We start from the raw sequence: 144,179 nt of genomic DNA, 5'->3' as shown, positions 1-144,179 counted from the left end.
CTCTATTGCTCTTCTCTTTTCTTTTCTCTTCCACCATAGCCGAAGCTTCTGCCATGGCCAAAGACCACCAGCCCTGTCGGCGATCCATGCCACCGTTGTCGACATCTTCTTCACAAGCCATCACTTTGTTCACGTCTCCACCATGGGTTTGTCAGCAAATATTTTCCCTTCTAGTCGAATTGAATATTTACGAGAGCTCTCTTCTGTAGGTCAGGTATGTTCCTATTTACAGCCACCCAAGATAGCTGTGCCATTGGGGCTTTGATTTCAAAAACCTAACCCTAACCCTTATTGAATATCTAATATTAAGGTTTGTTCTCAGTCAAAATTAACATCTGTAACCACCCAAGATAGGGCTTTGATTTCAAAACCCTAACCCTAAAAAATGAATAGCTGATGACATTAAGTTTTGTTCACATTCAAAATTAACATCGGTTCTCAATCATATTGGCATTTGTTTAATTGCTTTCTCTTTGCTATAGCATTATACGTCTACATGCTGATTAAACACACAGGTGACCCAGCTCAAGCTTTTTTGAGAAAATCTAAAAGTGCACCTAAGTAGAAAAATCTAAACAAGTTTTTTTTTAAATGTAAATTTTTATATAAAATAAATTTTCTCTGTTTTTAAGCTACAAAATTACTTTTAAGTTTTAGTTTTTTTTTATTTATTTTTTATTTTTAAAGTTTGGCAGATCCAAATTTTTATTAGACACAAGTAAAATAAAAAATCTAGACATATAAAACAAACACTAATTTTAACATAATAATGTGTAAAAGAAAATTTATAATAAAATAATATAATCTAATTGGTGTTTTTACTTATCTTAAGATGATCTGTGGATCGAGCTTGAATGGTGTTGTTTGATAGAATAAGTTATATGGGTCTTGTTTTGATCATATGATTTTTTTATGAAAACCAATAGATATGTAAGAAATTGTAGACCTTGTTTGAGTTTTTGATTAATATGTTAGAATCAAAAGAGCCTTCTTAGATTGTTTAGTACTTCCTGATATGAAATTTTGGATTTGAAAGCTATGTGCAAGATTAGTGTGATATGGAAAACCCAACTCATCTTAACACTCTCGTTCAAATTAGAGTTTTATCAAAATTTTCCAAAAAATATAAATAATTTTTTTTTGATGAATTCTTTTCTTTCAACTTAGGCTAGTTGAAGACAGGTGCAACCAATTTTCTTGATGAATTCTTCAAAAATTATTATCTAGAAAATCATTTCGTTGTGTGTATGTGTATTGTGGTTTTATTGAACCCTTTGATAATGATAATCTTGAACGTTGTTTACAGATTCAATGATAATACTTCTTGTTTACCCATTTTTTGGTTTACTGGAAACTTACTTTCCTATGAGAAATGTTACTTTATCATATTTGTATATTTAAGATATACATATATATATATATATATATATATGCGCCCGCGCACACACAGGGGTGACCATTGGTTCAATGGTAAAAATCTTAGCCTAATAACCTTGAAGTTATGAGTTTAAGTCTCGAGGCAGCCACTCTGTGTACTATGTCAAAGGTTAGGTGTGTACCCAATCTTTTCCCTCCCCAACACATATTAATGTGTACTATTTGGGCGTTGTTTATATATACACACACACATAGAGATAGCATATCATATGCATATAGGTATGCATATATGCATACATATAATCTACCCTTATACCCATTAGTTTTCTTGATTGTTTGTATCGATCTTTAGACCTTGAAATCATATATTTAATAAATTAGTAATTATATCTCTTGTATTAATTTTTTTTTTTACCAATTTTAGATTTACGGTGAATCTGTGGCATCTAATTAGGTAGCATAATGGGGAAATGAGGAGTGGTACCTGGAGGACCCAAAACTAATTGCCCTTAGTAAATTGTTTTGTGTTACCTACTCTTCAGGGAATCATTATTTGACCTTCTCTCTTGACTTCTAAGTTAAAGTTGCTTTTAAATAGCAACTTTTATGGTAGTATGCCATTTGTTATTCCTTTTGTTTTCAACTGTTGTTATTGAAATGTTAGTGCCTATGACTCATCAATTATGCCAATAGGCCATTGACAGAACTTACCCATGCTTTGGAAGTTTGGCAGTGATTGCAATTGCAAATTAAAACCTTTCAATGGGTATGGCAAGCAAAAAAAATTAATTATGGTTTTGGAAAATATGTCTGCATCACTTGCATGTTCTATTCATTTGTGCTATTGCAGATTTTGTGCTTTTTTCTTACAGAAAACATGTTGTTATTGTTTGATTATTGAAAGAACAAGGTAAAAATTGACTTATAACATAGTCCAATTATTTGAAGATGGTATAGAGCATCTTGGATGTGGACTAATGGGAATTTGTGCTCCAATTGAACATTCTAGTGTAAGTTGTAGAAATGTTTTATTTTAATTTTTAGTCAAAGCCTTTTGGATTCCATTTTAAAATCGTATTTTGTATGCATTGAACGTTGAAAGCATATGGCCTGAAGTTAACAACCACAAACCTCTAGTGGCCCCTTAGGAGACTCAAACTTGAGACCTTGGATCTTATTCTTATGTCTTTACCACTTGGCCCCTTGGGGTTAAATCTTGATGAGACTAACATTATTGAATGTGAAAAATTGATGCATTTTATGTCTGGTTTGTGCCTTTAGAAGCTTTTAAGAGCATACCATGCGATTATGCAATGAAGTCAAAACTCCCTTATTATGTGAATTGGATATTGTTGCTTCATATTGGGTATAGTATCGGTGGCTGATGCTCTATGTTACATAAAAACACCATTTTAGCATTAGAAACAAAAACAAAAGAGCATTAAGTAATATCACATTTAGCTGTGTCCCTCATTTCTTAAATTTGGAAATAGATAAATCCGATTTTAGGCACATACACACCTCTGACATCCATACCCAAGTTATTGGAACATGGCATGCAGAAAATATGAAAGCTGAACTATAATTTGGAATGAACTCAAAATAAAATCTGTAATTTAAGTAGCTGTATTTATCATAATCAATTCAAGGAAATGGATCCATGTAGCTTACACTAAAGTAATTGGGATTTGGGATAATGCCTTGTCGAGTTGAGTTGAGTTGAGCTATGACACGATGGTCATTGTCATATTGTTCAAATTTTTTATTGATTGAATTTTATTGCAACCTTGCTGAAACAATTTTAGTGCAACATGCACATCTAGTATCAAACACAGAGTACTAGCAAGATTGATGAGCATTGGCCATTCCATACTGTTATGGTGAAATCGTATGGTCGTGCAGTCATCTTCTGGCTATTAAAAAGTTTCCTCTTAATATAACTTCTGTTACTGATTTCATGGATGGAAAAACTGCAGCTTGTTTGGTATTATTGGTGTTACTGATAAGTGCTTGGAGGCCCTGTCAAGGTTCTTCTCAAACACACTTACAACCCTCGATGTGAATGGATGCATTGGCATCAAGGTATATCATATCACGTTTTTTCTTATATGCATGTACCAAGAGCATTTTTCTTTCAATCATCAACCATCTTCTTAGTTTGTAATATTTTGTTGAACAAATCAGTCAACCTAACTACTTTTACACCACTCAAATTCTTCTAAGTCACCATAGGAATTCCATTAGATTTGTTGTTTTTTATAGCTTTTCCTATTTTGGTTGTCAATTTGATTTGCTTGGGGTTTGCCACTTTTGACATTGGAGCAAGAGTTTAACTACGGCTTTGTGGGCTTTGTATTTTGCCCTTATTTATTTTTTTATTTTTTATTATTTATTTTTTTTCGTGTAACACACTAGTAGATTCTCCTGTTGTTTCTTTCTTTTTTTTCTTTCCTTTTTTTGATGTGTATATATTTCCCTCACAGAGACGAAGTCGTGAAGAACTGCTTCAATTGTTCCCACATCTGAGATGCTTCAAAGTGCACAGCTAAAGTTATATGCTTTATGAAGTCATAATCATTTCCTGCCATCGACGTGAGTTTCTCTCCTCAAATATATATATTTTCAAAATCATTAAACAAAACCACCGCTAAACTGCGAATAAAGAATTTATTAATGATCGTAACATCATTTATGTATGTGCTATAAACCCAAATCAATGTGGCTACTTGACAGACACAGAGTAGTTCATGTTTAAGAAAAACAATGTTACACTGACTAATCTTCTGAAGATTCCCAATCACAATGTTATACTGACTAATCTTCTGAAGATTCCCAATCACTTCATTGGATTTATCTTTCTAGCTTGTTGAACAATTTCTCATTAACTTCATGGTTCATCAGCTCCTAGGAATCTTAAATGGCTGGTTTGGTCATTCACAGGCATTTAGAACACATTATGATGAACTCATTCCTCTGAAGTCCTTTTATGTTAATATATATATATATATATATATTTTATTTTATGAAAGAGATATATCCATAGATTCACTAGCATCCCAGTCGGGGGCTTGTTCTTCAAGAATTTGTTGGGCAGGCATGTCCATTTCACAATCTGGTTAAGTGTGGTAACTTAATGGTCTCATTTAGTTTGGAACATCTAATCTATCATGGATAGATGCTAACTCTGGTTCACCAGGTTTCCAAGAGTTCATGGGACACAAAAGGGCCATTGAAATTCTGTGAAGTATATCGGATTGGACACATAACAGCCATTGGATGTGTTGTCTATTTCACGATATCTTGCATTTATAGCTTTCTGATCTTGGAACCTGTATTTTTGTTTTTATTTTATTTTTTATTTTGCAGGTACTTTTATTTATTTATTTTATTTGTTCTGGCCATAATATTTAAAATTTTCCAATCTTCTCCTTGGTTGATGAGTGGTGGATATTTTGCAGGTTCATGATGCTGTCTTGGAGAAATGTTACCGATATGCAGTTAATTCATTAGGGACAAAAAATACTCAAGATGTTCAATAAACAGATGAGATTGATACACAAGATATTTGATAAACAGATGAGATTGATACATGACATGTGATTTGATAGATGTAACCTTACTAAATGAGCCGTCCTGTTTTGGGTTGTTAATTATGAGAAGCGTATATTTTTTAATTATATGCAAGTAAAAATTATAATCAAGGAAGCAAGGGAAATTAAAATATGCTCCTGTGACTATTGTGATGTTACCACTCTACAGTTATTTTTTAAGGTTACCACAAAGGTGGTTGAAGATGTTATTTTTAGTTGACAACAGAGTGATGGTTAATATTGTTGTTTCTATATTTGATTCTGAGATTTTCCTATGGAACTGTGGGTTAAGTTAGTTTTTTCTGAATTGCAAAGAGCTAAGAAGGCTTTGGGTGACACTATTGCCAGGGTAATGGCAACTGTTACAAGGTTAATGCACAACAATGGGAACTATTGCAATAGATTTGAAATGTTCCATTTAGGTTTCCCCGAGCAACATATTTTTTGCATGCTCTTCACATCTTATCATATGAAATAAATGATTCAAATAATTGACATGAGTATAAATTAATCTCATAATACATTAACTTCATACATGAAGTTAAGACTTTCAGCTTAAGCAAATCCGAAATCTGCCAAATATGCCATACACATTGCAAACATCAAAACAGATTGAAATCAATATAATACCAAGCAGTCGAATTTTCTGTGGAAAACCTTCTAACACATTTACTTGTATTCAGTTGTGGAAAATTGAGTATATTTTACCAGTCAAATCCACACCGCAATGTAGACCACCCCTAGGGAACTCCTGTTGTTCAAAATGACCATTTAAACAAAAAAGAAAAGAAAAAATGTATGCCTGTATTCTTCTCCCCTTTAGAAAAGACTAATTGAAGACATTATTTTTTATCTTCAGCCAACGTCTGAAACAACAGCACCAAAAAGGAAGACCACAACCGATACCCAGGAAAAACATCATCACATAAAGAACTGCAGGTATATTGCACTAGAAGGTATTTCAGGATATATATTTCTATTGAAAAGAAAAAGGAAAAGGAAAAGGCAAAAAAAGAAGGGAAGGAAATTGAACAAGACATACATAACTTTTCTATGAGACAAAGGTAGCATAATACAAAGCCACAAAGGCAGATCATAGCAAGGATCCTGCTAGGGGAAACCTAAAATGAACATATCTCAAGCATGATCTACCATTCTTACATAAACATAACACCTATCTTTCTCCGTTGATTTTCTCTACTTTTTATCTCCCACTTCAGAGCTGACCTGACCTGCAGGCAAATAGCTATTGGATTGTCACAATGAATTCAAACACAACACCTCATGCATCCGTATCAACTTCTTTCCTTGAGGATGTGTTTGGATCATAAAATTTGAAGCTTGTGTTCATAAAAATGCAGAACTCCAGTCCTCTTCACACAATGTGCATACAATTATAGAACCCTTCTTTCATTTTTATGAAAGTGGAATGCTCAAATATTAAAAGCCCATTAATATTAAAAACCCATTAAAGTTTCATTCCTCACATGAACACTATGCAAAAAACAACAATTTATACATTATATATATAAAAAACTAATTTTTTTTTTTTTTTTTTGTGTGTGGATAGATTCCAATCATTTGAAACCAACATAAGTTTTAACAACACGGACAGTGGATCTCCAAACCCCAGAGGCCCTGAAGTTAACAAAATCTATATAACAAAGCAACACAAATTTTGTTTTTCGAGTGTCTACTTCTTGGTTCCACCACGGACAGTGGATCTCCAAACCCTCGGCTTCTTCCACTTATCTTGTCATATCTGCTGAACTGCAATCATATTGAACCAAAAAAAAAAAAAGTTAAATAATAAAACCTGGCGACAAGTGTGCTGTTGCAAATGCTTCCGTGTTTTAAGCCTACTTTTCTTGTAGTGTAGTGGACCTACCAAGTCTAGAGCAACATAGATTCAACCACAAAAACATTAAATAACACAAACAATCAACCTAATCTCATAAATTACACCTGGAAAAACAAAATCAAGTCTTTTTTCAAAGGAAATGGGACTGACTGAAGATGGATTTTCGATTTTTTGAACATATATTGAACCATATATTGAACCATTTTGTCATTCTATTCTATCAAGTGTTATACACTCAGTAAAATTAACTGAAGTTCTTATTTGACTACTGCATTTCAAGTTAATTTAGATCTTTCTCTCCTAAAATTGGGATTCTATGTTGAGTCATTAAAAAAGGGTTATAGGTCAACGATCACAACATCCTACTCGTAACAATTTGTATGTGAATTAACATTTTTGAGAAGTATATACAAAATGAGTCTAAATTATACCAAAACAAAGAAATTTAAAAAAAAATTGTTAAAAATATAAAGAACCGTGTTTTATAAGAAATATACGACAGAAAACTTAGTAGGAAAAACTTTGCATTTCATTAAAAATTAAAAACAAAAGAGAGACGGAGATGAACTGCGTTGAAACTAAGCAATTTTGTGTTCAAGTAGAAATTCATAAAGAGAAAAGTAAGAAAAAATAAATAGAGATAGATTTGGGAAAGTAGATTGAACACACATACACACACAGAGAGTTCTGAAACACCTTAGAAGAAAAAAGAAGAGTTATGTGATACACCCAAAAAGAAAAGAAAAAATTGAACAAGAGCATTGTACTCGGTGTGCAATTAAGATTTTAAAAAGAAGAAAAGAAAACATAATTTTTATAAATTAAAAAAAAAGGGCTCTCTAAGACATCAAAAAGTATGAGACAGAAAATAAATTGATATTAGGTTATTTGATTCAGTAATACTACAATACAAATCTAGACTTAACTGTCCAAAATTGTCATCTTGTGATTTAAAATTATTCTACATATCAACTCCACATTACACAAATTTAATCTCAACTAGATAACTCTCATTCAGGATAAATAGAGGTACTTAAGTGGGTTTCATAGCATTTTTCTATTTGATTAAATGGGAGAAGAAAAAAAAAAGAAGGAAAAAGCAGTAGTCAAATGATACATATGCAATGAGGGAGATATATGACAACGTATAACTAGAGAGAAAAATTTCTCCTAGCAGAGAGGGAGATACTCAAATTACAATAATGTACATTCAACATTTTCAAACTGCAACAATATTTGAATCTCTATCGGCTTAATTTGTATTTCTTATCCTATTCAATCCAACATGACCTATTAATGTTCAGTTTGGACATAAGTGTAAAATGTGTATTTTAAGCCACAAACACAAATATACAAACAAACATTCACATACAATGGCAAGAATTAACAAACCGGTGTCTTGTAATGAGGATAAGCTCCCCAATTTATTCTAATTGTCTTCGTCCGCACACTACAATGGCAAGAATTAACAAACCATCAAACATTTTGAACTTCTGATAAATTCAGTTATCTAATTGGTCTATGAAAATCAATGAAATTCTGCTAATAGGCACTCTATATATTATGTGATGCTTGCTCACATCTTCAAACTATCAAGTTTAGGTTTTCCACTTATAACAGTTCCTTTTAAAACTTCAGGATTTGTAATTGGGACATTAGCACATATTAAATAAATCTTCCCACAACACAAAGAAATTACTAAAATGAAAAAAAGTAATAGATTAGTCTTTCCTGCAATAATTAAATGAGATTTACGGCTTACCTAAAAATGCGATCCAGCAATGCATCTACTCCTGGTTCACGAGAGAATATCTTGTAGCTCATATCATTCTCACCATGTTGTTTGAGAATAGAAATGCTTGTGAATGGAAGATCAGAACTCTCTACAGTACCCACCAGTTCTAGAATTGCTGATGCAGAATGCAGGCCAAAATATGCCTTGGCCACAGCAAATCGTCAATATTTAGCAAATTGAAAGATGATATGTAGTAGGGGGAAAACAGTGTAACTAAGCATATGAGTAATGAATTTTTGAATGCTACAAATAATTGTTAGAATACTCACTGGATTCAAGAATCCCCTCACAAAAGTTGCATGGGTATGTTGTAACTGCCTATTAGGAATTAAAAATGTAGGCGTAAAGTTGAGGAGGCCAACGCTGCTGCTGCTCCGCCGCTCGACGTCGATCGAGAGAGAGAGAGAGAGAGAGAAAGGGGGGTAAGAAGAGATTAGGGATTTTTGGGTTTGAGATTGGGGATTTTTTTTTTTTTTTTTTGGTAGGGGGGATGGAAAAAAAAAAGGAAGGGGAGAGCAGGAATGGAAAAAAAAAGGGGGCGGGAATAAAAAATAAAAAAAAATATTTTTTTTTGAGTCACAAATGAAATTTAAATAATAAAATAACGTCGTTTATTTTTATTTTTTTTTTTGCGGCGAGGTTGTCGTCGTCAAAAAAATTTATTTTTTTGTTAAAATATATATTTTTTTGTAGTTAAAGAATTTTTTTAAAAAAATATTATTATTATTTATTTGGTAGAAGTAGGGGTAATATTTTAATGAAAAATATTTTTCACTAAAATAAAAGTTAATTTTTTGTAGTCAATGAAAAATATTTTTCTGCGGCCAATTTTTTTTTTTGTTACTAAAAATCATGAACTAATTTTTTGTGGTGGAGGAAAGGGAGCGGCAGTAGTGGTGAAGGTGGTGGATAAGAGATGATGGTGATGGTGATGGTGATGGTGATGGTGATGGTGAAAGAGATTAGTAGTGAAGTTGTGGTAGTGGTAGTGTAAATAAAGTGACAAGGGTGAAGGAGAGGTAATGGTAGTAGTAGTGGCAGTAGTGGTAGTGGTGGTAATGAAGTGGTGGCGATGGCAGTAGTAATGGTAGTCGTAGAGGTGAAGTGGCGACAGTGGAAGTAGTGGTGGTGGTGGAATAGCGTTTGTAGTAGTGGTGAAGGTGGTAGAGGAGATGTGTGGTGAGAGAGAGAAATGAGTGAGAGACAGATAGAGGAGAGAGAGGAGAGAGAGAGACAGAGTAATGAGCGAGAGAGAGACAAAGTGGTTGCTAAAAATGCATTTTCTTTTAGTGGATCGATAAATCTAGAGGGAGCTCAGTAAATAGAGAAGACGAGAGTGAGAGAGTGAACAACGCAAACACAGTGGGAGAGAGAGAGAGAGAGAGAGAGAGAGAGAAAGGGAAAGAGAAAGAGATAGAGAGTGAGAGACAGAAAAGAGACATAGAGAGAAGAGAGATGAATGAGAGAGATAGAGAGAGATAGAGAGAAGAGAGATGAGTGAGAGACACATAAAGAGAAGAGAGATGAACGAGAGAGACAAAGAGAAAGATAGAGAGAAGAGAGATAAGCGAGAGAGACAGAGAAAGATGAGAGATGAGAGAGATAGGGAGAAGAGAGATGAGCGAGAGAGATAAAGAGAAGAGAGATGAGCGAAAGAGACAGAGAGAGAAAAGAGATGAGAGAAGAGATAGATAAGTGAGAGACACAGAGAGAGAGAGACAGATAGACAGACAAACAGAGAGAGAAGAGTGATGAGTGAGGGAGAGAAAGAGAAGAGAGAAATGAAAGAAGATGAAAAAATGGATGAAAAGATATAGACAGAGAGAGAGAGAGAGCGCGAAAAGAGATAAACGAGAGAGAGAGACAGAGAGAGATGAGCGAGAGAGCGAGAGAGATAAAGAGAAGAGAGAGAGAAGAGAGATAAAGAGAAGAAAGATGGATGAGAGACATAGAGAGAAAGAGAGACAGACAGACAGACAGAGAAGAGTGATGAATGATGAGTGAGAGAGAGAAAGAGAAGAGAGACAGAGACAGAGAGAAAGAAAGAGACAAACAGATAAAGAAGAGTGATGAGTGAGAGAAAGAGAGATAAGAGAGACAGAGACAGAGACACATAGAGAAAGAGAGAGAGAGAGAGAGAGACAGACAGACAGAGAAAAGTTATGAGTGAGAGAGAGAAAGAGAAGAGAGACAGAGACAGAGACAGAGAAATAGAAAGATGAAAAAATGAGTGAAAAGAGAAATGTTCAAAAGAGTAAGACGACGTTGTTTTTATTTTTTTTATTTTTTTTTTGTAACAGAAAAATACCGTTGCATTTATTTAAACCATTTTATGACTATATATATGTAGCCGTCTTAAAGCCACAATATATATATATATATATATTTTAAACTTTTTTTTTTTTTGCAATGGTACGTATTACGATCGCAAAAAACTTTTTTTTTTTTTTTTGCGACTGCAGCTGGTACCGTCGCAAATACTCTTTTTTTTTTTTGCGACGGCAATTTCTATCATCACAAATACTCTATTTTTTTGCGATGACAAGTTGTGTCGTCTCAAAAAGTCACATTTTTTGGCGACGACAAGTTGTGCCGTCTCAAAAAGTCATATTTTTTTGAGACGGGAAGTTGTGCCATCTCCAAAAGTCACATTTTTTGCGACGACAAGTTGTGCCGTCTCAAAAAGTCACATTTTTTGAAATGGCAAGTTGTGCTGTCTCTAAAAGTCACATTTTTTTAGACAGCAAGTTGTGCCGTCGCAAAAAGTTCCGCCTCATAAGCCCACTTTTCTTGTAGTGTGGTGTGGTTATGAGATATGTGATTAGTGGTTATGAGTAAAGTGGTGTGGTTATGAGCCAAAGAATGTTGGTTATGAGATATGTGATTAGTGGTTATAAGTAAAGTGGTATGGTTATGAGCCAAAGAGTATTGATTATGAGATATATGACTAATGGTTATGAGATATGTGATGTTAATTATGATCAAAGTGGTGTGACTATGAGCCAAATGGTGTTATGAGATATGTGATTAATGGTTATGATATATGTGATGTTAGTTATGGGCCAAAGAGTGTTGGTTATGAGATATGTGGGTAATGGCTATGAGATATATGATTGTTGTTTGTGAGATATATGATTTTGGTTATGAGCAAAGTGGTGTAGTTATGAGTTAAAAGAGTGTTTGGTTATGAGATATGTGATTATTAGTTATAAGATATGTGATATTGGTTATGATCAAAGTGATGTGGTTATGAGCAAAAGGGTGTTGATTATGAGATATGTAATGTTGGTTATGAGTCAAAGGGGGATTGGTTATAAGACGTGGTTATGAGTTATATGGGTAGTAGTTATGAGATATGTGATTAATGTTATGAGATATGTGATATTGGTTATGATCAAAGTGGTGTGATTATGAGCTAAAGGATATTGGTTATGAGATGTAGTTATGAGATATGTGATTGTAGTTATGAAATATATGATATTGGTTATCAACAAAATGGTGCTGGTTATGAGATGTGGTTATGAGATATGTGATGAGAGCTCATAACTAAGTTATGATTAATTTGATTCTAGTTATGAACAAATATGATTTTGGCTCATAACTATAAAAAGTGACCTGCTTACCAGGTCACTTTTAATGATGTGGCTCAATCTGAACCATTGATTTTCTATGTACCATACATTTTTTAAACAAAATGTACTATAGACTTTCCCCTTAACAAGAGCTTCAAATCCACCAATTGAAGTTTGATTTTGATAACTTTTCATTCCTATGGTTTTCTCATCTTCTCTTCCAAAGGAAAGGGGTTTTTCTAGCTTGTTTAATATACTAATTTGGGGCCTTGTGTAACTAGTTTTGTATAGGAGATAGTTGTTGTTTTGTAAATCTCATATGTTTAGTTTTCGTTTAAATTGCATGCTCTAAATGGTCATCAACGACTACGGCCTTCTAAAGCAAATCCTAATACGTCTACTTGCAAAGCCTTTCTTCTGATTCAAGCTAGTATGCATGCGATGGCCCACTTTCATCTCTGATCCTTATGTTCTTTAATGATGTGCTTGGTTAGGGGATTTGAGAAGGGATTTGGAAAGGAAAATGGAAAAGTTAGGTGAAATGTGAATAAAATATACCTACATTTCACCTAGTTTCACATACCTTTTTCCTTTCCTTTTCCAAATCCCTCTCCAAATCCCCCAACCAAACACAGCCCCTTTCCAAATCCTCCAATCAAACACAGCATAAATGTTTTGCAATCAAAGCTATTGCTTGAGATGAGAGATATGTAATTAAATTTGATCATGTTGGAGGAATGAGTGGAGTACCTTCGAAGGAAGAAAGTCCAAGAAAATTTTGGAGGGATCCAATTGCAAAGGACACAAGGATCAGAGATGAGAGCGACCTATCTCGTGTATACGAGCTTGAATCTGAACAGCGGCTTCGTAGGTAGTTGTACTAGGATTTTCTTGGGGAGATTGTCATTGCCGATGACCATTTCGAACATGTGATTTAAACCAAAATTATACATTACAATAGTTGTTTCTCCCCTATAAAAGATGTTGTTGCCCCTTACAATAAAGGCACCTGCTAATTTACCTTAATTGTTTTTAAGGTAAATTAGCAGGTGCCTTTATTTTACCATTGCTAAGAAAAAAATCACCATTGCTAATTTACCTTAATTTTTTTTATTACATTGTATCTTAATTACAATTACAGCGAAGTTGAATAAATCATCAATTATAGCACAAATCACAATTATATATAAACTTACATAGTGGGAGAGAGACTCCAAAATAAACCGGGGTAATAATTCAAATGTTTTGGCCAATACGCTATAGCTTCTCACTACAAAAAATAAAGATTTTAGAGACCAAATTACTTTTTAGAGACCAAATATTCTTGTTGTGAAAAGTATCGTTATTATATTTTTAGCAACGGAAATTGGATATTAGTGATAAATTATTATCTTTTTGGGACTAAATTTTTTGTCTCAAAAAATAAACCATTTTGAGACTAAATTATTTTGCCCCTAAAAGTGTATTTACTAGTGACATTTTCAAAATTTTGTCGCTAAAAACCTTATTTTTGACTTTTCGGGACGACTTTTTAGCGACTATCCTCACGACGATAGAAATTGGTCTCTGAATGTCTTTTGTAACAAAATTTTCACTTTTAGAGAGAAAATTTGGTGTCTAAAACTCTCATATATTGTAATGCCCCGTGATGTGCAAAAGTCTTGGCCGACATGCTAAACCTGTTGGTGTATTTTTTTTATTTATTTATAAAATTTGATGTAGACTGGAATATATATATATATATATAATTTCACATTAATTTAGATTGAGTGATAATACTAAAATATTTCAATATATATAATGATTCTCCACTAAAAAGGCAATTAGTATGAATTAAATAAGTAAAACTTTAAGGTGTAAGTGAGAGTTTTACTTTAGAGGGGCAATGTGAAATGATTGAATTTAATAAACAAATGTGAATCACTTTATAGATGAAAAGTGAAGTAGATATAGCCTATAGATACTTTGAAGTAATGAAACGAATCATTATTTTAGAGTGAATGCAAGTGAGTTTGTGAGATAGTGGGAAACCGATTACAATTGGCTTTGTAATTATGGTTGTAGTGTAAAATTATTGATCCTTGGAGACATCAAAGGATAACAAAGAGAAAAAATAAATTAAAATAAAAAGAATTTTTTTAATATCTTCCTCATTAACTTGAAGTTTTAATCGGTAAAGTAAAAGTCAAAGCCCACTGTCTCCTATGTATGATTATAACTTAGTACTTCATAAGTCTTAATTAAGTAACATGTTTGTCGACTATAGAATTAAGGGCAAATTACAGTAATGGTTCCTATAGTTTACCCGTAGTTTCATTTTGGTCCCCATACTTCTAATTGCATAAATTTTGCCCCCTATAGTTTGGTTTTTGGCTCTATGTGGTCCAATAGTTAATAACCGTTGGGTTTTTTGACGGAAACCCCATGCGTGCCTTGCACGCACGGGACTTGCAAGGGCAAGGTTGTCATTTCGACACCCCCACCCATTTTTCCCAATTTTGCAACTGATACGGGGCATATATAGATATATGTACATAATATATTACGTATGTGGGTTGAGGGCAAGATGAAGAAGAGGAGAGAAAGAAAATGGAATCAATTTGTTGCCACTGTGGGTTGAGGGCTCGAGTATGCACATCTTGGACTAAGAATAATCCTTCAAGAAGGTTTCTAGGTTGTCCCCGATATGGAGCAAGTTAAAAAATATATATATATATATATATATATATTTATCCTTAGTTGAATCATTGTCGTTTGAATTTTTTGTTGTTTGATAAATGCATACTAGGGGTGCTTGTGGGTTCTTCATGTGGGTTGATCCTCCTTCTGGTGCTCGAGTTCAAGAGGTGATTAATGGATTACTTAGAAGAATTGAGGTCATTGAAGACCAAGTCCGATTGCATAGAGGAAGAGAAAGAAAGAAGCTAATCTTTGTAGTGATGTCATGGATATTTTTCTTATGGTGCTACCTCACAATAGAGCAAGATGGGGAAGTTGCTGGTAGTAACAATGGCAATGATTCAACATAAACTGGGTTGCTTCCCTTTTTTTTTTTTTTTTTTTGTGTGTGTGTGTATTTGGGAATGGGAATGAGAATTGTAGATGTAGGTGTTTCATGTTTTAATGTTTTGAATTTGGATTGTGTTAGTTTCGTGAACAATGCTAGAAAAACATATACAATGATAACCATGTGTAATGTTGTCTGAATGGCTGAAATGAAATGGGGTTTGTATTATTGTGAATTGTAATGCCATTTGAACATTATTTATTGAATTTTGTGAGCTTTGTGATCAATGTTAGACTGCAATTGGATTACATACAAATGTATAATTTGTTGTAATTTGGTAATATTGACTGGCATTTCCAAAAAACAGAACAATACAATGACAAAAGACAATACGAATAAAACAAAGACACTTGGTCAATATTCATTCATTAAACAACAAAATGCAATCACATTGTTCACCAACAAAAGACAAGGTTCACTAACAAAAGACAAAATAAATACAATAGTTGATCGACAAAAGTGATTACAAACTAGCAAAATGATGAGTACATCTAGTCAAAAAGTGTAACTACAAAAAAATGATCAACATTGTTAACCCTAGCAAAAAACAGTAGTGTAGACCGCCCTGAACTCCGCTCCGCGCGTGAGGGCACGAATTGTTGTTCTTAGCTACTACAGTTCGGACTCCTGTCACTGTTCTGAATCGAATCTCACAAAGTGAAATGTAAGATTGATAAATCACCAAAGAGTTCAAATTCGGAAAATCGTTTTGGAAAATCGATTTTAATCAAGAAGTGCCAAACATAGACTGCTTTGCCAGATTTCAGAGTCGCCACATAAATATTTTATTTTGGGAAATTTAGGAAACCCTAACTCGTGCCTAAGGCCACGTGTCCGTCATCACCAAAGTTGTCTTGGCTCGAGAACTTGGGTACGAGAGGGGAAGGTCCTGAAATGAGCACCCCCACTTGCCCAATCAAAGATCGGCCTTTACTAACATGATATGTTGTTTTTGAAAACACATGTGTTCTTATTCTAATTTATTAGCTATCTTTACTGTGTGATGCGCACAACACACAAGTATAGACTAAATCACTCAACGTGAAACAAAACATCTCATACTTGTTTTTTTTTGAAAATGGTTTGATGTTGCTACTCGTAAGTGGGCTAAGACGCAGATTTGCCACCCTCAAGTGTGCTTAGAAAACATGATTTGCCACTCTCAAGTGGGCTTAAAACGCACATTTTGATGAATTGTTCCAATTTAAGCAATGAAGCCTTCATCTACAGGCATTCATGTAGTTAAACACTTAAGCAATTAGCCTTATGGAAAGCATGCTATCATGGCAACACTTACACGCATGCAAGGACGCTAAAGCATAAACACTCACAGTGTACTCCGAGCTAAAACAGAAGCTAGTTAGAAATCATACATGATCCTAGCTATGTTAAGATGCCTAATGCAACACATAAAAAATGCAACTAAGATAGGCTCGGCTATTCTAAGATGTCATGTGAATGCAACTTGATAACATGTATTCAAATTAGTATTGAAATATAATGCAGTTTGAATGATGCGCCGAGCTCGGTGCATGCAATACGAAATGAACGATGCACGCCTGCAAGCATAAGTATGCTAATTGAAATATGCCCTAATCTAATCACTGAAAGCGGGTAAATAAAAGGGAGAAAGACATGGGGTTGGAAGACATGCACACGCACGCACCCTTATTACAAAATTGCCCTCTCGACGGAGGGTCCAAATGAAATGAAAGCTAACTAGCTACGCTAATTAAGCTAACTATTACAAACCAACTAATTAACTATTCCTAGCTAACTAATTATTACCAAACAAATCGAATGAATAATTTACACGAACTAATCATAAGTAAGGAAATGGCCTCGCGGGCAAGGAAGAGAGGCATGCTCGGTCGGCTTCGCTCGGAAATCCACTACCGTGCCTCATGATGCCTCTGTTTGCACTCTTTTGGACTTCTAAAAATTGTGCCAACTTCCAAAATTCTTCTGATCCACTTTAGGAATATGCTGAGGGGTGGTCGGCCAAGAGGAATGGCCATCGGCCAGAGTTCATGGCTATCGGCCAGTTTTGATAGTCGATCGGCAGACTTGGTGGCCGGTCGACAGCTCTGATGGCCGGTTGGCCACTGCTTCCTGTAATTTCACTTTTTGCTGCAACAGAGCACAAATATAGGCATGGTAGTGTATTTGCAAGGTATGTGTGCACAACCACCCTCCTTATCATTTCTCAAGCTCAAGGGAGTGCGGTGCTCAGTTCTCGGGCCATCAATCACGCATCTCAATGCGTGATGGCCAAAGAAGCCAAATTTGCACAATTCAATGTCAATGAATGCACAAATATAACACATAAGGACTCGATGAACCTCCACCTTATCATGCATGATCAAAGGTGTCGGTGACCAAGAATGAGGCACGTTTCATCACTTTAAGTATGAATCACCCCTTATTTCTTGTGTTTGGATTAACGCCCAATCCAAACACAATGCAATGCAACAACATGCCAAACACCATGCAATGCATGCATGGCATAGTTGGAGGCTAAAACACCAAAGCAAGTAAAGAGCATCATACAAGAGGCATGCAATACAGTGCTCAATGGACTTGAACCGAATATGGACAGACCTAAGAGGCTCCAAAACAGTGGCCAACACACCAAAAACTTAGGCACAAAAGGGGCAAGAACACATGCTCATGTGATGGCTCATCAACTCGGCATAAGGGTCAACTCTTAAAAGCGCTTAAAGAGTGAAAAACATGGAAGTGTGACAACACTATATGCTCTGAAATATCATGTTAAATGATGCCAAATCATGCACATGTTACAAATGATGCATGCTAGGAGGCTCAAAGCTTAAAACTAGCATAGGCACTTGCACTATAGCTATACAAAGCAAGCCCTGAAAGGCCAAGAACACCCAAAACAGTCCTAAAGCATGTCAAAACAATGCTAAAACATGCATGGACTGGAGCCAAAACAAGCAAGCATGGTAAGGCAAAACACCAAGTAAGCTAGGCCAATGAGCATGGTTACACTACAAGTGTAAGAAGCAAATGAGGGATGCTCTAACCAACCAAAAAGCAGAGTTGTATCATGGCAAAATAACACCAAAAACACACTGAAATGGCATCCTAAAACTTAAGCAAGATGGCATACATATTGGCTCACACTTAAGGCATAAAGCACCAACCCTCCAAAGTATTGAAAGAGTGAAAGATGTGAGGGCATGACAGTGAAACATGTTCTGAAATCACATATCAAATGATGCTAAATCATGCAAAAAGCCCAAGCAATGCATGCTAATGAACTCAAAACACAAAGCTAGTGAGCAATATTGAACTATGGCTATACAAAGCAAGAAATGCATGACCAAAACAACTTAAAACAGAGCTAAGGCATGTCAAAACATGAGCAAAAGCTTGCTGGAGTGGAGCCAAAAGCATGCTAAAATGATGGTCTAAAGCATGATGCATGTTAAGGCTATAGGGAGGATTGCACTACAAGTACATGAAGCATGCATGAGGTAACCAAACCAAGCCAAAACAGAGCTATACCATGGCAAAACAAGGCCTAAGACATGCTGAAATGGAGCCTCAAGGAGGTAGAAAAACATGCTAACTTGGTGAGCCATCAACACAAGCATACAAGATATAAAAGGGGGGGACCACCCCCACCTATTTTAGGTCTCAAAACACACTTTTCCACCACTGAAATTCCTCTGGAATTCAGTGGTAAAGAAGCCAAACAAAGGTGATCCAAAGGCCTAAAAGAGATGGCTCAAAACAAGGCCAAATAAGGCACAAAAGGGGGTAGACCACCCCCAACACCAAAGAGGTATAAACAAACACTTTAAGCACTTGAAAATGAAGCTTTTTGTAGTTGAAAGTTAGGCCAAAAGAAGCATGCAAATAGGGCCAAAGACTTAATCAAAAACAAAGCTTTAAACTCACCCTTGAAGAACAAGGACAAATCAGCAACTCCAGCAACCTTTTTTGACCAAAAGCAATTCAAAAACACCAAAACCAGCTTTAAGGTGCCTCAACTCCAAAGCAAAGGTGTTTCACTAGGTGTTTGTGTGCAAAAGTGTGAAGAAAAACCACTTTCAAGCACAAACAAGTGCAAATATAGAGAGAGAGGGAGAAATATAGAGAGAGAGAGATATCTTGTCTCTAATGCAAGTTTTCAGAACCTCTGGAAAGGGAAAGGGACCTCTCTTCTTATAGAAATCCAAGTCTCAAGCTTGTTGAACAAGCTAGAGACTTGGTTCAATCCCTCCATACACGTGTATGGAGGATGAGTTCTATGCTCACCAGCTGTCACAACTGGCAAGAAAATAGCTGTAAAAGCAAATAAAAAGGCCTCGGCCAAAAGGTATGGTCGACTGGCCAATAAAGGTGCCGACCGGCCATTAGTGATGCCGACCGGCCACCACTGATGACCGATGAAAAGAAGGAATGGCCGATAGGCATGAGGCCTGGCCGATGGATTGTAGGGCTGGCCAACAAGCCACCCTTTTCCCTTAGAAACAAAGCCACAAGCCCTTGGTCCATAACCAAGTACAAAACAGATAAGTTGAGAGGCTCCAAGGCAAGGCACACAGCCGAGACCTTCAGAAACTCAAAACGAACACGAGCATGGATTATCATCAAGTGTTCAAATGATGACGTCCAAGTCTTGAGGACAGTAAAAAATGGGGTGTCTACAAGTAGGTCATGGCAGTTCATGTACAAAAGACAATTGGGCCTTGTCCTAGTAGCTCACTAATTTGCATTCTTGTTATTGGTTGCACTAGTTGCAGCTTGTTTCTGTGGAGACAAGGACACAAATCTTCTCCCTCTAAACATGAATGAGTTTGTAGGTGCAGATGTTGATGACTGAGTTGTGGAAATGCAACTAAATCCAGGTGGTGGTGTTGACCTTACCATGATAGGCATGCATGGTTCAATGCTTGGCCTTGCATTTGCCTTGTTGGCCATGGTTGGTTGACTGCCACTGGCTCTTACAAGTGCTGCATTTGCCTTGTTGCCCATGCTTGGTTGACTGCTAATACCTTTTGCAACTGTTGCCCTTGCCCTGGTGCCCATGCTTGGTTGATTGCCACTAGGTCTTGTAGTTATTGTCTTTGCCCTGGTGCCTATGCTTGGTTGACTGCCAATAGGTCTTGCATTTGCTGTCTTTGCCTTGGTGCCCATACTTGGTTGACTACCACTACCTCCTGTAGTAGCAACCTTTGCCTTATTCTTCATTTCCATGTTTTGCTCAATAGCCATTTGAGGTATTTCAACTTGGCTTGAACTATTATTATTCCTCACTTTCAAACATGGTGAAATATAATGTAATTAATTAATCAATGCCTCATACAAATTATCCTATAAGTGTGAAATAAATTGACAATAACTTTACTTACAGGTAAGTTTGCCATTATAGTATTGCCTTCAACTGGTTGACCTTTGCAACTTCTTTTATTGTGTCCAAGCTAACCACATGTGGCACATGTGGCTGTAGTGTGTTTTCTCTCCAACTTGTAGGGTTTTTGGGTTCATCTGCCTCTTTCCTCCCCAATTTCTTTGGCCACCCTGGTTGTTTTTTCACTCTAAGAGGAATGGTGCATCTAACACTGACTTAGGCCACATTTCAGATCCATTGATATGGTAGATTACTGGCTTATAAAAGGCCATATAAGTCTCTTTCTTGAACCAATGTGCCACATATTCTTTAGGGTTCTCATGTTTATCATAAATGGCTGCTACTACATGACAATATGGGATACCAGTTAACTCCCATCTTCTGCATGAATAGGTGTTATCTTCTAGATCAACCACAAATTGTTGTCCATTGAAGTAGTTGATATGGTACTTTTGTTCCCCCGCCTAAATTGCAATGCAATTGCATGTATCCAATTTCCTCTTCTCTAGTCTTTTTTGGATGTTAGGACATATAGGACCCTCTTATGTCCTTATTTTTTCTCTCCTTATTTGCATCCTCTTCATCAAAATGCATCTAATATCCTCAAGCAGTGGCAAAATAGTCTTACCTCTTGCAACTAGAATCAAACTGTTGAAGCTCTCAAACATGTTATTGTCCAACTCATCACACTTGCTATATATTGTGAAATGGGACCTGCTCCAGAAGTAAGGTGGTTTTTCTGCCAACCATGTGAAAGCTTCTTCATCTATTTTCTTCATCTCTTCCATATGATATTCAAACCTTTGCACATATGTGGCTTTGGCTGCATAAAACAAAATTTCTTTTAAATGGATGCCCTTGAAGTTGCCTTTGAAGTTATTGTAGAAATGTCTAGTACAAAATCTGTGCTCAGCATATGGAAGCACCTCTGCAACTGCTGGAATCAGTCCCTATGACCAAAAAAAAAAAAAAAAAAAAAAAAGAAAGAAAAAAAAGGAAAAAAACAAAAACAAAAACAAAGGCAACAACCATTAAAAGCCAAGCCAAAAGCAAGTAACATAGGTTATCCACAAATTAATAATTAAATTAACTTGAAGAATACCAAAGCCTTTACCATTTGTTTATCAGACATGACTGTGAACCCTTTTTGGTTGCCTATCCTTAGATCTTCTTATAGTATCTCAAGAAACCACTTCCACGAGGATTTTGTTTCCCCTTCCACTACAACAAAAGCCATTGGAAAAGTATTATTGTTACCATCAATGGCCACAGATTGAAGTAACTGCCCTTTGTAAGGACCTCTCAAATGGAAAGCATCCACTCCAATTGTAACAACCCTCACCACTGTCTACCGATAAACTACCGATTACTGCTAAACTAAGACTGATTATGAAAAGTAATTGAACTAATTGAAATACTAAACTAACTGACTGAAATCTGAAAGTAGTTGATTGATTGTATCTGTTTAAATGCATTATCAATCTGTTTGACTGTTTGATTATCTGTTTATGTTTTTATGTTTAAATTGAGAATTGAAGACCTTATCGGCAGCCGAACTAGAAATTGATTAGTGTTTCACGATCAGTAGAATTTATGTGATTTAATGATGTATTTATCTGAAATGTGTTTTCGTATGATTAAATTAGTTAAAATAAAGCTAAATTATATGAATTAGACTTAATTACATTGGTGCCACTTAGTAGCCCACTACATTGAACATATGTGAGCCTTATTATACATTTGAACACAACTTTTCATCAGCCAACTCCTTGTTCTTGCCGACTAAGAGAGTGAGGGAGAGAAATTGAGTTTCCTTCTTGTGATTACTTTGAGAACCTAAAGAAATTGAAGGTTGATTTCAAAATTGTGCTTCCATTCTTGAACTACAAGACCTAAGGTAGTGTGACTACCCTCTTGTTTATGAATTCAATTGATTCTTGCATGGTTTTAGCGCAAGTTGAAGTCTAGAGCCAAGTTATGGCTCTTAATTGTTGAATTATAGCTTAATTCATGCATGCATGCCTATATTATTGAATTTCGAGTTGATTCCATGGAAAATTGTCACATACATGCTCATAGTTATGTTAAGTTCATGTTTTCATCTTGTTTTTGGAACAATTGGCTCATTGGAGCTAGCATTGAAGCTTTGAAGTGGTTTTAACTCATGCATGCCATGCTTGGATTATGTTCTTGAAATTTGGTTTGAAAATGAGTTTAATTGATCTTCCTTTGGGCTTTGATTTTACAAATTGAGCCTTGAATCCTGTTTAACTATGAGTTTTGAAGTGTTTTCCAGGAAATGGGCCCAAAGGAATCGAATTTGATACATTTGAACTTGATTTTGGGCTTGAGGTTCGAATCTGGGAATTCCAGATTTTGAACTCACGCTCGAGCGGGGTGACTGGCGCTCGAGCATGGAAATCGTGCTCCCAGCATTTTGTTCTGTTTTTGAGTTAGCTCGAGCGGGGTAATTTACGCTTGAGCGGGACCTTGTGTATTATGCTCGAGTGGGTGTCGAGCGCCCAATCGAGCGTGAATTTCACCTATCCAGCACTTTTGACTGTTTTGCATTACGCTCGAGCGGGTAAGTCTGCACTCGAGCGGAAATATTTGTCTGCATGTCCGCTCAAGCAGATTAACCTACGCTCGAGCGGGACCCCTGTTTTCTGAAAATGCTTTTAAAGTGCATCTTTGCATCCTCATTTCATCCTAGGCATTCTTAGGCCTATTTTAAGACATCTTAATGAGTATATAGATGTAGAACCACACCGAGTCAAGATAGGGATTAAGTTATTATCTTTCCCAATTGTGTAGCTTAGTGTGTGTTCAATCTGTAAACTGTGTAGGGTTGGCGACTGGGGACGCGCTCTAGCCTAACTGTAGCCCAGAACTCTGTGTGTAACAACTGTGTAAAGATATGTTCAAAAATGATTATCTTCTGAACAATTGAACTGTACTGTTTCTGAATTGATACTGCTAATAGAATGAATGTATGTCCTCTATTCTGAACTGTATTGTGGCATCCTTAGCAACTACTGTTACTGACTGTTACTGTTACAGAGATCTCTGTTAGTTCCCTTGTTGGAACCACTATTATTTACTGATTGATGGCCATCATTGACTGTTCGGTCTTTCAAGACCTACTGTTTACTGTACTGTTATGCTAATGGATGTACCACATATGACTGTACCGACTGAACGACTGAAATACTGATTTAATGAACTGTTTTCATTACTATAAGGACATTCATTCTAAACCTCTTTACGCATTATGTTATTCACTGGGCTTTAGCTCACTGCTCATATATATATGTAGGTGTACAGGCACCAGACCGCGGCTAGAAGTGTCGAGGTAAGCTCTAGTTTTGTCAAGCCAATCACTGTGCCTCACTGCGAGGTTCCGAGCCTATCAAGCTATGGCTTAGAGGTGTTTTAATTTCCCCCGTCTATCTCTGTAACTGTTTTGTAGACTGTATAGACTGTTACTGTACTGTTTAATAGGGATTAGGTCCCTGATCTGGATGATTATAAATGTTGTACATACTGTTCTACACTGTGTATATATATATATATATATATGAAAAGTCTTTTTGGCATACAGACTGTCATAGCTCATTGGACATTGTTTATTTACTGTATTGGCTTCCGCTAGGCCCCTGTACTCTGTTTTACTGTATTACTGTTAAGCAGGCCTTCGGTAATCTCGGATTACTGGCTGGTTACGGTGCTAAACCCATAGGGGCGGGTTTGGGTCGTGACAGAGTGGTATCAGAGCAATACTTACCACGAGTTATACCGCACACACGTGTCCTAATGAGCTATAGAATGTCCTAGAAAAGCGATTAGGCATTACATGAGCATGATAAGTGTGTGGCTATGACATGACTGAATATATGCTAATGTGTTAATCTGTTTAAACAAATTACTACCTATATTGATAATTGTTATAACTGCCTATAGTGAAATGGATAATGGAAGAACTGCAAATGAATCTGAATCCTCATCTTCTGAGGCAAGAATGACAAGACTAGAAACATTGATAGAACTAATAACTGAAAGACTAGATCAACAACAGAATCAACAGCCCCCACCTCCTCCTCCGGTACAGTCGGAACAGGATGTGAATGTTAATGATGGGGACATAATTGCTCTCACCCAAAAGTTCAGTAAAATGAAACTGCCGTCCTTTCAGGGAGGCCTTGAACCGTTAAAAGCTGAAGCATGGGTTCTTGAGACTGAAAAGTTATTTGAGGTGTTTCCGTGCTCTGAAGCACATAAAGTACTGTTAGCTACCTTCACCTTACAAGAAGAGGCTAGAAGGTGGTGGATGCTTATCCGTGGTGACAACATTGTTATGACTTGGGCTCAATTCAAAGGAGCCTTCTTTGAAAAGTACTTCCCTTAGTGTGTTAGGGACAGAAAGGTAACTGAATTTGAACAGTTGAGAGAGGGCATAATGTCCGTTGCTGAATATGAGACAAAATTTACTGAACTTGCCCGTTATGCACCGCACATGGTGGACACTGATTATAAGAAGGCCAGGAAGTTTGAAGGCGGCCTTAATGTTGCAATACTGGACAAAATTAATGTTCTAAAATTACTGAATTATGTAAATGTTCTTGATCGAGCTTTGATGGCTGAATCGAACATCAAGGCACTGAAAATTGAAACACCAGCGTCTGAATGGCGTGGTAAAAGGCAGGGTTTCAAATTCAAGAAAGGCAAGCATAACCCATTGAACAAGAAACATAATACGGGGTCAACAACTAGCCCCAGCCAAGGGAGTGGTTTCATACCACCATGTTCTGAGTGTGGCAAGAAGCACAAAGGGGTCTGTTACAAAATATCTGGAGCCTGTTACAGGTGTGGCAAGGTGGGCCACATGGTTAAAGACCACCCCTCTGCTCCACAAGCCAATAGTAAAGCTGCACCAAGCGTGGCAGCATCAATTGTTGCACCAAAACCAGACCCCAAAGCTACCGGGAAAGAGCCTATGAGGCAGGGTCGAGTGTTCGCCCTAGTACCGAGAGATGTGCAGAATACCGAGACCGTTGTGTCAGGTATTCTCTCTATTTATACTCAAAATGCTTATGTATTGATTGATTTGGGGTCTACGCATTTATATGTGTTGCATGCTTTTTTGCGAAAACTGAATAGACCATTAGAACCCATGAATTATCTGTTAGCTGTATCATCACCCGTTGGGAGATCCATGACTTGTGCATATATGTACCCTGCTTGTGAAATTATTGTTGGAGATGCACATTTGTTTATTGACTTACTGCCACTGAACATTGATCATTTTGATGTAATATTGGGAATGGACTGGTTAACGAAATACCATGCTACCATAGACTGTGTAACGAAACAAGTAGTTTTCCGTCCACCGGGTTTACCCGAATTTGTGTTTAATGGAAGTGGAGTAGTACCTCCTCCGTATTTGATTTCATCTGTGAAAGTTGTAAAATTGATTAGAAAGCGGTGTAAAGGATATCTGTGTTCTGTATTGACTGTATTTACTGATGATAATGCTAATGTGAACAATATTCCCATAGTCGGAGAATTCCCAGATGTTTTTCCAGATAATCTGCCAGGGAATTTGATTGACAGGGAGATTGAATTCACCGTTGATGTGATTCCGGGTACCCAGCCAGTATCTAAAGCCCCTTACCGAATGGCTCCGACTGAATTGAAAGAATTGAAAGTGCAACTGCGGGAACTGTTAGATAAGAAGTTCATCAGGCCCAGTACTTCACCGTGGGGCGCACCTATTTTGTTTGTGAAAAAGAAAGACGGCTCACTGAGACTGTGTATTGACTACCGTGAACTGAACAAGGTAACTGTGAAAAATAAATACCCATTGCCACGTATTGATGACTTATTTGATCAGTTGCAGGGTGCTCAAGTGTTCTCTAAGATCAACCTTAGATCAGGATACCATCAGTTGAAAGTTAAACCAGAAGACATTGACAAAACTGCTTTTCGAACGAGGTATGGACATTACGAATTTTTAGTTATGCCTTTCGGAGTTACCAATGCACCTGCTGCATTTATGGACCTCATGAATAGAATCTTTAAACCATACCTTGATGACTTTATTGTTGTATTCATCGATGACATACTGATTTACTCCAAAAGTATAGAAGAACATGAACATCATCTGAGACTTGCCCTACAGACCCTAAGAGAACAAAAACTTTATGCTAAACTGTCTAAATGCGAATTTTGGCTTGATCATGTTATGTTTTTGGGGCATGTTGTTAGTAAAGATGGAATTTCTGTTGATCCGCAGAAAATTGAAGCTGTAGTAAACTAGCCTAGATCAACAAATGTGACAGAAGTCCAAAGCTTTTTGGGACTAGCCGGGTATTACAGAAGATTTGTCAAAGATTTCTCCAAAATTGCCTTACCGTTGACTTAGTTAACTCAGAAGGGGATATCATTTAACTGGACTGACCAAAGGGAATCAGCATTCCAACAGTTGAAAACTCGACTTGTAACTGCACTGATTCTTACCCTACCTTCAGGTACGGATGGTTTTACTGTATTTAGTGATGCTTCTCATAAGGGTTTGGAATGTGTTTTAATGCAGAATGGGAGAGTTATTGCTTATGCTTCCCAACAACTGAGACCGCACGAAAAGAATTACCCAACCCATGACTTGGAACTTGCTGCAGTAGTGTTTGCATTGAAAATCTGGCGTCACTACCTTTATGGGGCGACATGTGAAGTATATACCGATCACAAAAGTTTGAAATACTTCTTCACACAGAAAGAACTGAACATGAGACAGCGAAGATGGCTAGAACTGATTAAAGACTATGCCCTACAAATTTTGTACCATCTGGGAAAAGCCAACACCGTTACCGATGCACTGAGTCAGAAATCGATTGGAAATTTATCCTGTTTGCTTACCGGGCAGAAGGAATTGCTTTGTGACCTTGAAAACTCTGAAATTGAAATCATTTTACGAGAACAAGGTGGAATAATAGCTGCTATTTCTGCTCAACCGGCACTGATTGAAGAAATTAAAAAGAAACAACAATCGGATGACTTCTTGAAGAAGATCATCGAAGAAAGGGAAACTAAACCAAGACCGGGTTTCAAATTTGAAAATAATGTACTGAAATTTCAAGAAAGACTGTGTGTACCGAATGATATCGAACTGAAAAGAAGAGTTCTGCAAGAAGGCCACAATTCAAAACTGTCTATCCACCTAGGGAACACGAAAATGTACCAAGATTTGAAATTGAATTTCTGGTGGCCGGGAATGAAGAAAGAAATTGCTGATTTTGTATCGAAATGTCTTCATTGTCAACAAGTTAAAGCCGAACATCAATGACCCGCAGGCTTATTGCAGCCCTTACCTATACCGGAGTGGAAATGGGAACATATCACCATGGATTTTATTGTGGGATTGCCTCGCTCCAGTAAATATATGGACTCAATTTGGGTTATCGTTGATAGACTGACTAAATCTGCTCACTTCTTACCTGTTAAGACAATTTATAATGCGGACAAATTGGCTATACTCTATATTGATGAAATTATTAGACTGCATGGAGTGCTTGTGTCCATTGTTTCTGACAGGGATTCGAAGTTTACATCGAGATTTTGGCAAAGCTTACAGACTGCATTGGGTACTAAATTGAGACTGAGTAGTGCTTATCATCCTCAGATAGATGGCCAGTCAGAAAGGACCATCCAGACTCTGGAGGATTTACTGAGAATGTGTGTTCTTGATTTTCAGAGAAACTGGGAAAGCCATTTGCCATTAGCCGAATTCGCCTACAACAACAGTTATCATTCAAGTATTGGTATGGCGCCTTTCGAGGCATTGTATGGCAGAAAATGTAGGTCTCCGATTTGCTGGGCAGAAGTTGGAGATGGGCCTTTGCTTGGGCCCGAGATTGTATATGAAACAACTGAGAAAGTGAAACTGATACAACAGAGACTGAAAACTGCACAGAGTAGACAGAAAAGTTATGTTGATGTCAGAAGACGAGACAGAGAATATGAAATAGGTGATCACGTGTTTGTGAAAGTGACACCGCTGAAAGGCCAGACTCGTTTTGGAGTCAAAGGCAAGTTAGCGCCAAGATATGTCGGACCGTATGAAATTATTGAGAAAATCAATCCGGTGGCGTATCAAGTTGCGCTTCTTCCTGAAATGGAGCATATGCACAACGCCTTCCACATTTCTATGTTGAGGGATTACCTCTGGGATCCTTTCCATCTGATAGAGCCTACTCGTGTAGTGCTGAGTGATGACTACACTTACGAGGAATGGCCTATTCAGATTGTAAACAGATGGATCAAGAAGTTGAGAAACAAAGAGATCCCGTTAGTGAAAGTCGACTGGCAAAACCATGGTGGCGTGTATGCCACTTGGGAAAGGGAAGATGACATGGCTAAAAGATATCCTGAACTGTTTTCATTGAATCCTGTTTTCTTCTAGAACGAAGGTAACTCGAGTTTAGAGGGCTAAACTCTTTTTAAGGAGGGGAGACTGTAACAACCCTCACCACTGTCTACCGATAAACTACCGATTACTGCTAAATTGAGACTGATTATGAAAAGTAATTGAACTAATTGAAATACTGAACTGATTGACTGAAATCTGAAACTAATTGATTGACTGTATCTGTTTAAATGTATTATCTATCTGTTTGACTGTTTGATTATCTGTTTATGTTTTTATGTTTAAATTGCGAATTGAAGGTCTTATCGGCGACCGAACCAGAAATTGATTAGTGTTTCATGATCAGTAGAATTTATGTGATTTAATGATGTATTTATCTGAAATGTGTTTTCGTATGATTAAATTAGTTAAAATAAAGCTAAATTACATGAATTAGACTTAATTACATTGGTGCCACTTAGTGGCCCACTACATTGAACATATGTGAGCCTTATTATACATTTGAACACAACTTTTCATCAGCCAACTCCTTGTTCTTGCCGACTAAGAGAGTGAGAGAGAGAAATTGAGTTTCCTTCTTGTGATTACTTTGAGAACCTAAAGAAATTGAAGGTATTTCAAAATTGTGCTTCCATTCTTGAACTACAAGACCTAAGGTAGTGTAACTACCCTCTTGTTTATGAATTCAATTGATTCTTGCATGGTTTTAGCGCAAGTTGAAGTCTAGAGCCAAGTTATGGCTCATAATTGTTGAATTATAGCTTAATTCATGCATGCATGCCTATATTATTGAATTTCGAGTTGATTCCATGGAAAATTGTCACATACATGCTCATAGTTATGTTAAGTTCATGTTTTCATCTTGTTTTTGGAACAATTGGCTCATTGGAGCTAGCATTGAAGCTTTGAAGTGGTTTTAACTCATGTATGTCATGCTTGGATTATGTTCTTGAAATTTGGTTTGAAAATGAGTTTAATTGATCTTCCTTTGGGCTTTGATTTTACAAATTGAGCCTTGAATCCTGCTTAACTATGAGTTTTGAAGTGTTTTTCAGGAAATGGGCCCAAAGGAATCGAATTTGATACATTTGAACTTGATTTTGGGCTTGAGGTTCGAATCTGGGAATTCCAGATTTTGAACTCACGCTCGAGCGGGGTGACTGGCGCTCGAGTGTGGAAATCGTGCTCCTAGCATTTTGTTCTGTTTTTGAGTCAGCTCGAGCGAGGTAATTTACGCTCGAGCGGGACCTTGTGTATTACGCTCGAGCCGGTGTCGAGCGCCCAATCGAGTGTGAATTTCACCTATCCAGCACTTTTGACTGTTTTGCATTACGCTCAAGCGGGTAAGTCTGCGCTTGAGCGAAAATATTTGTCTGCATGTCCGCTTGAGCGGATTAACCTACGCTCGAGCGGGACCCCTGTTTTTTGAAAATGCTTTTAAAGTGCATCTTTGCATCCTCATTTCATCCTAGGCATTCTTAGGACTAGTTTAAGGCAGCTTAATGAGTATATAGATGTAGAACCACACCGAGTCAAGATAGGGATTAAGTTATTATCTTTCCCAACTATGTAGCTTAGTGTGTGTTCAATCTGTAAACTGTGTAGGGTTGGCGACTGGGGACGCGCTCTAGCCTAACTGTAGCCCAGAACTCTGTGAGTAACAACTGTGTAAAGATATGTGCAAAAATGATTATCTTCTGAACAATTGAACTGTACTGTTTCTGAATTGATATTGTTAATAGAATGAATGTATGTCCTCTATTCTGAATAGTATTGTGGCATCCTTAGCAACTATTGTTACTGACTGTTACTGTTACAGAGATCTCTGTTGGTTCCCTTGTTGGAACCACTACTGTTTACTGATTGATGGCCATCATTGACTGTTCGGTCTTTCAAGACCTACTGTTTACTGTACTGTTATGCTAATGGATGTACCACATATGACTGTACCGACTGAACGACTGAAATACTGATTTAATGAATTGTTTTCATTACTGTAAGGACATTCATTCTAAACCTCTTTACGCATTATGTTATTCACTAGGCTTTAGCTCACTGCTCATATATATATGTAGGTGTACAGGCACCAGATCGCGGCTAGAAGCGTTAGGGTAAGCTCCAGTTTTGTCAAGCCGACCACTGTGCCTCACTGCGAGGTTCCGAGCCTGTCAAGCTATGGCTTAGGGGTGTTTTAATTTCCCTTGTCTGTCTCTGTAACTGTTTTGTAGACTGTATAGACTGTTACTGTACTGTTTAATAGGGATTAGGTCCCTGATCTGGATGATTATAAATGTTGTACATACTGTTCTGCACTGTGTATATATATATATGAAAAGTCTTTTTGGCATACAGACTGTCACAGCTCATTGGACATTGTTTATTTACTGTATTGGCTTCCGCCAGGCCCCTGTACTCTGTTTTACTGTATTACTGTTAAGCAGGCCTTCGGTAATCTCGGATTACTGGCCGGTTACGGTGCTAAACCCATAGGGGCGGGTTTGGGTCGCGACACTAATATATGGCATGCAACCTGCAATGAAGCCTTTCTTAGAAGCCCCCAAACATACATAAATTTTTTCAAATTTGGACTTCCCCACATCATCCTCATCCTCATCCTCTGGTTGAATTACCTCGGATTTGATCTTCTAATTTTTTCATGATAATACCACAACTTTGCATATTATTCCTCGTGGCTGCCCTCAATCAGCTCTTGTGCTTTCCTCTTGGCCCTATAAACTTGACTATTTGACATCCCAACTTTGTGGTCCAACTACACAACTTTTTGGAAAGAAAACAATGGCCATGTAGGGTTGGTCTTAAGTGTCTCCATGTATTGTTTGGACAACCAAGTGGAATTGACTTGTCTATTGTGGAAAACTCTGCCACAGCTGTGTGTGGGGTGATAGGTTTTTATTTGAAAACTATTTTCCCCTTGAACTTTAGATGCAAAAAGGACCTACTTGCATGGAGGCTTATAGGTGGCTCTCACCCTAAGGCTGTCATTTTTGACAAACTTAATTGATTTTCCAATCTTTATAGCATGTTGTCTAATAGCATCTTTAAAGATTTTGGAAGTCCCAAACAACATCCCAACTTTGAATTGGGGCTCAACCATATCTGTATGCATATTAAATTGAGGGTACTTTTCTTCTTTCTTTCCATTATCTTCACATTCAGTTGATGAATCAATGCTTCTAAGCTCACCTGAAGCTGACTTATCCTCCCACCTTTCTTTAACTTGTGCTTCATGAGTACTAGCTTCATCAATGACATTATCTCTCATTAAACCACCCCATTCCACATTCCTATCCACATGAGTTTCAAATAGCATGTCATCTCCACTTTCGTCAATTTCACTATCCTCATAGTCCTCCAAATCTATGGACTTTGTTTGAGAACCCTCATCATATCCACTATCAAACAAATCATCAACTTCTGTTACGTCCTTACGTTGCTCTAACTCAGCTTCTCTACCACCATCCTTTTGGAACTGAGCTTTTACTACATCCATATACCTATGAAACTCATCGTCACCTCCAAACAACTCATCAATGTCATCAATCAGTATTGAACTAGGTTGTGTTTTAGGGGAGTGTTCCAAATAGAAATCAATGTGCCTATTTCTATTCAAGAATTTCAGCATACCCATCAACTCATTGTCATTCTTTACATTGACTAACCCACTAGTAAGATCTTTATTAGGCATTATGTAGTAATATGACATGTTTCCAGTATAATCCAATTTCTCCACCAAATTCTCTATGTATAACATACTCATGTAATCAACTTTGCAGTAGTCAAAGTATGTTTCTTTCCCCCCTACATATAACCTATCTGGATTACATACAAATGTTCCCCCATGATGCATTTTTAAAGTGAAGTAATCACTATCAGGATCTATGAGATTAAATAAATAAAAAAATTAATCAAAATTTGTCAGGGGTTGATTACTTTTCCCCATGTACATGTCTATTCTTATGGGAACCAATGTCAACAAAAGAGGGAACAAAACAAAGAAACCAACATATATATATATCTTTATCATTATCATGTCAAAGTGTGAAGCTCAGATTGCTCCAAAAAAAAAAAAAAAACAAAAACAGAAAGACAAAAAAGGTTGAATCTAAATATAAATAACTTATATGTATACATAAATCACCATTTAACCACTATCAAGTACAAGGACCAAAACTGAAGACGACAATATACATAAACAAAGAAATGTTGGTCAAAAAAGTAAAATACCGTATTGAGGGCTCCTGGACGAAGCTTCTCTTAGAGCCATCGAGTTGTCTTGTTGCTTTCTAACTTTAATGGATTTGATTCACTTCTCAGATTTCCTTCAGAAACCTCTAAATTCAAACCTCAGCTCTCACCAATTTGTTGCATTCCCTTTCTTAACCCCTTTCCTAACCCTAATCTCCAATTTGTTTACACAGATCATCTGGGCTGCATATTCGGGTAGGAAAATGGATAGGGGTGTCGAAATGACAACCTTGCACGCACGGGGTTTTCGTCCAAAAACCCAACGGCTGTTAACTATTGGACCACATAGAGCTAAAAACCAAACTACAAGGGCAAAATTGATGCAATTAGAAGTACAGGGACCAAAATGAAACCACGGGTAAACTATAGGACCATTTCTGTAATTTTCCCTAGAATTCAATGGGTTTTAACTTATTGTTTGATGATTCATAATTCATGTGGTCTTTAATAAGAGGAAATATCATTTTGCCTCCCAAATTATTATGTGAAAATTAATTTGGCACTCAGATATCGCATTATTTTAATTTGACCCTTAAACTTTTTAAAATTGGATCAATTTATACAATCAAATGGACCTTGCTGACGTGGCATCAAATTTCATTTGGAACTTCATTTTACTCCCAAAACTATACCTTAAATATCAATTTGCTCCCCAAATAATAAAAAAAAATAAAATTACATAATATACCTTGCAAAAAAACAATATATATATATATATATATATATATATAAATCCTCATTTAGAATTATCTCTAGTCTCAAATTATCTCAAGTCGATGATGGAGAAACTAATTGAGCCAAAAATTTCTTGGCTACTCTATGTGTGCACACGCGCAATTGCAACTAGTATATTTCTCAAATTAATTTTAATAGAATTGATCGACTAATAGTAATTTCAAAATTGAGTAGGAAATTTTTTTTTTACATTCAATTACTATGTAAAGAATATTTAACAGGACTAATACTTAATTTTTTTTATTTAAAATTTAATTATTATTATTATTTTTAAAAAGAAAAATTATTTGGTTCTTTAGACACCCCATTTTTGACCGCCCTTAAGACTTGGGCGTCTCAGGTTGAACACTCGATGATGAAATAATACGCTGTACAACTCGTTCAATTTCTTTAGCAAGAAGCTTCGGTTTTGAGTTTTAGAGCCTAGAACCTTGCACCTCCTTTAGACCAAAACCTATTTTTTTTTTTATTTTTTTTAGCTTGACCACTTAGAGGCCTGTTGGCCAAAAGGTGGCTGCCAGGCCAACTTTTAGTGGCCGGCCGTCCCCCTACATGGCCAGCCGGCCATGTTTCTTAGCAGGAAGATATTTGTTGCCAGCTGGCTCCATAGAGATATTTTCGAGAGAGGAACCTGTTTTTCTGTATATAATTGACCATCCCTCATGGTTTTAGGTTAGAAAATTTTGCAAAGAGCCCAAACCTTGCAAAACACTCTCCCTCTCTATCTTGCAATATACATACACTATACATACACTTCCTAAACCAATATTTTGAGGCTTCTTACTGAGATTATTTTAGCCCTTAAGAACAATTTGTGGTTTGTGAACCAAAGAGTGCCTTCTCTTCAAAGGTATCATCTTTTGCCTACTCTTCTCACCACTTTTTCTTGGTGTTTATGCTTTGTTTTGGACTAGTTTTAAGTGTTGAAACTTGTGATTAAAAAGCTACCAAAGGTGGAGGGGCTAATCACCCTTTCTTGAATCTTATTTCATGGCTTGAATCCTTGTTTTTACCCACTTGTTTCTCAACTTTTATCTACTGATTTTCAAAGGCTAAAAATATGATTTTAAAGTCCAAAAAGTGGAGGGGTTAACCACCCTTCCTTAGGCTTGCTTACTAGCTCTCTTCTCTTCTTGTTTCCCTTACATTTTCTAGCTTTTAAAACTACTTTTTCAGCACTATTTTTGTAATACCCCTGTTCCGTAATATGTTAATTGGTCCTTAACATGATGTGATTATGTATTTTGATATGATTTTGTATTCCACTATGTGAAAATATGTGGTTTGAAGTTCTATCTGTTCACCGTAGGAATATCTGTTTGACTAATCAGCTTTGGAAATTTAATTGAGGGCCTTATCGGCCACAGAACCCTAAATTGATTACGTCATTGTGATTGGCATAATTTTTAGAGCCTACGGTGAAATTTAATTGAAAATTGATTCTGGTCAATTTAAACTGATTAAATTGATAAATTAAGTATCCCATTATTTTATATTAAAATATTTGTTAGTGGGGCTTGTTGTATATTTGCATTGCACTCTCCTTTAGCTCTCTCAAAACTCAAAATATGAGTTAGACACTTGAGAGTGAGAGAGAGGCCGGCTATAGAGAGAGAAAGGAAGAGACTTGAGCAATTTTTGGCTCTAGCTTGGGAATTTGAAGATTTAACTCAAGAATTGACTAGAATTTGGAAGATTAAAGCTCCTAGGTGAGTAACCAACCCCTAACTCATGAATTTGAGTTGTGATTTCGGGAATTGAAGATTAATTTGTGATCTAGAACATGAAAGGAGTTGGTTTTGATGAATTTGAAGACTATATATGCATGCATGTATGTATTGTTTTGAATTTGCATATTTGAGCTTGAATTACATGACTCATGTTGCAATTTTGGTTGAAATCCATGTATTTGACCATCTTTCATCATATGAGACGAGAATGAAGGTTATATGTCACATGCATGTACGATCCATGGAAGTAGAAGCTTTGAATGCATGAAATGGTTACATTGGTAATGAGTTGGTGGAAAATGAGCCATGCATGTAGATAAATTATGAAATTGAGCTTCAATATGTTGTAATTCTATGTTTGTACCATGTTAGTACATGATTATGTGAAGTTTGGACCGAAATCATGCATTTAGAGCCTTTGAATGTCGAGATGAAGCTCAAGAACTCAATCTGGAAAACCCAGATTTTCGATGTCCGCTCGAGCGGGTGAAGTGCCGCTCGAGCGGAGAAATCGAGCTCCCAGCATTTTCTGCAGACATGGTTCCCGCTCGAGCGGGGAAGTTGACGCTCGAGCGGGGAGCTATGTAGACAGGCAGTCCGCTCGAGCGGCCGAGTTCACGCTCGAGCTGGAATTGAAGGCAACCAGTACTTTCGCAGACCTAAGGGTCCGCTCGAGCGGGGAAGTCCACGCTCGAGCGGGGACCCTATTTTCTGAAATCCTGTTTTCGCATTTTGTGTTCTGTTTTCCGTTCTCTTTCACTTGCAAGCACTCTTAGGCATATGTTAAGCATTGTAAATGAGTTAATGAGATGATAATAAAGCCTAAAGAGGAATATGTGAATTAAACAACGGATTGAACTGTTAATGACCCTTTTGTGTTCATGAAACGTGTAGGGTCAAGCTCCAGGGCAAATCCACAAGCCGATCACTGTGAGTAATATAAATATTCGAAAGCTTGTCAATGTCCAATTGTTTATTCCCTTAAACTTTATGAGTTGTTAATTGGGATTGTGGACAAAAGTTTGACAGGAATGAATGGATGGACCAAAGGTCGTTTTGATATAAATGAATGGACCAAAGGTCGTCCTGATGTGAATGAATGGACCGAAGGTCATTTTGATATAAATGAATGGACCAAAGGTCGTCCTGATGTAAATGAATGGACCAAAGGTCGTTTTGACACATGTGAGTGGGCCGAAGGCCGTTTTGACATGAATGAGTAGGCCAAAGGCCGTTTTGACATGAATGAGTAGGCCGAAGGTCGTTTTGACATGAACGAGTAGGCCGAAGGTCGTTTTGACATGAACGAGTAGGCCGAATGTCGTTTTGACATGAACGAGTAGACCGAAGGTCGTTTTGACATGAATGAATGGGCCGAAGGCCGTTTTGACATGAGCGAGTGGGCCAAAGGCCGTTTTGACATGAATGAATGGAATTGAAGGCCGTTTTGACACGAATGAGTGGGCCGAAGGCCGTTTTGACATGAACGAGTGGGCCAAAGGCCGTTCTGACACGAATGAATGGGCCGAAGGCCATTTTGACAGAAATGAATGGGCCGAAGGCCGTTTCGACATAAGTGAATGGGCTGAAGGCCGTTTTGCCATGAATGGAAATCCGAATGGGCCAAAGGCCAGAATGTTTGGAACTACAATTACTTGATTTGAATTTCGTATAGTTATATATATATTTGTTAAATAGAAGTATGTATTGGGCCCAAGGCCGTTTGGAGCATGTTGTTCTACACATCGTTATGTAACTGTCATATTTGATATTATTCACTGGGCTATCGCTCACGCTCATTCATGTGTCTTGTAGGTGAGCCAAGAGAAGCACAAACCCAGCCCCAGTGAAGTCTGCTTGGAACAACTAAGGTTTTGAGAGAGTCAGCCCTTGTGTCTCACGCATGAGACCCGACTTCGCCTTTTTGTTATGTATTTACATTTTGTCAGGATGGCGAAGTTTTGTATATGTCTGCTTATAGTTTTTATGGGTTGACTTAGTTTTGGATGATCCTGTCTGTACAGAACCTATGTCACTATGTTTCTGTTGTGAGTTATTAATGTACATGTGTATGGTTTGTTTTGATGTGCCATGTAAGCACAGCTCTATGGACAAAGTTTTAAAAATTTGGCTTCCCTTTTGGCCCCCTTTACTCTGACGTGTTAAGTCTGTTTTGGTTTGAGGCCGTAGGTAATCTTAGGATTACTAGCCGGTTACGTCCTTAACCCATGGGGGCGGGTTCGGGTCGTGACAGAGTGGTATCAGAGCACGAGTTAATAACTCACACACTTGTCCAGAAAGAGCAATAAGCATCTAGATGAGATCTAGGATGCATTAACATGAAATTGGAAGCATTGATAATAATGCTTAACTATTTTGATATGAACCTTGAAAGCATCAAGAGTATGCTTAAGTGTTTCGATTTGAGTAATTATGTGATATAAGTTTGTGAACTACTCGCATTGCAATTATCTAAATATATGTACTCCTTTGTATATGCATACTTGTGAATCTTTTGTATAGAGTATAATGCAAGTTTAATCAGATAGTGAATAAGAACTCTATAAGGTTGTGTTTAGCCTCAATTATTTCCTGATGATATGAAATGACAAGTTCTCTGAGATGCTATGTTTGGTATACGTGGTTGCTCAAATTCTCTTTGAACATAATTGTGGTATCCTTAGCGGAGGCCCTCGCCCAGGGGACATAATACTGTGGCTTATGGTCATGAGGCCCTCGCCCGGGGGAAACAATACCGTGGCCTATGTATGAGATCTGTTACTCAGTACCGGAGGTTCCATTATGGAACTTGTTATGCTTGACCAATATGTTATGTTATGCTAAAGGAAGTACCACACATGATTGGAATATGAGATATGAATTGTTACACTAATGTGTACAACAAGTTTGTTTTGATATAATGCGCATACATGAATATATGAATCACGAAAGGTTGTTTATGTGCATCCGATTCTGCCAATGGGTGTCTATGTGGAATATGAACATGATTTGAGTGTATAATTACTTAGTAAATGTTCAGCATGCGATATTTGATAAATATGCAATTATCTGTTACGTAAGTGATTAATTGCGTACGATATGTGAAAGGAGAATATAACAATGTGCCTATGTGCGAATGTACTCATGTGATTTTGTGCTTAATTTCGTATTGGGCATCCCAGTATTTGGTAAAGTTTGATAAGAATTTGTGTAGAGTATGGGCAAATTAAGGGCATACGGGTTGGAAGGTTCTTCCACAGCCCGACTTAATAGTCCGGAAAGAGTAGTACAAGAATTGGCAGAGATCTTGAGACAACAGCGTCAGTTGCCGCTACGGCAAGAACCTTTGCCACCACCAGTGTGAGAAACACCGAGGAGTTTGTTATCAGACTTTATAGATATGGTAAAATGGACCATACGGCAAGGAACTGTCCCCGGATTGAACGAAGTGTGAATGAATCCTCTGCCTCGGCTAAATCTGTACCAGTGGTAGGAATTGCTACTCAGGATGGAGTAATCACACTCATCCCAGAAAGCACTCAGAATGTTGTAACCATTATCCCAGGTATCTATACTGTTTACAAATGAATGCTTATGTGTTGATTGATTCTGAATTAGTACGTTTGTACATCTTCACTTGGGATATTATTTGATTCGGATCGGCATATATTTCATATCTGCTGCATGTGTATCTAGATTGGTTAGACCCACATGATCGAGACTGTATTCATTGGAGGTATATGCCCCGTTTGGAAAATTTGTGAAATACGTTTTGGGATATTGATTGACTCTGCACATGCACATATATATATCTACACCTATGCTCAGGGTGATTTATTATGTTACCGTCTTCAACGACTAAACCACTGGAATTATGATTCTGTAATCGTGTGACCAAGTTGAGCGCCCTAAATGATGAACTCTATAATTGTGAGACCATATATTTTGATTGGTAGAAAGTTGACTGGGTGATGTGACTAATTTGGAACTTTTGCGTAACAATCCCATACTATGTGTACCCGAGGAACTTTGTATAATGTATTACTGTGCACCATGTTCTTGCATATAAGGCTTATTTGGGAACTGCTATACTGATTATGATATGTACCTCCTGATATGAACAATTGCATGCTTATGTAACTATACCTGAACTTATGTGGATAATACCGTATTGTACGTGATTTGAAACACTTTGATATGAACAGTTATGATGAATGATTCTGATACGACCTTGAGAACTGATAAATTTAGGACAGTTGTGAGACTATCGGCCATGTGCCTAAACAAACGAAGTGAGCTTTACAGAATCAAATGTACCCTATTTGAGAAAACTTCTATCTGACTTGATCCAATAGAACCTTTGTCTGAATTGACCCGATAGAACCCTCATTGGATATAATTTGACGGGACCTTTGTTTGATTTAATCTGACAAGACCTTTGCTTGGGTTGATTGATAAGAACCTCTATCAAAGTTGATTTTGTAAAAGGGGGTTAAGAATTGTCTATGAATAAATGACCAGATTATTATTGGCAAGAAGACTGATGGACCCAAAACTTGAATCCGTTTGGAGTGCTTGACTTATTTGAAAGACCTTTTGTGGGCTATCAATAGATTGATCTACCTATGAACACCATTGAGAACCAACCTTCAACTATTGAGGACATATGTGTTATAGATGAACTGAATTGTACAAATCCCGTGATTGGGTGTCTTAAGGAACGATGCTTGTGTACTGTCCCATCCTGGTTGGTTTGATGCTATGGGGACTGATGATGACAGATTGATTTGACTATAAGCAGTACTGAACAGTTGTCCTTGACTGATCAGAATATGTTGTGTATGGGAGAGTGGTTGCTTCAGTGTTATCGGATTTTGAAAGATCAGGTTACGATGAGTGGTACTATGTTTGTTTTGATGACATTCTTGGGGCGTCCTTTCGTGCTAGGGGACGTTAAGCCTATGTAGCACCTTTGATCGAGGTACATTTTGCCACCGACGGTTTCGTACGGGTGGGTTTGACTAATCGATCTCGAGTCGGCCACCGACGGTTGTGAACGGGTGTGCTTGATTCCGAGACGATTATTCCTTTGTTTTGTCCGGAATGTCATCCTTTGGTTTTATGTAGATGTTACAGACATCCAAGAAGCTTTGAAAAATCCTGATTATCCATAAGTGTGCGAATTCAGTACACCTTGTGAACGCCTGCCCAGCGCCATTATATTCTGTAATTGGGGCCCTGAGGATGTGTAAATTGTGCTTAACATGTGATTGACTCCTTTCATACTACCTTTGCCATTATGGAGGTTTATATATGAATTGCCTTATGCTTTTGATGACTATCAGATAATGTGAAAAGACTCGATAGAACAGGGAATTTGATACGAAACTGAATTATGATTCGGCGCTGTTTTTCCATCCGCAAATTGATGTATGCCCAGAAAGAACTTTTTAGATTTTTGGGAGGAATACTCCAAATTTATGCAGTAGATTTTTCAGGGAGTTTGAAAGATCTATCCATTGTTGGCAGACTTTGCTTACAACCACAGCCTACACTCTAGATTGGTGTGACACCACACAAGCCTTGTATGGAAGAAAATGTAAGTCCCTAACTGATTGAGAACAGAGTGTTGCTTGATTTTGAGACTAAGTAAATGGCTATCAAAAAGGATTGGAACCGTTGAATAAGAAAGTATTCCGAATTATTTTCGGCTACGGATAAATTAAGTTTAGAGGACCAAACTTCCTAAAGGGGGGAAGACTGTAATACCCCTGTTCCGTAATATGTTAATTGGTCCTTAACATGATGTGATTATGTATTTTGATATGATTTTGTATTCCACTATGTGAAAATATGTGGTTTGAAGTTCTATCTGTTCACCGTAGGAATATCTGTTTGACTAATCAGCTTTGGAAATTTAATTGAGGGCCTTATCGGCCACAGAACCCTAAATTGATTACGTCATTGTGATTGGCATAATTTTTAGAGCCTACGGTGAAATTTAATTGAAAATTGATTCTGGTCAATTTAAACTGATTAAATTGATAAATTAAGTACCCCATTATTTTATATTAAAATATTTGTTAGTGGGGCTTGTTGTATATTTGCATTGCACTCTCCTTTAGCTCTCTCAAAACTCAAAATATGAGTTAGACACTTGAGAGTGAGAGAGAGGCCGGCTATAGAGAGAGAAAGGAAGAGACTTGAGCAATTTTTGGCTCTAGCTTGGGAATTTGAAGATTTAACTCAAGAATTGACTAGAATTTGGAAGATTAAAGCTCCTAGGTGAGTAACCAACCCCTAACTCATGAATTTGAGTTGTGATTTCGGGAATTGAAGATTAATTTGTGATCTAGAACATGAAAGGAGTTGGTTTTGATGAATTTGAAGACTATATATGCATGCATGTATGTATTGTTTTGAATTTGCATATTTGAGCTTGAATTACATGACTCATGTTGCAATTTTGGTTGAAATCCATGTATTTGACCATCTTTCATCATATGAGACGAGAATGAAGGTTATATGTCACATGCATGTACGATCCATGGAAGTAGAAGCTTTGAATGCATGAAATGGTTACATTGGTAATGAGTTGGTGGAAAATGAGCCATGCATGTAGATAAATTATGAAATTGAGCTTCAATATGTTGTAATTCTATGTTTGTACCATGTTAGTACATGATTATGTGAAGTTTGGACCGAAATCATGCATTTAGAGCCTTTGAATGTCGAGATGAAGCTCAAGAACTCAATCTGGAAAACCCAGATTTTCGATGTCCGCTCGAGCGGGTGAAGTGCCGCTCGAGCGGAGAAATCGAGCTCCCAGCATTTTCTGCAGACATGGTTCCCGCTCGAGCGGGGAAGTTGACGCTCGAGCGGGGAGCTATGTAGACAGGCAGTCCGCTCGAGCGGCCGAGTTCACGCTCGAGCTGGAATTGAAGGCAACCAGTACTTTCGCAGACCTAAGGGTCCGCTCGAGCGGGGAAGTCCACGCTCGAGCGGGGACCCTATTTTCTGAAATCCTGTTTTCGCATTTTGTGTTCTGTTTTCCGTTCTCTTTCACTTGCAAGCACTCTTAGGCATATGTTAAGCATTGTAAATGAGTTAATGAGATGATAATAAAGCCTAAAGAGGAATATGTGAATTAAACAACGGATTGAACTGTTAATGACCCTTTTGTGTTCATGAAACGTGTAGGGTCAAGCTCCAGGGCAAATCCACAAGCCGATCACTGTGAGTAATATAAATATTCGAAAGCTTGTCAATGTCCAATTGTTTATTCCCTTAAACTTTATGAGTTGTTAATTGGGATTGTGGACAAAAGTTTGACAGGAATGAATGGATGGACCAAAGGTCGTTTTGATATAAATGAATGGACCAAAGGTCGTCCTGATGTGAATGAATGGACCGAAGGTCATTTTGATATAAATGAATGGACCAAAGGTCGTCCTGATGTAAATGAATGGACCAAAGGTCGTTTTGACACATGTGAGTGGGCCGAAGGCCGTTTTGACATGAATGAGTAGGCCAAAGGCCGTTTTGACATGAATGAGTAGGCCGAAGGTCGTTTTGACATGAACGAGTAGGCCGAAGGTCGTTTTGACATGAACGAGTAGGCCGAATGTCGTTTTGACATGAACGAGTAGACCGAAGGTCGTTTTGACATGAATGAATGGGCCGAAGGCCGTTTTGACATGAGCGAGTGGGCCAAAGGCCGTTTTGACATGAATGAATGGAATTGAAGGCCGTTTTGACACGAATGAGTGGGCCGAAGGCCGTTTTGACATGAACGAGTGGGCCAAAGGCCGTTCTGACACGAATGAATGGGCCGAAGGCCATTTTGACAGAAATGAATGGGCCGAAGGCCGTTTCGACATAAGTGAATGGGCCGAAGGCCGTTTTGCCATGAATGGAAATCCGAATGGGCCAAAGGCCAGAATGTTTGGAACTACAATTACTTGATTTGAATTTCGTATAGTTATATATATATTTGTTAAATAGAAGTATGTATTGGGCCCAAGGCCGTTTGGAGCATGTTGTTCTACACATCGTTATGTAACTGTCATATTTGATATTATTCACTGGGCTATCGCTCACGCTCATTCATGTGTCTTGTAGGTGAGCCAAGAGAAGCACAAACCCAGCCCCAGTGAAGTCTGCTTGGAACAACTAAGGTTTTGAGAGAGTCAGCCCTTGTGTCTCACGCATGAGACCCGACTTCGCCTTTTTGTTATGTATTTACATTTTGTCAGGATGGCGAAGTTTTGTATATGTCTGCTTATAGTTTTTATGGGTTGACTTAGTTTTGGATGATCCTGTCTGTACAGAACCTATGTCACTATGTTTCTGTTGTGAGTTATTAATGTACATGTGTATGGTTTGTTTTGATGTGCCATGTAAGCACAGCTCTATGGACAAAGTTTTAAAAATTTGGCTTCCCTTTTGGCCCCCTTTACTCTGACGTGTTAAGTCTGTTTTGGTTTGAGGCCGTAGGTAATCTTAGGATTACTGGCCGGTTACGTCCTTAACCCATGGGGGCGGGTTCGGGTCGTGACAATTTTTGTGAGTTTTGGGACTGTTTTGATGTGTTTATTTAGTTTATGCTTTGAATACTATGCTTGCGTTGTTGTAAGTCCTCATAGATTTGGGGGTTTAGGCCTTAGACACCAATCTATTTGAGTTGATAGTTTTTCATTGCTTATTTTCCATGTTAAGAGTATCACTCTAATAATCACTGGTGCATAACCACCTCTGCCACCTCCCTCCTTTCTTGGTTTTCTTTGTTTAAGAGTTGTTTCAAACAATTGATTGTTGTTTAAAGTAAGAGAAAGAGACCTTTTATGCTTAATGGTTTAACCTATTTAGAGGTTCATTACCAAGGCATCACATCTCTTTCATGCTAAGGATAACTTTTTGTGTGACACTTCTCTTCATTTAGTGGACGTAACTTTCACTTTTGGACAAAAATGAATAAAGAATGGCAAGGTAATAAAAAGGGCTAATAAAATTGGTAAAAAAGGTAAAACAAGATAATAAAATAAAGTCGGGTTCAATCAGACGTTAATTGAACCTACTGCGTCTTGACTCATTATGTACTCTCTAGTGACGTTTAATGATTCAAAGAAGCAATGTCAACCACTTCCCTTTAGGTAACTCCATCATACGGGGAGGTTTTGTTAGTCTTTCATTTCTGTTATTGAGCCTTTGTCCTATCGGTTCATAGATCATCACGCAACAAACGTGTAAATATTGATGATTTGCGAACCGAATCTACTCCTCCCTTGATCAGTTTCATGATACGGAGAGGCAGAGAGGATAAATATCTCTTAAAAGCACTCTGTTTTTTCTCTGTTTCCTTTCTGTGGCAGCATGGCAGACCCTCAAAATAGTGGCCAGTTGGCCACCCTTCTAGCTGGCCAACCACTTTCCAAGGCCGGTCGGTCACTCCATTTTACACAAGTAGTGCAATTTTTATGGCAGAACAGAGTAGAAAGGTTTCTAGCAGCAAAGCGAAGGAGTTTTTAGGCAAATATTCTCATTCGTGAGTGTGTGACTCTTCACTTCCCGTGGCCCGTTAAATTAATGCTTAAATAGTAGTTTGTTGTACTTAATTAGTAGCTTCATTCAAAGCTTGTAATAGCTAGTTAATTAATTAGTTAATTTGGTGTTGTAATAGTTAGTTCAATTTTGACATTCAAACATTCGGATCCACTTGTACAAAGGCAAACTTGTAATATTGTGTATGTCTTCCAACCTCCATTTCTTTCTCCCTTTTATTTACTTGCTTAAAATGGTTGCATTTATGTTTTGATTTCATAGCATTACCATGACTTGTATCCATCTTTGTATGCATTTGGTTCGGTGCATCATTCTAACCCTGTGCTTGATTCTTATCTACTTAAATATGTGTGTTACCGCATGCTATCAAATTGATTCATATGCCATGTTAAATAAACTGAACCTCGTAGTTGCATTTGTATGTGTTGCATTAGGCACTTGTATATTAGAGCATACGTTTTTCTAACTAGTTTCTTCTATTTTGGCTTGCCTTAGTTGAGTACTAGGTGAACATTTTTTTGCTTTAGCATATTGCATGTATGTTTTGTGTGGCCATATCCAGCATGTTTACCATGAGGCTAAGTGCTTAGTTGATATATCTCTTGAATGCCAGTGGATGAAGGCTTTTTTCATTTAAGTTAGGATAATTTGATACGTGTACATGTGAGCTTACTTTTTTAAAGTAGCGCATATTCAAACTCTTTCAAAATAAACATGAAATCAAAGCGTTCCAAAGTAGGTGAAATAGTCTATACTTGTGTGGCTCACATAGTAATGTTAGCATAATAAATCAGAATAAGCGCATATAATGTATATAAGATTCACATCATGATTAGTAGAGGTCGATCTTTGATTGGGTGAGTGGGGTGCTCAATTCAATAACCTTCCCCTCTCATACCTAAGTTCCTGAGCTAAGACACTTTGGTGATGACGGAAAAGTGGCTTTTGGCACGAGTCACAAGTTTCTTAAATTTCCCAAAATATTTAGGTGGCGACTCTGAAATCTGGCAATACAGTTTATTTTTGGCATCTTTGACGATAAAATGGATTTTTTAGAAAGATTTGTCGGATATGGACTCATTCGTGTTTATTTGTTTCACATTACACTCGTGAAACCAGATTTAGAACCATGGGAGTCCGAACTGTAGGACTATCGTATCCGAGGAGACTAAACCCCTCCAAGGAGCAATGAAAAACAAGCTACAGTTTCTGGCGACTTTGCTGGGGACTGTAGAGAACTTGACTTGGGTTTCATGATGTGACATTTTATTTATAGATATATGTTCTTTGCATCGCATTTGCATCGTTACTCTAAGTCACTGTGTTTTCCATCTACTATTCCTAGATAGCTTGCCTAAAAAGCTTGCCAAAGGGCTGGCCGGTCGTGGACTCTGCCATGTTGGAAATACAACCCCTAGATCTGGATTACCATCGTACCCCTTTTGACCATTTGGCCTACTTGTATATAGTAAAGCCATAGTGACTGCTCACACTTAGGATATGATGCTCACCCCATTTACAAGATGTTGTGAATCTACTTGCTTGAAGTAGTGAAACCCTAGATCATGTCAAAATCTAGGACAGGGTAAGCCTACCCCCTCATAGGGGTGTTTTGGCTCTCTTTACCTGGTATGCGCTTTACAGTGAAACTGTACAGGAATGCTCATATTAGTGGTACGATCGGTATCAGTTTGTGGGGGGGGGGGCAAAATTCAGTGGGAAATACAGTCCTTCAGTTGTGATTATATCCGTTACAAATTGGGCCGAAGTGTTGTCCGATTTTGATTATTGCTTTCTTTTCCTTTATTTCTTTTTGCAAGATAGTTTGCAGTTATAACGTCAGAGAGATCCTATATTTCCCAAGTTTTGTGGACTCGCTCTGGTCGACTTTGCAAAACTTGAGATCTTGTTGGTGTCAGCCAATGTTAGTCTCTCTCCCACCAGTTGTTCGACGGAGAAAAAACAGACAGTTATCATCACTAACACAGATCACTCCACAATCACCTGTCCGTTTTCATCCACTCAGCTTACCAGCACCTAAGTCTCCCAGACCCGTAATGGCGCAAAGTGCAAAAGAGGTTGTTGCTATGATGACAACTTTTCAGAGAAATATGGATACCTTGAATCAAAGGATACCTACTCAAGATGAAACTATCGCTGAAATGCAACGCCCATCTGGGGCCTCAACATCTACTGTACATCCAGTTCTAGATGCCTAGCCGAATCTTGATCCACCTTTACCACTTGAAAACCCTCAGGTCCCAGATCCTCAAGAAATGTTTGCACAGGCTCGAGCTTTCAAGCCTCTGGCACAACCCCACGGGGGAATCCTTTCCTTCGACATCAATGACATTGATCCAGCTATGATAAAAATTTCCAGGCTAGAGAAGCCGCTCAAAAAATTCCAAGGCTTCAATTCCATCCCGAATATTGAAGATGGTTCTACCGAGGTCTCGGTCAGATTGTCAAAAAATTTCAAGATGCCTCACATCAATAGGTTTGATGAGAGTGGAGACCCTATGTTCGCCTATTTTCAGATATTTGGAGACCAGTGGGCTTGACTCAGGCTCAAAAACTATCATTGTTTAGAAGAATTCTATAGGACGTGACAACTATCTGGTATGCCAAACTGGAGAATTCTACTGAACGGAATTAGGAAGAACTGTTTGAGGGGTTTGTTAACCAATACTCATACAATACTTAGTTAGAAGTAACAATCAACACGTTGGAAGCAACCACTCAAAATCCCAAGGAACCCTTCATCAACTTTGTTGCAAGATGGAGGGCAAAGGCAGCCAGAATGACGAACCGGCCCTCGAAAAGGGAACAAGTTTGTTGGTAGTTCAGAATCTCGAGCTGGATATGTTACAAACAATGATAGAAGCACCATTGTCTACATTTGCTTCTTTGCATGAGTTGGGGGTCCAAATTGAAAACGTATTTAAGAAAGGCATCATTCAAAGAACCAGCGAACCGGCAAAAAGGCCATTTACCAAGAGTACCAATGCTAGCAATAACACTATTCCTCAGCCTGCTGAGATCTACATCATCGCCACAGCGACCAAAATGGCCAATCCCTTCGCCGCACTGGTACAAACCAAAATCAAAGGACCTTTACCCCCTTTCAAATGAGCCCAACCCGTGCCCTTAAACTCTTGATGGAGAAAGGGTACCTTAAGCCCCTCGACTCTCGACCTCTCCCTGACCCACTCCCACCTAAACACTATCTCACCCAATACTGCATTTTTCATCAACAGCACGGTCACCTCACCGATCGTTGATATCGCCTACGTCATGAGATCCAAGATCTCATTGACAATAAAATCATAGCCCCACCCTCCAAACCAAATGTGACCACCAACCCACTTCCTGCCCATAACCAAGTCCCCCCACCTAGAAACATCAACCTTATCCATATACTGCCACCCGCCTTTAACCCTACCGCATATATCACCCCATCTCATCTACCTAAACCTGAGATAGATATTCCAAACAACACGGATATGTGCATGATGGATATAACACCCAAAATCCAATCAAGGCCCATGGTGGCAAAAACGGAAGAGAAGAGGAAAACGCCGGAGAAGGGGTTGTCTGACACACGAGTTATAGAGAAGGAGGCCTCACTTGCAAAAGAGTATGACCCCAGCCAGCACATTGTGGTTGTTAACCAGCCAAAGCTTATAATCATACTACCAGATTCCCTCAGCATCAATACCATTAAAGAAAATAAAACAGGGCAGAATTTGAATAACTGGCCTGAATAAGGCCTTGATGACCTAGCAGAACTAGAGGAAGACCTGGAGAACCTCTACTTTTTCAAGGAGGAGGATGTAGGCACTATTCAGATCGGGTGGTAGGATCCTAGCTAGCCTGAGTCCAGTAATGGATGGTTAAGTAGCGAAGAGGAATCCGATGTAGAGGAACAGAGGAGTCTGAAAATGAAAGAAATTAGTGAGAATAGCAAGGCTGAGATCATGCCTATGACTGAGAAGGAGCGAGCGTTGGAGCAATTCGAACAAGAAATGATAGAGGAAATAGAGAGGAAAATAGCCTGAGAGTAAGAAAAAAGAAATAGAAAATAAGAGACCAAGTCAACAACGGACGATGTCCAAACCATGGAAAAGCCCGTATGGGAATCTTGTGATAGGGGAAAGATACCAAAGAAACTCGGACAGTATCGGAAGGCAGAGATTGAATCAGTTGCAGAAGAGGAGTGGTGTGCCGATGGAGGAAGTGATATGAATATAATCCTCGTGAAACCTAACAATGGCCTAGTAATGACTGTACGGAATGGTGAGAGAACAATGATTTGAGCCTCGCATACACCGATGGAGGATGGAGGATGGAGGATGGAGGATAGAGGGCCAATACCCCTAACGATACATGGTACGCGGATGAGATTAACCATATGACCAGAAGTGGTCGTTATTTCAAACCCACATCCCTAGATCAAGCAGAGCTCTCTGGAAAAGAGGCTGAGAAGTCTAAAGAGAATGATGTGGAAGAAGACTTGCTCTTAAAGCAACTTAAAAAGATCCAAGTAGATATATCAATTTGGGGGTTGTTAATGGCTTCTTCGGAGCTGTAAGGTCCCGGTGTCCTATATCGGGAATAGATAGGGAGTTCCTGGACTATAAAAGTAAAAATTTGGACCCTTATATAGCATTGAGGTCTTTTCTTGGGTGGTGAAATCCTTAGTAGAACTGCCCAGTTAAGCGTGCTTATGCTGGAGCAGTTCTGGGATAGGTGACCCACTGGGAAGAACAAATTCATGCTGGCGTGGCCCAAAATGGACAATATCAATGACATGTGAAGGGTTGGGGTGTTACAGGAGCGTAATGAGGCATTGCTAGAGGCATTGAATAGAGCGATGTTGCCTATCGATACCACCACTGATCAACTGGTGTCATTGGTCACGTCTGGGGATGCTACTCCAGTGTTGTCTTTTATGGACAAAGAATTACCACCTGAAGGTGCTAACCACAATAAACCCCTGTATGTAGGGGTGCAACTTGGGCGGGCTCAACCCGAGCAACCCGAGCCCAGCCCGAATTTTTTTAGGGCTTGGACAAAATATTTTCAAATTTGGTACGGGCTTGGGCAAAAATTTAGAAGCCCGAATTAAATTTGGGCGGGCTTGGGCAATGTCACGACCCAAACCCGCCCCTATGGGTTTAGCACCATAACCGGCCAGTAATCCGTGATTACCGAAGGCCTGCTTAACAGTAATGACAGTAATATAGAGTAAAGGGGCTGGCGGAAGCCAAAACAGTAAATAAAAGATGTCCAATGAGCTGTGACAGTCTGAATGCCAAAAAGACTTTATGCACAAGTCACATTGATAAACAAAACATATATACATATCAGACATATACATAACATCCAGGTCAGGGACCAAGTCCCTTCAACACAACCGTACAGTCAAACTCATTCATTTACTACAAAACAGAGACAAAAGGGTAGTTCTGAACACCCCAAAGCAGCCTTGGCTTGAATGAACTAGGAACCTCGAGGTGAGGCACAACGGTCAGCTTGACAAAACGAGAGCTTAACCTGACGCTCCTAGCATCGGTCCGATGTCTGGACACCTATATATAAATATAAATAGTGAGGTGAAGCCAATGAATAACATATGTGTAAAGGGGTTAAGAATGAATGTCCTTTCAGTAATTAAAACAGTCAATTATATCAATTATTCAATCAATGGTTCATATTTCATGCCATAACAGTCATTCAGGAAACATAAAGTCATATGTGGTACATCCAATAGCAAAGCAGTACAGTAGGTCTTAACAGACCGAACAGTCAGTTGATGGCCATCAAACAGTGAATAGTAGTGGTCCCAACATTGGGGCCGACAGAGATCTTTGTAACAGTAGCAGTAACAGTAACAGTAGGTTGCTATGGATGCCACGAGTATAGTTTACAAATAGGACAAACATCCATTCATTGAACACTAACATTTCAGTAAGCAGTACAGTTGATCATTCAGAAAATAATCATAATTGAATATATCTTTAAAACATTGTTACTCATAGAGCACTAGGCTATAGACAAGCTAACGAGCGTCCTCAGATGCCAACCCTACAGAGTAACAGAACGAACACACACTCGGGATCAATAACTTAGCCCCTAACTTTACATGGTGTGATTCTATAACATTATCCTCATTAAGATGCCTTAAACTTGGCCTAGGATGGAATGAGGATGCCAAAATGCACTTTAAAACACTTTTCAAATTTTTGCTGAAACAGGGGTCTCGCTCGAGCGTGGCTTTCTATGCTCGAGCGAGCGTGCCAAAACAGAGGGGTCGCTCGAGCGTGGACTTCCTTGCTCGAGCGGTCTGTAAAAATGCAAAAAGTACTGGATGTTGAAAATCTCCGCTCGACGCTCGCTCGATGCTCGCTCGAGCGTGAGACACAATCCTCGCTTGAGCGTAGGTTCCTTCGCTCGAGCGTGCGTTGGCACGCGCAGAAAACCTGAGAGCTTGCAATCTACGCTCGAGCCAGCATTCCTTCGCTCAAGCGGAGCTTTGAACAAAAGATGGTCGCTCGAGCGTGGAATCCTTCGCTCAAGCGTAGAAGCCAAAATCTGGAATTTCCAGATTTGCCTCCCAAGCTCAAACCAAGCATTCAACACTTCAAAACTCAACCTTTGGGCCTATTTTCTGGAAAACACTTGAAAACTCATACTACAACATATTTTGTAGATCAATTTTGTAAAATCAAGCCCAAAGGTAAGCCAATTGAACACAATTCAAAGAAACTATCATGAACTAAGCAAGAACATAACATGCATGAGTTCTAATGGACTCCAATGCTCCAAATCATGATCAAATGTAAGATTGAGCTCAAAATCAAGGTGAATTCATGGACTACAACCAAAATATGAACTTGCATGTAAGAATTTCATGAAGAACAACTTCAAAATGCTAGAACATGTACATGCATGCATGAATTAGCTCATTATTCAACTCTTTAAATTAATTCTTGACTTTAAACTCTAAATTTTCCATGAACCATACAAGAAATAGCTTAAATTCACAATTAAGAAGATGATTTCCTTACCTAGGTCTTGAATTCCAAGTATGGAGGTCTAATTTTGCAATTCCCCCTTCAATTTCTTCTAAGTCTCAAGCAACTCTCAAATGAAATCAAGTTTCTCCTACCTCCCTCTCTCTCACGATTTTTTTGGCAAGAAGATGGATGAGAATGGTGCAATCAAAGTGATATAAAATCAATTAATGGCCTAAAGTGCCCACTAGTGGCAAAATTGAAAATGATTCAAGTTGATGTAATTTAACATTAACCATGTTAATTTAATCATTCCAAATCAAATTTAAATTAAATCTACCATAAAATCACATAAATTCTAACTAGCATAAAACACTAATCAATTTCTGATTCGGTCGCCGATAAGCCTTTCAATTTGCAGTTCGAAATTAAAACATGAACAGATTCATTCAGAAATCAAACAGATAGAAATGCATTCAATACAATACACTCATACAATCGATTCAGGATATCATTCTTATCAGTTACTTATCATGCTCAGTCATAGTTTAACATTAATAAGAGGTGAGGGTTGTCACAGGCAAAGACGGCAAGCAACCCGAGCAATCCGAAACTCGAATTATACATATATAGATATATAAAAATATTAAATATATATATAAATTATTAGTCATTGCATGATATTAAAGTAATTTATATTATTAAATCATATTGAATATATATTATATATATATATAGACAAATAACATAAAATCTTACTTTTTTTCTTTTTATTTTCACTCATAAATTGTAAGGACTACTATAGTGGCATCTCTCTTACATTATATAAATTATTTGTTTTGATGCTATTAATGATTTTTTATTTTTTTTTAAAAAAATTGTAAATAGAGTCAAATTTTAATAATTTAATAATGTAGCTGGGAAAAAAAACTGAAATTCATTTACAATTCGGGCAATTAGGGCAACTCGGGCAATTTGGGTTTAACTCGGGTCGGGCTTGGGCAGACAACCTCGGGTTACAATTCGGGATTGGGCGGGTCTCAGCACAACTTGGGCTGGGCTTGGACAACCTCCTAACCCGACCAAACCCGCCCGAGTTGCACCCCTACTTGTACGTCACTTTGGAGAGCTAAAAGAAGTGGATCCCAATGGTGGTGGTGGACATTGGTTCGGCAATAAACATATGTCCAGCAAGGACCGCTTACGCCATAGGTTTGAAGCCAACTGACTTTATACCTACAACTCAAGTTGTTTGAGCCTATGATAATGCTAGCTGAGATGTCATGGGGACCTTCAAGAGTCAAATACTGATTGGCCCATCTGAGCATGAGGTTGAATTCCATGTTATGGACGTGCCAGCAACCTTCAATCTGCTCTTGGAAAGGCTTTGGTTGCACCAGATGAGGGCAGTTTTATCAACGGTTCACTAACTGGTGAAATATCCATTCAAGGGTGGGATTGCTACTGCTTACAACAATTCTTCTATCCATCTTCCCCAGGGAACGACCACGCCCTTGTTAGAAATAATGCACGGAGAAGAGAACGTGTTCCTCTCTGGCTTCTCCTTGGCAGAGGCCCGGATGGTACAGCCTATCATGGTGGAGGATGATGGGAACTATGTGAGCCCCCAGTCCATCTACATGATGAATAAGCAAGGACACATTCCCAGATCAGGACTAGATAGAAGCGGCAGACAAGGAGATACTGTTGCCAGCGTAATAAGCTATAACCTCTATACTTTTGGGCTGGGATACAAGCCAACTGCGGAAGACTAGAAGAGAAAGGGGAATGAATTGAAGGAGTGACTTAAAGCAAAAAGGGCCGGGAGGCAATATGAACTAGTCCATAAGTCGATACGGGAAACCCTAAATGGACGCTTTGTTTGCCAAGGGGAAGATTTCCCTTTCTGTGGATTTCCAGAGCCCTGGATCGAACAGGACACCAAGATGAGGTACCCGGGATTTGAGATCATCTTTGATCACCAGTTGGCATATGATGAGGCGGAGGAAGAGTAGATTGAATCAAGCATTCATACAGGGCAAGGCAAGAATGCACGCTTGGATGTCGATGAGAAGGAACTGTTAGGAATGGCACTGGCTGACCTACTAGTGAACTCCAATGCTAGGGCTGAGCTTGTTAACTTGGGGGATGGTGTTACTATCTCTATGATCGAGGCTAAACCAGTGGCAGATTACTCCGATCTCATCGTGGATGTAGCTGAGCCTCCACGTCTAGTTTGGCAATTTGAGAAGGGTCCCATTGGCAGTTCTGAATTGGATAATGCGTCCAAATCTAATTCCACCGAGTTTGTTAAGTCAGGGTCAGATTCGGGTCAGTATGAGAAGTTTGAGTCTGGCACTTCCGATGGTGGTAACTAAGGTGCCAAAGTCCTGTCAAGGTCACCTTTTAGTTTTTCTTTTGAGTCAACTATAACATAAGACCCTGACTTTACTAATGAGAATGCAATAATTTTCACTTACTTCTTTGTTCCTTTAGTTTGTTGCACTGACATTGATTTTCAAAATTTTGACTTAAACGAAGAGGAAGAAATTCCTCGGGCATTGAAAATTTTGGTTGACCAAGAGGAGGAGAGGCGTGTTAAGCTCTGCACAGATGAAATCATTGCAATTAATGTGGATACTGAGGAGGATCCCCGCTTGGTCCAGATCAAGTCTATGTTGTCTTCAGAGGAACACAAGTGTTTAATCACTTTATTAAAAGATTTCAAATATGTTTTTGTGTGGTCCAACGGAGACGTGCCTGGAAAAGGTCCTGAAATTGTACAGCACTAGATCCCTCTTGACCCCAAGGCCCGACCAGTTAAATAGAAACTCCACAGAGTCCATCCAGACTAGGAGTTGAAGATTAAAGAGAAGGTCACTAAACAGATTGATTCAGGTTTCTTGATGGTGTCTGAGTACCCAACTTGGTTGGGCAATATCGTTCCGGTTCCCAAGAAGGACGGTAGAATTAGGGTTTGTGTCGACTTCCGGGATCTAAATAGAGCTAGTTCGAAAGACGGCTTTCCATTGTCGGATATCGGCGAGTTGGTAGACTTTACTGCTGGCCATGCATTGCTATCGTTCATGGATGGATTTTTCGGGTGTAACCAGATTTTGATGGCATCTGAGGATAAAGAGAAGACTGCTTTCACTATGCCATGGGGTACCTACTGCTTCAAAGTCATGCCTTTTGGGTTAAAAAATGCTGGGGCTACCTATCAAAGAGCTACAACCCCCATTTTGCACGACATGATCCACAAAGAAGTTGAGGCGTATGTGGACGACATGATTGTCAAGTCTATAGAGCGAGAAGGCCACTATACTGCACTGGAAAAATTCTTTGAACGGATCAGGGAGCACAGAAATGCACCTTTGGGATGACTGTAGGAAAAATGCTAGGATTTCTGATTACGCAGAGGGGAGTTGACGTAGATCCGTCCAAAATCATGGCCATCTTAGAAATGCCACCACTAAGGACTGAAAAGGAGGTACACGACTTTCTGGGCAAAGTGCAATTCATAAGATGGTTTATCTCAAAATTAATCTTGACTTGTGAACCACCGTTTGGTCTCCTGAAGAAAGGGAAGAAGTTTTAATGGGATGTTCGATGTCAGTTCGCATTTGAACAAGTCAAGCAGTACTTGTAGAATCCACCTGCATTGTCGCTGCCAGAGCCGGGAAAGCCACTAATCTTGTATTTGTCGGTAACAAATTTGACCATGGGGTGCATACTGGCTCAAGAATTAGAAGCTAAGGTGGAGAAGGCTATCTACTATCTTAGCAAAAAGATGCTGGATTACGAGACTCGCTACACTTCCCTAGAAAAAGCCTGCTAAGCTTTGGTATGGGCAACGAGAAAGTTGAGACACTACCTATTAGCTTTTTCTGTAATTATGGTTTCGAGATTAGATCCCATCAAATATCTCTTTGAGAAATTGGCACTTACGGGTAGGCTAGCTCATTGGTTGCGTCTTCTTTCTGAGTTTGACCTTAACTATGTTACGCGAAAATCAGTCAAAGGGAAAGCCGTAGCAGAATTTTTGGCAGATCACCCGGTGGAAGCAGATGAAGACATTCTGCAGATAGAAGAGGAAACATGGACAATGTACTTTGACGGAGCCGCTAATCAATAAGGTTATGATATAATCACGTTGCTCATAGCGCCAGATGATTCCCACATACTCTTAGCTTTCAAACTCCAATTCAGAGTGTTTAACAATAAAGCGGAATACGAGGTGTGCATTGCTGGATTGGAAGCTGCCCTAGAACTAGGGGCAATAAGATTGGACGTCATCGGAGACTCGAACTTGGTTGTTTCTTAGGCTAATGGAGACTGGAGGGTCAAGGAAGAGAAAATGAAGGTTTATCATCAGACCCTGGACATTTTGATTCTAAGGTTTGAAAAACTAACATTTACACATCTACTGAGAGAGAACAACCGATTCGTTGAAGGATTGGCAACTATATCCTCCATGATAGACATCCTGCTTTGAGTCAAGATGCGTCCGATTATCATCAAGTAGAAATATGCGCCTGCTTATGAGATACTTTCAATAGCCACAATAAATGAAGTTCCAAACAAGAACCCCTGGTATTATGACATTTGGAACTTTCTAGAGAATGATGCGTATCCACCGGGGGCAAATGCCAAAGATAAACAGGGAATACGGCGTCTGGCCATCCAGTTCATCATCTGCAGGGATAAGCTATACAAGATAGGCCATCTAGGAATGCACAAGCTCTGTGTCAAAGAAGAAGAGTCGAAATGTCTCATGGAGACCATCCATGGAGGGGAGTGTGGAGCACACATGAATGGTGTGATGCTAGCTAGGAAGATCCTCAGACAAGGCTATTATTGGTTGACTATGGAGAAGCATTGTATTAGCTTTGTGCGGCGATGCCAAAAATGTCAAATCCATGCTAATCGTATGAATATTCTGCCATCAAAGCTCTACCACATGACTTCGCCGTGGCCTTTCTCAGTCTGGGGAATTGACGTCATTGGAGCAGTCTCGCCAAAGGGCTCAAATGGACATGAGTTCATTCTAGTGGCGATCGACTATTTTACCAAATGGGTGGAAGCTCAGTCTTACTCTATGTCATAGGCATCGCACGTGGCTAGATTCATCCGGAATAACATTATCTGCAGGTATAGGGTGCCAAACGAGATCATCTCAGACAATGGCTCTCACTTTAAGAAAGAGGTGGTGGATTTGCTAACGACCACAAACCAATGGAGACGTTGAAAGCTGCCAATAAGAATGTCAAGAACATCCTGCGGAAGATGGTGGAAACCTACAAAGACTGGCCAGACAAATTGCCATTTGCACTCTGGGGTTATAGAACATCAATTCGAACATCTACAGGGCAACCCCCTATTCTCTAGTATATGGGATGGAGGTTATTCTCCCGATTGAGATTGAAGTACCTTCGCTGAGAATTATGGCTGAGTGTCAGATAGCAGAGGCAGACTGGCAACAAAGCAGGTTCAAAGAATTGATGTTGTTTGACGATAGGAGGTTAAAGGCATTATATCACATCCAAGGGTATCAACGCAGAATTGCTAGGGCTTTTAATAAGAAAGTTAGATCTAGAAACCTTAAAGAAGGGGATATGGTACTCAAAGACAATTGAGCTCCCATTTATGACCCTAGAGGCTAGATCTGACCCAATTGGACTGGTCCCTACATTATCAAGTCTATTTGGTTAGGAAGAGCTATTATCCTTATGGATTTAGATGGCTTGGAGTTCTCACAGCTGATCAATATGGACAAGTTAAAGAAATGCTACCCTTGAGAGGCTCGTTAGACCGAAAACCTGAAAGGGCGACCTAGGCAAAAGTTAGAGCCCAAAAAAATTAGAAATAAAGAAAAACAGAGCTTGCAATGTCGAAAACCTGAAAGGGCGACTTTGACAAAAGTTAGAGTGCAAAAGGAGAGAGTTAATACTCAAGTGAACTCGAACAAAACTACATAAGGCCTGATTTCCATCTTTAGGATACGTAGGCAACTTCATCCTGAAGTTCGGCCACAACCATCTCTAACTCAACTGTCCTGCTCATTTGATTGATCGGTCCATCTTTTTCCATTTGTTAGTTGGGTTGTGTTACCTCCATTTGGCAGAAGGGTCGGTTGCAAGATGAAGTAGTGATGGTGAATGCAGTCGTGGACAGTTACGATCTTTTTGATTCAGGGTTGTACGTCTTAAAGACTGATTCTGTGTGTGTTAGGTAGTGACCATTTTCAAAAATTGTTTTGAAAAGTTTTAATGAAGTTGATTTTCTTAAAATTTTACATTTTACAACACAGACCATTATTTAGACCAAAAAGGAAAATTTGTAGTACTCACAACTTTAATTCCATTGATTTCAACAAAAGTACAATCTCTAACTCTCTGATTAAATCAAAGTTGCTTTTATATCATAGAAACTTGAAAAGAAAATTCAAAGCAATAAAACTAGGGGCACAGATAAGTCAGGTGTCAGTCCTCTGCCTCTTGCTCGAATTTGCGAAAGTCTCTGCAGCCAAAGATGGCCCAACCTATGTCTCGTCCTCGAGCTAAGCCAAGCAATCGCCAGAAAGAGCATAACAGAAGCTAGCAGCAGGGGTCAGAAGCTCTCTCATCCTCCAAGTTATGAGGTATCAGGCTAAGTGCGAAACATGAATTAGAAATTAAATGAGGTATTCCACCTCTTCCTTTGGACATGTCTAATTATGTCCAAATTGACGTCTGAACCGAAAGGGGAAATAATACACACAGTGTGTGAGGCTAATCAACTATTTACCCAATTGTCGGGACATGTTGTAGCTCATCTTAGTCAAATTAAGCTAGAGGTAATGCCAAGTAATGTCAGCTATAGATTTGCTGCACATCCAGTCGGACCACAATCCCTTTGAGGGAAAGTCCACTAGCTGTGGACGAAATAAGTAGGCTCGGGCCGAATGCTCAGGGCAAGTGTCCACCACCTTTAGCTTATCCATCAACCACACCTGGGAAGGGATGAAAAATAAGAGAGAGTCAAGAATAGAGAGATGTGAGTTGAGGGAAAAGTAAGAAAAGGGTTTCGAGAGAAAATAGAGAGTGAGTGTCGAATGATGTGAAAAAATATAAATAAGAAAGGGTGGGAAACAATACTTGAAGAAGCAGTGGACTCCCTACAAACCAAGTAGTCTCTCATCAATGGAAAGCATCCAAGCCTACCAAAGTCTCGGCCAGTACTAACCTATATAACTCTTACTCTCCTTGAGGCATTGGGCTATTTCGATCAACCTAATGCTAGCTCCACCGTAACTAGGGGCAAGGAGGAAATGTGCAAGTAAACATAAACAGAGGGCATGTTGACGATAACCTCGCCAGAAAAGGTCACCTCTGTCTCCAATGTTGAAAAATCGATGAATCAAGCTAGGAATGTCTAACTCCCCGTCATGAGCCAAGGGTTGAGCCTTGTGTAAAGTAAGCCCACACATACGTTCCACTGCCCGTATATGGCCAAAACGAGGCTGGGGCATAATCTTCTCATCACGTCGGGATTCCATTAAAGCTTGAAATTCATTGAGCGTAGGGCACATTTCTTGTGCCTTGAAGCGAAATACGTGTGTAACCGGGTTCCGACATCGAACAGCGGCATGGAGGAACGGAAAACAAAGTGAAGTACGGATCAATGAAAAAAAAGCGTTTATGTCGAAAACCCAGAAATTTACCTTTTCCATGCCGTCCAAAGTGGCCGTCCAATCCTCAAGCCTCTTGGCAAGAAATATCTCAATTTTCAGAGAAAACATCAACAAAGATGAAGTTCTAACGAAGAAATGGCAAGAGAAGACCTTTTATAGAGGATAAGATTGTGTGAGTGGCTGACAGTTGTCGCCAGCTATCCAATCATAGCACTTGGCCGGCCAGCCACCTCTCCTGGCCGGCCGTCCACCTTTGTTGGCCAGCCGACCTTTAGGCTGGCCAGGTAGTTGGTCTGTTTAGTTCTCTTTGCTTTTTTAGGCCTTGTTTTGAGTCTTTTATTTTCAGCAGGTGTGAATCATTGTGTTTAGGTTGTTTTTAGTTTGTTTTTCCTTTATTGAGTTGTATTTTGCATTTTAGTTAGTTGAAGGCTTAATAGCTGGTTAGGAACTACGTTCAAATACAAGCTTCTTTTTAATTTCAAATTCAGTTCTAATTTCATGCAAGTATGGTGTCATGCTCGAGATTGCAAAACAAAACTCCTTTCATAAAACTGTAGGGTTTTACCCCAATCATAGTTTTTACAAAAGAGAATACAAAAGTTTCAAAACAAAAAGTAAAGTCCTATATGAAGTTATACAAGTGCTGAACTACGAAGCAAAAGAAAAAAACAAAGAGAATACAAAAATTGGGATCACGCTCGAGAGGCCCTCTTCGTCTTCTTCTGGGGAAGGGAATCAGGGGCACTATCACCGTCGACACCGCTGTCATTAGAGGAGTTGGACTCAGAGTCGGTATCGTCCTCTCCACTCCCTGACCTAGAGCCAACATTATCATCGTTCTCAGACTCAGAGCGCCTACTCACTGTCTCCTCAGCTCCGCTGGTCTCGGCATCGTCTCCACTTAAGCTCAGCTCTGAGGATCAGGAGGTCTCCTACACCTTAGACTCTTCACTCTTGCTCCAGGCATCCCTGCCTTTGCCCCTACCTCTACATTCACCCCTACCGCGAATGGAGGCCTACCTACCTCTCCTCCCCGCAGCCGGAGGAGGTGCCGTTGGTGCCGCTAATACAGGTGGAGCCTGCAAACAAGAAATAGAGTATCAGAATACATATTAGTGCAGTATGATATAGATTCAGTATGAGTATGGCAAATTAGAATGGTATCAGTGCAGAATCAGTGTGAATATGGTAACTCAGTACAGTAGGATGCAAAATAGTATGAGTATGGTAGAAAGAAAATTAGAGCAGTCAGATACATGAGGAAAAAAAAAGGTACCTGATAACCATGGAGGGTAAGTAATGTCTCCTTCCTCCACACCATCTGGACTAGAGAGGCGACCAACCCGAGGAGGCTGTCCACGTAGTCCACTGGCACCTGTAAGTGAGGTTGAACATCAGTATTCATAAAAAGGGGAACATGAAATGCAAACTATGGAAGCAAAGTGCATACCTACTGTATGTTAGGGTCCCTAACATACCCGTGCTCCTCCTGTGGCGGCTCTATTGAAATCTGATAGGTCGTCCCACTTGGCCGCTAGCATAGTGTCACGGTCGGAATCACTGATAAACTGGCTACATGTACGGCAGGGGGAGCCCCACCAGCATCAGGCTCGACTGCACGAGCAACACCTCCAGCCATAGGTGCACCTGTAGCACTTTCCACATGAGCTCTGGATAGGGGCGGCATAAGATGAGTCCAAATAAATACCGTATAGTCCCCAACCCTGCAGAATTGGTCGACGTCCTGCCTGCCATAAAATGAACGTTGGCCTCGGTTAGAAGATCATCGGCTATCCTCATAGATGGTTAGGGCAGAACAAGAACAACAGGGACAGGTAAGCCCAGAGTCTGTGCACAAACCGCTCTTCCAAGTACGAGGTCCGACAAAAAGGGTCCTCCAGTAGGATTCGCATCCAGAAGGTGTCCCAAGATCCGGCGTACGAATCCTGTATCCTGGTTGGCATCACTGCCCAGGGTTGCCACGTGATCTGTAAATATTCACAGTTATTAGTTGTCATCAGTTGTCATAGAATGGTTCAAAGCAGCATAACGGAATAGAATGGGTATGAGTTTTGGGTTACCTTACATGTCGTCACTATGTTAAAAAATCAGCAATAATATGCAAAGGTCGTATCATTGCAACGCCTGGGGTGGCTCCTACCGTCGTATCGCCGAGAGTAGGGCACGACTGCCTTTACACTGTCCTTCGGCACTGGGGCAAGAGCGGAGAAATAAGCGTAGGCCCAGAGCTACAAGGAAGAGATTAATTTGTGAGTCAACAGACAGAAACACAAATAAAGACAGAAAGTGTAAAGCAAAAAACACGAAGTAGAAACACAGATAAAGACAAAAAGTGCAAAACAAAAAGCACAAAGTAGAAACAGAGATAAGGACAAAAAGTGCAAAGTAGAAAGTATAAGGAACAAACAGAAATTGAAAGTGCTGTGTGTACCTCCCAGGCTCTCCAGTAGCCCTCAACCTTGTTCCCTTTTTTGCAGGAATCAGAGTTCATGTATCCGTATAGGGTGGCGAGGCCAGCACCACCCCAATTGTAGAACCGCACCCGAGGTAGGACCGCTAAGGTGCTCAATACGTACAGGCCCACGGTGTTCCACTGTTCGCGAACAAGGTGGTACTGAGGAGATATATCAGGAAGCCTCTAGTGTACTGCTCAATCTCTGCCTAGGTCTCCAGATGGCTCCTGTGGAAGTGATCATAGAACTATCTATATCTGACCATAGCTAGCCTGTCCAGCGGAGGGCGTACCCTGAGCAAGTGAATCTAGGCGACCTCCCATTGGCCCATGTCCATGTCGAAAAGGATCGGAACAACCCCTACTTTAAACTAGTGATCATTGAGAAGTTGTAGGGAGTCATCATCATCTCCCGAGTGGAAGATAAGCGGAGGGAGTTAGTGGTGTCCTACCACCTCTCCACTAAAGCTCCGAGTAAAGCCCAGTTAGCCAGCAGTCGTGAGAGCCCGGAGCAAAATAGGCCGAAGCCTGCCTCGTCAACTAGCTCGCAAACTCGAGTGGGGAGCTCCTAGTACCAGTTTCTTGCCGTCACGGCCCCATATCCTCTCCAAGAGAGAGCGATGCCTTATGTTGAAAAGGAAAGAAAGTGTCAAGTGTGTAACATAATGAAAGACATCAATGAAATGGCAAAATAATTAAAGTGTAGGAAAGTAAAATGTTTACCTCAGTGGCGTCATGAGAAAGATGGGAGGCCCGCTCCCTTAAAAAGACATCTTCGGGCACACCTATGGCAAAGTCCTCAAACCTCAGCATCCCACCAGGGACCATCGCGTGTGTCCGGGGGTGGTAAGCAGCCAAGTCGAATGGCCTTAACCTCAATGGAAGTAACTCCGGCTTACGATCGGGAGGGTATATCTCCTCTGCCTCAATGTCGGCAGCAATGTCCGCTGTTGCCTTGTCAGCCTTGACAACTATAGGCTCCTCGACCTCTGCAATAGGTGAAAGTATCGGTATCCCCAGAAGGACATCATCATGTGGAATGTCATATGCCATGTGAAAAATAGTGAACGGTGAGTGAAAATAGGGAAAAATGAGAGAAAAATGGCGAAAACGCCAAAAGTCAAACCTTATGAGAGAGAAAATTAGAGAAAAAGTCAAAACCCGAAAAAAAGAGTGGGAAACCTAAGAAAAACACAAAGGAAATGAGCTCAAAGCAATGAAAAATACAAAAACTCAACTAAATCAACTTTCGATCAGTTCAAAACATAAAGGGATATGGGTGTTTCACGAATAAAGTTTGTGTGGAAGGGTAGGTAACGTGAGTGAAGCACAAATCTAGAGAGAGGAAACACCTAGAGGGACAAAGAGGGTTTTCGAATGTGTGGGTGTGTAAATGAAGCTTAAGTGGTGTTTTAAAGGAGATATGGGCTGAAAGGACCAAATTGCCCTGAATTTTGGTCAGGTGGCTGTCCCTATTTTCTAGCTAGCTAACCCATCTTCCGCTCCAGAGGGGGTTTTTTTCTATTCTCTTCCCCAATCTATGTATATGAGGTCCTGTTTTGATCTTGGGAAGGAGAATTGAAGTATTTAAAGTTGTTTCGGATTCTGATGATCCCGAGATTGTGTTCCGGTTGCACTGTCCTAAGACGCGTCGTTTCTCCGATACATGAACATGCCCCGATCACAAAACCGAAACAAATTGTATCCTTTTGCAAGTAGTTAGAGACCTGTGGACTGTAAGTCAGAGAGGGAAATGTGAGGTGTTTTCCAAAATAACATCGCTTTACTTTACTTTTCTTTAGAGCATTGTTTTTTTTATCCATGTTTATCTTGTTTTTATCCATGTGAGGTGTTTGTATCCTTTTGTATCATGCGTTTGTCTTGTATTATTTATCCTTTCACGCCAAGGCGTATTTAGGATCTTTGTCCCTCATTCTTTTCTCAAGATGTGCGAAACACTTTCTCGAGTGGTTTTCTTTCCGTGTGACTTGTGAAATACATTCCTAAGAAATTTTATCTCCTTGAGATATGTGATACATAATCTTGGGAGATTTCTTCCTTAAGGTATGTGATGGCATATCCCCATGCACGGTAGGGTGTTCCTTGCCACTTTCTCTGTGGGGTGCTTTTGGTAGCACTGTTGTTGTGTGTCTTTTCTATTGTATTGCATGGAACGTGCATCACATTTCATTTCATAATGATGATATCGCAACCATGTGCATCATACTCTTTGTGTTCACCCTTATCGCATGAGTGCAATTTGGCTTGCTCCCTTCACCTTCTCTGCGTAGTTTGGCTTGCACCCTCCACCCTCTCTACGTGAGATGTAGTTTGGAATAGTGCTTTTCTTCTCTCTGTGTGCAGCGTAGTTTGGCTTGCACCCTCCATCCTCTCTACGTGAGACATAGTTTGGAATGGAGCTTTTCACATCTCTGCGCGAAACGTAGTTTGGCTTGCACACTCCACCTTTTCTGCGTGAAACGTAGATTGGAATGAAGCTTTTCTCCTCTCCGCGCGAAGTGTAGTTTGGCTTGCACCCTGCACCCTCTCTGCGTGAGACGTAATTTGGAATGGAGCTTTTCCTCTCTCTGCGTGAAGCGTAGTTTGGCTTGTACCCTCCACCATCTCTGTGTGAGACGTAGTTTGGAATGGAGCTTTTCCTTTTCTGTGCGAAACGTCACATGTAGTTGGCTCGTATCGTTCGCCTGTTTACAACCTTCTCCCCTCTCTCCATATGCAATACGAAGAGACGTCTCTGTCGGGTGCACTGTCTCATTATTTTCTTATTTCTTTCCATGTGAAGCACGGTTAGATTTGTTATGATTTAAGCTTTTCATTCATATTGTCATCTTTTTATTGCTTATCGCATTGTTTTTCATGACCATGAGTTTTTCAAAAGTAACCGGCTTTGCACAGCGTATAAGTCCAGTCTTCAAGTGTATCCTTTCTGCATATCATTTGCATCTTGCTTGTGAACCACGCTGGTTTGATTCCTTGCAATGGGACGCGTAGACAACTTTCGAGTTTAACTAATTGCATTTGCAATTTGATTGCTTGACCAAGTCTTGTGGTCTTGTCAAAATGGGTCGTCACTAGGTTTTGACATTCACTCACGTCATTTCATGACTTCAAGCTCTGTCAAATAGGGACAATTGTAGACATCCCATTTTTGACTACCCGTAAAACTTGGGTGCCTCAAGTTGAATACTCGATGATGAAATAATACTCTGCACAACTCGTTCAATTTTTTCAGCAAGAAGGTTTGGCTTTGAGTTTCAGAGCCTATAACCTTGCACCTCCTTTGGACCAAAACCTTTTTTTTTTTTAGCCTGACCACTCAGAGGCCTGTTGGCCAAAAGGTTGTCGGTAGGCTAACTTTTAGTGGCCTGCCATCCCCCTACATGGTCGGCCGGTCATGTTTCTGAGCAAGAAGATATTTGCTGCCAACTATCCTCCCCAGGTGCATGCACTGCACCAGCTAGCTCCATAGAGATATTTTTGAGAGAGGAACTTGTTTTTCTATATATACTTGACCATCCCTCATGATTTTAGGTTAGAAAATTTTGCAAAGATCCCAAGCCATGCAAAACACTCTCCCTATGTTTTTGTGAGTTTTGGGATTGTTTTGATGTGTTTATTTAGTTTATGCTTCGAATACTATGCTTGTGTTATTGTAAGTCCTCATAGATTTGGGGATTTAGGCCTTAGACACCAATTTATTTGAGTTGATAGCTTTTCATTGCTTATTTTCCATGTTAAGATTATTGCTCTAATAATCACTTGTGCATAATCACCTCTGCCACCTCCCTACTTTCTTGGTTTTCTTTGTTTATGAGTTATTTCAAACAATTGATTGTTGTTTAAGGCATGAGAAAGAGACCTTCCATGCTTAATGGTTTAATCTCTTCAGAGGTTCATTACCAAGGCATCACATCTTTTTCATGCTAAGGATAACTTTTTGTTTGACACTTCTCTTCATTTAGTGGACGCAACTCTCACTTTTAGACAAAAATGAATAAAGAATGACAAGGTGATAAAAAGGGCTCATAAAATTGGTAAAAGAGGCAAAACAAGATAATAAAATCAAGTCGGGTTCAATCAAACGTTAATTGAACCTATTGCGTCTTGACTCATTACGTACTCTCTAATGACATTTAATGGTTCAAAGAAGCAATGTCAATCACTTCCCTTGAGGTAACTCCATGATATGGAGGAGGTTTTGTTGGTCTTTCATTTCTTTTATAGAGCCTTTGTCCTATTGGTTCATAGATCATCACTCAACAAACGTGCGAATATTGATGATTTGTGAATCAAATTTACTCATCCCTTGATCAGTTTCATGATAGAGAGAGGCAGAGTGGATAAACATCTCTTGAAAACACTCTGTTTTTGCTTTGTTTCCTTTCTGTGGCAGCATGGCAGACCTTCAAAATAGTGACCGGCTAGCCACTCTTCTAGCTAGCCGACCACTTTCCAAGGCTGGCCGGCCGGCCACTCCATTTTATGCAAGTAGTGCCATTTTTATGGCAGAACAGAGCAGAAGCTAGAGCAAAAATAGATTAATTTTTCGACTGTAAACAGAAAGGTTTCTGGCAGCAAAATAGAGGAGTTTTTTGGTAGATATTCTCAGTCATGAGTGTGTGACTCTTCACTTCCCGTGGCCCGTTAAATTAATGCTTAAATAGTAGTTTGTTGTACTTAATTAGTAGCTTCGTTCAAAGCTTATAATAACTAGTTAATTAATTAGTTAATTTGGTGTTGTAATAGTTAGTTTAATTTGGACATTTGGACATTCGGATCCTCTTGTACGAAGACAAACTTGTAATATTGTGTATGTCTTCCAACCCCTGTTTCTTTCTCCCTTTTATTTACTTGCTTACGATGGTTGCATTCATGTTTTGATTTCATAACATTACCATGACTTGTATCCATCTTTGCAAGAATTTGGTTCAGTGCATCATTCTAACCTTGTGGTTGCTTCTTACTTACTTGAATCCATGCGTTACCTCATGCTATCAAATTGTTTCATATGCCATGTTAAATAAACTGAACCTCATAACTGCATTTGTATGTGTTGCATTAGGCACTTCCATATTGGAGCTTGCATTTTTCTAACTAGTTTCTCCTATTTTGGTTTGCCTCAGTTGAGTACTAGGTGAGCATTTTTTACTTTAGCATATTGCATGTATGTTTTGTGTGACCATATCAAGTATGTTTGCCCTGAGGCTAAGTGCTTAGTTGATATATCTCTTGAATGCCAATGGATGAAGGCTTTTTTCGCTTAAGTTGGGATAATTTGATACATGTACATGTGAGCTTACTTTTTTAAAGTAGCTCATATTCAAACTCTTTCAAAATAAACATGAAATCAAATCGTTCCAAAGTAAGTGAAATAGCCTATACTAGTGTGCCTCACATAGTAATATTAGCATAATAAATCGGAATAAGAGCATATAATGTGTATAAGATTCACATCATGATTAGTAGAGACCGATCTTTGATTGGGTGAGTGGGGTGCTCAATTCAATAACCTTCCCCTCTCATACCTAAGTTCCTGAGCCGAGACACTTTGGTGATGACGGACAAGTGGCTTTTGGCACAAGTCACAGATTTCTTAAATTTTCCAAAATATTTAGGTGGCGACTCTGAAATCTGGCAATGCAATTTATTTTTGGCATCTCTGACGATAAAATGGATTTTTTAGAAAGATTTGCCAGACTTGGACTCATTTGTGTTTATCTGGTTCATATTGCACTCGTGAAACCAGATTTAGAACCACGGGAGTCCGAACTGTAGGGCTATCGTATCCGAGGAGACTAAACCCCTCCAAGGAGCAACGAAAGCAAGCTACAGGTAGGTATGGCAATTTGAACCCGGCCCGACGGGGACTCGCCCCCCGACCCCAATTAGAGCAATTTTCCTCTGAAAAATACCCTCGACGGGCCGGGGATGGTATTCAAAAATAAATCCCCGATGATTTTCAGTTCGGGGACGGTGATACGTTTCCCAGACCCAACCCTGGCCCCATCTCCCGTCCCGTTTTCTTGAACTACAATTACCATTATACCCTTGTATATATATATGTGTGTGTGTGTGTATGTGTGTGTCTCTATTTTGTTGACGCATTTTAGGGTTTGGTTCACTTACACACACAAACACATTGCCTCTCTCTCTGTGCTTTGCTCACACATAGCCATCGCTGCTGCTCCTTCACCACTTGCCTCACACACACACGGTCGTCTGCTGCTGCTCCCTCACACACGACCATCGCAATACCAAAGAAGATCTCTCTCTCTGTCTCTCTCTCTCTCTGTCTCTCTACATTTGTGTAGATATATATATATGTGTGTGTGTGTTTATAAATAACGATATATGTATATGTATATATGTTGAAATTAAGCTCAACATTGAAAAAGGAACAATCGATCTGTGTGTGTGTATGTGTATGTGTGTTTATATATGTACATATATATGTGTTTGTGTGTTTATATATATATATATATATATATTTATATGTATCTATGTATGTGTGTGTGTGTGTGTGTGTTTATATATATGTATATATATGTATATGTATATATGTTGAAATTAAGCCCAACATATATCACCATCTTTCTAGATCTGGAAAAAGGAATAGATCTATGTTGATCTCAACTCTCTCTCTCTCTCTCTCTCACTCACTCTCTTCCCCAAGCCTTCATCTTTGTTCTACATTGAACACTCCTTTATTGCTGTTTTTTTTTTTTTTGGCTAGAGAATTTTCGAGGTCGAGAAAACTCGATCCCCGTTAGGGGACGGGGGTGAGGACAGTGATAGGTTCCCCATCGGGGATTGGGACTGGGGATAGGGAAATTTTCACCATCGGAAATTTTAGACACACCTAACCTAGATGTACCTAAAAAGTAAAATATTTATAAAAAATACTTTAAAAATCAATAAATACACAAGAATATGAAAATGTACTGGATTTTTATATTTTTGGCATTTAGTGAATTTTTTAAAGATTATTTTTTTAAAATATTATACTTTTTAATTGTATTTATATTAAGTATATCTGAAAACTAATTTTTTTTAAATATCAAAAAATTTAGTGAAAACAAAAAAATACGAAAAGCAAAAAACTCAAACAAAATGATTAATTAAATATTTAAATTTATTTATTTTTAATATTTGAGCGGGTAATTGATTTTTAGGATATAGTTTGAGGGGTAAAACGAAGTTCCAAATGAAATTTGGTGACACATTAGTAAGTTCCGTTTGATTGTAAACGGAAATAAATGGCGGGGGTAAATTAATGAAATTTAAAAAGTTTAGAGGTCAAATTAAACTAATGCAAAGTCTGAGTGTCAAATTAATTTTTTTCCTAATAATTAATAATTTAGGAGGTAAAATTAGATTTCCTCTCTTTTAACAACATAATAGATTAATTTATGAAAAATTTACCTATAAATCCCATCTTAAAGAATGGTGATCCGTTTAATCCTAAGAATTTTTTTATAGACCAATTATATAGCATAAAGGATTTTTTTTAATGTCCTTGGTATCAAGATTTTATAGCATAAAGGACACCCAATATTGTCATAATGTCTAAGGTCCCTCAACATCGATCCAGAGAAAATTCGATCAAGAGAATTTCTCTAGACGAATTTTCTCTACACTTCATTGAGAAATTTGGTTCACAGAGAATTTCTCTGAACTTCACAGGAAAATTCTGGTACACAGAGAATTTCTCTAGACAAATTTTCTCTGGACTTCACAGAGAATTTTCATTCCAAACCAGGGAATTTCTTTGGTCCAAACTAGATAAATTCAATCAAAATCAAAGAAAATTCAATCTAACTCAAAGAATTTCTCTAGTCCAAACAAGGGAAATTCAATCAAAATCATAGAAAATTCTTACCTGATCTAGAGAAAATTCAAAGCAGTCTAGAGAAATTCAAAATTTCTATGCTTTGTTCTTACCTGATCCAGAGAAAATTAAAAGTGCTTGCGAGAAATTCAAAATTTCTTTACTTTGTTCTTACCTAATCCAGAGAAAATTCAAACCACTCTAGAGAAATTCAAAATTTCTCTACTTTGTTCTTACCTGATCTAGAGAAAATTTAAACCACTCGAGAGAAATTCTTTGATAGCCTTCATCATCATCTTTCTACATCAAATAAGTAGCTGTAGCAGGACCATGAAAGTCATAGAAGTAACAGCACTTTGATAGCATAAACACAAACGCATAACATGACAAATGATTAATTAGAGGTAGCATAAGGCAATAACAGTATCAACTCCACCCATCAATGGCTCGATTTGACCCTTCTAGAATAAGCTGGACAATAAGCAGATACAACAACTACAAACTAGCCACCTATGATCTCACTTGAGTCAACAATAGCTCAAAGAAAAGAGAAAAAAACACAGCCACAACTCTAGAGAAATTCTGGGAATCCAAATTTCTCTGAACTAGACTTCTCAGAGAAATTCAACAGACTTAATCATCTTCAAACAATCTCTCCACGAGCACTTCTCTACAGCCCCATAGCAATTCTCTAACTAATTACCAATAAAAGTGATATGGAAATATCACCGTAGGTTCCAAATTGTTGACAAACCAGTAGATCTGAACGATGGCATATAAAAAATTCAATGAGAAATACCGAGCATATCACGTATATTAAGATAATAAAGTTGTTCCAAATTATGTTTCACTAGTCAACATAGTAACTTGGTTTCAGTAGCTTTAGTTGATAAGTCAAAAAAAAAAAAAAAAAAAAAAAAAAAAACTCATACATACATGATCAAGTGACTTTCTTCTGGGGGAAAATGTACTATCATCCTAACTAAAGTTCTATACACACAGCTTTGTGAAATTTGACTGCTATAATTCAACTGATAATCTTATCAAAAAGAAAAGATAATTTCCTAGGTGAGTTCAATCTCTGAGACCTTCGCAGAAAAAGAACTCGCTTATTGCTTGATAATGTTATCGAGAGACAAATGAGTATTGAGAAACGAACAAAAAGATGATGAAGATGAACAGACCGGTGCCGTCTAACTGTGCCGTCGTCTGCAACTCGACTATCGGCGCTAATTTCAGCTCAGATCATGGTGGTTCGTGACTCAGATCGTGGTGGTCCGGCTCAGATCGTAATATTCTTGCAACGGAGTGGTAGAGACAGAGATGAAGGCGAAGCCGGCGGCGTCGGAGATAAAGACCAAGAGAGAAGAAAAAAGCAGAGAGAGAGAGGAATGTGCACAAAGAGAGAGGGTTTCGTTTGGATAAAATGAAGATCGAAAAGAGAGAGAGAGAGAGAGAGAGAGAGAGAGAGAGAGTCAAATTTCTCTGATCTGATATATGGGTGTGGGTTTAGGGACCTTAGATATCAAAAAATAACTTTGTAGATCTCTTCCATTACTAAAAATGGGAGAGAGACTTTAGACTAATTTTTCTTTCTTTTAAAGATTGTTTTTTAAAAATATTTTACTTTTTAATTGTATTTATATTAAGTATATATGAAAACTATTTTTTTTTAAATATTAAAAAATTTAGTGAAAACAAAAAAAAAATATGAAAAGCAAAAAATTCAAACAAGGTGATTAATTAAATATTTTAATTTATTTATTTTTAATATTTAGGGGGCTAATTGATTTTTAAGGTATAGTTTTAGGGGTAAACTGAAGTTGCAAATGAAATTTGGTGGCACATCAGTAAGTTCCTTTTGATTGTAAACAGAAATAAATGGCGCGGGTAAATTAATGAAATTTAAAAAGTTTAGAGGTCAAATTAAAATAATGCGAAGTCTGAGTGTCAAATTAATTTTAGCCTAATAATTAATAATTTAGGAGGTAAAATAATATTTCCTCTCTTTTAACAATATAGTAGATTAATTTATGAAAAAATTACCTATAAATCTCATCTTAAGGAATGGTGATCCATTTAATCCTAAGGATTTTTTTTAGACCAATTAATCCCATTGATTTTGAAAAGTTATATTTAATATATTACTTAGAAATTAATTTACGGTTATACCCTTATTTTTCTAAGGTAAACTACCAATAGGTCCTAATAGTTAGACTTAATTCCCATCAAGTTTTACTGAAAATAAGTTTTGATAAAATTGTCGCTAAAAATAATTTTTTTGTGATAAATTTTTATATATGTCGCTAAAAATTGACAATTAGTGACTTTTTTTGTTATGATTTTTATAAATTGTCGCTAAAACTTACAATTAGTGACTTTTTTTATGATAAATTTTTATCGCAGGATCTATTAAACAATAAGTTCACTTATTAGGACCTACACGTAAGTACCCCTTATTTCTATTATGTTCATGTTTTATTATTATTATTTTTCTTTTGTACTAGAAAGGTAAGAGCATCTCCAGTGGTATTTGTTATAATAGCATTGCAATTGTTATAATAGCATTGCAATTGCTATAATTTGGAAATTTATTTATTGCTAAATTATAGCAATGGTACTCCAATGGTCACTTGCTATTTTAGCAAATCTCAACCAACCTTCCCTCCAAGTTTGTAGGTGTTGTTTGGATATATGTGTTTTCAGTGATTTTTTTTTATTTTTTTATTTTTTGTCTTTATATACTTACATTATACCTGACTAGATAAATATAAAAATTGAAAAAAAAAATTAAATACAATTCACCCCACCAAAAAAATACCACTACCACAATATATATATATATATATGTATATATTATTAACTACATTAAAAAATAAACAATCACTAACTACCCACCAACAACCACTCACCAACAATAATCCATCATTCACCGAGCATTCATTCACCAACAACCACCTACCCAACAACCATCCATTATTCACCCAGCATTCATTCACTAACAATCATTCATCATTCACCCAACATTCATTCAGTAACAACCACCTATCCAACAACTATCCATTATTCATCCACCATTCACTTACCAACAACTACCCACCAACAACTATCTATCATTCACCCGCCTACAATTTTCTCTATAAATTATAACAAAAGATTTTCTACAATTTTCATATTCACCTACCCACAATTTTTATATCTTTTAAACTCTCTGTACTCACCCACAAGATTTTCTATAATTTTCATATTCACCCACTGTGGACACCCCATTTTTTGACCGCCCACAAGGCTCGAGCGCTTTGCTCAGTACACTCGATAATGAAAGTAGTATTGTGCGTGCTTCGAGGTTTCAACGAAGGAGTCTTGTTCAAGCTTTGAAACAACCTCAAACCTTCCATATTCCAATTGATCATACCTAAGAAATCTCTTTTTATACCTTGTGCCACCTTGTGTTGAGGCTGAAATAGAAAACAAGGGAACTTCCTTGAGGCCCGGCCGTGTCTCATTGAGGGCCAGCCATGGCTATTAAGGGCCGGCTGGGCTTCAGTAGCAAGAAACACTGTTCTGGGTGGGAGGCCGCTAGCTGTCCATTTTTTAAGATATTTCTCACCTTTTGTGCTCAAATTCTATAAATACAACCATATACTTCTGTTTTGGGGGTTGAACAATTGAAAGAAAGCCTATACACATAGAGAGAGCTCCTCATTCCTCATTCTTCCATTGCAAGTTACCTTTGAGTTGGCCTACCAACCTTGTATCATCTATATACACCATACACAACCTTGACTCATCATCTTAGAGCCTTGTTTGACCCTTGAGAAGCATAATTCAAGCTTGAGAGTGTGTCAAGAGTGAGTTTGATCATCAACCAAAGCTTACTCCATTTTGAGAGGTATAAGCTTGTAACTTTGTTCTTGCTTTTGCTTTCTTCATTTCTACTTATTTCATGTGTTCTTGGATTGTTTTACACCTGTTCTAAGAGTTGGAACTTGGGTTTGGACAAGCTACCAAAGGTGGTAAGGTTAACACCCTTACTTGCACCTATTTTTGTAGCTCAACCCTTGGTCCTTTTACACTCTTTTTCTTTGTTTTCTGAACTGATTTTTAGAGTTGAACAAAGGCCAAAAACATGATTTAAAGTCTTGAAATTGGAGGGGTTGGCTATCCCTCCTTGTTTTTGCTTACATAGCTTTAGTGTCTTTGCTTATGCTTAGCTTTTAAGCTCCTCTTTTTTTTTTTTTTTACATTTTCAGCCACTGTTTTGGACTTATTTTAGACTGTTTTAGGGTTGTCTTATTCTATTTAATTGGTTCAAGCTTTGATTAGTTCATTTGGTGTAGCATTGGTCTTTGTATATAGGTTACATCATGTTGTTCTTAGCCTTTCGTTGTTTAATTTCCATGGTAATAACCTCATTTTAAGAATTAACTTGCCACTACTTTCTTCCATTTGAGAGTTGTTTCAAACGTTTGATGGTTATTCAACATATGAACTAGAGACTCACACTTAATGGTTTAATCTCTACGGAGATTCATTGTCAACGGCGTAATCTCTCTTTCATATTGAGAATTACTTCCCATTTGATACTTTTCTCCTTTTAGAGGACTTAATCATCACTTCGAACAAATGGACTAAAGAATGGAAATGAGTAAAAGAATTGGTTTAAAAGCAACCAACACACTTAAAGAAAATGAGTCATCTTGCTTAGGCTTGGCCGGACGTTATGCCAAGTTAATCGAGTCAAGAATGATCATGCATTAATTCATGGCGTTTTGATGATTCTTGAAGCGTCTCTACCACCCTCTTTGAGTTCATTCTATGATAAGAGGGAGGGGTGGTCATATCCATTGCATTTCATTGATTTTTGTCCAAAATTGTATTAAGAATCATCAAGCAATCAATTTGCCCATTGATGATTTTGGAAACAATTCTAGCATTCTCTCAAGGCTTTTCCATGATAGAGAAGGAAATAAGGGACTAACAGAGCTTGAACAACTCTGTCTACATTGTTTTCAATTTAGAACACAAAACAGAGTTGTGCACAAAATTGAGGCACGGCCAGCCTTCTTTATGCCCGATCGGGCTTCATTGAGGGTCAATCGGCCCTCAAAGTTTGGTCAGCAGTGTATTTTTGCAGAAAACAAAGGGCAGTGGCTGAGGTGAAACAGAGTAAGCTTGGAGTAGACATGGCTATTCTTGAACATTAGACATGTGCATGCATACAACCCTTATGCAATCTCGCTTACATTATGATCATTGTAATTAATTTAATTTAATGTTGTTTATTGTAATTAGTCTCATTAATTATTAAGTGTTGTAATTATTTATTTATTGTTTATTTGTAATTGTTGTACTTAATTAGTTTAAATAGCGAGTTTTCTTTACTTTGATTATCCTTGTTATAATAGCATAGTTAGCTAGTTAATTAGCCTAGCTTATTTATTCATTTGGTTTTGTAATAATTAGTTTAATTCAGATTATTCGGACTTTGATTTGCACCCTCTTGCACGAGGGCAATGTTGTAATAAGTTGTATGTCTTCCAACCCCACGTCTTTCTCCCTTTTACTTACTTTCTTACGATGGTTAGTATAGGGCATTGCGTTTCATTAGCATTCTTATGATTCACATCCATTTGTCTTGCATGCATGTACGGTTTGGCTCATCATGCTAACCCAATATCAATGTCCAAATTCATTTACTTGAATACGTGCTCTCTCGCATGTCTTGAATGAAATCATATGCCATGCCCATAGCCGAGCCTATAAAATACACAATGCATGTGTTGCATTAGTCATATTGCATTTCCTTAGGAACATGCACATTTTTCTAACTTTTTCACCTGTTTTGGCTTGGAGTACTAGGTGAGCTTTTTATTGATTTAGCATCTTGCATCAAATGTTTGTGTTGCCATGTCCAAAGCATACTTTTATGAGGCTAATTGCTTAAATGATATAACTGCTTGAATGCTTGTGGATGAAGGCTAGATGCCTGAATTGGGATGGTTTGATTAAATGTCCATTTTAGCCCACTTTTTCAAGTGGCAAATTCACAAAACAATTTCAAAACAAAATACGAGATCAAATGTTCCAATTCTTGCAAACTAGTCTATATTTGTGTGCGCATCACATAGTAAAGAATAGCTAATAAATCGGAACAAGAGCATATAAATGTAAATAAGAAACGCATCATGATTAGTAGAGGCTGATCTTTGATCGGGCAAGTGGGGTGCTCAATTCATAACCTTCCCCTCTTGTACCTAAGTTCCCGAGCTGAGACACTTTGGTGATGACAAACTAATGGACTTTGGCACGAGTCTCGGGTTTCCTAAATTTTTCAAAAATATTTAGGTGGCGACTCTGAAATCTGGCAAAGCAGTCCATTAAAAAGAATTGTCGGATTTGGACTCTTTTTGTGTTTTCATTGTTTCACATTGCACTTATGAAATCAGATTCAAAACCACAAGTGGAGTCCGAACTGTAGGACTATTCACCTTTCGAAAGGAGCGCGGAAAGTCAGGCTACACCCACCCACCCACCCACAATGAACAATTTCACTAAAGCCATCTTCAATGGAGATTTTGATGAATCTTTATCATCTGATGATGATATAATGATGATGCAACTGTTAGCAGTGCAACAACAAAGAATACAAGCATTAACCCTAAACCAACCAACTAGACATGTTGGTTTCACAAGTAGTCGTTGATATATTAATTGTGAGAGGGTCAAAGGCGACAAATTTATAGAGATTACTTTGTAGATAATCCTTTTTACTTAGAAGAATACTTTTAAAGACGTTTTCGAATGAGGTGGTCATTATTTCTTAGTATCTTATATTCAACAAGTCAATGAGTACTTCATCCAAACCTATGATGCCATTGGTGCTCCTGGATTATCCAGTGTACAGAAGATGACGACTGCACTTTGGATCCTGCAATACAGTGTACCTGCTGATGCTGTAGATGAGTACATCAAAATCGGCGAAACTACTGCAACTACCGCCTTGAATTTCTTTACCAGAACGATTGTTGCTATTTATGAAGGCGTTTACTTAAGATTCACAAATGAGGCAGATGTTGCTAGATTATTACAAGAGGGAGAGCAACGTGGGTTTCCTAGAATGTTAAGGAGTTTAGATTTTATGCACTAGCATTGGGAAAAATGTCCAACTGCCCAAGTTGGTGCTTACACTGGACACTACCACAAACCAACAGTTGTACTCGAGGCAGTCGCCTCCTACGGCTTGTGGATTTGGCATGCCTAGCTCTCTAAATGATATTACTATTCTTGACAAGTCGCCTTTATTTTCTGAATTAACTAGAGAACGTGCTTTTGCTGCCAACTATACCATCAATAATCAAGCGTACACCGTGGGATATTATCTTGCTAATGATATCTATTCTCGTTGGACAACGATTGTGAAAACAATATCTCAACCTCAAGGTTTAAAGCGACAACTATTTGCGAGGATGCAAGAGGCATGTCAGAAGGATGTCGAAAGGGCATTTAGAGTGCTCCAAGCACGCTTTAATATTGTTAGAGTTCTGGTGAGAGGTTTGAGTGATGAGGATTTGTACTACCTCATGAAAACGAGCATTATTTTTCACAATATGGTTATTGAAGACGAGCGTAATATTCTAGAAAATCAATGCAGTATGGCACTACTGCAAATTGATACCACTATACCCCATGTCAAGTGTCACACGATCCAAATCAGGAGTATGCTGAATTTATATTGAATCGCCAGAGGATTAGATCTATTGAAGCCCATAATGTAATTCGTAATGATCTAATTGAACACTTGTAGTCCCGATATGAAGAGTCAGATTAAGTTTTTATTTTATCTTTTTAATGACACTTAATGTCATTTAATGTCTTTTTATTTTAAAAAAATTGTCTTCATTTGAAATTTTATTACCTTCATTTCAATAATATATGTATTTTTTCATCACAACATTGAAAGATTAAAATTATACTAAAAAACAATCAACATTACATTGCAAAAACATAATTACATTGGAACATAAAAAACACTCAAAATTACATTAAAAAATAAATGACATTGCAAAATTAAAAAAATACATTCTCCCATAATTATTTATCAGGAGACAGGAAAAAATAGTAATTTGGGTTGTTGACATGTGCGGACCATTTGGCGAAAATCTCATTTTTGTGCATTATGTAATACGCTTTCATCTGAAGGTCCAAATGAGAAATGTCTGTAGTCATTATCAAATGTCTTCCTTTTTTATCTCAGATTCTCTCATCTCCTGCAAATGTTCTTCCTTTTTGATCTCGAGTTCTTTTATCTCCTATAATGCTTGAACCCTTTTTCTTCCCTTTCAATTTTTTTTCATTTTCTTCTTAGCAAGGTGTTTGTTAAATGTCTCCAACAAATTGTTAAATTTGTGGACTTTAACTTCAATAGCTTGACTTTTTGAAAGCAATTCTTTTGTAGATTTCCTACCCATAGGCCTTTTACCCTTGTAGAGACACTACGATCACCGATTGGATTATTACCAACAGTTGGATTGTTACCAACATTTGGACTGTTGTCATCTTCAAAAGAAATACAGTTATCCATAGGGGATTCGGAGGCTGAGTTAGGGGAAAACGGTGTATGTGTCGTTGACTTCACTGTGTTTATAGGAGTTATATCTTGCCACTTGATATTGTTTTGCAAGATTGGCTAACAATGTTCAAAAGCAAAATGTTTGTTTTTATCTTGATGGCATAAAAGTTTTGCCTGAAGCATCTGGATTAATAAAATATTAAATTAATTAATCAATTAATTTTTATTTGAGACAAAATAAAAAAACTAACATAATAAATAAAAATGAAATCTTACTATATCAACTTGAGATATCCCATTTGGGTGTAGATTTTCAACTTGCGCTAAACACCCACGAAATTTGTTGTAACATTTCATGATTATCGAGATGAGATAGACACTTGTGTTCTTGATTGATCACTCTGAAGTGAGCAATAATTTTCAATGCCTAAAAATTAGCATGCAATTGCGAATTGCCAACAATTGGGTCTTCAGTACTGTGACATATAGCGATTCTAGTTTAGACCCGACCTATTTATTTTTTTGGATCCAGGATTCTTTGTCTTGATGGTTTGTTTATGTCCTTGTTTATCTTATTCCTTGTTGAATTGGGTTGTGTGCGTATTGTGGTTACGTTTGAAACAGGTTGGGAGTTCATTTTTCAAAGGAGTCTTTACCCAGAATTTTGCTTGTTCGCTCGAGCGGTATTTTACAATATGTAAAACTACTAAGAGTTTGATATCTATGCTCAAGCGACGCTTCTTGCGCTCGAGTGAATTTTTATAGGTGTGAACTATTGGGAGGGGTGCATTGTGCGCTCGAGTGGTGTCTTCGTTGGTGTGTGTGCACTCGAGCGGTCTCACTTATTGTGTCTAGTCTCTCGAGCGGTGTTTTGGTCGCTCGAGCAATCTGTGCATATATCAGTTCGTGAAAGTCACTTTTTGAGTCATTTTCTCATCTCTCTCTCTCTACATTTCAAAACCCAGATTTTCTTCTCTCTCTAGAAACCATCTTTAAACCTCAAATACACTATCATCTGTTGGTTTCTACACCATTGTCCTTTGAGAAAAAAGAGTAGAGCACACTGAGAGCTTCCCTTTGATTGGAACAAAATTTGTTTTCGGCTTTATCAAGTTTCAACCCTCATTCTTCTCTGTCCTTGTCTTTGAGGTAGGGATTTCTCCACATTTTTGTATGGTTTTTAACTTGGTTATTTGTTTTTCTAAACAATATTGTGATTTGGGAATTTTTGGATAAAAAACTAGGGTTTTTGTTTTGAAATCAAAAAAAAGGATTTTCAAATGGATTTTGAAAATGGTTGTGGAACTGGAAATATGGTTGGGTTGTGATAAAATGGTGGATTTTTATCCTTGGAATTGATTTATAAAGAAAATGGGTTTTGCCGTAAAATGTAAATATTTAATTTTGTAAAGAGGAAATGGAAATGATGTTGGGTTTTATAAAATTGGAATGATGATGATGATGATGGTGGTGGAGTTGGATATGCATTATCACTCTCATCTTGGAATTTTGGAAAGTTTATCTTTATTGGAAATTATCTATCTGTTTAAAGATATCTGTTTTGGGCTATCGGTGAAGGATATCTATGATTGTTGTAAAAATTGCATGAGAATTAGGAGAATTGTTTTGGCATGAGCATTGCATATGTATTCACCTTATAGCTTTGTTAAGATTCATACACTGGATTAGAGTATCTCTACTGGGTTTTGGCTCACCTTATATGGAAAACCATTTTCAGGTGCTGATGATACGCCTCCGCCAATGCCGTACTTGGAGCCAAGAGCTTCTTTTTTGTTATTGTTGTAATTATTTTTATACAAGCTTAGGGCTTAAACTATATTGAGTTAAAACTCACTTTTGTTGTAACTAAGCACTATCTTGGAAAGTTATAGCCATTAGGGCATTTATATATCTGTTTAACTTTTATTTCATGCCATTAACTTGTGGCACATGCTATAGAATCAGGGCTAGGACTTATAAATGTATACTGCATGTGTTATCTTTTGTACAATGGAATCATATAAATGGAAGGATACTATTGTAGACACCCCATTTTTGACCGACCTTAAGACTCAGACCTCATCGATTGAGCGTTCAATGATTGCGCATGTTGTGCTTGTTTTGAGGTTTCGGAGTTTTCGACCGAGTGCCTTGCCTCCGGGCCTCTGAACTCTTTGTGCCTCTGCTCAGTTTGTGGACCGAACCTTGTTTTCCTTCCTTGGAGGGAGGGAGGGAGGGGTCTTGTAAACCCCCTTTTGTGGTCGTAGTCCACTTTTCGCGCTTGGAGACTAGTTTTTGGTTTTCGAAGCCTTCGGCCGCGTGCCTTGTCTCGGGACCGCTTAACGTTCTCCATTTGGCATGGTTTTTGAACCACACCTTGTTGCCTCTACCTAGAGGAACACTGTGGTTCGGGAGACCACTTTTTTGGTCTTAGACCACTTTTGATGCCTGTAGACTAGTTTTCGAGGCTCCCAGCTGCGCACCTTGCCTCCCGGACTTTCGTCTTGCATCATTTTTGGTTTGTTTTTGGTACAAACCTTGTTTTCCTTGTTTGGAAGGTAGTACAAGGGTGGGAGACTAGTTCTTCCCCTTGGGAACCACTTTTCTCCCCGCCAACCAGTTTTCTGGTCAGCCAACTAGTCTTCCTGGTCTTTGGGCCATCTTTTCTAGTTGGCCACCACACCACTGCCTTGCTTTCATGCTGCTGACTATCTCCCACCATGGCCGACCACTTTTTGCCCTGGCCGACCACTTCCACTGGTTGGCCGACCAGTAGAAGTAGCTGGCCGACCATTTCAAGTGAGTGGTCGGCAGCTTTCCATCACCTTTTTGGAGATATTTTCTATCCAGCTGTCACAGCTGGAAGGCACTAAAACCATCCTCCATACTGTAGACGCGCCTGAACGTCCTAGAAAAATCCCGTTTTGTTCATTGGGCTCACTACAGTTCGGACTCAATGTCACGGTTCTTAATCTGATCTCGCAAAGTGCAATACGAGATTGATAAATCACCAAAGAGTCCAAATCCGACAAATCATTTTGAAAAACTAATTTTTATAAAGAAGTGCCAAACATGGACTGCTTTGCCAGATACAGAGTCGCCACCTAAATATTTTATTTTTGGGGAATTTAGGAAACCCTGACTCGTGCCTAAGACCACGTGTCCGTCATCACCAAAGTTGCCTTGGCTCGGGAACTTGGGTACGATTGGGGAAGGTCATGCAATGAGCACCCCCGCTCGCCCGATCAAAGATCGGCCACTACTAAACATGATATCTTGTTTTTGAAAACATATGTACTCTTATTCCGGTTTATTAGCCTAGAATTGCTGCGTGGCGTGCACAGCATACAAGTATAGACTGGACCGTCTAAGTTGGAACAAAATATCTCATATTTATTTTTTAAAACAGTTTGCTACTCACAAGTAGGATAAAATGCGGATTTTGCCGCCCTCAAGTGGGCTTATAAAACATGGTGATTTGCTACTCTCAAGTGGGCTTAAAACGCGCAATCGATGAATTGTTCCAATTTAAATAATCCAACCTTCACCCACAGGCATTCAGGCAGGTATATCACATAAGCAGTTAGCCTCATGGCAAGCATGCTATCATGGCAGTCACTCACACACATACAAGGATGCTAAAGCATAAACACTCACCGAGTACTCCATGCCAAAACAGAAACTAGTTAGTAATCAATGCATGATCCTAGTTCATGTTAAGATGGCTAATGCAACACATGCAAAATGCAACTAAGATAGGCTCGGCTATGCTAAGATGGCATATGAGATGCTACAGATAACATGTATTCAACTCGGAATTGAAATACAATGCAATTAGTATGATGCGCTGAGCCCGATGCGTGCAAGACAGATGAATGAATGCAAACATGCGAAGCATAAGGATGCTAATTGAAACATGTCCTAAAACTAACCATCGTAAGCTAGTAAATAAAAGGGAGAAAGAAATGGGGTTTGGAAGACATGCATCACACACACGCACACTTATTTACAACATTTTCCCTCTCGACGGAGGGTCCGAATAAATAATACAAAACCAACTAGCTAACCTAAGCTAATCTAATTAAACTAGTTATTACACGACAAAATGAATAACAAGCTACAGCTAATTATTACACAACTCTAATTGATCAACAAATTAACTGAGTAAGCAATCTAAATAAGCATGTAAACTAAATGAGTATGGACTGCCCCAGCTCTGCTTTGAATGATAAAGGATGCGTGCATGCTTAAATTGCCTTGTTCGGAAATCCCTCGCGACGCCCCGACTTGCCTCTGTTTACAATTATCCTCAGAACACTGCACAAAGCTCTAGAAGGCTGAAACTCCACCAAGGGAACCTGTAGGAAGGCTGCCGACCAGATTTTGTCAATGGAGACCACCTGTCGACCAACTTTTGTGGTTAAAACCAGAAAAAGTGGTCGGCCTACCACTTAATCTGGTTGGCCGACCAGTTGCTGCTGCTGTTGATTTCTGGTTTGCTGCACAGAGAGCAAGAGAGGGGCATGGCAAAGTATTTGCAACACGTGTATGCACAACCACCCTCCCTATCATTGCATAAGCTCAAGGGAGTGTAGTTCTCGACCCTCGGGCCACCAGTCGCGCATCTCGATGCATGATGGCCAAGGAGTCGAATTGCACGACTCAATGTGAAATGAATGCACATACAAGCACCTAAAGTTAACAACTCCGTCATGGGTAGTCAAGAGTGTCGGCAACCGGGAATCGAGGCACGTTTCGTCACTTTGAGTATGAAACGTCCCTCGTTTCCCATGTTCGGACTAACTCTTATTCCGAACACAATGCAATAAACAATGGCATGCACAATGCGACTTTAAGTATGGAACCTAAATGCTATGTAACTAAGTGATGCAAACATGCAAAGGATGACATGTAAACATGCAACTAGCATACACAATGCTATGAACTAACAATGGCATACTCAATGCACGTGGTACTTAGCATACACAATGCACCTAAGAACTAACATACACAATGAGATGAACAAGGCATGCACAATGCAATGATCAATCATGCGACAATGTGGCATACTCAATGCTATGGAATACAATGGCATACTCAATGCAAAAATGGACTTAAACCAAAATGAATGGACCTCAGCCACACCCAAAATCAGTGGCCAAACATGATGAAAACAAGACTCCAAAAGCTCATGCTAGCATACGCAATGCAATGGCCCCAAGCCTAAGGCACAAAAACACAACTTTGCACATGCATTGAAAGGACTAAACATGGAGTACAACGGCATATATTCCAGCTCTGAAATGGCATATAACATGACTCCAAAGTGACTTCGAATCATGCAAGCAACTCACACAACGCATGTTGAATGGCTCAAGGATTGAAACTAGTGAAGTACATTACACTATAGGCATGCAAAGCAATGCTCAAATGATGAAACCAACCCCAAACAGACCCTATGCAGGTCCAAAATAGTAGCAAAATGGGTTGGGATGATGGCTTGAAAGGCACAAAAGTGAAGCTCGTGCAATGGCTCGCAAATTGGGTATAAATGCACAACTCTAAAGAGCACTTAAAGCATGAAAAATATGGAAGTGTAGCACCCCTATAAGCTCTAAAATATCATGCCCAATGATGCCAAAACATGTAAATAGCTCAAGTAAAGCATGCAAGGGACCTCCAAACTCAAAGCTAGTCAATGCTATTACACAACAAGCATGAATGGCTAGCATTTTTTGACCAAGAGGCCTTAAGACAGAGCTAAGGCAGCCCAAAATATGAACAAAATCAATTTGAAGTATGGCCAAAATATGCTAGAATAAAGGGCCAAAACAACATGCATTGTGAGCTAGTGAGCATGAGTTACACTACAAGCATATGAAGCATGTGAAGGGCTACCAAACCAAGCAAAAATAGAGTCATGGAATGCCAAATGATGGCCAAAAACCCACTGAAACAAGACCAATACATGCAAGAATGACATGCTCCTTTGATAAGCCATGAAAGGGATTACTCTACACATGCAAGAAGCAAGCAAAAGGGGACCAAACCAACCATGGTCAGAGCCTAGGCAGGTCCTAGAAGTCACCAAAAAGTGCCTAAACAAGGCCTCCAAATGGTATATACATATGCTCCTTTGGTAGGCCAAAAATGTTAGTAAACAAGACAACAAGAGAGAGGGTCACCCCTCTCTGATTTAGGCCCTCAAAGCCACATTCTCATCACTAAAAATCTATTGGATTTCAGTGGTAGGAATGCCAAGCAAAGACTAGCTCGAATGCCTTATGGCATGACACAAAACAAGGCTAAATAGAGCATGCAAGAGGGTAGATGACCCTCAACACCAAAAGACCCTTAAAAAAATATGAAGAACACTTAAATATGAAGCTTTTTTTAGTTGACAATAAAGCTCAAATAAGCATGCAAATGAGGCTAAGAGAAGGATCAAAACAATGCTTAAAAGAGGGAAAAGTGATTACCCTTGAAGCTCAGCAAAACCAACAAACTTTGGGACCAAAAACCAGCTCTTTGACCTCTGAAAACAACCTCCAAGAACCTCAAATCAATGGTGGAAGTGTATGGCTATGAGGTGTAGTGTAAAAGGGTCAAGAACAATGCACCTTATGAGCCAAAATATAGAGATATAGAGAGATATATATTGTTTTGCCTTAGAGAAAATCTGAACCTGGTTCAAGGAGGGGGAGGGCCTCTCTTATAGACTAACAAGGCCAAAGCTTCTACAAGAAGCTAAAAAATAAGGCTCAAGATCCTCCATACACGTGTATGGAGGATACAGTCTGTGCCTTCTAGCTGGCACAGCTGGCATCCACTTAAACAGACAAAACAAGAGGGAGGTGGCAGACCAGAAAAGGTGGTCGGCCGACCACTTTCCCCGGTCGGACGACTAGGGCAAGTGGTCTCCCAGATAAAAACTGGTCGGCCAATGCAAATGGTGGTCTCCACATTGAAAGCAAGCTAGTGGTGTGGTGGGAGACCAGCAAATGTGGCCCAAAGACCAAGAAACCCAGCTTCCGGACAAGAAAACCGGCTGGCGGGGAGAAAGTGGTCTCCAAGGAGAAAAGGTGGTCTCCCACCCTTGTACCACCTCCCAAACAAGGAAAACAAGGTTCATGCCAAAAATGAACCAACACGGATGCAAAACGAGAGTTCAGGGGGCAAAGTGCGCGGCCGGGTGCCTCGAAAACTGGCTGTTGAGCACCAAAAGTGGCGTACAGCCACAAAAGTGGTCTCTCAGACCACAATGTCCCTCTAGATAGAGGAAACAAGGTGTGTTCCAAAAACCATGCCAAACGGAGAATGTTAAGCGGTCCCGAACCGAGGTGCACGGTCGACGACTCTGAAAACCGAAAACTAGTCTCCAAACGGGAACAGTGACCTACGACCACGAAAAGTAGTCTACAACCACTGAGAGATGGTCTACAAGACCTCTCCCTCCCTCCGGGAAGAGAAAACAAAACTTGGTCCGCAAACCGAGTCAAAGCACAAAGGGTCCCGAGGTCCGGAGGTGAGGCTCTCGGTCAAGAACTTTGAAACCTCGAAATGAGCACAACATGCGCGATCACCGAGCGCTCAATCGATGATGTCTGAGTCTTAAGGTCGGCCAAAAATGGGGTGTCTACACATACACGTGTGTGGAGGGATGGCCTTGGACCCTAAGCTTGTCCAACAAGCTTACACTTTTGTTCTCTATAAGAGAGAACCTCCCCCTCTCTCCTCTAGGTTCAGATCTTCGTGCTTGAGCTATACACATACATCCTTGTATCTATCTTGCTCTTGCTCTTCATTTTTGTGCCTTAAAGTGTAGTTTTATCATACTTTAGCACTCACACACTCAAACACCATCATTTTGTTGCTGAGGCTTATTGAGGTTTGTTTTGGTGCTTTTGGACTAGTTTTGATCCAAGAAAGCTGCTAGAGTGGTGGTCTTGAAGAGGTTCTACAAGGGTGAGTTTCTAACCCTTAAAACCCTTATCTTTGCTTAAGCTTTTGAACCTATTTGCATGCTGTTTTTGGCTTGACTTCCTACTGCAAAAAGTTCTGCGTTTCAGTCTTTAAAATGTTTGTTTAAGGTCACTTTTGTGTTGGGGGTGGTCTACCCCCTCTTAGGCCTTGTTAGGCCTTGTTTTGAGCCATCCCTTTTGGCTCTTATTTTAGTCTTTGCATGGAAATGGTGTTTTGAGGTCCCAAATAGGAGAGGGTCATCCCCTCTCCTTGTGTCTTGAATACTTGCTTCATTTGCCTCATGTTTGAGCATGTTTGTTAAGCTTGTGTTGGCCACATCTCAGCCTATTTTAGGCCTTATTTCAGCATGGCATACCACTGCTTTGACTTGGTTTTGTCATTCCTTACATGCCTCATACACATAAACTAGTCTTGTATGCTTCATGAAGTAGCATGTCATTCTAGCTTGATTTGAGTCCATTTCAGCATGTTCTTGGTGTTGTTTTACCATGTTATACCTCTGTTAAGGTTTGGTTTAATGGCCCCTTGCATGCTCCATGCACTTGTAGTGCAATTCCATGAACTAGCCTAATGTGTATCATGCTTTAGACCATCATTCTAACATGATTTTGGCTTAACTCTACGAAGCTTTTGTCCATGTTTTAGCATGCTCTAGCTCTGATTTGTGTTGTTTTGGTCATGTATGTCATGCTTTGTATAGCTATAATGCATTCTAGCTTATTAGCTTTGTGTATCAAGTCCCCTAGCATGCATTGCTTGGCCTATTTGAATGATTTGGCATCATTTGAAATATGATTTTAGTACACGTAGAGTGGTCATACACTTGCATTTGTCACTTATTCAATGCGTTGGAGGGTTTTCCCTTTATGCCCTTAACATGAGTCATTGTGTATGCCTTCATGCCTAAACTTGCGAGCTATCATTTCAGTGTGTATTTGGGGTTATTTTGCCATGATATAACCCTGATTTTTGTCGGCGAAGCCATCTCATGCTTGGTCTTGGTAGGTGTAGTGTAATCTACCTTATTTACCTTGCATTCATCATGCCTTATGCCCTTTATGCTAGCTTGTTTTGGCTTCCTTCCATACATGTTTTAGACTCATTTTGACATGTTCTAGGACTATTTTGGATTGCCTTGACCATATGCTTCATGTTTTGCATAGTTGTAGTACAAATGTCTATGCTAGCTTCAAGCTTCGGGCACCATAGCATGCTTCATTTGTGTTGTGTACATGACATTTCAGAGCATGTAGCATTGCCATGTTCCTACTTCTTTCATGCTTTTAATGCCTTTAAGGGTGATGCTTTGTTGCCTTATTTGAGGCCTAGCATGTATGCCATCTTGCCTAGGTCCTTGAGCCCCATCTTAGCATGTTATGGTCTTTGTTTAGACCTAATTAAGCTCTGTCCATGGCTGGTTCATGCCTTTGTGCCATGTATTGCATGTCTCCTTTATAGTCCTGTTTGCTAGCTTTAATGCTTTAGGGCCTATGCATGCTATACTTGTATTGTTTGAATGATTTGGCATCATTTTATACCTTATTTCAGAGCTTATAGTGTTGTTACACTTCCACATTTGTCACTCTTGAGGGTTGTGCTCTTATGCCTAGTCAATGGGCCATTGCATGAGCATGCTTGCATATGCTCGTCATGCCTTTATTTTAGCATTATGGCCACTGATTTGGGCATGACTAAGGTCTGTCTATTTTGATTTAAGTCCATCGAGCATGTTATGTGAATGTTGTTACATTGCATTGAGTATGCCATATTGTTGCATTGCATTGTGTATGCATGCCTTACATTGTGTTTTGCATGCTTAAGTTGCATTACATGTTTGCATGCTTGAGTTGTATTGCATTTGTTTGGATTAGGTGTTAATCCAAGCACGAGAAACGAGGGAGGTTTCATACTTGAAGTGATGAAACGTGCCTCAATTCTCGATCGCCGACCCTCTTGATCATACATGATAGAGGTCAAAGCATTTATGTGTTTATGTGTGCATTCATTTCATATTGAATTCTGCAATTTGGCTTCTCGGCCATCATGCATCGAGATGCGTGATTGGTGGCCCGAGGGTCGAGAACTACACTCTCTTGAGCTCATGAAATGATAGGGAGGGTGGTTGTGCACATATATCTTGCAAATACATTGACATGCCCTTTCTTGCTCTCTATTGTAGCAAACTGGAGAAATGCAGCAAAAACTGGCCGGCCAGCCAGAAAAACTAGCTGGCCGACCACTTTTTCTGGTATACAGCAAAGAAAAATGGTCGGCAGGTGGTCTCCCACATCAACATCTGGTCGGCCATGCTCCTATAGGTCCCCATGGTGGAGTTGAAAGCTTTGTGCAATGTTCTGAGGTCAATTGCAAACAGAGGCAAGTTGGGGCATCGCGACGGATTTCCGAACGAGGCGACCGAGCATGCATGCACTCTTCTCCCTCTGAGGACATTGCTTTACTACTTTCCTTAGCTAGTTTATGCTTTGGTTTTGTACTTAATTAGCTAATGTGCGTAGCTATTCAATTTGTGTTGTAATAATTAGTTGTAGCTAGTTATTCAATTTTGTGATGTAATAATTAGTTTAATTAGCTTATATTAGCTAGTTAGCTCTTTATTCGGACCCTCCGTCGAGAGGGCCAACTGTTGTAATAAGCGTGCGTGTGCGTGATGCATGTCTTCCAACCCCCATTTCTTTCTCCCTTTTACTTAACCGCTTACGATGGTTAGTTTTAGGGCATATTTTGATTAGCATCCTTATGCTTCGCATGCGTGCATTCATCCATCTATTTTGCATGCATCGGGCTCGGCGCATCATACTAACTACATTGTATTTCAATACATTTACTTGAATACGTGTTCGACAACATGTTATCAAGTTGCATTTCATATGCCATTCTAGAATATCCGAGCCTATTTTAGTTGCATTTTTGCATGTGTTGCATTAGCCATCTTAACATGAACTAGGATCATGCATGATTTCTAACTAGTTCTCTGTTTTGGCTCGGAGTACACTGTGAGTGTTTACGCTTTAGCATACTGCATGTGTGTTATTGATTACCATGAAAGCATGCTTGCCATGAGGCTAATTGCTTAACTGATATAACTTCCTGAAAGCCTGTGGGTGAAGGTTGGATTGCTTGAATTGGAACATTTCATCAAAACCCCGATTTAGCCTACTTGCGAGTAGCAAACTTCAAACTGTTTTTAAACAAACAAATATGCAATGTTTTGTTCCAACTTAGGCGATCTAGTCTATACTTGTTTGCTGTGCGCATCACGTAGTAAGGTTAGATTAATAACCGGAATAAGAACACATGTGTTTTCAAAAATAAAATATCATGTTAGTAAAGGCCGATCTTTGATCGGGCGAGCGGGGGTGCTCATTGCATGACCTTCCCCTCTCGTATCCAAGTTCTCGTGCCGAGGCAACTTTGGTGATGACGGACACGTGGCCTTAGGCACGAGTCAGGGTTTCCTAAATTTCCCCCAAAATAAAATATTTAGGTGGTGACTCTGTATCTGGCAAAGTAGTCCATGTTTGGCACTTCTTTATAAAAATCAGTTTTTCAAAACGATTTGCCGAATTTGGACTCTTTGGTGACTTATCGGTCTCACATTGCACTTTATGAGATTAGATTCAAAACCATGGCACGAGTCCGAACTTGTAGTAGCCTAAAGAACAAAACAGAATTCGCGCCCTTCGCAGCACGGAGCCGGAGAGTTCTCAGGGCGGTCTACAACTATATTCAGAACTGTATTGTTATTTAATGATTGTCATGGGATGAATAATGGTTATTATTTCGAGGCGTTACATGACACCGAGCTTTACAAATTGCCACATCTTCTTGAGTGGTGAATGATTTTCCTTTCTTTGTTTTTGATGAACCTTCCATATTGATTTTGTAAAAAAACAAACAAGAAAAATATTTTGTAAATTGAAGGTTGTGAATTCAATTTGTGATTGGTTGTTTATATTTATAGGGAGTAAAAATATGATTATTTTTTTCTGTTTAATTTGTACCCATTAAAAAGAGTCGTTTCAAACTTTTAAGAGAAGAAGAAAAAGAGTCGTTGCTCAAACCCATGCGCATTCTAATGACAAAAGAGCATCGTTGGATTATTTATAACCCAACGGTTCAGCACTACCCTCTGGACCAATCTACCCACTTCATCTCCCAAGTCTACTCTCTTTGTGTCTCTCTCTCTCTCTATCTCTCTATCTCTTTGTCTCTCTTCATTCCAGAACCAGTCTTCAGCTCTCTCCCCCTCTCTCTCTCACCGTCTCCATTCTTCCCCACTCACTCTCTCCCTATGTCTCTCACCTTCTTCATCACCATAACCACAAGAGCCACCACCACCTCAACTGACAGAACCACCATTACATCCACCATCGATCTTTAACCCTCAAACCCCAAATTTCCTGCTCTCTTCTCCAACCCTCTTCTCCCTTTGTCTCTCACCTTCTTCATCACCACAACCACCACCACAACCATATGAACCACCACCACCACCACAACCAACAGAACCACCACCACACCCACTGCCGATCGCCAACACTCAAACCCCAAATTTCCTTTTCTCTTCTCCCTTTGTCTCTCACTTTCTTCATCACTACAACCACTGCCACAACTACAAGAACCACCATCACCACAACCAACAGAACCACCACTACACCTATCACCAATCTTCAATCCTCAAACCCCACATCTTCTCCACCACAACCCTTATCTCACACCTTCTTCTCACCATCTTCCTCTTTGATCTTTCTCCCTCCATTCTAAACCCTCTTCTTCAACGATCGAAACCCCAACCCTAACGAAAATGATCATCTCTCTCCTTCTTCGATCTATCTCTTCCTTTGTTCTTAACCTCTTCTCCAATGATCCTTCTCTCTAAAAAATGATCCAAACTCGAAACCCTAATGAAGAACATCCAAAGAAGACGAAGAAGATCAACCCGAAGCTGTAATCCAAACACGAAGATGAAACAAATGAAGCCAAATTCCTCTTCAAATTGCAGGTATTTTTTACGATATTATCTTGTTGAAATTCTTTTTTTTTTTTTTTGAAATTCATTGCTTGAAATTGCTGAAATTGATTGATTGAATTTGTTGAAATTGATTCATTCATATTGCTATTTATTCATTCATATTACTTGAAATTCCTGAAATTCAAATTTTATTTATTTATTTATTTTTTGTTTCAGATTGATTTATTATTGATTTTGAAATAAAAATGCTTTAGAATTTATTTATTTTTTGGTGGATTTTTAGGTGAATTTTGCTTCTATTTTGGAACTTTTTGTTGGGAATAATGATGAGAAAGGGAGGGAGAGAGGGAGGAAACAGTTGGTTTTGGTGACTTGCCAGCTTTGGAAATTGCTAAAACAAACCATTGGAGAACACTTTTGGCCCAGACCTGCTATAAAATGGCTTTGGCATCTCCAATGGTAAACCATTGGAGGTGCTCTAAGATATACAATTCATGAGAATCAAATTTGGAATGAATTTTTTATATGAGAATGTTTTTTATTTGGAATGACTTGAAATGTAAGATTTTCAAACATTTCAAAAGGAGCACAAAAATAACTTGAAATATGGGATTTTTCAAACATTCCAAATATATGCGAGATTCTTCAAATATTTTAAAAGGAGTACAAAAACTCCTTAGTAAGTTTTGGACAAATGTATAATTTCAAACTATAACATTCCAATGTAACACTCAAACATAACAGTCCAATGTAACACTCCAAAAAAACTTCATAGTGTAACACTCTAATGTAACACTCTAATATAACACATAAAAAAACTCCTTAGAGTAATTTTTCCAAACATAACACTCTAATGATGTGGAATTTTTTAAATTATTCCAAAAGGAGTACAAAAATTTCTTAATAAGTTTTGGATAAATGGATAATTTCAAACTATTGGGAAAAGTATACTAAGAAATTGTTTAGTGTTTTTGTGTGTGTTACATTAGAGTGTTATGTTTGCGATTACATTAATTGGAGTGTTACGTTTGGGATTAAATTAATTAGGGTGTTACGTTTGAAAAAAAATACACTAATGAGGTTTTTTGTGTGTTACATTGGAGTGTATTACATTGGTATTACGTTTGGAAAAAGTACAGTAAGGAGTTTTTAGTGTGTTATATTGGAGTGTTATATTATTAGAATGTTACATTGGAGTGTTAGGTTTTTATTCATAATGTGAGATTTGTTCCAAATTGAGGAAAAATCCTAAATCTTTATAGTGCAGATTGCCCCAAATGTGTAATTTCACATTTGGAAAAACCTATTTTTATTCCTAAAAAATTAAATCTAAACATGTAAATAACTACCCTTTTGTGTAATTTTTACTTTAATGGGACTTTTGAGTTTATAAGAAAAAATGAAGGACTAAACAATTTACAAGGTCACATTTTAGGATTTATTAGTGCTTTACCCTTAATTTATTTGGTCTTGATTTTCGAATAAAGTAGTCCTTTATTTTACAAGAATGTTATTTGCCACCTCATTTTTTCTTCTATCTCATGTCATAACCTAGTTGGGTTTGTATTTAAATAAAGTATATGTAAAGAAAAATTATCCTGTTTAAGAGAGACAAAGAAAAAATGGTGATTCAAGAGTTAAAGGTTCAATTAAAGGGATGTTTTCTTACTTTATTAATTTCATTTAGCCAACGAAGGTACGTTTCTATTATTTATTTATTTATTAGATTAGGAAGCAAATCTCAATAACAAAATCGATAAAAGATCGGATTAATCTAATACAGCAGCATCACAAAATCTCAAAAAAAAAAAAAAGAAGATAAAAATCTCTATAGAATGAAGGATCCAAACCTCCATAAAGGAAGAGAAAAGCCCCTCACAAGGAAGGGAAACGAACCTTCACACAAGAAGGATTATTACATCAACAAACTAAAAATTTTAAAATTAAACAGAAAAAAAAGTTAGATCCAATTGGTCACTAAACTCATTCAAAACTCTGCTGCTTTGCAACTTTTAACTTGAAATCTGAAGACCCACCCTCCACTGGTCAAGATAGAACATTGAGGTTGAGTTTGTCAATTATCTTAAAATAAATGCGTTATCCTGCGTCGACTTTCAGACTCTAGAAAGATCTGAAGTCAGATCTTAAAATTTTAGGCTAGAGGATGGAGAAAGGTAAGGCAATGATAGCCGGACTAGTAAAGCAAAAATCATAGATGGAGGAGGATCAGAAAGAGGGAGAGGATAGGGAGATTAGAGAAGTGGGAGAACCACTGCTGTCTCCCTCTCCCCTTGAAGAAAAATCTAGAGAGAAAAGAAAGAGAGTTTTAGGGTTTAGAGAGTTCTAGGTATTGAATTCAAAATTCTGTTAGTTTAAATTCTGCATAACTGCTATGGTTATATATATATACACTAGCGGTGGGGCACATGCAATGCGTACGCAACTCAAAAAAAATTATAATATGAGAATAATGATTTGTCTTCAATTATTTTTTTAAGTTTCATTTTTTAAATTTTTTTAGGAACAATCCAAATAATGTTGTAGTGAAGAAAAAAAAAACCTTTTAAAAAAAAACTAATGAAAAAAACAAATATTTATTTTTAATTTTAATATCTTTTGGTGTCATCTTTATTGTCTATAATTTTTTTTATTTGCTTAATCAAATTTAAAATTAGAACACTTGTATCAAAGAGATTACAGTGAAATAAATTTGACATATATGAAGAAAATCAACCATTATAGTCAATGAAATTTGACATACATGAACAAAAACAATACTAACATATTAATATAAAAATGAAAATAATAAAAACTCAAAACACAGACAAACAAACCAAAATAGAAATTTTAAGCACACTGAATTGTTTTCTTAAAAACACACACACACACAATCAAGTAAACGAACAAACGAATTTTAAGATTTTATCACATAAAAGACACCAAATATTTTCATAATGTCTAAGGTCCCTCAATTTGATCTAGAGAAATTTCATCCATAGAATTTCTCTGGACTTCCTAGAGAAATTTCTCTCCAGAGAAATTCCCATTCAGAGAAATTTCTCTCCAGAATTTCTCTGGACCTCTGAGAGAATTTCTCTCCAAACAACAAATTTCTCTGAGTTTGTTTTATTGAAATTTCACTGAGTTGTCTCGGTAAATTTCACTGAGTGTACCAAACAAACAAAACAAACAAACAAACAGTATAAATACATACATATGACTTCACCAATTTTACTCAATTAAAGGCAGATAAAATTAAACAAATTTCTCTGAGTTTGTTTTTTTGAAATTTCACTTAGTTGTCTCAGTAAATTTCACTGGGTTTCATCCTCTTCGTCAAAACCTCATTGCCCCATTTCAATCTATCAACAGTCACATCACCACACCACAAAATCCCCTTGATCAGCTGCCCCGACCCTGTCGCAATTAGCTTTGCTGCAGTCCCACTATAATCCTCTACATTTGTCGCCAACGTGGTCCAGTACGCAGCACACTGCTCCTCCATCAGCTCCTTCTTCTCCTCCGACTCCAAATCCTTCGGTGCAATCTCCTTCACAACCGTTACATCCATCACCTCCGATTTCTTCCCCTTCTCCGACATCTTCTATACCGAAAAGCTACTGTAATGCTCCAAAACTTCATCAAACTCTTTCAACAAACCTTCTGGCCCCTTGGACGCAATCATCAGCCCGTAATTCAACAAATTATCCAGATCAATCACCGATCCCTTCTTTCCACTACTCTCATCATCGCTCGCATCCGAATCCGAATCTGAATCGTCCACTTTCAGAGTGCGGAGAGAGAAGAAGTAATGCAATTCATCCAGTTTAACCACAGCCTCATCTTTACCCAGTAGCCATTGGATCTCGTCGGCAACGTGGCCATTGGCAGTGGAACACAAGGAGGAATGGAAGGTGTAGACTGTTGCTTTAGAGAGAGAACATTTTAGAGAGAGAAAGAGATGTAGAGATAATAGAGAGAGGAGAATAGGTGAATTTAGCAGAAGAAGACAGAGTTTATACAGAGAGAAAAAAAAAGGATTGACTTGAGAGAGTTAATTTTCTCTGTGATATATTGGTGTGGAAGTTGAGGGACCTTAGACATCATAATATAATATTGTGGATTTCTTCCATTACTAAAAATGGAAAAGGGACCTTAGACTAATTTTCCCCAAAAACAATACTAAAATATTAATATAAAAATTAAAATAATAAAAACTCAAAACACAGACAAACAAACCAAAATAGAAATTTTAGGCACACTGAATTTTTTTCTTAAAAAAAAACACACACACACACACACACACAATCAAGTAAACGAACAAACGAATTTTAAAAAACTGAATTTATACAAGAAAAAAAAGTAAAACAGGAAAAACAAAACTGAATGTAAATGTTCTAAAAAAGAGAATATAAATATACAAAAGATACAAAATAGAAAAATATAGAATCTGAGACACTTAGAACACTTCTAGTCAAAAAGATTTGATGGACACAAAGAAAAATAAACAATTACACAAAAATACAAACTTAAGACACTTAGAACACTTATAGTCAAGGGGATTTGATAAATACAAATAAAAATAAACTAAAAAAGATTTGATATACATGGAAAAAATTAACCATTAGTAAAATAAAAGTGTAGCAATTAAAATCACTTATATAAAACTTTTACGAAAGCTCCATATCTCGGCCAAATTGAAACGTAAAATCTCAAAAAACACCTCTAGACCGTTGCTCGATTGCGCTCCATGGGGAACGGGTTGGCCATGGCTTGTCCCTCCCAGCACTTGATTTTGCACACCATTTTTTACGCCTTTGATTTGCTTCCTTAAAGAAAATCAATGCTTAATTTTTTTTTAAATGCTGTACCAACCAACCAAGAGTGTCAAGATCCATTTTCTCTCTCTAAAAAGTTGAAGATCCATAACTTTTTTTTTGCTCCAAGCTAAAAGAAGTCAGACCCTTGCTCTTTCTCTCTTAAGCTTCAGCTTTTCTGATCGACTGATGCCACCACACACCACCTCCGTTCTTGCCGTCTGTTGCTTGTCCCAGACCAGCACTGACGACACATTGCAGCCGTCAGTACCGCTGCCCTCGCGCTATCTGGGTTGCCGATCTAGGCATGGCAAAAAAAAAAAACCTTGAATAGAGAGAAATGAAAATGGTGAAATGATTTGGGAACTGCACAGCAGTTTGGGAGACAAATGAGGGAAAGTGGGAATGTGGAAGTGATGAAAAATGATGGGGCTTTTTTTTTTTTTGGGGAGGGGGGGGATTCCACGTTCTCTTTGGAGCTTAACTATCAATGTATATGTAGGACCCATATATGTGTGGCTTTCACATCATTAATGATTGAGATCCGGAGTTGTAGAATTTAAAAGAGAGGTCTCAATCATTGTTGTGAAAGTGATTAGTTATGATTGATAAAAGGTCAAGAAATCAAGTGAAGAGCTTACTTTATATAATAATATAGATAGTATGGATATTAATTTTTTAAGTAGAAAACACAAGTTTTCTTTTATTTTCTTTTCTCTCCCAACTTCACTAATTTTCTTTCTTTTCCTTTCTCCTTTGCATTTCAAAGCAGACTTTAAAAATTGATTGTCACAAAATCAATCTTCCTATGCAATAATATTTGTATCCATATGAACAATTGGATTATTTGGACTATTTTAATCAATTAATTCTTAATTTAATTTGAAAAAGGGTTTTTTTTTAGGTTGGTAACAATTTGCAAGAGCAGGAAAATTAAAACCCTAAATTGCAATTAGACAATAAAATGATTTGAAATAGAGAACCTAGGGTAATGGATTCATCACTAGCCACTTCACCGAATTGTGGACTTAGGTTTAATGAGAGTATGCCTTTGAAATGAACAACCCTAAACTACAAGTTCAAGTTGTTGACAAGACAAATGAGGTGTCAAACCTACCGAAATGAACTATCTCCAACCGGCACAAGTTGTCCACACTAAGTTAGGGTTGTGGCACAACTTGTCTAGTCCAAGCATAATTCGTCTAACGTCTCCAATGTTGGAACAATCTTCTATGTAAATAAAATAATTTGAAACAGTTGAAACAAAATAAAATAAAACTTACAGTATTTATTTTGTAGAACCGAATTAATAATTCAAAGACCAAGTCGAGTGTGTGACACTCTGTTCTTAAGACAGATTCACCCCGCTACGATGCTTACGGTTGAGTGGCGTCTATCTCCCAGGATACAATAATCTTCACAAAATTGTTGTAGCACACCAAACAAAATTGTACGGCGAACCAAAACTTGTGTTCTAATACTCTCTTTAATTTATTCTAAATATAAAATGAAGAATAATGCAAAAGTAGAAAATTCTGGACAGCAATGAGACAAAATTTAGACTGATTTTAGGATACTTTAACATTGCTGGAATGTAGTATTTATAGGCAGCTACAAATGACCCGAACAGGTGCATTAAGGAAATGAATAGGTGCAAAACTGGACAGATTCAAAATTTGAATTCAAACAGATTTAGTGACTGTTACAAACTGTAACTGCAGCACAATTTCGGACAGGTTTGAACCTGATACAACAGATATAAATATTGTTTCAAAACTGCTTGGGCAGTTAAGAAATTTGAAACTGTCTAACAGATTAAAACTGTTTGGAATTTTCGGACTGAATGGACAGAAAAATAATTCAATTATTTGGCACAAACTTTGAATTAAATTTTGTCCAAAAAATTAATATTATAACCAACCCAACCCACACCTGCGCCCGGCACAGCTGGACGGACGGCGGCGGCATGCGCGTGTGTGGTGGTTTGGGCTAAGGTTCACTTTGTCCATAACTCCTCCCTTCTACAAACTTGGGTGCCCCTTGGGGCCCAACCCAAGTGTTGTAAGCTAGAGTTTATATACACAAATAAACTCTCTTAAAATTTCAATGTGGCACAACCCATTCAAAAGAAACCCACATGTAAATCTTTAAATGTCCATTCTTTGAACTCGAAAACGACGTCAACTTCCCATTCACTCATAAATGGTTTTGACGAACCGTCTTCACCGTGTGACTTGCCACGCGGCAAGGAACACTTCACCTCTTCGGACCTACCCCAAAAGACATTTGGGGCCCACTCAATTTTGGGCTCAAAGTCGGTCCAAAATAAGCCTATATAAACCAACTTTCCAACAAATCCCCCACATGAATGGAATTTGACGGAGAGAAAATGCAACAACATGATCTAATTACAGAGAGTACAGAAATTGGAAATATTTTGCAAAGGATAGGTAGCTTTTGGCTTTGAACCTTCCCTTGTGAGACACTATCGGATTTACTAGCTAACCAGTGAACATGATGTCTTGAACTGCTCAGCCGTTTGTGTAAACCAAGACAATAGAACTCACACAGTATATCCCCAGACACAGTTTAGTTCGCACTATTGTGCTCATTTTGGCCCTAAACAACCTGGTCTTTCATGAGTGCTCTAAAGACTTGTAGCCCTTCACAAATCTTATAGAACCGACCCAGTGCACACTCACATAGGTGATTCTCATGAAGAGTATCCTGCTATACTCCACTAGGTTAACCTAGATATAAGAATCATTAAAATTTTACTTAACCTAAAACGCTATAAACATCACTATTTCATCATAGAAATGGGTAGGAGTTAGACTCCCCAGTGATCCTTCTAAGTCATTCACAACTCGGTTGTCCCTTTGAACCTAGATCTTGGGATCTCCAGTCAACTAGGTTGGGTTGCCGTTGTGGTAATCTTATTTAATAGGCTTTAGTCCCATTCCCCTTGATGAATTCTCAACTAACTCTCTTGCTAACCCTTTGGTTAGTGGATCCGCTATGTTGTCTTTAGACTTCACATAATCAATGAAAATAATTCCATTAGAGAGTAGTTGTCTTACGGTATTATGTCGACGACGAATGTGCCGTGACTTACCGTTATACATATGACTCTGTGCTCTACCTATAGCTGATTGACTATCGCAATGTATGCATATAGCAGGCACTGGTTTAGGCCAAATTGGAATATCTTCAAGGAAGTGGCGAAGCCATTCTGCTTCTTCCCCAGCTTTGTCTAAAGCTATAAATTATGATTCCACAGTAGACCTAGCAATGCAAGTCTGTTTGGAAGATTTCCACGATACAGCCGCCCCACTAAGAGTAAAGACATACCCACTGGTGGACTTTGAGTCTCTAGTATCCGATATCCAATTTGCATCACAATATCCTTCAAGTACTACTAGATATCTAGTATAATTAAGCCCAATGTTACGAGTAAATCGGAGATATCTTAGAACCCTTATAATTGCTTTCCAGTGTTCTACTCCCGGATTACTCGTATATCTACTTAATTTACTTACTGCATAAGCTATATTCAGGCGAGTGCAGTTCATCAAGTACATTAAGCTTCCAATAATTTGGGCATACTCTAATCGAGAAATACATTCCTGTACATTCTTGGAAAGATACAAATTAACATCTACAGGTGTTCCAGCAAGATGATCATCATCTTTGCTGAATTTATCAAGTATTTTCTCAATGTAATGAGATTGTGACAAAGCATATCCTTCTGATGTTTTGGTAATTTTCATACCAAGAATTACATCAGCAATGCCCATGTCCTTCATGTCAAAATGTTTATTCAACATTTTCTTGATAGTTTTAATCATATCATTATTACTACTTATGATGAGCATATCATCTACATAAAGACATACAATGACATAACCTTTGTCTATGTTTTTAATATAAATACATTTGTCACACTTATTAATTTTAAATCCATTTGACATCATTGCCTTGTCAAATTTCTCATGCCATTGCTTTGGCGCTTGTTTTAAACCATATAATGATTTAACAAATTTACACACTTTCTTTTCTTTCCCTGGAACAGAAAACCCTTCTGGTTGTTCCATGTAAATTTCTTCATTTAACTCACCATTTAAGAAAGTGGTTTTCACATCCATTTGATGAATTTCTAGATTGTATAGAGATACAATGGCAATTAGCATTCTAATGGGGTGAGTTTGTGTCAAAGTAATCAAGACCTTCTCTTTGTCTAAAACCTTTGACCACAAGTCTTGCCTTGTATTTGTCAATTGATCCATCTGCTTTCATTTTCCTTTTGAAAATCCACTTGTACCCAAGAGGTTTACACCCTGGTGGCAAGTCCACTAATTTCCAAGTGTGATTTTGCAAGATGGATTCAACTTCATTGTTGACAGCTTCTTTCCATAAAGGAGCTTCAGGACTGAACATAGCCTCTTTAAAAGTTAAAGGCTCATTTTCTAACAAATATGTTAGAAAATCTGGACCAAAAGATTTTGAGGTTCTAGCACGTTTACTACGCCTAGGTTTTTCTTCCTCATTTTGGTCTAACTCTTGCTCTTGTTCTTGATCATGTTCTTGATCTTGACTAGTAATAGCATCATGAGATCTTTTATTGTTACTAGTCTCTTGTCCAGTCTTATTTGGAAATACATGTTCAAAGAAAGATGCATTCCGAGACTCAATAATAGTATTTACATGCATTTCGGTATGTTCTGATTTATGAATCAAAAACCGATATGCACTACTATTCTTAGCATAACCAATGAAAATGCAATCAATGGTCTTAGGACCTATCTTAGTCTTTTTAGGACTAGGAATAGCTACTTTAGCCAAATACCCCCACACTTTTAAGTATTTGTAGGATGGTACTCTTTCATGCCACAATTCATAAGGTGTTTGATTCACTTTCTTTCGGGGTACTATATTAAGTATATAATTAGCAGAAAGTATTGCTTTCCTCCACAAGTTCTGAGGTAATCCAGAACTTATTAACATGGCATTCATCATTTCTTTTAAAGTCCTATTTTCCCTTTCAGCAATTCCATTTTGTTGAGGTGAGTAAGGAGCGGTGGTTTGATGAATTATTCCATCTTCTTTACAAAATTCACCAAAAGGTGATTCATATTCATCACCTCTATCACTTCTAAGTTTCTTGATTTTCTTACCAAATTGATTTTCAACTTCATTCTTATATTGAATGAAAGTTTCCAAAGTTTCATCCTTGGTTCGAATTAAATAAACATAACTATATCTAGTATAGTCATCTATAAAAGTGATAAAATACTTTTTCCCACCTCTAGTTTGAATTGATTTAAAATCACAAATGTCACTATGAATTAATTCAAGTGGTTCCGTACTTCTTTCAATTGAATGAAAAGGAGTTTTTGATAATTTTGCCTCAACACAAATTTCACATTTATGATTTGAATCAATTGCAAATTTAGGTAAACATTTCATATTAATTAAACTACGCAAAGATCCATAATTAACATGTCCTAGTCTACCATGCCACAAATTTGAAAACTCAAGAAAGTAAGAATAAGATGTATTATTATTAATAACAGAGGGTACAACGGTCATTACATTTAACTTGAAAAGTCCATCAGACATGTAACCTTTTTCTACATACATCCCATTCTTAGTAAGTATAAATTTATCACTCTAAAAAACTAGCCTAAACCCATTCTTGCTCAACAGAGATCCGGAAACAAGATTCTTGCGAATATCCGGTACATGCGGCACATTGTTGAGAGTGAGTTTCTTTCCAGATGTCATCTTAAGTAGAATCTTTCCTTGTCCTTCAACTTTGGAAGTTGAGGAGTTGCCCATAAACAGTTGTTCACCATTGTCCACAGTAGAATAAGATGTGAACATCTTTTTGTCGGCACAAATATGACGAGTAGCACCAGTGTCCACCCACCATTATTTAGGATTTCCGACAAGATTTGCCTCGGAAATAACTGCAGAAAGATTGATGTCATCGACACCATTGGAAATATTGTCCACTTCGGTCATATGGGCTTGAGCAGGCTTCTTGCTTGTTCTTCTATTGCTTTTGCCTTGGCTACGGCAATCTTTGGCCCGATGTCCCTCTTTGTCACAAATATAACATTTGCCATTAAACTTGTACTTTTTGTTTCCCCCTCCCCCTTTAGAGCCTTGTGATGAACTTTCTCCAGAAGACTTTCGTTTCTTGGTTTTTTAAGCATGTTCCACCGCATTGGCCTTAGACTCCATAGGATGCTTACCAGCCTGCTTTTCAGAATTGCAGTTGTCCTCCTCAATCCTTAAACACACAATTAACTCGTCCATAGAAATTTCTTTGTGCTTGTGTTTGAGGTAGTTCTTGAATTCCTTCCAGCCTTTTGGTAATTTTTCAATTAAGGCTGCAACTTAGAAGGATTCACTGTGAGACATGCCTTCTGCGTGAATGTCATGCAGAATGAGTTGAAAATCTTGAGCTTGGTTGATCACAGTTTTTGAATCAACCATTACAAAATCCATGAATCTACCAACCACAAATTTCTTTGAGCCGGCATCTTCCGTTTTGTACTTTTTCTCCAACGATTCTCAAAGTTCCTTTGTTGTCTTGATTGGACTGTAGACGTTGTATAATGTGTTGTCAAGTCCGTTCAAGATGTAATTCTGGCAAAGGAAATCGGCATGTTTCCAAGCATCAACCGCAGCAACCACTTGCCAGTCGGTTTCATCATCTTTTAGGATAGGAGCATCTTCACGGAGTAAACGAGCCAGGTTCAGAGTTGTAAGATAGAACAACATTTTCTGTTGCCATCTTTTAAAGTCAGTTCTTGAGAACTTCTCTGACTTCTCTCCATGATTTATTGGTACTGTCACCACATGAGAGGGGGTTGGTGCAATTGCAGCCACCACAGTAGTACTTGTTTGGGCATTTGTTTCAGTAGGCATCAATTCTAATTTATAAAACAAAATTATAATTAGAATTTACACTACACAGAAAATTAAACCAAATGCACAGAATTAAATTCTGTAAAAAATAAAAGAAACAAGAATGTAACTTTTATTTTTCAATTAATTTGGAAATAAAATAAAATTTTATTCAACCAAATTAATTCCACACAGGAAATTAAATTCTGTAAAATAAAAGAAATAAGAATTTAACTTTTATTTTTCAATTAATTTGGAAATAAAATAAAATTTTATTTAACCAAAATAATTCCACACAGAAAATTAAATTCTGTAAAATAAAAGAAATAAGAATATAACTTTTATTATTCGATTAATTTGGAAATAAAATAAAATTTTATTTAACCAAATTAATTCCACACAAGAAATTAAATTCTGTTAAATAAAAGAAATAAGAATATAACTTTTATTTTTCAATTAATTTGGAAATAAAATAAAATTTTATTCAACAAAATTAATTTCACACAGAAACTTAAATCTCTTGTAACACTCCAATAATTAAAATACTGAAACAAAATTTTAATTAATGAAAACTCAGAAAATAAATTCTAAAAACCAAAATTAATTTTCTGACAAAATTCCACAAAAATATATTTTGAATTGTTAATGACACCAGTATCGTACTACTAGTTGTCAAAGAAAATAGACAGTATATTACTACTATCTGTCAAATAACATATAATCACTATTTGTTTTTCCAACCAAAAGATTATTTTGTATATCCACAGAAAATAATTTTCTATAAACGAAGAACGGAAAAAAGGAAACATACGAAAAATTCTGCAAACAGAATAATTCAAATATGTCTTAAGCTAACCTTCCCTTGTGAGACACTATCGGATTTACTAGCTAACCAGTGAACATGATGTCTTGAACTGTTCAGCCGTTTGTGTAAACCAAGACAATAGAACTCACATAGTATATCCCCAGACACAGTTTAGTTCTCACTATTGTGTTCATTTTGGCCCTGAACAACCTAGTCTTTCATGAGTACTCTAAAGATTTGTAGCCCTTCACAAATCTTATAGAACCGGCCCAGTTCACACTCACATAGGTGATTCTTATGAAGAGTATCCTGCCATACTCCACTAGGTTTACCAAAGATTGCTGTAGCAAAGGCAAAAGCAATAGAAGAACAAGCAAGACACCTGCTGAAGCCCATATGATCGAAGTGGACAATCTTTCCAATGGTGTCGATGACATCAATCTTTCTGCAGTTATTTCCGAGGCAAATCTTGTTGGAAATCCTAAAGAATAGTGGGTGGACACTTGTGTTACTCGCCATATTTGTGCCGACAAAAAGATGTTCACATCTTATTCTTCAATGGACAAGAGTTAGACTCCCAGTGATCCTTCTGAGTCATTCACTACTCGGTTGTCCCTTTGAACCTCGATCTTGGGATCTCCAGTCAACTAGGTTGGGTTGCCGTTGTGGTAACTCTTATTTAATAGGCTTAAGTCCCATTCCCCTCGATGAATTCTCAACTAACTCTCTTGCTAACCCTTTGGTTAGTGGATCCGCTATGTTGTCTTTAGACTTAACATATTCTTTGGAAATAATTCCATTAGAGAGTAGTTGTCTCACGGCGTTATGTCGACGACGAATGTGTCATGACTTACCGTTATACATATGACTCTGTGCTCTACCTATAGCTGATTGACTATCACAATGTATGCATATAGCAGGCACCGGTTTTGGCCATATTGGAATATCTTCAAGGAAGTGGCGAAGCCATTCTGCCTCTTCCCCTGCTTTGTCTAAGGCTATGAATTCTGATTCCATAGTAGACGTAGCAATACAAGTCTGTTTGGAAAATTTCCAAGATACAGCTGCCCCACCAAGAGTAAAGACATACCCACTGGTGGACTTGTATTTGAATATAAATTTGTGATACATACTTTATTTTTTAATTGGAAAGGCAATGTGTAGGATGAGTTTTTGGAAGCCTCTTAATGGATAGCCATATGTGCAAAAATCATATTGATATGGAACTGAGGCAATGCATTATGGAACAATATGATTTAAACAATCTATATCAGCTATTCTACAATCTATCCTTCCAAAGATCAAAGCAAGACAAACCAACAAGGATTCGAATTATTCTGTTTACAGAATTTTTCGTTTGTTTCATTTTCTCTTTCTTCTTCTAAGAAAATTATTTTCTGTGGATTTACAAATTAATATTCTGGTTGGAAAAACAAATAGTGGTTATATGCTATTTGACAGATAGTAGTAATATACTGTCTATTTTTTTTTGACAACTAGTAGTACGATACTGGTGTCATTAACAATTCAGAATATATTTTTGTGAAATTTTTTCAGAAATTAATTTTGGGTTTTAGAAATTATTTTCTGAGTTTTCATTACTTGAAATTCTATTTTAGTATTTTAATTATTGAAGTGTTACAGAAATGAATTTTCTGTGTGGAATTAGTTTAGTTAAATAAAATTTTATTTTATTTCTAAATTAATTAAAAAATAAAAGTTATTTTCTTATTTCCTTTATTTTTACAAAATTTAATTCTGTGAATTTGGATTAGTTTTCTGTGTAGAATTAATTTGGTTAAATAAAATTTTATTTTATTTTATTTCCAAATTAATTGAAAATAAAAGTTACATTTTGTTTTGTTTCTTTTATTTTAACAGAATTTATTTCTGTAGTTTTGGTTTAATTTGTTTAAATAAAATTTTATTTTATTTTATTTCCAAATTAATTGAAAATAAAAGTTACATTTTGTTTTGTTTCTTTTATTTTAACAGAATTTATTTCTGTAGTTTTGGTTTAATTTGTTTAAATAAAATTTTATTTTATTTTCAAATTAATTAGAAATAAAAGTTACAATTCTTGTTTCTTTTATTTTTACAAAATTTAAAATTCTGTGTTTTTTGGTTTAAATTTTCTGTATAGTATAAAATTCTAATTATAAGTTTATTTTATAATTTAGATTTTATGGCTACTAAAACTGATCAAACTAATGTTCAAACCAGTACTGGTATGGTGATTGTCATTACGCCAACCTCTCCTTATGTTGGGACTGTGCCAGTGAATCATAGTGAAAAACCAAAGAAGTTCTTAGGAACTGTTTTTAGAAGATGGCAGAAGATAATGCTATCTAAAGGAGGGGAAACTAAGAAGTACAAGTTTAATGGCATGTGTTACATTTGTAACAAAAAAGGACATCAGGCCAAAGATCGCCGTTACAAACGTAAAGGCAAAGGAAGATCAAGTAAGAATGTTGCTAAAGCCAAAATGACCGAAATGGATAAAATTTCCTATGGTGTAGATGTCATAAATCTTTCTGCAGTTGTTTCCGAGGCAAATCTTGTCTGAAATCCTAAAGAATGGTGGGTGGACACTGGTGCTACTCGTCATATCTGTGCCGACAAAAAGATGTTCACATCTTATTCTACAGTGGGCAACGGTGAACAACTTTTTATGGGCAACTCATCAACTTCCAAGACTGAAGGACAAGGAAAGATTGTACTAAAGATGACATCAGGAGAGGAACTCACTCTCAACAATGTGCTGCATGTACTGGACATTCGCAAGAATTTAGTTTCCGGATCTTTGTTGAGTAAGAATGGGTTTAGGCTAGTCTTTGAAAGTGACAAGTTTGTGGATATTTAATTTAATTCTAAATTCAAATTTTGGTTTCTTAAAATTTGTACCTCTTCCTTTATTTATTATACTATTCAAATAGTTTAATATATATATATATTCAATTAGTTTAATACATATATATATATATATATTCCTAATAGTTATTAATAATAAAGTTCCAAGCAGTTCTTTGTTTGACCAACGGACAACTTTTCAAATTTGTTTGAAATTTGTTTTTTCCTACGGTCAAATCTTATATTCAAATTGTGAATAGCTTTCCACCTTGGTTTATATAGGCTTATTTTGGGCCGACTTTGAGCCCAAAATTGAGTGGGCCCCAAAAGTCTTTTGGGGTAGGTCCGAAGAGATGAAGTGTTCCTTGCCGCGTGGCAAGTCACACGGTAAAGACGGTTCATCAAAACCATTTATGAGTGAATGGAAAGTTGACGTCATTTTCGGGTTCAAGGAATGGACATTTGAAGATTTACATGTGGGTTTGTTTTTAATGGGTTGTCCCACATTAAAACTTTAAGAGAGTTTATTTGTGTATATAAACTCTAGCCTACAACACTTGGGTTGGGCCCCAAGGGGCACCCCAAGTTTGTAGAAGAGAGGAGTTATAAACAAAGTGAACCTTAGCCCAAACCACCACACGCGCGCGCCGCCACCGTCGTCCGTCCGGGCGCGGGTGTGGGTTGGGTCGGTTATAATATTAATTTAATTCAAAGTTTGTGCCAAATAATTGAATTAGTTTTCAGTCCGAAAATTCCAAACAGTTTTAATCTGTTAGACAGTTTCAAATTTCTTAACTGCCCAAACAGTTTTGAAACAGTATTTATATCTGTTGTAACAGGTTCAAACCTGTCCGAAACTATGCTGCAGTTACAGTTTGTAATAGTCACTAAATCTGTTTGAATTCAAATTTTGAATCTGTCTAGTTTTGCACCTATTTATTTCCTTAATGCACTTGTTCGGGTCATTTGTAGTTGCCTATAAATACTACATTCTAGCAATGTTAAAGTATCCTAAAATCAGTCTAAATTTTGTCTCATTGCTGTCCAGAATTTTCTACTTTTGCATTACTCTTCATTTTAGATTTAGAATAAATTAAAGAGAGTATTAGAACACAAGTTTTGGTTCGGCGTACAATTTTGTTTGGTGTGCTACAACAATTTTGTGAAGATCATTGTATCTTGGGAGATAAACGCCACTCAACCGTAAGCACCGTAGCGGGGCGAATTTGTCTTAAGGACAGAGTGTCACACACTCGACTTGGTCTTTGAATTATTAATTCGGTTCTACAAAATAAATACTGTAAGTTTTATTTTTTTTTGTTTGAATTGTTTCAAATTATTTTATTTACACAGAAGATTGTTCCAGCAATCTTAAGACAGATTCGAATTTATTCTGTTTATAGAATTTTTTCGTTTATTTCCTTTTCTCTTTCTTCTTTTAAGAAAATTATTTTCTATGGATTTACAAAATAATATTCTGGTTGGAAAAACAAATAGTGATTATATGTTATTTGATAGATATTAGTAATATACTGTCTATTTTCTTTGACAACTAGTAGTACGATACTGGTGTCATTAACAATTCAGAATATATTTTTGTGGAATTTTGTCAGAAAATTAATTTTGATTTTTAGAATTTATTTTCTGAGTTTTCATTAATTAAAATTCTGTTTCAGTATTTTAATTATTGGAATGTTACAAGAGATTTAAGTTTCTGTGTGAAATTAATTTTATTAAATAAAATTTTATTTTATTTCCAAATTAATTAGAAAAATAAAAGTTATTTTCTCATTTCTTTTATTTTACAAATTTTAATTTCCTGTGTGGAATTAATTTGGTTGAATAAAATTTTATTTTATTTCCAACGTAATTGGAAAATAAAAGTTACATTCTTGTTACTTTTATTTTTACAGAATTTAATTCTGTGTATTTGGTTTAATTTTCTGTGTAGTGTAAATTCTAATTATAATTTTGTTTATAAATTAGAATTGATGGCTACTGAAACTAATGTCCAAACAAGTACTACTGTGGTGGTTGCAATTGCACCAACCCCCTCTCATGTGGTGACAGTACCAATAAATCATGGAGAGAAGCCAGAGAAGTTCTCAGGAACTGACTTTAAAAGATGGCAACCGAAAATGTTGTTCTATCTTATAACTCTGCACCTAGCTCGTTTCCTCCGTGAAGATGCTCCTATCCTAAAAGAGGATGAAACCGACCGGCAAGTGGTTGCTACGGTTGATGTTTGGAAACATGTTGATTTCCTTTGCCGGAACTACATCTTGAATGGACTTGACAACACATTATACAATGTCTACAGTCCAATCAAGACAACAAAGGAACTTTGGGAATCATTGGAGAAAAAGTACAAAACGGAAGATGCCGGCTCAAAGAAATTTGTGGTTGGCAGATTCCTGGATTTTGTAATGATTGATTCAAAAACTGTGATCAGCCAAGCTCAAGATTTCCAACTCATTCTTCATGACATTCACGCAGAAGGCATGTCTCTCAGTGAATCCTTCCAAGTTGCAGCCTTAATTGAAAAATTACCAAAAGGCTGGAAGGAATTCAAGAACTACCTCAAACACAAGCGCAAAGAAATTTCTATGGACAAATTAATTGTGCATTTGAGGATTGAGGAGGACAACCGCAATTTTGAAAAGCGGGCTGGTAAGCATCCTATGGAGTCTAAGGCCAATGTGGTGGAACATGCTTAAAAAACCAAGAAACGAAAGTCTTCTGGAGAAAGTTCATCACAAGGCTCTAAAGGGGGGGGGGGAATAAAAAGTACAAGTTTAATGGCAAATGTTACATTTGTGACAAAGAGGGACATCGGGCCAAAAATTGCCGTAGCAAAGGCAAAAGCAATAGAAAAACAAGCAAGAAGCCTGCTCAAGCCCATATGACCGAAGTGGACAATATTTCCAATGGTGTCGATGACATCAATCTTTCTGCAGTTATTTCCGAGGCAAATCTTGTCGGAAATCCTAAATAATGGTGGGTGGACACTGGTGTTACTTGCCATATTTGTGCCGACAAAAAGATGTTCACATCTTATTCTACAGTGGACAATGGTGAACAACTCTTTATGGGCAACTCCTCAACTTCCAAAGTTGAAGGACAAGGAAAGATTCTACTTAAGATGACATCTGGAAAGGAACTCACTCTCAACAATGTGCCACATGTACCGGATATTCGCAAGAATCTTGTTTCCGGATCTCTGTTGAGCAAGAATGGGTTTAGGCTAGTTTTTTAGAGTGATAAATTTATACTTACTAAGAATGGGATGTATGTAGGAAAAGGTTACATGTCTGATGGACTTTTCAAGTTAAATGTAATGACCGTTGTACCCTCAGTTATTAATAATAATACATCTTCTTTTTACTTGCTTGAGCCTTCAAATTTATGGCATGGTAGACTAGGACATGTTAATTATAGATCTTTGCGTAGATTAATTAATATGGAATGTTTACCTAAATTTGCAATTGATTCAAATCATAAATGTGAAATTTGTGTTGAGGCAAAATTATCAAAAACTCATTTTCATTCAATTGAAAGAAGTACGAAGCCACTTGAATTAATTCATAATGACATTTGTGATTTTAAATGAATTCAAACTAGAGGTGGGAAAAAGTATTTTATCACTTTTATAGATGACTATACTAGATATAGTTATGTTTATTTAATTCGAACCAATGATGAAGCTTTGGAAACTTTCATTTAATATAAGAATGAAGTTGAAAATCAACTTAGAAAGAAAATCAAGAAACTTAGAAGTGATAGAGGTGGTGAATATGAATCACCTTTTGGTGAATTTTGTAAAGAACATGGAATAATTCATCAAACCACCGCTCTTTACTCACCTCAGCAAAATGGAAATGTTGAAAGGAAAAATAGGACTTTAAAAGAAATGATGAATGTCATGTTAATAAGTTCTGGATTACCTCAGAACTTATGGGGGAAAGCAATACTTTCTGCTAATTATATACTTAATAAAGTACCCCGAAAGAAAGTGAATCAAGCACCTTATGAATTGTGGCATGGAAGAGTACTACCCTACAAATAATTAAAAGTGTGGGGGTGTTTGGCTAAAGTAGCTATTCCTAGTCCTAAAAAGACTAAGATAGGTCCTAAGACCATTGATTGCATTTTCATTGGTTATGCTAAGAATAATAGTGCATATCGGTTTTTGATTCATAAATCAGAACATACCGAAATGCATGTAAATACTATTATTGAGTCTCGGAATGCATCTTTCTTTGAACATGTATTTCCAAATAAGACTGGACAAGAGACTAGTAACAATAAAAGATCTCATGATGCTATTACTAGTCAAGATCAAGAACATGATCAAGAACAAGAGCAAGAGTTAGACCAAAATGAGGAAGAAGAACCTAGGCGTAGTAAACGTGCTAGAACCTCAAAATCTTTTGGTCCAGATTTTCTAACATATTTGTTAGAAAATGAGCCTTTAACTTTTAAAGAGGCTATGTTCAGCCCTGAAGCTCCTTTATGGAAAGAAGCTGTCAACAGTGAAGTTGAATCCATATTGCAAAATCACACTTGGGAATTAGTGGACTTGCCACCAGGTTGTAAACCTCTTGGGTACAAGTGAATTTTCAAAAGGAAAATGAAAGCAGATGGATCAATTGACAAATACAAGGTAAGACTTGTGGTCAAAGGTTTTAGACAAAGAGAAGGTCTTGATTACTTTGACACATACTCACCGGTTACTAGAATAACATTCATTAGAATGCTAATTGCCATTGCATCTCTATACAATCTAGAAATTCATCAAATGGATGTGAAAACCGCTTTCTTAAATGGTGAGTTAAATGAAGAAATTTACATGGAACAACCATAAGGGTTTTCTGTTTCAGGGAAAGAAAAGAAAGTGTGTAAATTGGTTAAATCATTATATGGTTTAAAACAAGCGTCAAAGCAATGGCATGAGAAATTTGACAAGGCAATGATGTCAAATGGATTTAAAATTAATGAGTGTGACAAATGTGTTTATATTAAAAACATAGACAAAGGTTATGTCATTGTACGTCTGTATGTAGATGATATGCTCATCATAGGTAGTAATAATGATATGATTAAAACTACCAAGAAAATGTTGAATAAACATTTTGACATGAAGGACATGGGCATTGCTGATGTAATTCTTAGTATGAAAATTACCAAAACATCAGAAGGATATGCTTTGTCACAATCTCATTATATTGAGAAAATACTTGATAAATTCAGCAAAAATGATGATCATCTTGCTGGAACACCTGTAAATGTTAATTTGTATCTTTCTAAGAATGTACAGGAAAGTATTTCTCGATTAGAGTATGCCCAAATTATTGGAAGCTTAATATACTTGATGAACTGCACTCGTTTGGATATAGCTTATGTAGTAAGTAAATTAAGTAGATATACGAGTAATCTGGGAGTAGAACACTGGAAAGCAATTATAAGGGTTCTAAGATATCTCTGATTTACTCGTAACATTGGGCTTAATTATACTAGATATCCAGCAATACTTGAAGGATATTGTGATGCAAATTGGATATCGGATACTAGAGACTCAAAGTCCACCAGTAGATATGTCTTTACTCTTAGTGGGGCGGCTGTATCGTGGAAATCTTCCAAACAGACTTGCATTGCTAGGTCTACTGTGGAATCAAAATTCATAGCTTTAGAGAAAGTTGGGGAAGAAGCAGAATGGCTTCGCCACTTCCTTGAAGATATTCCAATTTGGTCCAAACCAGTGCCTGTTATATGCATACATTGCGATAGTCAATCAGCTATAGGTAGAGCACAGAGTCATATGTATAACGGTAAGTCGTGACACATTCGTCGTCGACATAATACCATGAGACAACTACTCTCTAATGGAATTATTTCCATTGATTATGTGAAGTCTAAAGACAACATAGCGGATCCACTAACCAAGGGGTTAGCAAGAGAGTTAGTTGAGAATTCATCGAGGGGAATAGGACTAAAGCCTATTAAATAAGAATTACCACAACGGCAACCCAACCTAGTTGACTGGAGATCCCAAGATCTAGGTTCAAAGGGACAACCGAGTTGTGAATGCCTCAGAAGGATCATTGGGGAGTCTAACTCCTACCCATTTCTATGATGAAATAGTGATGTCTGTAGCGTTTTAGGTTAAGTAAAACTTTTAATGATTCTTATATCCAGGTTAACCTAATGGAGTATAGCAGGATACTCTTCATAAGAATCACCTATATGAGTGTGCACTGGGCCGGTTCTATAAGATTTGTAAAGGGCTACAAGTCTCTAGAGCACTCATGAAAGACCAGGTTGTTCAGGGGCCAAAATGAACACAATAGTGAGAACTAAACTGTGACTGGGGATATACTGTGTGAGTTCTATTGTCTTGGTTTACATAAACGGCTGAACAGTTCAAGACATCATGTTCACTGGTTAGCTAGTAAATCCGATAGTGTCTCACAAGGGAAGGTTCAAAGCCAAAAGCTACTTATCCTTTGCAGAATATTTCCAATTTATGTACTCTCTGTAATTAGATCATGTTGTTGCATTTTCTCTCCGTCAAATTCCATTCATGTGGGGGATTGTTGGAAAATTGGTTTGTATAGGCATATTTTGGGCCAACTTTGAGCCCAAAATTGAGTGGGCCCCAAACGTCTTTTGGGGTAGGTCTGAAGGGGTGAAGTGTTCCTTGCCGCGTGGCAAGTCACACGGTGAAGACGGTTCGTCAAAACCATTTATGAGTGAATGGGAAGTTGACGTCGTTTTCGGGTTCAAGGAATGGACATTTAAAGATTTACATGTGGGTTTGTTTTTAATGGGTTGTCCCACATTGAAACTTTAAGAGAGTTTATTTGTGTATATAAACTCTAGCCTATAACACTTGGGTTGGGCCCCAAGGGGCACCCCAGGTTTGTAGAAGGGAAGAGTTATAGACAAAGTGAACCTTAGCCCAAACCACCACACGCGCGCGCCGTCGCCGCCGTCCGTCCGGGCGCGGGTGTGGGTTGGGTCGGTTATAATATTAATTTTTTGGACAAAATTTAATTCAAAGGTTGTGCCAAATAATTGAATTATTTTTATGTCCATTCAGTCCGGAAATTCTAAACAGTTTTAATCTATTAGACAGTTTCAAATTTCTTAATTGCCCAAACAGTTTTGAAACAGTATTTATATCTGTTGTAACAGGTTCAAACCTGTCAGAAACTATGCTGCAGTTACAGTTTGTAACAGTCACTAAATCTATTTGAATTCAAATTTTGAATCTGTCCAGTTTTGCACCTATTCATTTCCTTAATGCACCTGTTCGGGTCATTTGTAGTTGCCTATAAATACTACATTCTAGCAATGTTAAAGTATCCTAAAATCAGTCTAAATTTTGTCTCATTGCTGTCCAGAATTTTCTACTTTTTCATTATTCTTCATTTTAGATTTAGAATAAATTAAAGAGAGTATTAGAACACAACTTTTGGTTCGCCGTACAATTTTGTTTGGTGTGCTACAACAATTTTGTGAAGATCATTATATCCTGGGAGATAGATGCCACTCAACCGTAAGCACCATAGCGGGGCGAATCTGTCTTAAGGACAGAGTATCACACACTCGACTTGGTCTTTGAATTATTAATTCAGTTCTACAAAATAAATACTGTAAGTTTTATTTTATTTTGTTTGAATTGTTTCGAATTATTTTATTTACACAGAAGATTGTTCCAACAATACTCTCAACAAGGAAAAATTGTTGCATTGCAAAAGTATGCACATTCACATAAATGAGAAGTGTGGAATAGAATAAGCAATGAAAGAGTATTTCAAATCAAAAGTTTTAGAACTATTCAAAAGTTACAATCATTGAAACTCAAGTTACAATCCAATTACTCTGCTAAGGTTTCATCAAAACCCTAATAATGGTAGCTAGCCACTCATAGTGAAGAGGTAAGTTGCCATTGAAGAAGAGATCACCATGGAAAGGCTTATGGAAGAATTACCTTTGACCTTAAAGTCATTTGGTTTCCTCGCTCAAAGGTTGGGTTCGGGTCTTTATAGACCCTTGTTGGGTTTGTACATACTTCTTAGCACCTAGAGCATGCAGGGTGCATAATGACTTGAATTTTAATTTACATTGGGTTGATGTAAAGTGATGCCCGTCACCTTAAAACTTGTATGGTTGTCGGACTCTTGATATTGATGGGTTGGCAAGTGAACTTTAAATATTATAATTGAGGATCCTTGGGTGATGTTTGGAACCTTCAATGAAGCCTTCACAAGGTATATAGGAAAGATTAGATAAAAAAACCCCAAGTCGGAGTTTGAGTTTTTGACCAACCTTCACTCTTTTGCCCTTTTCTCCTTCCACACTTTGAATTTGAATGTGAGGTTGGATCCATTAGAAAGCTTGTTTCCGGGGCTTAAATTTGGACACAAGAATGACTAAAACGAAATCCCGATGAGAGAGTTATATCCGTTTGAAGTTTTCATATCTGTGCTGGAAGCAGGTACGCTCGAGCGAGGAAAGATACGCTCGAGCGAACTGCGCGAATTCAGTAGCTTTAAAAGGTGATTTTTAGCTCATTCTTTGCATTTTCCTTTTTCTCTTCCTTCCTCTCACCCTAGGTCCGAAAACCTTAGAGATTTCGGCCCCAATACTTCCAATTTCTCAAAGATTTGGCCAAGATCCCTTGCAAAAACGTGAAGAAGGTTTTGAAGATCTCACTTTCCAACCGATTGGAATTCGGATTTGTGGAGGATTCTTCTCAAAGCTTGCTTTTCTTGCTTGAATCTTGAGGTAGGGTTCCTAGTTCTTCTTCAATACTTGTATTAATAGATAAATTTGTGGTATTTTGACTATATAAATACAAAATCTACATTTTTTAGCATATAATGTTAAATCATGAAATTTTGGGCTTTAGGGTTTGAAATGTTGGGGTTCAATTGTTGGGTTGTGGATTATGAATCTTTAGTGTATAATCAGTGGGAAAATTGGAATAAAAAGTAGTAGTGTGAGAAGTTTTGATTTTCTTGAAAGTATTAATTTTTTTTGAAAACCCTAAGTTGATTCATGATGATAATTAATGATTTTGCCCAAATTGAAAGTAGAATCATGAAATTGAGGTATTAAATTGTCTATCTACAAGTTTAATTGAATTTTGGAAGTGTTTGAAAATTATGTTAAAAATTAGCGATTGAACCTTTATTATGGACATTGTAAACCATGCTACAATATGAAATAAAAATTGGGAAAAAATATTTGTTGATGATATGGATGATATGATCTTTGGGATGAAATGATGATATAGAAATTTAAGAGTTCACCTTGAATTAAGTTGAATTATATTTGGTGGTGTTGAATTGAATTATGTTGAATTGTGGTGATTATGTTGAATTGTGTTGAATCATGTTGAGTTTGACTTGAATTGTGTTGAATCATGTTGAGTTTGAGTTGAGTTGTGTTGGGTTGTGTTGAGTTGGGTTGAGTGTGTTAAGTTAATTAAAATAGGTTATTTTGAAATGTGTTGTGTGTGTTGAGGTGCCCAATTGCCCTTCCGTGCTTGTAGGCCGGAAAATGTGGGAATGTTATCGGTATGTTGGTAAAGGTGCCCAATTGTCCTTCCATGCTTGTAGGCCGATAAATGTGGGGGGAAAAGTTATAATGATTGATGGGTGTCCAATTGCCTCTTCGTGCTCGGTGGCCGGAAAATGTGGAGATGTTTTAAAAATGAAATGGGTGTCCAATTGCCCCTCCGTGCTCAGTGACCAGAAAATGTGGAGATGTTTTAAAAATGAAATGGGTGTCCAATTGCCCCTCCGTGCTTGGTGGCCGGTAAATGTGGAGGTTTTCTAAAAGTTAGAGGTGCCCACTTGCCCTACTGTGCTTGGTGGCCAGTAAATGTGGGGAGTGTTTGGGACATGAAACGTGGAAATTAATTATAAAATGATGGTTCATGGTTAACTCAATGGTTAATAAATTGGGTCAAAACTTGAAATACGAATTTAGCATGTTACAAATTGGTTTTCTATAGTAGCCAGCAAATGTGGGGGATGGTTTTAAAAAGTTGAAAATTGGTTTTTGAAAGAAAACGACTTTTATGAAAGTGGTTTTTGGGAGTTCACTTCCCGCCGTATAGAAGTCGGCGAAAGGTGGAAAGTGTTATGAATTGGGTGCCCGCTATCCCTCCGTAGTAAGTCGGCAAAAGGTGGATTGTGTTGAGCTATGTGTTGAGAAGTGTGTTGAGTTGATGATGTTATTTGTGACTTGTGATGAATTTGTGAAATTACATATTGATGTGTAATTTGGTTTAAAGCGAAAATGTGCGGAGGCATTATTTGTAAAGAATGGAAACCAAAGATGGACATGAGGATTATAGACTATGATGGTAAACTTAATGAAGTAGTTGTGTTAATAAAAGTAAATTGTGAGTATTGTTCTGCAATTAAATAAAGGATTGAATTGAAAGGGGTTTATTAATAGTGTGTTATCTTGAAATGAAACTTTGCGGGTGTAATTAACGGTGTGAATTGGGTATAGGAGAATTGTTGGTGAGTTAAAAAGGAACCTGAACTTGAAGTTACGGGGATTTAAATTAAAAATAAAGAGTAGAAAAGAAGAATGAAAGGAAAAGAGGAGTACTAAAAATGGAAATTAAACAAGTTTAATGGAAATTAAATAAGAAATATATTGGGAGTTAGTTAATAACTTTTAAATGATGTTGTTCCTTAAATATGTTTGTTTCACAAGGATCTATGATTTTCTAAAGTTAAGGGATGATTTTTGATGGCTGAAAGTTTTTGTTAAAAATGTTCAAATAGTTTTTGAGAAAAGGTACTCTACTTATGATATTCTAAAATTATAAAACGTCACTTTACTATATGGTATCACCCTGCATGCATGATCATTTCTATCTGTGTGTTAGTTATTGATTGAGAACTATGAGATTTCTACTAGGCATTAGTGCTCACCCCGTTGTTGTTTTATCTTTTTTACAGGAAGAAAGTTTGGATTATTTGATTGAAGATTTATGGAGTTCTTGAATCCCTTTGTATAATTTCATAGTAGGTGTAAAGGAAATGGATTTTGTATTTGTATTTATTTATTTGTAGTACGGTAGGAGATTGACATGTATTGTTGTCATTGTAATATTCATTGAGAGAGAGAGAACATGTAATATTGTATTTCTATTACTCAAGTGTAATAGATATTTGTATATATCTATAATAAAAAAAAAAGACCTAAATTAAAGGCTTTGGTAATGATTTCGAATAATTAAGATTCGGGGTGTGACAGGATGCCTTAATAGCTTCGGTTCCGACATAGGTGTGGTGGGATTCCCTATAGATGCACTATGGGTGTTAAAGGACAATACTTTCTGACGGATATGTGGAGTAGTCTATCTACGTATCCATTTTAGGTTTAACCCAAAAAAAAAAAAAAAAAAAAACTATCTGGTACTTAATTAATTGAGTTAGTTTTTGTTGGCCAGAAACCAATATCTCAAGAGTAAAGCCAACTAATGCCTAAGAGGGGCATCTCCCAGTATCTCTTTTTATTTTTTTTTATTTTTTTTTTTTTATATTGGACAAGTTACAAAGCTAAAAGAGCTATAAGGAAACAAGGAAGGTTTTGAAAACTACCAAAATACTAATTCATTTTATTTTTGGAAATTCCCCAACAATATTTGTTTCTTGTTTGGTAAAATGCCTCAATAAAATACTTCTTGGTTCCTCTTTGAGTTTCTTCTATCAAACTATACAAAGGGTTGGGGGGGGGGAGGGGGGGCAACAATCATAATTAGAGATGAAGATAGGTCAACGTTGGGAGAGAAGTGCATCATGAGCACAAGAAGGGTGGGGTGGATTGGGGTGGGGACACCATCCATGGACATACCATTTACCTTAATGTTGCTTGCTCAATCAAAATTCTAACTTTGCCACTTCTATACCACACTGAAAGTTGAAAGGTTTAACTTAGGGACAGAACCAGAAAAATTGACTTAAGGGAGCCCAAATTATGAATCTTATATATTTTGGGGGATTCTATTTACACCCAAAAAATTATTAAGTACTTTCAATTTCTAAGTACACCCTGTTTAATTATTTAAAATTTTATTTTACTCTCATTACACCCTATTATTTTTCCCAAATTACCCTCAAGGTAAACCCAAATAATAAATAATAAACAAACTAAATTATTTCAAATCTTTTCAATATAGAAAATAATCCTCAAATACAAAAAGAAAAACCAATCTTATAAGCACATGAGTATTATAAATACAGAAAAAACCAAACTTTTACATAAACATTATAAAACTTTTCAATATACACAAAAAAAAAAAAAAAAAAAAAACTTTTACATTATAAATTATCTACAAAAATGCTCGTGAAAAAGTAAAAACCAAATTTATAAGCATATAAGTATTAGGCACTAACAAAAAAGAATAGTTCTCAAATAATGTATTATTGAAATGACAAAATAAGAACAACTCAAATAATATGTTATTGTTAATTTAATTACTGGGCACTTTAATTTTTGTCAAAAAATGATATAGAAAATAATTGATGGTGCTTTACAAAAATTGTGAAAGCCCTCTATATGAATACTTACCTCCTTTTTGATGGGTTGCTTCAAAAAATTATTTTGATTATTACTCTCATCCATTATTTGATTTTGTTCAAACTTTCTTTTAGGGTTTAGAGTTTCAAAATAATAAAAAAAAAATAAGGATGTTGGTGATAATGGTGAGTTTTGATAGGGTTGATTGGAGTTTTGGACGGAGGAAGAAGAAGAAGAAGAACAACAACAACAACAACAAATAACTTCGATATCTTGGAGAAGAAGATATAGAGATTTGAATAGGAATAACTGATTATGGTGCACCATGAGAAAGAAAAAAAAAATATTTTGGGTTTAATATGTATTGTCCTTATTAGTAAATTCATATTAAGATATATTAGGAATTAAAATTTATGAATTTAAATTGGGCATACTGAGACATATTTTGGGTTCAAATAGAATCCCCCACATATTCTACACAATTTTTTTTTCAATGTACATTCTTGGGTAAACTGCCAATAGATCCTAATAGTTGGACTTAATTCACATCAATTCCTATTAAAAATAGGTTCTTGTAAAATCGTCGTTAAAAATAATCTTTTGTGACAATTTTTTACATATATCACTAAAAATTGGCAATTAGTGACTTTTTTGTCAATTTTTTTTTTTTATAATTTGTCTCTAAAACTTATAATTCGTGACGTTTTTCTGTGACAAATTTTTCAAGTTGTCATTGAAAATTGAAAATTGAAAATTAGTGATGCTTTTTTGTGACAATTTTTTAAACTGTCGCTAAAACTTATAATTAGTGACATTTTTATGACAATTTTTAAGTTGTTACTAAAAGTTAAAAATTGGTGATGTTTTTTAATAAGATTTGATGAAAAATGCCATTAATTCTCACATGACCTATTGGTGAGTTCCCCCATATTCTTCTACAATGGAACAATTTCAAAAGTCATAGTTTTTATAACTTGTTACTATCTGATACTTTTTGTTTTGGTATTTTTCTTGGGTCTGAAACTTATATTATTTGTGGTAAATGCCAAAATTTTATTATTTGTTCATTATGAGAAAGTCCTAATTATAATTGATATTAATGAAATATGTAATGGTGTTAAACTATAAAATGAATGTTTGTTATGAAATTCTTACCATCACTCTCACTCAAGAAATGAGAGGTTTACTGTATAAATATTCTTCTCAATTTCTTAAAAAATGAACAAAAATTTACATTTTATATCGCAGTCACTTTAGAGAATACAAAAAGAGTAATATTCATACAAATAAAAAAAATATTATAACTTGTAGAGGGTGAATAAGAAAGATTATAAGATATAGTTCATAGAGTAGTTGGAAAATATGGATAATGAGTCTTTGCTTTTTATCTCTTTTACAATAGTCTTGATGTGGTAATCTAACAATCTTTTGATCTCTTTTACAATAATCTAGATGTGGTAATCTAACAATTTAAGTTTAAGTTAAAGCAAAACTACGTCCTTTTAAGGTGTGATTTCAATACCATTTTATTTTAGATTTAATTCAAACTTTTAGATTATATAATTTACTGATGTGTCTTATTGTGTTAAAAAGTACAATAAGATCATGACACGAAAACTATGGACGAGAGACCAAACTCAAAAAATATTAGAATATGTAAGAAATTAAAGAATAATTTCAAGGAATAAGATAAATTATGAGGAGATACAAGTCAAATTTACCTAGACTTTATGCTAAGTATATTATAAATATTCAAAATTTTATAGGGTCTAAGTTTTTATTTATTTATTATTTATTATTTTATTTTTTTGCCGGGGTGGCCGGCCCCACCAGTCTCTCTTGGTAGGTCTACCCCTAGTTTAACTCTTATCAAAAGCAATATCCTAAAAGTTACAATTGCATTGGTAATAAAATTGTTCTCTTTCAAAATTTAAAACATATTGACTCATTTTCTCAATAATTTTTACTTGTAATAGAGCTAGCTCGTAATTTTAACAAATAGTGGAAAAATTATCATGAGATCTTTTGTTTTAAAATTTTTCTCTCTATACCTAGGCACTCTCAGCTATTTGATCATGTCACGAGATTCTTACCACATTGTTTAACTATAAATATATTAAAATATAGCAAACATAAAAATTTGGATACGAACGATCTTTGGTTGGAAAATTCTAATATAGTCCTCTTTTTTACTTAATTGAGTTGAATTTAGCCCAATTCTCAGAGCAAATGTGCTTGGAGTGTCTTAATGACTAACATAATGTACTTAGAGTGTCTTTAATGCTTAATATATGATTTTTCAAGTCATTGACATGCTCATCACTCGGTACAACATAAAGGTTGATATATGAATGTTTATATTGGGAGCATATGTTTTAATCTTGGTGACAAAAGAAGTTTTCACTTTTAGGACATAAAGCACATGGATCACTTAACGCTTTCTTAAATTTAGAGCTGCATAGTTTACATTTATCTTATAGATTTAAAATGAATACATCCATGAGTTGATATCACTTAAGCTTTGTTTTGTTATGGATTTGGGGAGAGATTTGGAAAGGTATGGGAAAAGGTGTGCAAAACGTAGGTAAAATGTAATTATATTCTATTCACATTTCATCTATCTTTTCCCTTTTCCTTTCCAAATTCATTCCAAAATTCATGAACCAAATACAGTCCTAAGAGGACATTTAATTCAAGGAAGCTACTACGATGTGCACTTTCAAAAAATATACCTCTATTCGTCACTTTTACCACAATCCCCCTACCAAATACCATAACATTTCTTACGATGTGCACTTTTAGAAGTGCAAACCACACCTTTCTCCCTAATTTGATGTAGTATGCTAAGCAAAATAATTTGAAATCTTTCCAAATTACCAAATTACACCTTTTCTGCCTCTATCTCATCCTTCGTTTTAGTTTAGAACTATCAGTCTATATTCAACAATTAGCCTTTTTAAATTTCTTTGAAATTTAATTCGAATCCCTTCATTTTAGATTCACTTATTCAAAATGGAGCCTTAAATTGTGTTTGAATTATAAATTTGTAAAGGAATTTAGGAGGAAAAGTAAAGGTGAAGGAAAAGATAAAGAAGATAATGAAGGGATGAACATAAATCAATTTTGAAAATCCTACGTGATTTGTGATTAGATCAAGATTAACTAATTCCAAAACCCAATAAATTCAAAACACTCAACCTAAAATCATCAAACACTTACGAGAGTGATTTTAGTTTGTTTGTTTTTTAGAATAAACAATAAATCAACACAAACGATTTTTTACGTGGAAAAAACCACAATTGAAGAACCTTCAATTGTAATCAAAAACCACGGGCGAACCGCCACTATCAATCCACTACTGAAGAACGAAAAGATTACAAAGAAATCATACAAATTACCCAACCCTAGTCAATTTGTCTCTGAATCTTCTGTAACTCTTTTCACCACACCTTCGTCACGGAATTGATTCTGAAGTTGATTCCACACCACAACTTCACTCGTCGAATTAACGACTGCGTAGACTCAAACGCCTTTTGGATCCTACGCTTTGATCTTCGGAATCCACCGAAGAGAACTCACTTGAAACTTAAGAAGCAACCTCCTTGATGTATGAATTTTAATGCATAAGTTCAGAACTCTCTTAAGAACATCAAGGAAAAAAATCAAAAATCTCCCAAGAAGACTTTAAACACAACCCTAGTTTGTTTTGATCAGATCTAGAAAAAAACTTCTTTCCAAAAACACCCTTAGCAGCTTTAAATAGAGAACTGGATCCGCGATCTCCGCTCGAGCTCACAACAGCCCGCTCGAGCGGACTGACCAAAAACTGCATATGAATAAGCTGAGATGCGCTCGAGCGTAGGAGTTTCCGCTCGAGCGTAAAATCGCACCCACCAGTATCTGTGCTTGCCCTGTCAAACTACTGTGACCTGCTAATCTACGCTCGAGCTCAAGAGTCTCCGCTCGAGCGGACAGTACAAAAACACAAAAACATAGTTTTGAATCAACACAAGATTTTGTCTCCGGATTTGACAACACAGGGACCTAACAATCTCCCCCTTTGTCAATTCCCAGACAAAACGTTTCTAAACAAAAGTCCTTAAACACAAGCACTAGACAAAATTCAAAAGCCAATACTAAAATACTCAAAACAACTCTATAAACAAACAAGCTTTCCAATCTTGCCATATATCAATCCATCAATCCAATGCATCATCCACCATTCACCTGTGAAAAGACTAGCAACATACCAGAAAAACCAAAACTTGTGGAACTATATAAGAATATAGCAAAATGTATCCATTCAATAGAACCAACGGAACAAAATATCAAAATATCCATGTGTCATAACCAAAAGACAAAACAAAACAAAATATACCAACAATATCCATGTACCATCGACAAAGTATACCATCAATATCCATGTGTCATCAATATCCATGTGTCATCAATATCCAGCAGGATCCATGTGTCATAACCAAACTCTCCCCCTTTTTGACCGGGAATGAAGAAAGCAACAAATCAAGCACCAGACGGAGGAGGGGGCGGCTGAAGCGTCAGTAAGGAAATGATGTGATCCAGCTGCGAAGTAGTGTGCGCAGCAGTCTGCTCCAGCTGACCAAGACGACCATCAAAGGCATCAAAACGCGCATCGAGAAAGTCTAACCGCCTGGTCATAGCCGCCTCAAAATGCCGAAGCTGATCAGGAAACGAGCTAGGTGGAACAGATGGAGTAGGATCCTCCGCACCCCCAGCGACAGCAGCATCATATTCAGCCTCCTCAGCAAGGCCAGCAGTGGTACCTGCAGAAGGATCAGCCCGAGAGGACTCCCCCTTAACATGAGCCCGACTCTGTGAGACAGTTTTCTTTGTGAAAGGGCGAGAGGGAGAGGCAAACTCATCATCATCGAGGATAGGAGTCCCAAGGTCAGACAAAAGTCGGTTGATCAAGCAACCGTAAGGAAGGCCAAGCTTGGTATGCCCATGAGCACTGATCATCTTGGTGATAATAAGAGAGGCGAGATCAATAGAACGGTGATTGGCAATACAAGACAAAATGAATCCTTGGTCTTGTTTGACCTCGGAAGAGTGTGTGGTGACAATGATGTTGGCGCAGACAATCAAATTAAGCAGTCTGAACTCCGGAAGAAGTTCAAACTGTTTAATCAAACCGCCTTTAGGCCAATGACGGGCAACCCCACAAAGTTCCAAAGACACATCATCAAAATCACAAGTAGGACGATCAGGTACAGGAAATGGATAGTATTGAGGAAAAACTTGCTCAATCTGTAGAAGTTGGCGAATCAAAGCAGGGGTGACAGAAATGGATTTGGACCTAACCCAAGTGGTAAAAGATGGCTCATAATCCCGAATACCCTCCATATTACAATAGAATTCTCGAACCCAATCGAGATTCTGACGCCCCGAAAATAATAAAACATGGTCACCACCTAGAGGGTCGAACAATGGACGAATTTGGATGGACTCAAATGTATCGGGTTGAACATTACGTTCTAAATGAACTGTTCGAGTCACAAAAGATTTATGGAATGACTTGGATTGAGAGGCCGACTGAAACCTCTCAGGGTTATAGGTAGGGCGAGAAACGGTGGCCTTTCGGCGTTTTGGAGCAGGAGCAGACATACCGAAGAAGACACTATGACACCCAACAAATCAACAAACCCAAAACCCAACCCACACCAAAACAAACCAAAACAAAACATTAGTGCAATAATCAAATTAAAAACAGGGCATAACAAAAACAGGGCATGAAAGCATGGTATTGAAGAACTCATAACTAATACACCAAATATGAGAGAAATTGCACAGAATAAGTATGAATCATGAGAAAATCAAAGCAATGTATCCAAGCCCAAACTGATACCCATGCAGAGAGACCTCAATCGGACACAGATAAATCCGAATACCACAGACACAACACAGAAAAAATACACAGAAAAAACAGACAATCGAACAAAAAAAAAGTGTGTGAGAGAGAGAATCACAGATACGACACACAAAACCCCACAGAAGCACAAACCCAACAACACCATACCCAAATAGAGCAAGAACAAAAAAAAAAAAACAACGAAAATAAAAGAGGGTAAAATTTACCAAAGAGCAAATCAGTGAGTAGGATGATGAATGGGAGGAAAAAACTACCACAATGCAGCCACACGACAAACCCTAGATCGAGAGAATGAAACAGGAAGAGAAAAAATACCTCGAAGAGTCGAGAGAGGGAGTTAAGTATGAAACAGGTCCGCTCGAGCGTACTAAGTACCGCTCGAGCGTGAAACAAGGCAAGGAGACTCCCGCGCGAGCGTGCAAAGGGCCGCTCGAGCGCAAAAAACCATCTCTCAGATCTGCCAAAACACGAACAAACTGCTGCAAGAGTGAAAAACACGCTCGAGCGTAAAACATTCCGCTCGAGCGGAAAAAAAAAAAACTCTTTTTTTTTTTTTTTGTATATATAAAAACAACCCAATACTCAAAATCAAGAGGTGAGACCTGAAACAAAAATAGATGATCAGACTGAGCCAAATGAATACTAAGATGAAATAATCCACAATTCATGAATCGTGTGAACTTGCACTTTTTTTTTTTTTAAACAAAAAACGACACTGGAAATCATGAGCATAGCAGAAAAAATATAATCAATGATCATAAGCTACATGAGAATGTACAACTCAAAATCCAATATGAGAGCTCACATGAAAAAGTGTGTGTGTGCAATCCATGAGAGGTCACTGAGCTAGAGTTAATCCTAGTAGTGATCAGATGGCTGGACCTCCATCATGAGTAACTCAACAATATAGTGAAAAGTCAAACCACTAGGAATCACGGGGTATTTGTTGAGTAAAAACGGAGGCTCCCCCTCAGTCAAAGAGTCCCTTTTTTTTTTTTTTTTTGTGTGCACTCACTGGTGGCTTTCACTCTCAAGAGTATGGAAACCAAACCAGAGAAGAATGAAATCATAAAGGATGGCCTGGTTGGTGCCTCTGAGGTAGCCTTTTCCTAATGCCCGGACTTCAAGGAACTGAGGGAGAAACCGTGGAAGTGAAAACAGATGGTAGATGGTTAAGAGACTCAACATCACCCATGATATACTAGTATCGGTCAATTCCACAGTAAAAGTACAAGAAACACTGTTAGTGGTCCATAGAGAACTTTGATCACATGTGCGGAAACCCCTGCAACAATTAATCTCAAGGATGTGTACAGAATGAGATCATGAGGTTAATGAGCATGGGCATTCAAAATGAGCTATGACCAATGAACAATGAGATCTTGTAAGCATCATGAGTAGGGTAAAAAAAAAATTGGATGCAAGTAAACAGATATCAATGATAGTGAGATTATCACATCCAAGCATTCATAAGGCACAAACATTTACACCTACTCAAGAAACAAGTAACACTCTAGTGATCGAGCATGACACCCAAGGTCTTTCTAAGGAACTCAAACCGAAGAAGATCAAGGGGTTTTGTAAAAATATCAGCTTTTTGATGCTCAGTGGGAATATGCTCAATAACAACAAGGCCCTCTTCCACTAACTCTCGAATAAAATGATGACGAATGTCAATGTGTTTGGTGCGAGAGTGTTGGACAGGATTTTTTGAAATGTTTATGGCACTTGTGTTATCACAGAAAAGAGTAAGAGTGTTCTGTTCTATCCCATAATCATGAAGCATTTGCTTCATCCACAACATTTGAGCACAACAACTCCCTGCAGTAATGTACTCAGCCTCAGCAGTGGAAAGAGAGATGGCATTCTGCTTTTTACTATGCCAAGAAACCAGATTATTCCCAAGATAAAAACACCCCCCGGATGTACTTTTCCTATCATCAGCACACCCTGCCCAGTCGGCATCAGAAAAACCAGTAATTTCGGCTGTAGTGTCAGTGGAAAACCAAACCCCATACCCCAAGGTCCCATTAACATACTTGATGATGCGTTTTACCGCAAGAAGGTGAGACTCTTTAGGACTGGCTTGGTAACGAGCACAAACACCGACACTGAAAGAAATATCAGGACGACTGGCTGTGAGATACAAAAGACTCCCTATCATACTCCTATAAAGGGTAGGATCAACATCAATACCAGAGGAGTCTTTGGAGAGGTGAAGACTGGTGCTCATTGGAGTGCGTGCATGCTTGGAAGACTCAAGACCAAACTTAGACACAAGATTTTTCGCATACTTAGACTGAGACACAAATATACCTGAAGGAGACTGTTTAATCTGAAGACCCAAAAAATAAGACAACTCTCCCATCATGCTCATCTCAAACTCATGTGTCATACAATCCGAAAAATATTTCACAAGATGTTCAGCAGTGGATCCAAACACAATATCATCAACATAAATCTGAGCAACAAGAATATGAGACTTAGTATGTTTCACAAACAAGGTCTTATCCACACTACCCCTTTGAAAATCATTGTCAAGAAGGAATGTAGTAAGTCTATCATACCAAGCTCGAGGGGCTTGTTTCAACCCATACAAAGCCTTGTCTAACTTGTAGACATGATTAGGACATTTAGGGTCCTCAAACCCTTTTGGTTGCTCAACATATGCCTCTTCTCTCAAGTACCCATTCAAAAAGGCACTTTTCACATCCATTTGAAACAATTTAAAGCCAAGAAAACATGCAACACCAAGCAAAATACGAATAGATTCGAGACGTGCAACTGGGGCAAACGTCTCATCATAGTCAACACCCTCTACTTGTGTGTAGCCTTGAGCAACCAACCTAGCTTTGTTCTAACAACTGTACCATTCTCATCAGATTTATTTTTAAAGATCCACTTGGTACCTATCACATTCATGTCTCTAGGTCTGGGAACTAGAGTCCAAACCTTGTTACGTTCAAATTGACCTAATTCTTCATGCATAGCATTGACCCAACTATCATCTAGCAAGGCCTCTTTAAAATTTTTACGTTCAATTAAAGAAACATAACACATATGTGATACCTCATCCCGAATCTGTCTTCGGGTTTTCATTCGATCCGAGACACTTCCAATCACCTGTTGAGCTGGATGATTTAGTTTCACCCTAGCTGATGGTTTAAGCTCAGGACTCGCAGTGACAGGGGCAATAGGAGTGATGTCCCTTGGAGCACTCTTTGGACTTGACCTTACCTGTGAAGATGGTTCTGTAACCATTTCTTGTGATGGGTCCGCACCTTTTCCTTGATTTTGTGATTCCGTATCCAAGATTGGCGACTCATCATTATCATCCTCATTTGTTGCTGGAGTAGGTGCACCTGTGTCATCTATAACCACATTGATAGATTCCATTAAGGATGAAGTTCGCAGGTTATAGACTCTAAATGCCCTACTGGTGGTTGAATACCCTAGAAAAATACCTTCATCACTTCGGGAGTCAAATTTGCCCAAAGGCTCTCTATCTTTGAAAATGTAACACTTACTCCCAAAAGTTTTGAAGTATTTTACATTAGGTTTCAAACCCTTCCACAATTCATATGGAGTTTGTAAAGTGTCGGGCCTTAAATATACGCGATTTATGACATACACAGCAGTATTTAAGGCTTCAGCCCAAAACTTAGGAGGAAGTTTCTTACTAAGGAGCATGACCCTAGCCATTTCTTGAACAACCCTGTTCTTCCTCTCAACGACTCCATTTTGTTGTGGAGTAATAGGGGCAGAAAATTCATGCTTGATTCCATGCATATCACAAAAATCCGAAAACGAACTATTTTCAAATTCACGACCATGATCGGTTCGGATTCTTATGATACGCTCAATGGAAACACCCTGTTCATTTTGGATTTTAGGGACTAAGGCCTGGAAAGCATCAAACGTATCAGATTTTTCCCTTAAAAAATTTACCCACGAAAATCGAGTAAAATCATCAACAGTTAAAAAAATGTACCTTTTACCTCCGATGCTTTCAGTGCGAGTAGGACCCATTAAATCCATGTGAACTAATTCAAGAGGACGTTTGGTTGTAAAGCTGTTCACCTTTTTATGAGGAGCACGGGTTTGCTTGCCAAGCTGACATGGTCCACACACATGGCTCAAATTCTTACCTAGTTTAGGTATTCCCCTCACAAGCTCTTTGTTGGCTATCTTAGTTAGGTCATTGAAATTCATGTGACCTAATCTTTGATGCCACAAGTCAATGTTACTAATGATGGCAGAGTGACAAGTGAGATCATTAGTAGTAACAATCCCATAGCAGTTATCAGATGTGCGAACCCCATGTAAGACAGTATTTCCCTTTTTATCCAAAATTTCACATTTATTTTTTGAAAACAATACTTCATGATGGGAATCACACATTTGACTAATGCTTAAAAGATTTGCTTTAAGACCATCAACTAGTAGAACATTATCTAGCTTGGGAAGACCAGCAACACTTATAGAGCCCTTACCAATGACTCTCGAAGTGCTGCCATCTCCAAAGGTAACAATTCCTCCTTCATATTTTTCAAGGGAGGTGAAGTAGGATTTGTTACCGGACATATGACGAGAACACCCACTATCAAGGTACCACATGTGCGAATCACGTGCTTTTAGAGCAGTGTGAGCAACAAAACAAGTCAAATCCTCTTTTCTAATCCAAATCTTTTTAGTCTTGGTGTTCAGCCTAGACATGTAAGGTTGTCTCCTAACCCAAAAAGTATTAGAATTTCTACCCTTTTGAGACACCTTACCAAACAGTTCAAAACAATAAGGACGAATGTGGCCATACCTACCACAGTGATGACAAATAAAAACCGGTTTTACCTCCTTTTTGTTGATTTTACCAGCTTTCGGTAGACGGAGAGAGAGATCAGCCTGGTCTACCTTCAATTTTCCCTTTGCTTGAGTCTTCTTGTCATATGAAGTAGAGGCCTGTCCCTTGTGTGCTGTTGCACCATAGCCTAACCCGCTTTTGTCGCAACCCATTTGTTGAGACCCGAGGATGTCTTCTAAAGATTTTGAACCTTTGTTCCACATGGCAATAGTAGCTCTAGCAACCCGAAGCTCTTCATCCTTTTGACAGACTATCTCTTCCAATCTGGCTTGTGACAGCTCAAGACTTTCAAGCTTTTCTTCATATGTGGAATACACCTTCAGGAGTTCATTCCTTTCAGTTTCAGAGGATAGTAATTTTCCACATAAGTCTTGCCTGTCACTCGAGATCTTGACGATATTCTGCTTAGCTGCTACAAGTTCTCCTTTCAGCCTGACATTCTCACTCTCACATGTCTTGAGCTTGAGAGAGAGTTTGTCGTTGAGTTTGGACAAATTCAAGGATTCCTCGTACAGTTTTTCGTAGGCTTGTTGTAGTTCATCGCCATTGATCTCCTCATTATCCTCAGATGTTTCATCATCCTCTTTTTGCTCTTCATTCTCCTTTGCCTCCTCCAATCTTGCAACTAAGACTGAAAAGTCACTGGATGGTGGTGAATGTGAGTTTCCTCTTTCATGGAATTGGCTCAAAATTTCCCATGCCTCTTTAGCCTTTGTGCAACGAACAACCCGTTGCTGTTCTTCAGCAGAAATTGCTCTACGAATAGTGCTAAGGGCTCTCAGATTGCTCGGACTGTCAACACTTTCTGTATCTTCTTCAATGGCCTGCCAGCCTTCTGGATCAAAGGCTCTCAGAAAAGCCCTCATTCTGATTTTCCAAAACAGGTAGTTACTCCCATCAAAAGTAGGAGCATGATGCAAGTTCTGACCACGAGCTAACTCCGCTGGCTTTGGAAGAGTTTGAGTGAAAGTGGACCAAAAAGCCATAAAAGCACTATCCCCGTCTTCTCCAGATTCAGGTTCTTCGGGTTCTTGCTCCGACCCGCTTTCATCATCCCAAGTTACAGTGTAGACTTTCTTTCGATTCTTTTTCGAAGGGCATTCAAGGGCAATGTGACCAAACCCTTGACACTCATAACACTTGACCCCTGGTCCCCTTACAATCTTTTTTTCAGTAGTTTGAGCAAATTTTGGTGGAACAGTTTTGGGTTTGTCACTACTCTTATCTTTTGAAATAGGGGCTCTGAAATTCGGCTTCTTTTTCAAAAAAATTTTAAACTGTTTTGTAAGCATAGCCGTCATTTCAGACTCTAAATCAAATTCAGTCTCCGGAGGTTTTGCAGTCTCATGGGCACTCGTGAAAGCCATATTTTCTTTTTGCTTTTTTTTAGAAATTTGGTGGGCTTCATAAGTCTGCAAATTTCCAACCAATTGATCGAGCTTGAGGGTATCAACATTCTGAGCCTCCTCAATGGCTGTCACCTTTGGTTGGAACCTCTCGGGAAGGGACCTCAAAATTTTTCCAACAACTTTTGCTTCCGGGATTTTTTCACCGAGAGTGAAACAGGAATTCACGATATCACTGAGTTTTGCATAAAATTCATCGAACGTCTCATCGTCGCGCATAAAAAGGGTTTCAAAGGCGGACGTGAGACGTTGAAGTTTTGCCCTTTTAACAGAGGTGGTACCTTCGTGAATCGTTTCAAGAATATCCCACGCCTCTTTTGCTATTTCACACGTGCAAATTCGACGGAATTCTTCAGGTGTGACAGAGCAGAAGAGGGAGTTTAGAGCTTTGTTGTTCCAACTCGAATTCTGGTAATCGATTGTGTCCCATTTATCAAGGGGTTTAGGAATATCAATCCCATCAACGGTGATTGTAGGTTCACTCCACCCAAAGATTACGGAGTGCCAAACTTTCTCATCGATGGATTTTAAAAATGCTCTCATACGAGCTTTCCAATAAGAATAGTTTGTACCGTCAAGTAATGGGGGTCTATGAGTGGAGTTACCTTCACGAATAGAATCCATGATACTAATCACACAAGATCACACTCCTATAGGTTTTAAAAAAAAGAGTGACCCGCTCTGATACCAATTGAAAATCCTACGTGATTTGTGATTAGATCAAGATTAACTAATTCCAAAACCCAATAAATTCAAAACACTCAACCTAAAATCATCAAACACTTACGAGAGTGATTTTAGTTTGTTTGTTTTTGAGAATAAACAATAAATCAACACAAACGATTTTTTACGTGGAAAAAACCACAATTGAAGAACCTTCAATTGTAATCAAAAACCACGGGCGAACCGCCACTATCAATCCACTACTGAAGAACGAAAAGATTACAAAGAAATCATACAAATTACCCAACCCTAGTTTGTTTTGATCAGATCTAGAAAAAAAACTTCTTTCCAAAAACACCCTTAGCAGCTTTAAATAGAGAACTGGATCCGCGATCTCCGCTCGAGCTCACAACAGCCCGCTCGAGCGGACTGACCAAAAACTGCATATGAATAAGCTGAGATGCGCTCGAGCGTAGGAGTTTCCGCTCGAGCGTAAAATCGCACCCACCAGTATCTGTGCTTGCCCTGTCAAACTACTGTGACCTGCTAATCTACGCTCGAGCTCAAGAGTCTCCGCTCGAGCGGACAGTACAAAAACACAAAAACATAGTTTTGAATCAACACAAGATTTTGTCTCCGGATTTGACAACACAGGGACCTAACAAATTTCTTGGTTTCCCTAATATTTTCCTTCAATAAAATACATTTATGGTCCTTAAAGTAAGCGTTTTGTGTCACTTTAATCTTTTTAGTTTGACCCGGGGCAATTGTCGAAGCAGTTAGGGAGAGAGCACTTAGGTGCCAAGGTGAGTGAGATTTCAGGTTCGAGTCTATAGAGATATGTTCGTCTACGTTGTAATCTTACTACTAATTCCTATCTTGTGAGGGGGGAAAAAAACCAAAGATCCTTTAATTTCAATTTTATCCTTTAAATTTTTAATTTGAGTCAATTTGGTTCAATTTCAAATGGTCCATCTAAATAGTTAATAAAATGATAATAAACTACACATATGGCCCAAAAGTATGTGTTTCATGTCACTTAAATCCTCAGAGTTTTTAATTTTGTTAATTTAGTCCTGAAATATTAATGACAGAAATAAAACATAACCTTAAGGGACGAAATTTGACAAGACTGAAATTTTAGGCACCAAAATGACACAAAATGTATGCTTTAGGATCATAGTTGAAATTTATAATTATTCAATTAATGATTTAAATGACCTTTTAGAATTAAACCAGTTTAACTCAAATTAAAAACTTTAATAGTCTAAGGCCTCATTTGGGAAGTTAAAAGTTTAGCCAAAAAAGCTAAACAGTCACTAAAAGCCTAAAAGCCAAAAAGCCAAAAAGTTTTCAACTCATTCAAAAAATAAAATAAATAAATAAATAAATAATAATAATAATAATAATAATAATAATAATAATAATAATAATAAAAAAATCATTCCCATTCACTATACTTTTTGCTTGCATGTCTTTACGTAAAAAGTAAAAAATTCTTCACAAACATATTGATTTTTTTACCTCATATTTTAGCCAAAAAAATCAAAAGTCACTAAAATAACCACTTTCCAAACGAGGACATAGATTGCTGAAAAGGAACATCAGTCAGATTCCTCCCAAACCTTCAAGTATCAAATAGCACTTGGGAAGCTACATCCAAGTTTTCTTTGTCATAGAAATTTACCAAGTTCAACATATGATGGACCGAAAGCCTCTTGCTACAGCTACAGTACAACCAATATCACAAGACACTTACAATTTCAGTATCTGTTTTTATTTCATTATACTTGACCTTGTATATCTATAGATGTGGGGGAGGAACTAGTTCTAAAGAGAGACTAATTACATTATAGAAAGGGCTCATAATTTGTATAAGAAATTCCAATGGAGAGTTTTTACGGTCTGTAATTTGCAACTTGCAGTGATCACCCGCTTGGAAAACTTTGAGGTTGTCTGATCTACATGCATTTTAGCTGCAGAAAGATGTGGCTTCTTAGCAAGATGTTGATGTTTGATTGGACACTTGAACTCAACTCTGATTTCTTCAGTTTTTTAACATCTTCTCTAATCCTCATCATAACTCGTCCAGCGCTCCAATTTAGAACGACCCCTTTTCAAGTCTTGCTCATTGGTAGTGGAGTTATCATCTTCTCTTTGTGTCCTCAAAAAATAACATTGCTTCAGGGTTTCTTGCTCATGATGCTTTGTAAATGCAGCAGATGATGATTTCAGTTGTCCAAGATCACAACAGTCAATTGAGTCTGCTGTCGGTGGCTTCATTCTTGTTTGCTCACTTGAGCTTTCCACTCTAACCTGAACAATATGAAAATGTCAGAAAGAATAGCTTCCAAAATAAATGAAACTAATATACAGATCTGCAAGATTTAATTCTACCAGCAATTTGTAAGGAGTCTTGTTTGTCAAGCAATGTGAAAAATATGATGCAACCATAATTTCTCAATTCCAAGACTCCTATCACCTGAAAGCTGAAGATATGGTAAGTATTGACTTGATAATGCATGATTTGTGTTTAATGGTCCAAAGATACGAAAAGCGATATACTAGACATTTCGCACTCAAGTTAAAGGGGCATCTTAATTATATGGAAGGGGCATCGCATTTTTGGTGAATGGCAAGGGCTATCACCATTCTGCAGCTCAAATATTTCTTTTTACTAGAGGTAGGCACACACTACCATGTGTGAAATTTAACATAATCATGGTAGTTATTTGAAGCCATTTATATTTTGAGGGAATTTAAAAAGTTAAGATCTAAGGCCTCGTTTGGGAATCCTCATTTTTAGCTAAAAAGTCAAAAAGTTACAAAATTAGCTAAAAAGCCAACAACTCATACCAAAAAGTCAAAGATTCTTTTTTCTCTCTATTTTTTGTACATCTTTTTATAAAAAGTCAAAAAGTCATCCCAAACACACTAATTTTTTTTACCTTATAGTTTAGCCAAATAGTCAAAAAATTATTAAATTAGCCTGTTCCCAAACGAAGCCTAAGAGTTAAACTAATCCTACCCATGCGACTAATTGTGAAATAGTGTGATGTGATTAATTGTGGGGTGGTGTGCAGAGGATTATACCCCTATAAGTTGTGTTGGACCAATAATTTAGGCCTCGTTTGGCAAGAGGCTATTTTAGTCAATTAGCCAAAAAGTTACTAAATTAGTCAAAAAGCCAACAACCCATACCAAAAAGTCAAAGATTCTCTTTTCTCTCTACTTTTTGCACATCTTTTCATAATTAGCCAAAAAGTCATCCCAAACATACAAGTTTTTTTTACCTACATTTTTAGCCAAATAGCCAAAAAGTTACTAAATTAGCCTGTTCCCAAACGAGGCCTAAGTAGTTACATGTCCCGGGGGTATTTTGGGAAAATCCAAAAACTGTGACGATCTACACCAACTCAAGAGTTGGCTTTATATAATAGAACAGATAGATGATAGAACTGAAACTGAAACCAACCACCAAAAAGCTTTCCATACATAATAGAACAGAAACTATAAAAGCTTTCCTTGCCCTAAACCATCAACCACTTAACCCTAGGAAACTTTATTTGAAGTTTTCTAAAACTATCCTACATTATGGATATGAAATTTTGAAGTCACATAGAGACAGCTAGCATAGTGGTGATCAAAGCAAAATCAGCTCCAAGAGCTGCGGAAAAAGAAAATCCATAGGGGGTACAAAGTGACATGAGAGATTTTGAATATACACAGCTAATAACCAGAAGGAAAAGCTTTGGAAATATACTAAGTATAACCTGGCTTATCACAAGTTCCATTTCACAATTCAGTCTTCTTTATTGATCGCACCGAAAAATAATTTCAAGGTCTGGTCAACTTAACAAGAATGCCACAATGACCTTGACAAGAATGGCACTTAATGCCAAGTTGTTCAGGAAAAACCTGAGAGAAATTTAGCAAAAAACATATGGAACATTTTGTTTGTTATGTAAAGGAGAGTATTCCCCTTCAAGAAGAAGATATATCTATATATATATATTTTCTGGAAGTTTTGTTTGCTTTTTCGGATTTCTATAGTGTGGAAAAATCTTTATCAGTGTGTGCAGAAGTTTCAAAACAGAATAAAGCATACCTTATCACTGCAGTAACTTCTGCTATTAACATGATATCTTTTGGTAGGACTACTGGTAATTTGATGACTCCTTTGGGAACCTTCTCCCTTCCTTCTGATTCTCGCTCTCTTTCCAGGGCGATAACCTTCCCTAGATTTGTAACCATGTGAAACTTTCACCTCATAGTCATACTTCCTCCTCATGTACTCTTCACCCTTCCTTCTAGCATGAGTATAATCCAAACATTCATCTTGATCTGTCAAAGTATAATCACTTCTTCCATGTTTAGGGCTCAAAATTTTTTCATCATCACTCCAATTGTGAATTTTCAGATTTTTTCTTGAAGGAAGATAAAAATTTACATGATTCTCCTCAATTTCTTGCAGATTTCTCTTATGCCCCTCATCTTTACCATAGTCATCACTCCACAGAATCAAGTGTTTATCCCTGTTACTCCCTGATCTTGCTCTGCTGTATTCATTATTTTGAATAATCCTGAAATCATCTCCATCAGTTATGTTATTGATTGGTTGTATAAACTGAGATCTCGGCCTTGGGATTTTAACGGAAAGAATCAAGCTTTCATTTTTGAGTGTTTCACTTGGGCATTTCTTGTCAGATGCTATTTCCCCCTCTTCCATGCCATCTATTTTCTCATTGCTCTGCAGCTTCCTATCAACCAAGAAACAGAAATAAATCATTACACCTCAGATTGCCAACAATATAACCCATACTCAAAAAGAAATTCAAAGAGTATCCCAGAAACAATGGCATTCCAGTCTTCTGAAGAACCATAGAAGTATTTACTAAGTGGAGTAACAGTTCTTATAAGCGTGCTTTTTTCCTTTTCTCCCCATGTTATCTGCACAAGTGACTTGCATACAGCCAAAAAAGAGCTTCTTTGATTAATAGGACATACTAAGTGATCACAAGTTAAACATCATGGACTTCTAGCTCAAAGTCACTAGTGTTCATCACAAATTTTTTTATAGGTAATCAAAGGGGGCCCAAAGTATACAGTCAAGACAAAAAAAAAAAAAAAAAAAAAAAACTATCAACAGGAGAATTTCTCTGCAAATAGTGGAAATATGGCACTAAGGTTAAAATTAATAAGATGTATATATAGATATTTCATGATTTGAAAATTTGCTTTACTGTATACATTTTATAGTTTGTTCGCTGCTAAAGTTTTCAATGCATTCTAATTAGCATACCGTTGCTTCTTGACGCCAGGTTGAGTTGTATTGGGTGCTATTGATACCAAGACTTAATCGAGGATGCAATATGGATATGGTGCAAAATCTCCATGAACATATGTTTTGGCTGAAGTGACTATTATATCAGAATTGTTAAATAAAAAGGGTTTTTCCAAATGTTTCTCTAAGCAGACTGACTTGTAATACGTCACCATTGAGTACGAATCTCCAGACTTAGTTTTTGTGTTCAATTCCTAAACTTATTCTGTTGGAACAGTAGAGAGATTATGGACCGGATTACCTTGCTCGCGTAAAGAAAATACCACAATCAATTAGTTGCAAATTGGTTTGACTTGCGTACTAGGTCGCTATCTCTAAGACGTTTTGCAGCCCAAGCCTATGTCCATGGGAAATCCAACAAGCAAAGGTTTTCACTATCAAGCAAGAACAAGTGCTCAAAAAAGCTACAATGGTGTCTCTCCAAAGCCTCTCTCATCAAAACCTAATTGTTTTTAATTCAAAAACCCGATGGAGAATGAATATCTCCTCATACATGTATACTAGAGAGAGTCTTACCTAAACTAATCAAACGTAAATTAGGTTTCCAATCCAAAAAAGGCAACATAGTACATCAAAAAATCTAATCTAGAAGTCAAAAATTGGATCTGGTCGCATCTGAAACCCATCCACCTCTAAAGCCACCAGAAGTTAGCAATGCTTCACACCATTTATGTTGTGACACCTATCCTCTTGTCTCCCAAAAATCAACACAAAAGTGGTGAGTCCCACTATTTAAACCAATAAAAATCAAATTAGAACACCACATGTATTTGCCCAAGGAACATTAAGGGTTGGTTTGGAAAGTAGCTTTTTTAGTGGCTTTTTGGCTAAAATATAAGGTGAAAAAATCTGAAGTGTTTGGGAATGACTTCTTAATTTTTCACGAAAAACATATAAAAAGTAGAGAAAGAAGAAAGAATTTTGACTTTTTATATGGCTGTTTGGCTAAAATCAAATCTTCCCAAACGCACCCTAAATGATTTCCCCAAAGCCACTGCTCAAGTGAAAAAACAAACTCCCAGTATTTTTACAGGTCCAAGTAGATCCCAATACAAAGGAATCACCGCTCGAGCATTGCTCAAGTGGTCAATGCCAGTTCACAATAAATTTAGCCAAAAATTCATCACTATCCATGTTTCAAACTCTTATATGTGTTTCTTTCATGTTCATGTCATTTACGCATAACATTAATTCATAATGTGTGAAGAATGTCTATCTAAATATGAAAAAAAATTGTTAATTTGGAAAGGATGCCCTAAGAACAAAAGATTGTTCCTTGTCCAAACTGCTGCTTCAACTTACAATTAGCAAAGAGTATAAAATAGTGGGCCAAACAGTAATTTAGCGTTTACTCCAAAATAAAAAAAAAAAGAAAAAGAAAAAGAAAAGCAGTTGATATGTTCAGTTTTATGCGAGCGACACCATAAAATACCTCATATCCCATACCTTTCTTTGTGAGGTGTACGATGAATTCCAGCACAATGTTGAAAATCAAGGGAAACTTGACGGCCTGAATCAAGGGGGAAGGGCCAGATCCCACCTCCATGGATATTCTTGTGAACTCTAGTGTCTAACTGCGCAACATCTTTTTTAAAATTCTCACGTTCAGCATCAGTACCATCCACAACAATCTGCTCACCAAACACTTTGTATATGAAAACAGCATATACATTTAAAAAACATCAGAAACAGAAATTTTGGGCTTAACCAACCGAAAGAACAGATTTCTTACCTCAATAATTGCTCCTGAATCTCTTGTCCGTGGATGCCTAGTATAAATGGAGGGAAGGCGTTCACCACTACCAAAATCTACTTGTATTGCTTGTCCAATTGGCTGGTTTTAAAAAAAAAAAAAAAAAGTCTTAGATAAAGGAGAATTTTGAGGGCATAATGACCTAATTTGTTCGGTAGTGCAATTTCAGCATAAAGGAGTAAACACAGGAACTGTAAGAAATAATATGCCATGATAGTAAATTGATTTAAAGCAGAGCAGAAAATAAGAAATTCTATTGAAGTAAACTCTTAGATAACTACAAAAATGAACGGATAAGACATACAATTGGTGACAGCTCAGGAGCAGTTTCCATTCCTTCGCTTAGTAATTTTTCTTTTGTTGCATCCGTTCTTCTGAAAGGATTTTCAGCCAGTAGATCATGACTGCTTGTTGCAGTGGCAAGCTCTAGGGGTATGCCTTGATCATTATTCTGAAATAAAAGCAAAACACAAGAAAAACCAGTAATTCTCTTTGTTATCTCTTTCTTTATGCATATAGATGAACTTATGAGTATTAGACTGCAGGACTAAAGTTAGCTACTCACTTTTCAGCCACAAAAGGAACTAATTACCTGCTCTGATCCCCTGCTTTCATAAATAATGATCTTACTTCGCATACTGTCCAGGCAGAGTTGTTCCTGCACTAGAAAAAATTAGTAACCCACTGAGAGAAGTCTGAAGGAACGCAATGAAATGTTGAAACTTGCCATCTGCCCACAATAATCTTTCCACTTCAACTCATCCAACCCAAAATTAAAAAAATCTGACAAATCAGCACCAGGGTGTCTCCATCGCTTTTCTTGCAAGTTATCAATGTTGATATCAAATACTGTCCTGAAAATATCAGATGAAACAAAATATCAGTGACTGAAAAACTTGTCATTTAAATAATATCAATTTTCATGCAAAAGCTGTTAAATCATAGACATGAAAAATTATTATTGGTATCAATTTTCGTGTCAATGATTTAACATTCATATCTATGTGTAATCACTGTAGTGGACACTGGACAACTATGAATAGAAAAGGAAAACATTGGTATCCATGTACAACACAGATAATGGGGCATTCCAACATAACACCAAATAAAACAAATTTAAAGCACAGTTCTGTTCCAGAAAACATGTAACAGTATTTGTTGGCATGCTGAACAGCACAAGATATGCTACTTAGGAGATATGTTGTTACCCAACTTTTTCAAATATGTCCTTACACCAACTAGCAAGCCAAACAGAGCAATTCAGTCACAGCCAAATATTGATATACAAAACTAACATTAAAAATTAAAGCCAGCATAGAAGGTTCTACATCTTTGATGGAAGCATGGAGTCCAATCTGTTGCAAATAACATGTGCTGAAGAATTGTTGCTCCGTGCTGATCGCCCAAGACTAGAAATATGATGCACTGAGTTAGAAGACTTGATTGGAGTAGGTTGCCAATCAACCCTGATGTGATCAGCAGCAGGTCTCATGTTGACAAATGAAGGAATATGATGAGGGGAGCCTCCAGGACCAACGGAAGCTCCTCCAGCTATGGATGCTGCAGCTGGTCTCATGCACTAAAAGCCACAAGAAAACAAATTGAAGAAGATAAATAGATAATAAAAGAATTGAGGAAAAAGAAAAGAAAATGAACATACATATACTCTGTAAATAGCAAAGGATGTCAATTACTTGTTGCAGTACTCTTTGAAAAATCAAGATTATAGCAATCATGCTCTTATTCAAGCCATTCAAATTCCCATATTATTCTAATGTTACTGTGATGTCGTATCAAAGGATACGAATGTATTATCAAAACAATATGAGGTTTGAACATAACTCCACCTTAACTACATGTGAGCTCAAATTAAGTAGTGACAGTCTAACGTAGACTCAAATTTTTAGTTGTCAGCAATTAGGTTGGGTTGTTCTTCTTTTGGTAGATAAAACATTTGGATTGTTGCCAAGACAGTATCTCAAATTGAAAAAGAACATGATTATGATAATAACAAATATGGGACTGCTATCAATTAAATAGCCCTTGGCATAGTAGTGCATATCCTTCATATGGCATATTTCCTCTAAGGAAAGGTTCTCACAATTATAACAAGGACCCAATATTCATGTCATAGATTGCAGGTGCTTCTTGTTAGTTCAGGCAGAAGCAGCCAAATAAATATAAGCTGTCCATTCAATATGGGACTAAGCTAGTAGCCACAAGGTGACACAAGTATTTTTTATTTCCTTCTTCCCACTATAATAGCGCATCTCAACTATTCATAATAGCAAAGTTTGGTAATCCATTCCTATTTACCTTGTATAGATTACGGCATAAGCCAGATATAATCCCTCTTCCATAAACGGGTCCATAAATAGACTTGCAAACATATTGATGTGTACATGAAAAAACAGTACAGTGGGTGTGATAATCAATATCAGCAAGTAAATAAATAATAACCCTCAGTTTCTTGAACTATAGACAATAACAGATTCTTAACCTGGAGCCATAATAGAGTAAGCCATATTCCAGCCTCAATCGCTATATAAGAGGATAGTTAGAGCATTGATGATGTTAAATGGAAATCAACTGTCTCAAGTTTAAGTAGGCTTGCGAAAACAGTCTGTTCTGATAGTACTAATGTGGTAGCATCTTCGCCTTGCTGGCTGTCGGTTGGGTTTTGGGTACATCATTTGAGCTGCTCGTATCTCTTTTATACAAAAATATGTTATCCTATTCAAAGAAAACTCCACTTATTAGAGGATTTTTTTTTGTATTTTTTATTAAGAATAGTTTTAATTTTTTGAAATACAAATTTTTTTCTTCCACGAGTCGGTTCTTTTCCACTAATGAGTGTGGGGTACTTTCAAAAGTCCAAAGCAGTACCAAGACAATCGCCCACATCCAGAGGAACAATTTCAGGACTACTCTGTCAAGGCAAAGAGTATTTAGATACAAAGAAAGCAACACCTTGCCTCCTCAGTTCATGTTCTTCATCTTATAAACACCAAAATTAATATATTCAAAAAATTAAAAACTTTTGCAACTGGAAAAATCAACAGATAAGAACAGTATTGAACATCATTCGCTAGTTCAGCAACTTCAATTTCCTTTGAATGTACAAATTACAAGAACACAACACATCAAGGTTATTATTCTTTCTCGGTGAACACACATCAAGAAACTAACCTCAAAATGACATGAATTATCTGGAAATCCAATTGTCAGCCCAATGGCATTACCCAACTCTGTTCTCCCCTTTACCTCCTCACCTGTTCGCTTTCTTTCCCCATCAACCGCCTCGTCCTCGTCCACACCCTTATTGCAATGATCATTGTCTTTGTCTACAACAAGAAACAAGTCTCCTCTACCTATTACCTTCTCATCCATCCCGACTCCATTCTCATTCACACCAACCCACCCGGAATTGTCGTCATCAGTAAAAATTATATTTAGACCATCCTCTTTGTCACTATCTTCGTTATTATTTACTCCAATCCCACAATCATTCGCATTGTTGAAACCTCTCATACCAACCTCATTTTCTTGACTCTCATTATCGCTACCTTCGTCCTTATTATTTACCCCAATCCCACAATCATTCGCATTGGGAAAACCTCTCATACCATCCTCCTCATTTTCTGCATTCTCAACTACATTTTTAATACATGATGTACAACTCATGAGCTCTGTGAAAATGGAACTGAAACCCAAATTATCAATATCAATATCAATACCCATAGTAGTCTCAGCTGGTCCAGCAAATGACCCTTCACCACTACTATCCATCAAATCCCCAATAATCACATCTAAGCCTGAGTCCAATCTTTGTACATTCAAAACCCCAACAGCCTCTGTTTCTTTCTCTTTTTCTACAAACCTCATTTCAAACTCATGATTCTCTTCAATATCACCATTTTTTACTTCAAGATCACCAATGGGTTCAACTACAGACAACCCATCACTCAATCTTTCACTACTCAAAAACCTAGATTCTAAATTTTCTTTATATTCATAATCCAATTCAAGTATGTTCTTTTTGTGGTCAAAATTAGTATTTTTGGAGCTATGAAAATGAAGTTTTAGAGGGGTTTGATGATCAGAAACCGGAGTTGGGTGATTGGTTGGAGGAGGGTGAACAATGAATGGGGAAATTACAGAGGAAGAAGAGAGAGGATTTGGTGATGAAGAAGAGAGCCATGGTAGGACGTCTGTGTAGAGCTGTCCGAACTCGTCGTCTTCGTCTTCCATAATAGAGACCAAAACCACACCACCAGACAACACAAAAATTAAGGGGAGAGAGAGAGAGAGAGAGGGTTTTAGAGGGAGAGAGGGAAAAACAGGGGAGGGTTCTGTGCAACAATGATGGACAGGACACACAAATTATGCATGTA

At 37.5% G+C, this 144,179-nt stretch overlaps 2 protein-coding genes, 1 long non-coding RNA gene and 1 pseudogene across 4 annotated transcripts in view; 3 read left to right on the top strand and 1 right to left on the bottom strand.

Moving 5' to 3' along the window:
• The window catches only part of LOC145802077 (uncharacterized), a 21,676-nt gene extending 16,433 nt beyond the window's left edge, over positions 1–5,243 (top strand). For both annotated transcript variants that reach the window (XR_014344345.1, XR_014344344.1), the window contains 3 exons: positions 3,354–3,459; positions 3,861–3,969; positions 4,836–5,243. This is a non-coding gene — a long non-coding RNA (uncharacterized LOC145802077). The remainder of the gene's footprint in view (positions 1–3,353; positions 3,460–3,860; positions 3,970–4,835) is intronic.
• Positions 5,244–76,910: 71,667 nt separating this feature from the next.
• Positions 76,911–77,519, top strand: LOC114317846 (uncharacterized). Its single transcript, XM_082895295.1, has 2 exons — positions 76,911–77,064; positions 77,197–77,519. Exons 1-2 carry the CDS (start codon positions 76,911–76,913, stop codon positions 77,517–77,519), a joined length of 477 nt encoding a protein of 158 aa, XP_082751421.1.
• Positions 77,520–77,625: 106 nt separating this feature from the next.
• Positions 77,626–78,108, top strand: LOC145802564 (uncharacterized). The gene has a single exon (XM_082895294.1). It carries the CDS (start codon positions 77,626–77,628, stop codon positions 78,106–78,108), a length of 483 nt encoding a protein of 160 aa, XP_082751420.1.
• Positions 78,109–95,218: 17,110 nt separating this feature from the next.
• Positions 95,219–124,294, bottom strand: LOC114317845 (protein EARLY-RESPONSIVE TO DEHYDRATION 7, chloroplastic pseudogene; annotated as a pseudogene).
• Positions 124,295–144,179: the final 19,885 nt, after the last annotated feature.

Source organism: Camellia sinensis, chromosome 11 (assembly GCF_055761805.1).
Source record: "Camellia sinensis isolate YWXY chromosome 11, ASM5576180v1, whole genome shotgun sequence".
Classification (NCBI taxonomy): domain Eukaryota; kingdom Viridiplantae; phylum Streptophyta; class Magnoliopsida; order Ericales; family Theaceae; genus Camellia; species Camellia sinensis.
This window is presented reverse-complemented; position numbering and strand designations above follow the sequence as displayed.

Excerpts from the sequence above, each read along its gene's own strand:
- LOC114317846 (XM_082895295.1), top strand. The coding sequence starts at position 76,911 with ATGAACAATTTCACTAAAGCCATCTTCAATGGAGATTTTGATGAATCT. Across the intron at positions 77,065-77,196 it reads TAGACATGTTGGTTTCACAA|TATCTTATATTCAACAAGTC; the intron begins GTAGTCGTTGAT and ends ATTATTTCTTAG.
- LOC145802564 (XM_082895294.1), top strand. The coding sequence starts at position 77,626 with ATGCCTAGCTCTCTAAATGATATTACTATTCTTGACAAGTCGCCTTTA.